We start from the raw sequence: 144179 nt of genomic DNA on the forward strand, positions 1-144179 counted from the left end.
GTCGCCTCAAAATGATTAGTTCGCCCACACTTCCGGCATTGCTGCCCCATGGCTGGACACGCTTCTCGGTGCGGGAAGTCATATCCACATCGGTAACACTTCTTTCCCCCTTCCTGTCTCTTGTCTTTCCTCCTCGATCCGTGTCTTCTGTGCTCAGTGTACCTCTGGTGCGAGGAGGGCCTAGAGTGGTACCGGCGCTCCTTCGAGTGTCTACGTCGGTGACTGTCTTGCACCCGGCATGCTTGCTCTCGTCTTTCAGGGCGCCCGGCTTCCATGCTCTTGGCTTGCTCTTCCGCCTGGTCATACACTCGAGTCATCTCCTCTATTTCCTCTAGGTTGTGACTTTTCCTCAGCAGCCTTCTTCTCAGTGTCTCCGACTGACACCCATCAATGATCTGCGACCGGATGGCATCATCTGTTGAGAAAGCATCAAAGTTGCAGTATCGGGACAATCGACGCAGTCGTGTTATGAACGAACTCATCACCTCTTCTTTCCCTTGACGAGCTTGATGAAAGGTGTACCTCTCATAATCCACATTTCGTTTCGGCAGAAATTTTCTGTTGAGTGCCTCACGCACTTTATCATAAATTCCGGTGTCCGCACAAGGTAGTTCTTTGATGATCTTGCTAATCTCTTTGCCGACCAGATTACGCAGCGCAATCACTTTGTCCTCATCTTCGGTCACCTTTGACCCTTTAATGTAATCCTCAAAATCTTCGAGCCATTCTTGCCATCTGGGGCCCATACTCTCCCCGACCGTCAATGGTAGCGGCTCTGGTGGGCGCAGATGCAACACGCTCGTCACGATCGGCGTGGTTTCAGCCCGTTGCGGCGAGTTATGATTCGACATCCTGACAGCACGTGCCTAACTCGTCCAGTCCTCCCACGTGCGCACTTATTCTTAGCTTGCCTTTGGCTGAGGCCTGGTCACTCTCCTTATTTCTCTTGGCTTGTCAGGTGCTTATTTAAGTTCTGGCCTGACTTAAAGATGGCCGCCCCTATACTTCTATGGGGATGTCCCACTAAGGACTGCCTGACTCCAAGATGGCCGCCGCTCAGGGTTGCTCACTCCCACAAGGTCTTATCTGTCCCTCTCAGCCAGCTTTGCTGCACTATTTGCAGTGCTCCCGCCGCCACAACACTCTTCTACTGCACCACATGCACTTCAGGCTTCATTACCTGGCACAGCGTGCTCGGGGTGAGCACCCGACGTTCTTCTTCCTCACGCGTGCCGTTGCTCACGCATCGGGCGTGAGATCGTCTTTTAGCGCGTAGCAGCGCTCGTTCAGCCACGTGGTTTCCCGCTCCGGTATAACCACCGGTCACCACGGGAGCCGCCAGCAGCAGTCGGGGTGGGCTCCCACTCCTGCTCTCACGTCCTCTGGTGGCACTCGATACAGCGCGGCTCAGCGCTCGACTCAGGGTGCGGTGTGAAAAGTTAGTTAAATACCACAGAAACTGGAATGAAGTTGGAAGAGAGATTTATTAATAACACCTCATCCATCAGCTACCTAGGAGTAACTGACAACCAAAGAATCCCCATCAACTAACGTTCCAAGTTCTACTGAACTTGTAGAAGCAGGAAGACCTGTGGAAACACCACACATCTCCGTTCTTATAACAAAAGGATAAACCTTACAGTTCATAAAAAACAGGAATATTACATTAAACATCTTAATCTACAAAATCCATGAAAGATGAATAATGAAACCAAATACACATCAAATAAAACTTTACATACTCTTTCATATATCCAAGTACAAAAAATTTTTTTTTTTACCTAACATATTCTTTCAAATATCTTGGTACAACTTTTTCACGAGCACTAATCCTCTGATGAGAATTGACAGAATCACTTGCATTGGCAACAACACTTTGATCAATCTCACAGTTGGAATTATCTCTCTTCATGATAACAACACGGTTTAAATTCCAAATTTTACCATTTTCTAATTTCACAGAATTTTTGAAACATTTAATGACACGCATAGGTGAAGTATATTTTGACCAAGATAAAGCTCCTACAGGAGCTTTTACCCGCACCACATCCCCTATATTGACAACAATTTCTTTGACTCTTTTCCTTTCATCATAACTTAATTTGTTTTTAAGTTGTAATTTTTCTTCTCTAAGTCTCCATGTACCAATGCTGTTATCTTTTACACCTTTACCCCAAATCATCCAACCAGGACATAAACTTGTATTGGGAATTCTACCTTTGAACAATTCAAAAGGTGTCTTAAGTGTAGACATATGAGGAGAAAATCTATGAGCCAAAATGCATTTCTGCAATTCTTCCTTCCAATCCAAAGAATTTACCCTTGACAGCTGAATATTTTCTTTAATCACTCTATTAAACCTTTCCACAGCCCCATTAGTTTCCGGATGATACACAGAAGATCTTTTATGTATAATACCACAGGATAACAAGAATTCTGACATTAAAACAGAACAAAACTGTGGACCATTATCTGATAAAATTGTTTTAGGGTACCCTTCTCTCCTAAATATGTCTTTCAGAAAAGAAATCACACAAACAGAAGTGACCTCAGAAACAGAACATATTTCCACCCATCTTGAATATAAATCAATCAAGACAATGAGATAAGGAGTACGATGTTCACCCTTAAGAGGACCCACAATGTCAATAGCAATATCCTCCCATGGACCACTAGGTAACTTACGACAAACCATAGGAGGAGTACGAGGAGTGAGAATTTTATCACTAGATCTGCATTGTATACATTCCCTCACCTCACGTTCAATTTCAATATCCATTCCAGGCCACCAAAATGAAGTTCTAAGTCTTTCTTTAGTTTTTACAATTCCTAAATGTCCCTGATGAGCCTCTTCAACCAGTCTTTTCCTGAGAGAATTAGGAGGAATCAATTTGCTACCCCTTAACAAAATCTCATTATCCACAGATAACTCGTCTGCAATCAAATGCCACACTTTAGACAAAGAGTTATCAAAATTAGACTTACTTGAAATCATAGTAATGACCTTCTTAATTTCACTGTCATTTTTAAGACCATCCTTCCACTCATCCTCCTGTATGGCACCCGAGGTAATTTCACATACTCTAACTTCTTCTTCATAAAACTCTTCCTCATCCTCTTCTTCACTTACATCACACACCAGACGCGAAAGACAATCCGCAGTCACATTATCAACACCAGGAATATGTTCAACTGTAAAATTAAAATCCTGCAAACCAATAACCCATTTTCTTATCCGTGAGGAAATAGAATCCAAACCTTTCTTCATAAAAATTTCTTTTAACGGCTTATGATCTGAACAAACCTTGAAATTCAAACCCCAAACAAAATGTCTAAATTTTTTAAGTGCCCAAAAAATCGCCAAAGCCTCCTTTTCAATCACTGAATAATTGATTTCCGCACCCCTTAGACTTCTAGATGCACATGCAATCAATTTCTCCTGTCCACCTCTTTTCTGTTTCAAAATAGCACCTAACCCTTTTGAACTGGCATCAGTTACTATACATGTTTCATCAGATGGAATAAACGCTTGTAAATTAGGCGCATTTACAAGATCTTTCTTTATTTCTACAAATTCATTTTGACAGACATCTGTCCAAATAAATTCCTTACTTTTCCCAAGTAGATTTCTCATATTACTAGATTTACCTGCCAAATTTCTCACAAATTTCCCATAATATTCAACCATTCCTAAAAATGAAACAACTTCCTCTTTATTCTTTGGAGAAGCCAAATTTAAAATAGTATTCACCAAATCCTTCTTTGGAACAATTCCTGAGGCAGAAATACAATGCCCCAAATAATTTACCTCTTTCACCGAAAATTTACATTTCTCAAATTTCAAAGTGAGACCAGCACACTCTAACCTCCTCAAAACTGATCTCAGGGTTTTGTCATGTTCCTCTTGATTTGCACCAAAAACAAGTAAATCATCTTGATAACATTTCACCGACTTTATTCCTTTTAAAACTGAAGCCATCACCCTTTGAAAAACCGAGGCCGCAGATACGAGACCAAAAGGCATTCTTTTATATTTAAATGCCCCCATGGGAGTGATGAAAGCCGTCAGATCTTGAGACTCACGTGTAAGTTCAATTTGATGATATGCCTGCGTAAGGTCCAATGTTGTAAAAACCTTAGCATCACCCAAAGAAGACAATAATTCATCAATATTTGGAAGAGGAAACTTATCCACTATTACCTCTTTGTTTAGAGACCTTAAGTCACAACAAAGCCTAATGTCACCATTAGGTTTGTTGGCAACGACAATTGGCGCCAACCATTCTGATGCCTCTACAGAAGTAATAATGCCCTGTTCCTCAAGTTTCTTTAGTTCCTGTTCAACTTTTCCTTGTACAGCAATAGGAATTCTTCTTACCTTGGCTACTACTGGCACAGCATTATTTTTTAATTTGATACAATGCTTATAACCTTTAAGACACCCTAAATCTTTCTTAAACAACTGAGGGAATTCACTCACAAAATCATTAGCCTCAGCTCTAATTTCCTGAATTTGTACCTGAGGATCCATATTTGGATTTAACATGACACCCAATAAACGTTGATGTGGCCAACCAATTAAATCATCCCCAACTTTTGATACATAAATTTTCCCAACAAACATTTTCGTTTCCATTTCAATACAAGCATTAAAATATCCAAACATACTTATGGAATGCCCTCCATACCCACCTGGATTTATATCCATCCTATTCAATTTGTTCTTCTTCGGAAACCATTTCTCAAAAGACTGTTTTGAGATAATGGAAATATGCGAGCAAGAGTCAAATTTCATTTCCAATTCTATACCATCAATCTTTACTTTTCCAACTGGGTGATCATGACATTTCTTATCTTTTATCTGACAAATAACCTCTTTTATATCTTTATTTGCCAATTTTTTCTCTTTTGACTTACAAAACTTTATGAAATGCCCTTTCTTCCCACAACCATGACACACAAAACTCAAAGCAGGACACGTTTTTGAGTTCGCTTTATGTCCTGATTTACCACATCTAAAACACACTACAGCTGCGTTTGATGCGTCATCTTTACCTGACTCCTTCACAGGAATTTTCACATCTTTTACCTGACATACAATATTTTGTACTTCCTCCACTACAGGTTGACTTTTTACTTTATCACCCTTTAGTTCATTTACACATTTTAACATATGTTCTACTTTTTTAGCAATTCCTACCACTTCTTCTAATGGTGGCTCATCTTTTAACCACAGTTCCTCTCTTATTTTATCTTCCCTACATTTGAGAACAAATTGATCCCTAATTCTTTCTTCATTAGCAGCTCCAAATTTACAACTAGAAGCTAACTTTCTTAAAACAGTTAAATATTCCTCAACAGATTCCTCTTTACCTTGCTCTCTTAATCCAAAATGATATCTCTCCATTATTGTGCTTACACGAGGTAAATAATGCTTATCTAATTGCAATAAACATATTTCATATTCATCTAAACCTCGTTGTTCTTGTGCAGATAAAGCTGGCAAATTTTCCAAAACTTCTTGCCCTTCTCCACCTAAACAATGCAACAAAAGTGAGCATTTTCTTTCCGCACTTAGATTTGTTCCACAGACCTTTGCATAATGCGCAAATATTTTCTTCCATTTGCTCCATTTGACATTCGGCTCACCTGGATCACTCAAAAAAAATGGTGGTGTGGTTACATTCTGCATTTTCCCACTTTCTTTCTTATGTAACTTGTTATAATCCTTAACCACTACTACGCAAAAAAAATATTAAACAGTAAATGTTCCTTGAAACAAAATAATACTACAAATTAAATTGTATTACATATACATCAATTCCTCAGATGACTGGCTTAGTTTTCAAACCCTTTACTGTTTTATTTCTTCTAAACACATTTAAATAACAATGTGCTACTACTCCGTTCGCTCTTGCCTCTTTTCAAATTTCTTCAGACTTTCACAAAAACGGCTTCCGCAGCAAACGTCGTATTCCTGTTCTCAAATCCCCTCCGATGTGATTAAAACATGTACCTACGCCAATTCCAAGATGGCGTTACGCTCAAAAAACGTGTCCCGGGTGGCTATCGGCTTGTTCTTGCTTCAAAACCCCTCACCTCAGCATGCATTCCAGTGACGATGAACGTTACGCTGGCCAGTCACCGAATCCCCATGCAGAATTCGAATACGTCATCAGTCACCAGGAACAGTTGAAGAGTGAAGACCTCCAAGCGTGTATCAAGACTCCAACGAACTCCAACAAGCGTTATGCGCCGACCGCTGCCTCTCAACCGAGAAAGTCACCAATTCATGCCTCTCTTCGATTCAACAGCCAAAACGCAGTCACCAGCTCCTCCAGCCGATCTCCTCCCCGTGTCTCTTTGTTAAAAACAACGGCACCAAACTCCCGCTGGATACCAACTTCACCTCAGGAACAGACAGTCACTGAAGAAGATAGGACACGTAAGTAATTTCTTACTTGTTTCTAAAACCGTCACTACTTCTTTTAAAACTTCTCGCAGATTTAAAACTTCTCGCAGCTTAAATACGCTTCATCTCTTCTCCGCTGCACCATCCATTTCTTCTTCCTTAGCACGATGTTGAGGTGTTAAAATCCTCTTCTATGTATCCCTCGCTCGTCGCCAGTGAAAAGTTAGTTAAATACCACAGAAACTGGAATGAAGTTGGAAGAGAGATTTATTAATAACACCTCATCCATCAGCTACCTAGGAGTAACTGACAACCAAAGAATCCCCATCAACTAACGTTCCAAGTTCTACTGAACTTGTAGAAGCAGGAAGACCTGTGGAAACACCACACGGTGTTCTTCTATTTCACGCTACCGGCCACACCAAGGGACAGGGGCACGTTTTCTTCAGACCGTTGGGGTACTGGGCTGTACCATCCCACCTTCGTCGCCAGCTGTGATGTCCTGCAGCAATAACGTCGGACACCAGGGCTCAGTATACTTCTATCTTTATTGGGCTGCATCCATCACCTTCCCTGTCCCTATTCTATCTGCCCGCGTCCTGTCCTCGCTCCTCCTCTTCCTCTCGCCCACCTAGCTCCACCCAGCCCAACAACTATACCGCTGACCCTCTACAGTGACCATCGTCTGGTGCCATGCTACCATTCTTTTTGTAATGAAGGCCTTTGGTGTCTGATTCTTCTGAGTGAGATATCTTGATTGCAAATAGAGGAGGTTTTCTTCTTTCCTGAAAAAATATAAACCGAGAAGCTGTGGCTTTCGAATCAATGGTGTAAGGAGAAAGCGCCACTTTCTCAGAAGTTTAAACACTTTTCATGACATTCCATACCTTTCACTGAACATCCCATAACATGATGAAACATATATTCACAGACTATGCATCTCATTGCCAATATTTAAAAGCTACAGCTCTTACCTTCTGTCCTAGGAAAATGTGTAACATTAAATAACAAATGCACATTTATCGCATAATTTGTGGTAGGTAATGACACTCGAGTTAACATACTGTAATTAATTAAGTTAGCTTAATACTGATGCCGTTTAAACGTCAACTTTACACATTTAACGCTGTTAGGCTGATTCGGACCTTTATGCAGTTGCTTTGCACAAGATGCTTTTGTCTTTCTTCCCACTGCAGATGCTGTATTTTTCCAGAAGTCTTCTGTTAGCTGGTGAATAGGCATTTCTTAGGTATCAGACAACTGAGATTGAGGTTTTCAATGGGAGGACAGGAAGATGCCAGGAAGTGTGACCGAAGATTCTGTTCAGAGTAACAAATCAAGGACATAGCCATGTATGAGCCATTATAAAAGATGTGTGAAACTGGAGAGTTAACCTATTCCCAAAGTTTGGTGAAGACTAATTGGTTTGCAGGAGTGAGAATGAAGAGAAGTGTTACAACTAGTATTTGAATTATAATAGGGTGTGTCCCTTATATTAGAGAAGGGATCCTAATGAGCAAATATTAGAGATGTTTGCTAGCCTTGAGCTGAGAAGATCCTTCCAGCTGCTGCTAATCTTCACTGCTAAGGCTTCATGCCTGTGCATCCATATTCTCTCATCAGAAACCTTCATTTGGTGTTCTGAAGCTGTCAAAAAGTGCCTCCCACTTTGGCATGAGTAGCCCCCCACTTTGTGCCTGTTTTTGATGTGGTTTCAATGGTAGTGCACAGGGTCCTTGCCAACCAGATCCCCTGTGCTTCTGCCCTAAAAATAAAAACCCCAGTTGGTATTTCTACCCCCTGTAAGCCCCTTGTAAATGGTACCCTGAGTACCTAGGGTCTGGGAGCTGAAGACTGGGGACATACCAATGCCCTTGCAGCTTGCATACCCGCCTGTCTTCAGCTTCTGCAAACCTGTGACCAGTCTTGCAGCCAGCGACCTCTGCAAGCACTGGGAGGACTGTTGCCTTAAAAAAAGACTCCAATCTCCCGTAGACAGTGGAGCTGTCCAAGCAGAAACAAGCTCCAAGGAACCCAGATCCAGGTGGCTTTCCGTCTCCTGCCCACTCTGCACCCGATGCCCAAGACCCAAGTCTGAGTGGCACATTAGTGTATTGAAGTCTCCCCAGCAATCTTGACCTCATTTCCAGCATTGGCTGACCTCTGCTTCTATCCATTGCAGTGCCTTCAGTGTGAATCCAGAGGCTCCCTGACCACGAGCAGCTCCGGTAAGGACACTCCGACGTCTATGGATACCCCTGCACCTGAAGCACCTGTGAATTGGTGAGCTGAACCGATGGTGCCCTATGACCCTCTACATCTCTACTTACCTATGCTGTCATTAGCTCTCTCTTGCAACCTCCAGTGCTACTCCTGCAGCCTGTCTGCCGAAGAAGAATCCCCATTGAACAGCATTGGACACCCAACATCAATATTGCACCCTGCACCCTGACGCCCATGTGCCGCTGGTGGTGTATGCTTGCTGCTGCTTTGTGACCGCCCTTCTGCTTAACGTAAACACCAAAGCTTCGCCCCTGAACCGATCTATTACCTGCAAGGAGTACTGCTCCAGGCATTCCCAGTCCCCATTGAAAAGCATTTGGCCGAACTCCAATTTTGTCCTCTGTACCCAGCTGCCCCTGTGCCACTGGTGGTGCAATTTTGGTACTCACCTGACCCCTGGCCCTTGCTGACTTTTGACTCCAAAGACTGCTATTGTAAGTGCAATAGATACATGTTTAACCGTGATATTGTTTTCCTCATAGGATACCATTGAACTGTACTGAAAAGTTGTGTCGATTTTTCAAAGTGAAAAGTATTTTTAATTATAAACATATTTATTTACCTGATTGCAAACATATTGGTCTTAAAATAAAGCACAAAGTATATTTTTCTAAAATTGGTCTGGATCCACTTCTTAAGTCGTGTCTCTGTTGTTCATCACTGTGGTGCAATAAATGTCTTACACACCTCTGTGTTAGGCATAAGGCTGATTGCGCACACTACCACTAATTGAGCACTTTGGGTTTTACATTAAGCCCTGCACAGTTTTGCATGGTCACAAGTGTAAACCGTGTCTCTGGGTTATACATTCATGTCTAACCTCCCTGTGCTCTACCTGACTATAAAATGGCGGCCGCCCACGAAGCACAGGTTAATGTTACTTTAGCCAGAGCTTGATTTGATACACATAATTACTTATTCCTATCAACCTCTCTGAAGTTTGCAGATTCCTAATGGACACCACCAATTAATGATGCTTTAGCCAGAGATTGATTTGATACATATAACTACATTCTCCTATCACCCCCTCTGAAGTTTGCTGATTCCTAATGGTCACCACTAATTATCCACGATACGTGCCGACTCTTCGGGAACACAGGAAGCATTGCCACTGGCAGCCTGCACAAATGCCCAAAAACTCACTTTGTCGCTGGGAATAGGGAAGATCAGCAGTCTTTGTCCTGTCCCTTCCACCTCTCCTCTCTCCACCCCTGACCTGGGGGCAAGCTGGAGGACGAGGCAACCAATGCTGCTTTCAATTGAACTATTACATAAGAAAAAAATTACCTATACCTCTAGTGACTTCAACACTTATTCATATGAAGTAAGATAAACGGAAATTAATACGTTTACCTAAGCAGTAATTTCTGCCTTTTATTTATTTTTTAATTTTTAAATAAATATCTTTGATCACAAAAAGAACACATAATGAACTACACGAAATACCACATTAGTACTTACACAATGAAAATGAACAACGTGAAAAATGTGTTTTGACATACAATTACAAATAAACTCATATTAATCCAACATTGAAACAACCAAATGAAATGTCACAAAGAACAATCATTATATACACAATCTGAAATACAAAGTTGTCATACAAATTGATGAATTAGACAACTAACACCCTTATATTTGGAATAAATCAAATCCTCTGAAAATCAGGGACACAAGGGGGTATATTTGCAATATTTAACCAAGGAGTTGAGTTCCTTTGTCTGCCGACGCGTTTCTGATGGTTACATTTAATCGGCATAATGCAGTCTGTTCGTGAGAAAGACTAATCCAGCCCTGATGAGAGTGCGGCAATTGATTCAACCGGCACTCGAAACACGTCGGCAGACAAAGGAACTCAACTCCTTGGTTAAATATTGCAAATATACCCCCTTGTGTCCCTGATATTTCAGAGGATTTGATTTATTCCAAATATAAGGGTGTTAGTTGTCTAATTCATCAATTTGTATGACAACTTTGTATTTCGGATTGTGTCTATAATGATTGTTCTTTGTGACATTTCATTTGGTTGTTTCAATGTTTGATTATTATGAGTTTATTTGTAATTGTATGTCAAAACACATTTTTCACGTTGTTCATTTTCATTGTGTAAGTACTAATGTGGTATTTCGTGTAGTTCATTTGTGTTCTTTTTGTGATCAAAGATATTTATTTAAAAATTAAAAAGTAAATAAAAGCAGAAATTACTGCTTAGGTAAACGTATTAATTTTCGTTTATCTTACTTCATATGAATAAGTGTTGAAGTCACTAGAGGTATAGGTAATTTTTTTCTTATGTAGTATAACTGGCCCTACCTACCCTCTAATCCTTTGGGCCAAACCCCTCCTTTTTTGATAATTTCAATTGAACTATGGCATTGCCCCCTGGGCAGAATCCTTACCTGTTTGGACTTATCGTGGAGCCAGAGTAACCTTTGGCTGATGCCCGGTGGAGCAATCATATGTAGCTGATAGAGCGGGTAGTACAACATTTTGTATGCCCCCTCTATTCTGCATGAATGTACTAATTAAATAATCTATTAAACATAAAATTATTAAATAAGTTTGCATGTTTCTAATCAACATTATTAATTTACAAAATTGACGTGGGATTTGCATTTTGCATGGCTAAATAACTTTATGACTAAAATCCGTACGCATACTAACAGAAGTATATGTAGTAAATTGAATTCTGCATGATATATGATGCTTTTGTGATGTCACTGTAATGTTGCTCGAGATGACAACAAATGGGTGAATATGAACGCTTTAAATGCCGCCATACGCTAGATAAATACATATACATAGAGGGATTAGTAAGGGGTTAACATTAGATTCATTATTTCTATGTATTAATTACTCTTTTGTGTTTGTTTTGCTTAAGTTACCCTTTGGGCCTAAAAACCAAAATGGCGCCAATGATACACGAGGTGATGGCCACCATTCCACGAGGTTTCGGTTGAAGTGCGCATGCACAACAGTTTGTTCCTGTGGCCTCGTCATGTCCTATGCCTTGGTGTTCCCGAGCAAGGCCACGGTGGGAAACCAGCCAAGTGACAGTACAATGGACGTTTACAAAGAAACCGGAATAAACTGAACTATGACATAACCCCTCAAACTGTGCTAAACCACACCGGACGATCTCAACCGACCAATCAGAATTGCCCAAAATTTGTAAATTGTTTCATTTTACCTTCATTTTTATTATAAATTACATGGTAGTATAGACAGAATACCTTCCTCTCATCATCGACAAATCTTTGACGAAGACGACGATGACGCTACGTGACTACCTAAGGTGACTGATGCGTTCCTGAACCCTTGACGGACTAAATGCTGCCCATCATCTGATGAACTGCGAACTTATCCAAACCTATGGGCATAGGTAAAGCTTGCACGTCTCAGGACCTTGTCCATCCTTTGAGTCTGTAGCGTGCTGAGCGAAATCTCTGATTTGCTATTTGACTGACGACTTGTCTACGCTAGGCGAATGACTTAGAGGACGCCCCATAGCCAGATTAGGTAAATATGGTGTTCTGTGATTTACATGAAAATTAATATAAATTTGCTTAATGCTGATTTAAACTTTTCAATAACTTTAGATAAACAAATATTGATTAACAAGAAATGCGTTAGTGTGATTTATTGAGGGAGATAAGATCGGAATCTTGAAATGTGTTTTAGCTGGTTCTAAAATCATCATCAACCAATCCAACTAATTTGATCCATTGATCATATGGGAGGAGTGCCTTGATGTTTTAAGATTGAGGTCTGCAGGAGAAAAGGTATTATTGTATAGATATGTAATTTATTTTTCTTTTCATAGATCATAAGGTATTCCTTTCATGTCGAGTGCTTGAACCGCTCATCTCTCCTGTATGTGCAGACCAGTGTGAAGTGACGGGTGAATGTTGGTGTTATGGGCCCCACCAATGAATGCATGTGTGAAAGTATTAGTATGAGGTCTGGTCTGTGATGAAGGGAGGATATCGGTACGGGTCTCGTCCATTTTCCCCATTACCTAGGTTTCAGCGCTCTAACAGTTTTTCTGGTAGCAGTATGATGGTTTTTATTGTTTTGGTTTGGTGATTATTGCTTGTAAATTGCTTATTGATTATTGATTAGTATTAGTTTATGTATTAACACTCTATGTTGAGTCGCATCAAGTTCTATGTTGTTTGCACGGCTTCTGGGATGTAGAAAGTCGGAAGTTTGTAACAGTTCCGTAGTAGAGCAGAGGTAAGCGCTGCTCTCAGGAAAGACGGAATTGTTGTTGCCCTGTAGGTACACAGGGGAAACGTGTAACGATTGAAGTTGCACGACACATTATCTGGGTTCGATTTGGTAGCATCGTCGTGTGTTGCCATTAGAAACATCTCCTGTATGAAAGAAGTGTATGGTAGCGAAGGTCACCTGTGAAATTTTGGTCTTAGGTACCAGGAGCCCAGTAGGAGCTCTGATAACGCTTATCACTGGAAAGGTAATGGGTGTTCCCTTAGCTTGCTGGAAGGATAAAGTAGAGGGAAGTGCTACTTTATTAACAAGTGTAATAATTCTGTAGTAGGACAGACTGTTCGCTGTTCTCCGGAAAGACAGAATTCTGTGTGAATGAACTACATTTTCCGTATGAAAGTGCATGAATGAAATAGCATTCACGTTAATTGTGAAACTCTGGTTTTATATCTCAGAAGCATTGGGTCTCCAACTAGGTGTCTTAATTCTGGAGAAACGGTTAGCTGATGCTTGTCAGGAGAGTAAGGTAGAGGGATGTGCTACTTTATCAACGGAAGTAACGATTCCGTAGTAGGGCAGAGGTAAGCGCTGCTCTCGGGAAAGACGGAATTCTCGTGAGAGAGGTCATTAACTATTCTTTGGTTAGTGAAGCGGGAAATGGTGGCGTTTTTATGTCGTTACTAACAGATTTGTAAGTAAAAAGAACGTCAGAAAAGTTCCGATAAAAATTTTGTAAAGGAGGGGTCAGCAGGAGCAGGAGCTGCGACAGTGAGAAGAGCTGACGTCAGAAAAGCAGCGCTGGGATTGGCTAGTCAGTAAGAAATGTAGACGCCCCTGATTGATGTGCTAGTGTATGTCGTGCTAGGAGTGGAGAATTACAGGGTGACGTAGACGCTGCTGATTGGTGTGTAAGTGTGAGACGCACTGGGATTGGAGAATTACAGAGGTGACATATGAGTATGATCATGCCAAATGTTCCTAGAAACCTGATATTAAGTCCAAATATGACAGAAAGACATACAGTCACTATGGAATCAGAATTAGAGACTTAGAGCAAAGTAATGGAGAAAAACCAGTGGGTCCTACTGCTGAAGAATTAAGCGAATGGTTGAGGAGTTTTCAGAGAAAAGACAGAGAATCCCAATCAATAGATGTGGCCAAGCTACGAATGGCTCTGGAAGAATTAATAGTAGGAACTATCCCCACAGAAAATTAAAAACTTATCAGGACGAGGAGTTACTATTTCTGTGCAAGAGTATAACTTGGAGAGCAAAAAATCTGTATGACAGATTAGAAGAAGTAGCAAATGAAATGGGTATAGATATTGAAAAGGTAAAGGCTCTACAAAAACCATATTGAATAGATTTCACTGAAAAAGATATCGAAAATTTGAATACCACAGGACGAATAAGTCAGATTAAGGAAATAATCAGTTTGTTAAGAAAATGGGGAGATGTGGATAAGTGGAGGAGCAGGTGGTACCGAAAACGAGATGATGCCTCAGACAAAACTTTTACAGCTTTTCCTGTAAGAGAGAAAGAAAAGGCAGAGACAGAATGCCCCATGAGAGATATTCCAGGAGGAGGATATGTACATGTTCCTTGGACTAGGCAAGATATTTTGTCATTTACGAATGATTTCCCTCGACTACGCGAAAAGCCAGTCGAGTGGTATAGGCAAGTGGACAGATTTGTAAAATTATCAAAAGTTTTGTGGATTGATGTAAACAGCCTTTTTGACATAATAGTACCGGCAGATTTATGGACAGAGTGTAAGATAGTAATAGACTGGCCTACAAAAGAATACCCTAGAGATCCAAAGACCGGTGCCCCTGATCCAGAGGTGATGAAGAAATATGAACAAGTAATAACCTTTTTGAAAAACAAAGTACCTCCCAAAGAGACTGATTGGGTAAAAATTGACCGAACTCATCAGGAAAGTAAGGAGTCAGTACACGCGTATTATGAGAGAGTAATACTTGCGTTTAAGCTGTTCAGTGGTGACGAAAACTTGAGTTAAAAGGATTTGAGTCATTTTGTATACAGATTGGTATATGGTCTACGTCCAGAAATAAGTGAAATGATCAAGCAACATACGGTAGATTGGCAAAATAAGAAAATAGATGAGGAATTAAGACATGCAAAATATTTTAGTGATGAAATTGAAGCCAAACAGTGTAAATTAAAAGAGAAAGCTATGTGGGCACAAGTAAAGGTAGGAGAAAGACAAGAAGCTCAGTTAGTGGAACAAGCAAATAATACAGGACCTAGTCCAAAATTCACTCCTGGGAAAGGTAAAGGACATTTTAATATAGAAGAAGCTAAAAAGAAATTCCCATGTCATAATTGCGGAAGAATAGGGCATTGGAAATCTGAGTGTAAATTTCCCCCAAAAGAAAGATAAATCTAAAATTGTTGTATCATGTTGTCCCATTGTACCAAATCCATCTGTGATTTTGTATCAGATTCCCCATGATGCAGAATGGTATACAGTGATTGACTTATGCCATGCCTTCTTTTCCATTCCATGACAGCCAGCACATTTTTGCGTTTCGTTTTGGCGAACGTATTTTGGCTTGGTGCCGAATCCCACAAGGGTATACAGAAAGCCCCTCAATATTTAATCAGATATTAAAAAAGTCCTTAGAAAGCCTAGAAATGCCAGAGAATTCAGTGTTAGTACAGTATATCGACGACCTGCTTGTGGCGTCCAAAACACGTGAAGCTTGCATAATGGACACCATAGCCTTGCTGAATCATTTGGCTGATGAAGGACTTAAAGTGTCACCATCAAAGCTACAATTTTGTCAAAAGGAAGTACATTATTTAGGCCACAACATTGAAAAAGGACTGAGAAAAATAACAATAGACAGAATCAAAATCATAAAAGGAATGAGAGCCCCCATGACGCAAAGAGATGTGAGAACGTTATGTGAACATAAGGCAATTGGGCTGACCATTGTTAAGCACCTCAATTTCAATTTCAGTTTGTGACATGCATAGATTCAGGGATATATATACCTTTGGACTATTTGAGAGGCTGCATAATTTTCTGGTAATTGGAACCAGTACCATCTTGGACTTGATTATTTACTGACCTTTGGCGCTTGTTTATATGTGATTATTTTGGCCCTGACGAAGTTCCTACGGAACGAAACGCGTTGGCTGTGTCTGAATTTTAAACATTTAAATAAAGAATAAAGGACGAAAAGAGGTGAGAATGTTTCTTGGAATGGTTGGGTATTGTCGTCAGTGGATAAGTGTTTTTTCTCTGATTGCAAAGCTTTTGGTACGCTTGACAAGAAGTGATGTGAGAGATCCCATTGAGCTGAATAAAGAAGAGTTGGCAGCCTTTAAGCGATTGAGAAATGTGTGAAGCGGCAGCATTAGGTATGCCTGATTATGAAAAGGAGTTTGAATTGTACTGCAGCGAGAGGAATGGATGTGCACTCTAGGTATTAATACAGAAACATGGAGAACTGAGAAGACCAATTGCATACTTTTCGTCTATGCTGGACCCAGTAGCTGTAGCCTTACCTGGGTGTCTGAAAGCAGTGGCTGCTACTTGTAGGAGTTTGGAACAGAGTGAAGGAATTGTGATGGGATATCCTGTGAAAGTGTTTATACCTCATTATGTGGCAATCCTTTTAACAAGGAGTCACACTCAGTTCATGACCCATAGTCGGCTGACTAAATATGAGAAAGTCATATTAGGTGCAACAAATGTGAGCCTTGTGACATGCTTGAATGTGAATCCTTCAACGTTGTTGCCTGATGCTGAGAATGTTGAAGTCAGAGATGAAGTGGATCATGATTGTCTGGATGTACTCGATATTCTGTACCAAACCACGTCCTGATATAAAAGATGTACCATTGCCAGAAAGTGATTACGTGATGTTTGTGGACGGATCTTGCTTGAAAACAGATGACGGAATGCTGAGTGCAGCATTTGCGGTAAGTACAGTTGCAGCAGTAATGGAAGCATCCTACCTGAAGGGAGTAAAATCAGCCCAGGTAGTTGAGCTTGTTGCTTTGACTGGAGCATGCAAGATAGGAAAGAATATGAGAGTGACTGTGATAACTAATAGTCAGTATGGGTTTGGTGTTGTGCATGATTTTGGCAAAATATGGTTGCAGGGAGGATTTTTGACGTCGAGTGGAACTCCCATAAAGAATGCAGAAGTGGTTGGGAAGTTGCTTGAGGCGATACAGCTGCCTAAGCAATTGGCTGTTGTAAAGTGTGCTGCCCATAGCCAATCAAAGGACTACACTGCAGCCGGCAACACATATGCCAACGATATGGCTCAATACTGTGCACGAAATCAGAATTCTATTAATCGGGCGAAGGAGAGAGATATGAATTCTTGCACCCTAATGTTTACTAACATTGTGGGTACCTGGGAGGAAGTAAGACAGTTGCAGGAAGAAGCAGGAGACGAGAAAATGAAGCAGTGGGTAAAGCAGGATGTGCACCAAGGGAGAAGGATCATGTGTGGGTCTATCGGGATGGAAGACCAGTTATGCCTGATAGCATGGTGTCTGCCATGGCACGGATGTATCATGGACAGGGACACATAGGGAGAGACGCTATGATAAGGTCATTTAAGCAAACCTGGTACAATGCAAAGTTTAGACATGTAGCACAGAGTCTTTGTTAAAGATGCCTTATATGTCAGCAGTACAATCCTGGAAGAAAAACAGTAGTAAGTCTGGGAACAATAGGTCGAGAAGGAGGGTCTTTCACCAGAATGCAGGTTGATTTCATTGAAATGCCTCCCTGCAACAGGTTGAGGTATGTTCTAGTAATGGTCTGTTTGTATTCTAGGTGGGTAGAAGCATACCCAACAAGAAGAAGTGATGGAATCACAGTAGAAAATTGCTTTTGAGGGAAATCATTCCCAGATTCGGGTTCCCAGTAACAATTGAGTCAGATAGAGGAAAACATTTCCATAATGAGATCATAAAATTAATTTGTGAAGCATTGAATGTACAGCAAAAATTACATTGTGCCTATCGCTCAGAGGCTTCTGGTGTGGTGGAACAAGTAAATGGTACCATCAAAAACAGAATTGGGAAAATGTGTTTAGCCATAGGTATGAAATGACCTGATGTCTTGCCTCTAGTACTCATGACTATTAGATCAATTCCAGACAGAACTACAGGGTTCAGACCCCATGAAATCATCATGGGAAGAGCAATGCATCATGTTTTCATACCAGTCAACAAGCTGTTGCCTATAACTGATGACTTGGTTTTGGATTACTGTAAGGGCCTGGCTGACGCAGGTCATTCTGTGTTTCATCTGGTTGGAGCGGATGCCACTACCCTTGAAAAGAAGCAAGCTCATGATCTAAGCCCAGGGGACTGGGTAAGAATCAAAGTACACAGAAGGAGGAACTGTTTGGTTCCACGGTGGGGGAAACCACGACAGGTGATTCTGACCACAACAACAGCTGTGAAGTGTGCCGGAATAAAGAATTGGATTCATGCTAGTCACATATTGAGGATTTCCAAATCCAGTGGATAACCAAGAGAGAGAATATTTTGATGAATCAGAAACAAGTTCTGAATCAGATGATGAAGAAACGAGAACAAGAGAAAATCCTGAAAGGGGGGAAACAGAGCCAAATCTGACTTTTGCCCCAAGAAGTATTTCTTTGAGGAGAAGGTTACAGATTTCTGATACCAGCTCAGACTCAGAGACTGAACAAGTAACTTTACGTTCGAAAAAAGAAAAAGACAGTGAAAAGACAATAAAGGAGATTGTTGATAAAGAAGTTCCAGATGAGAGACTGAGAGAGATTCCATCTGAAATAACAAAACTAGATGAACAGGTGCCAGATACAGAGAGAGAGGGAAAGGTTCTTGCGGAAGACCCCCGAGTAGATGTAGGGAACTCCAGCAAACAGTTAGAGGAAGGGACAAGTAGTCAGCAGGAAGATTGTGCGCAAGAAACCCGAGGAGGTACAGAAGTAGGTAAAACAAAAGAAGTGGTGGAAAGAAAAGCTGTTGAAAGTAAAAAGCAAGTTGAAACAGAAACGGAGGAAAGTGAAGACGAAGTACCAGAAGGTCAAGTCTTGAGAAAGAGAGCATGGAGAACTGAAAATAATGATAAAGGAAGTAAATTGAAAAGGACAGCAAGAGATGAAATTTGGCCGAACAAGATAAAAAGGCTGAGATATCGACTGACACGAGTAAACTCACCAAGAGCTGAACAAGTGAATGAAGTATCAAGTCAAGAAAAATCAAAAGACAAAGAAATAATTGTAATAGATCAAAGCAAAAGAACCAGAAAGCCTAACCAGAAATATAAGTCGCCGAAATGGACGTATGTGGCCCTGCCTGAAATAAAAGAAGAGGCGGATAGCCAAGGAAATCCAGAGGTGACTGTAACCGAAGTGGTTGAGGAAGACGAACAATCGGAAATCCTGAGAGTTATCTTGTCCGATATTGGAGAAGAAACGGATGTTCAGGAAGTTCTGTATCAAGATTGCGAAGGAAAGGTGAAGGACGATCAAATGCCAAACTGAAAAAGACAAGAATGCTGCTAATGAAAAGACAATAAATTACGGAAAAAGACAAAACTGGTAGAACCCAGTAGGTGCTTAGAGCCTTGGGTTAGATAAACTAGTTGTGAAGTAGAAGAGACTAGGTCAAAAGACACTGAACACTCTTACAAAAATGGCAAATACAGATAGTAGAAAAGATAGATGTATATTCTTGAAGCGATGGTGTAGAATGTGTTTTTGCTGTTGTACAGGATTACTAATGCTTCTGTGGAGTGTACTGATGATCTCATTTAAGGTTACCATAGACACAATAGAAGGACATAGTGAAAACAAATCTAATATAGAAAAGAATCAAAGGGTATTTCTGACTAAAATAGATAAGAATTATTTACATAAAGACAGGTCTATAACAGATTTTTCTAAGAATGTATTTTCGAAATTACTGTATGTAAAGACGATGGACGTAAGGGACTGCTACGTTTGTATGCAGTTACCTGCATCTGTATTGGAGGCAGAGACTTACCACCACCTTCCAGTAACTTATGGAATAACATGTAGTGTAATAGCTAGTCTGTTTTACAAAACAGAAAAATTTGAATATTATTTTTCAGACGTCGATAACATATTTTCACAAGTACCTTCAATTAACAAGCTAAATAAAGTAAAACCTGCAAAGGTATTTGGTGAATTTTTCTTAGAAACTAAAGAACTAACATTGGAATATATATTTAGAAATAATCTGACTTGCAGTTTAAAGAAAGAGGAAAAGACGTTCTTAGATATGGTTGAAGAAAGCAGATTGAAAATGCAAAAGAAAGTATCTGAGGGAAAAGTGGAAAAGACAGTCTGGGATGTTGAAATGGAAAAACACCTGAAGGGAGAAGCTAGTCCAATGATGGCTTTAGATTGGCCTCAGAAAGGTAAATTATGTATTAGAAGGAATCAAACTGTATATGATAATTACTTTGTAGGTAACAGTGAGTGCCATGATACATACCGAATCATGGGTGGATGGGGATTGAAAGGAGGAAATAATCCAGTTTTTCCTGGGTTATATTTTATCTGCGGGAACAAGGCATACTATCGTTTGCCAGACCATTGGTATGGCACATGTTATGTAGGTCTGGTCTTTCCAAAGATATTCCACATGGGAAGAGGAGAAGATGGTATACATAAGTTAGGTAGTTATCTAGCACGTATAAAGAGAGAATCTTGGTCAGAAATTGTAGGTGACATTTGTGGAGCATTGATACCAGCAGTGGGAATATCTCTGAATGCAAACAAAATTAGGAGGTTATCAACAGTAGTGGATCGTTTGTCAACAAGCACCACTGGAGGATTTTTATTGGTAAATACTGAAATGGTTGCCATGCTTGCCATGGTAATGCAAAATCGCCTTGCCCTTGATATATTATTGGCAAAAGAGGGTGGAGTCTGTGGAATGCTGAAAGTTCAACATTGTTGTACTTACATTCCAGACGAATGTAAAGATTTAAAAATATACATTAAAAATATAACTGATCTGCATGAGGAAATTTCACCACTGGAGGTTGAAAGTGTTTGGGAAAAGATTGTTAAGAAAATATCTTCTATTAAAGATTTCTTAGTAAACTTAGGTAGTACCTTTTTAGGTAAAATTTTATTTCCATTAACATGTGTGATTTTTATAGTATTAATATTAAGATTAGGATGCCTATGTCATAAAAGAAGGAAAATCCAGAAAAAGTTAAAAAGAGAAAATCTGAAAAGAAGACAGAATAAGAGACAAGAGAGAGAGTTTGAAGAAGTAGAATTAGAGGAAATGAAAGAGAATATGTATAAGACAGCCAGAAGAGAAGAAATTGGGGAAACAGAGATGTAAATTAAAGCAAGAATTAATTTCAACTCCATGAAAAATTAATACAAAAATTTAGTGGTGTGGTGATAAAATCTTAGGATACAAAAAGGCTATTGAAAATTTTTCATTGCCTAGAGGGTGGAGAGGATTCAGAGTCAGAGTAATTCCTCCCTATATAATCAAATTCACAAATGGTTTTACTCCAACTAGCCAGCTAGTGGTCGGTATTTTAGCACGTAGATGGAATGATGTGAAGTGTCTGGTGAGGGAAATTTTAACTTCACCAATAGGTGAGCAAGGAAGCAATTCCTTTTGGTTTAGGTACCCTCACACACCCTAGTGGTGTCATGCTTCATCATCGGGTCACCCCGACGCCTAAAAGTCGGGGTGGGCTCAACCACAATGTTGGGAGCTCTTTGAAGATAATGTAGACCAGGGGGGACTAAATACTAAAAAACCTCAGGCAGATCCCCAGTTTCCCTTTATTTTTGGGTCTGGCTGGGTTAGTAAAATTGTTAAAATGGGGTCTTTTTAGGAGGGTTATGGTCCTAAGACTCTAGTGCCAACATGTTTCAGTCCGTTTTTGTGGCCATAAAGGTCCAGGACTTTCTTCAGGGCTAGAGTGGCCTCCCTGGGAAGCAGAAAGGAAATTCCCTATTCTGTTTATTAAGGCAAGTGCAGAGTAGCTGCTCCTTGCGTAGATGACTGATAGATTAATCCGTCACTCGTAGTATTCCATCTGTAAGAGAAAAACATGGACAAACAAACATACATCTAATATTTGTAGGTTTTTTGGGGATTTTCCAAAGTGATGTTTCCCACAACGTGCTTTTGACAACACAACGACACCAAAAAGTGCCAGGTCCTTCTATGACAAAATGGTGCTCACGTGTGTCCACACATGTGCCACTCGCAACTGTATCTGTACACAATTAATCAAAGTGACAGATATATTGTGCGGTGGCGATTTTACTCGCATCCTAACTGCTTCTTCATGCCAGTTAGTGAGTACTATCAATGTAAAAAAACTCTCACATATCCCGCTCTTAAACAACACTCATCCCGTTTTTGTGCAATAACATAGTAGCATGTACCATGCGTAATTATTAAAAACATCCTTGATACATTGGTGCATCGTTATTTGTTCTAAATGCACCCGTCTCTTACCCGAACTTCAGATGTAATCCATTCCTCAGGAGATCAGTGGGCTAAACGGGGTAGCTCCCAAGTCAAACCCTGTCAGCGGGGTTCCCCAAGTATAGAGGAATGGAAAAGAGAAGAAAAGGAGAGGAGGAGTATTTGGAGTGCAGCGTGGCAAGAAAACTAAAAAATAGGAGTATCGGATTTCGTCTCGGTAGAAAGGTCAAATGTGCCCATATCTGAGATAGTTCACAGTGCTCTCCCCACTTACTTTGTCAAGAATCCTGCCCCGCCACTCAACCTACTCGGTCCCGATCTCCGGCTTTTTGCGCCGTTGTGTCATGGATCGGTTACCTTATACTTCCGTATCTGCGTGTATCTCGCGGGATTGGTTCTGCCTGAACCCGTTGTAAATGACGTCAGATTGTAGTCCCCCTGGATGGAAACCAAGGGAATTGTAGTTTTCACATCCGGGTTATCGTGTTTGTGAACAAGAAAACTTGTGATTAGATCAAACCAATTTAGAGGCTGTTTTAATATGATTATTACACAAGAATATTTTTCAAAGCGAGTTACTGACACGAAACACGGTGGGGGGAAAAAGTATGTCTGTTGATGTAGCTTATCAAGAGATTGATTATACACGACCCGAGGAGGGTAAACTCCACAAGTAGTCCCAATAGTTCAGAGAAACCTGGGAGATGTGGTCTGTTATTACAGGAGAACCGCGATAGAAGAGAATACACCAAATGTGTGTTCTTATCATCTAAAATCAAAAAGGTCTTGATCTTACTGCTGACTACTTAATTTTGTCCCGAATGGGACGGCACAATGTCCTGGAATGACAAATAGATATTAATGTCAAATCGCGGGTTGCTGGGGCGCATTGTGCGTGCGTCCAGTTATGAACTGTTTCTAGTGTATGTTTGTAAAGATGCCCCCACAGTGGGTATTATTGCATCTAATGTACCTGTCATATAGGATTAGATGGATTTGTTGAGTCACAAGTGCCATGGAGCCCCACTAGCAGAAGCTTGTATAAATTTTGTAAAAGGGGGGAGGTCATGCCCACAGATGGTAATCAAATGATTATTTAGGATTTTCATTTCAGATATACTGAGAATATAATCACAATGCGGGTATTAGAGGCAGAGTTATGACGGGTGAATAGTTTTTACTTATTCAGTTGGTTCCATGGTATAGAATCATTAAGGCCCTTTTCATGGGTTTTTAAACGATACACCCATCGTTGTTCTCGCTCTAGCAGTTTTCTCTGTTGATTCCCTGTACTTTTGATTTTTTCCAATACAGTCCATCTGATCTCTGTGTCCTTGTGGTTCTTTTCGTGGTAATGTGCTGTGAGTCTAGTGGCTGTCACTGCTCTCCTTATAGTACTCCTGTGTTCGCTAATGCGAATCTTCACTTTCCGGCTAGTCATCCCGATGTACATCATGTTACACGGGCACTTGATCATATAAATGACTGACTCGGAGTTGCAATTGGTATGTGATCTTTGTTCCCATGGTGACTGCAAACCTAGTTCTAATGTTTTTGTATGTTCAGTGAACTGGCAAGCCACGCATGAACCACAAGGATAGTGTCCCACAACAGGTGGCGTTTCCCATAGGGTCATCTGATTGGTAGATCTAGGTGTAAAGGTATTAGTATGTACCAGAGCATCTCTTAGACTTGAATTTTTCTTAAATGAAAACATTGGTTTCTCAAATGATAGTTTGTTAAACATAAGTATAAGCCACTTCTTATTTATTATCTTCTTTAGGTCATTAGACGAAGAGTTGTATGTAGTGACACATATTAGTTGGTCCGGCTGTTCTTTCATATGTGTCTCTAAGAGGGCCTCACGTGGAGTGTTACGTGCTCTTTTATTTGCTCTCTCAATGATTTTAATGGGGTACTTTTTTTGTTTCAGTTTGTTTGTCAGAATGACTGCCTCTTTTTTGTATGTCTGAAGATTGGAACAGTTTCTGCGTATCCTAAGGAACTGACCTACTGGGAGATTCTCTCTTAAGGAACATGGATGAGCACTATCAAACCTAAGTAGGCTGTTCCTATCTGTAGGTTTTGTATACAATGAGCTTTCCAGTGTACCTTCTTTAGCTGTAAGTGTGACATCCAGAAAAGTAATACTCTCTTTATGTACATTCATTGTGAAGTGAAGGTGGGGGTTTAGAGAGTTGATCCAGATCTTAAAGTTGTTAAGACTCGTCATATCTCCCTTCCAAATCATCAGGACATCATCAATATATCTGTACCATTTACTGATGTTCTCACTAAACGGATTCGGTGTCCATATATGTTGGTCTTCAAAGTGACCCACATACATACATGCTAGACTGGGGGCGAATGTACTGCCCATTGAAGTTCCGTGTATTTGTAGATACAGTTGGTCTTCATAGGTAAAGAAGTTTTCTGTGAGGGCCATATGTATGAGAGTAATCACCCACGTAGTCGGTGCTGCCCATAGCCATTCCTGGTCATTCAGAATCTCTTCCACCACTCTGATACTTTCGGTCTGGGGTATATTCGTATATAATGCCTCCACGTCTAGACATACCAGGAGATTGTCCTCTGGATTGTATTCCACCTGTGCCAGAAGATTAAAAAGATGTTTCATATCTTGGACATATGACCTGATGTTTTTCACCAGGGCACGTAGAAACCAATCTGTGTATTTAGATAGAGGTTCTAGAACCGGTCCAATGCCTGAAACAATTGGTCTGCCCGGTGGAGGGATCTTTCCTTTGTGAATCTTCGGGATCGTGTAAAATAGCGGAGTTCTAGGATCCTCTTGGTTTAGGAAGGCATGCTCTTTTTCGGTGATCCACTCTTTAGTGAGTGCGTCTGTTGTGAGTGCCATAATGGTAGTTTTTATCCGTTGTGTCTGGTCCCTGTTGATCTTCTTATAATATCTTGTATCTGCCAAGAGATTAAGACAGGCAGTTCTGTATGCATTGGTATTTTGAATGACCGTGGCTCCACCCTTATCCGCAGGTTTTATAACTACATCTGTTCTCGTTTGTAGGGCTACCAGGGCTGTGCGTTCTCTTCTGCTCAGATTGTTGAACACATTTCTCTTAGGTTGAAGAGATTCTACCTCTTTAGAGACTGCCTCTTCAAATGAAAGTACCTCCGGGGGCATCATGTTGTTAGGAGGGAAGAAGGTTGACCTTAATCTTAGATCTGTGTAGGTATCGTCTGCTGTTGGACTTTCTTTATCCAGAAAGAAGGTCTTCAATCGAATTTTTCTAAAAAACTCGCCCAATTCACATCGAAGATGAAATTTGTCCAAATAGGGAGTTGGAACAAAGCCCAGACCTTTATCCAATACAGATTGTTCATCTGTGGTGAGAATGATGTCTGTTAGGTTCACCACTAATCCCTCGTGTTGCTCGTGCTCGGCTGTTGATCCCTGGTGTTGCTCCTTGTGTTCATCGAGCTCCGATCTTCTTCCCATTGGATTCTTTTGTTTCCCCTCCTTCCTCGTCTGCCTCTCCTTCCGCCCTGACCTAAAAAATGTTGATTAAAGTCAGGTTGATAGTATGGGCCTGTTGGAAATTGAGGGGGGCCATGGTACTGAACAGGGCCGAAAGGGCCGGGCCAGGGATACATTTGTTGATGTCCGTATCTTTGGTTGTAGTTGCCCCTTCGTGGTCTTCTTGCTCTTCCTCGCCAGCTCTTATTTGATCCATCGCTCGACCAATCTTCGTATTCAGAGTCGGATGATACTGTCTGTTCACTGCGTGATGATCCTGAGTCAGAAGGTACGTGGCTTTTATAATCATCTTTGATATACGGGTAAATCTTCTCATGGCTGAATTTCTTCAGATCTTTCTGCAGTTTGTTGATTTTATTCTGCATCAAATAATCCTTGTGTTCATTTACTTCTTTATTGACTTCTTCAAGTTTCTTTTTATGTAGCGTTAGTTTGATCTCTGTTAGTAGTGAATCCTCGCTGATTTTTATCTTCACTAGTAGTGCCTCTGACAAACGCTTGGCTGTATTAATTATCAGAATAAGCCAATCGCGTGAGCACCTCACAGCGATTAGAGACCACTCTTTTTTGAATTGTGGGTCATCAAGAAAAATCCTCGGTGCCTTTGTCACTATCAACCCCGTGGGTGCTACATTACCACGGAGGTATTCTGTCATAATTGCCCTGTGTAGTAATATTTTAATTTGGCATCGTTTAAGTTCCTTAAGTTCATCCCAATTTTGGGTTTGAGTAAGTGTCTGGTTGATGTTTGTATCAGACAAGAGAGATGGGCCTGCTAGTATGGCGGATGCCTCCTCATCGTAATAGCCGATACCAAATAGTTCTGCCATTCTCTTATGGGTGTGAAGAGTGAAGTGATAATTTATAAATAGGATGAGAGAGTGTTGTGCACTGGGGAGGGACACAGAGAGTCACAATACACTGAAGTGTTGAGTTTTTTACAGAAAATTTCTGTGAGTAAACCCTACAGCTGTGCGCTGCGCTAAACCTTAGGATACAAAAAGGCTATTGAAAACTTTTAATTGCCTAGAGGGTGGAGAGGATTCAGAGTCAGAGTAATTCCTCCCTATATAATCAAATTCACAAATGGTTTTACTCCAACTAGCCAGCTAGTGGTCGGTATTTTAGCACGTAGATGGAATGATGTGAAGTGTCTGGTGAGGGAAATTTTAACTTCACCAATAGGTGAGCAAGGAAGCAATTCCTTTTGGTTTAGGTACCCTCACACACCCTAGTGGTGTCATGCTTCATCATCGGGTCACCCCGACGCCTAAAAGTCGGGGTGGGCTCAACCACAATGTTGGGAGCTCTTTCAAGATAATGTAGACCAGGGGGGACTAAATACTAAAAAACCTCAGGCAGATCCCCAGTTTCCCTTTATTTTTGGGTCTGGCTGGGTTAGTAAAATTGTTAAAATGGGGTCTTTTTAGGAGGGTTATGGTCCTAAGACCCTAGTGCCAACATGTTTCAGTCCGTTTTTGTGGCCGTAAAGGTCCAGGACTTTCTTCAGGGCTAGAGTGGCCTCCCTGGGAAGCAGAAAGGAAATTCCCTATTCTGTTTATTAAGGCAAGTGCAGAGTAGCTGCTCCTTGTGTAGATGACTGATAGATTAATCCGTCACTCGTAGTATTCCATCTGTAAGAGAAAAACATGGACAAACAAACATACATCTAATATTTGTAGTTTTTTGGGGGATTTTCCAAAGTGATGTGTCCCACAACGTGCTTTTGACAACACAACGACACCAAAAAGTGCCAGGTCCTTCTATGACAAAATGGTGCTCGCGTGTGTCCACACATGTGCCACTCGCAACTGTATCTGTACACAATTAATCAAAGTGACAGATATATTGTGCGGTGGCGATTTTACTCGCATCCTAACTGCTTCTTCATGCCAGTTAGTGAGTACTATCAATGTAAAAAAACTCTCACATATTCCGCTCTTAAACAACACTCATCCCGTTTTTGTGCAATAACATAGTAGCATGTACCATGCGTGATTATTAAAAACATCCTTGATACATTGGTGCATCGTTATTTGTTCTAAATGCACCCGTCTCTTACCCGAACTTCAGATGTAATCCATTCCTCAGGAGATCAGTGGGCTAAACGGGTTAGCTCTATAGTCAAACCCTATCAGCGGGGTTCCCCAAGTATAGAGGAATGGAAAAGAGAAGAAAAGGAGAGGAGGAGTATTGGGAGTGCAGCGTGGCCAGAAAACTAAAAAATAGGAGTATCGGATTTCGTCTCGGTAGAAAAGTCAAATGTGCCCATATCTGCCCATAATTTGTAAATTGTTGCATTTTACCTTCATTTTATTATAAATTATAATGGTAGTATAGACAGAATACCTTCCTCTCATCATCGACAAATCTTTGACGAAGACGACGGTGACACTACGTGACTACCTAAGGTGACTGATGCGTTCCTGAACCTTTGACGGACTAAATGCTGCCCATCATCTGATGAACTGCGAACTTATCCAAACCTATGGGCATAGGTAAAGCTTGCACGTCTTGGGACCTTGTCCATCCTTTGGGTCTGTAGCGTGCCGAGCGAAAACTCTGATTTGCTATTTGACTGACGACTTGAATACGCTAGGCGAATGACTTAGAGGACGCCCCATAGCCAGATTAGGTAAATATGGTGTTCTGTGATTTACATGAAAATTAATATAAATTTGCTTAATGCTGATTTAAACTTTTCAATAACTTTAGATAAACAAATATTGATTATCAAGAAATGCGTTAGTGTGATTTATTGAGGGAGATAACATCGGAATCTTGAAATGTGTTTTAGCTGGTTCTAAAATCATCATCAACCAATCCAACTAATTTGATCCATTGATCATATGGGAGGAGTGCCTTGATGTTTTAAGATTGAGGTCTGCAGGAGAAAGGGTATTAATGTATAGATATGTAATTTATTTTTCTTTTCATAGATCATAAGGTATTCCTTTCATGTCGAGTGCTTGAACCGCTCATCTCTCCTGTATGTGCAGACCAGTGTGAAGTGACGGGTGAATGTTGATGATATGGGCCCACCAATGAATGCATGTGTGAAAGTATTAGTATGAGGTCTGGTCTGTGACGAAGGGAGGATATCGGTACGGGTCTCGTCCATTTTCCCCATTACCTAGGTTTCAGCGCTCTAACATAGCTATAGAGGAGTTTGGCTCTGGGGTTCACACCCTTCGGCCGGCAGCTACCCAGCCAGATTTCGGACATTGTTTTCCTCTTGCTGTCTCCTTCCTTTGGACTCCCAACTCTCCCTGATCTGTTTGGATCCTGCTTCTCGTTTTCGCTAATAACTCCTGTACTGAAGTATTCTCCCTCTTACCCCTTTACTCCACCCCCTTTCTCCTTTATGCTCCATTTATCCCTCCTCTTTGCTCCTTTCCCGTTGATACTTGGCTGTTTGGCTGATGCCCGGTGGAGCTACGCGATAGCTAAAGAGGAGATGGGCTGTAGACTTCCTCCTCGGCCGTCACCTACCCAGCCGGACTTTTAGCAGACTCTCCTTCGTCTCTCCATCCTATCTACCTCCCACCCCTTTACCCTTCTAAGCTCCATGTATTTTGTCTTCTACTCTCTTGAAATGTTTTTCTAGTAACTGATGTAACGTGTAACTGATGTAATTTTGTAATTTCTGTGGAACCTTATGTAAAGCGCTCTGATACCTCCTGGTCTAGCCAGCGCTATATAAAACTCTCAAAATAAAAAAAATAAAAAAAAATAAGTGCACCCGATGCCTTGCCATCTTCGGTACTACTCGACGCTGAAGCTTTTCCAAATGTGGAGCTCGATTATGATGATGCCTCGCCTACCAATCCTTCGACGCCTCCCTGCTCCTCGAATCTTGTTCTCGATGTAGGTACTCCAAAAGTACTGTTTTCAGCAGGCCAAGACTGGTACCCACATTTGACTTGGTCAGCCTGAACTTTGGATTTACACCGGTCTAGCGTGACCAGATGTTCCTGGTTGGCGCTTTATAACTCTAAGCATTATATTTTTATTTAATCTTTAAAAATGCATAACTCCAGTTCTACTTACTGGATTTTTGTAATTCTGGTCTTGTTTTGCTTATAGAAATGCAATCTATTTTCTAACCCTTTCTGGTGTTTTCATTGTGTTACTGTGTGTGAGAGTGTGTGTTGAACATATACTATTAACATTGCCTCTATAAAATAGCCTTACTGCTCTTTGCCGAGCTACCAGAGGGAGAGCACAGGTTATCTTTTAACTTACCCTAACTAGTGTGGTGGTTCCTGCTTGGACAAGGTGAATACCTCTGCCAACCAGAAACCTCATTTTTATCATGGACACTGCATGTGTTGTGACTGTACACTGAGTGCAGAAGTGCCTGCACTGCTACATAACATGGAGGACCTTGGGTTCCTTTGTGGGTAAGATCATATCGGCTTCGGGAAAACATGAAGAGTAGTGGAATCCTACCAGACTGAGTTCACAAAAAAGGGGGACTGGACACATCTCAGGGAAAGAGAGATTGAGCTGAGAGGCGAATCAAAAACAGTGGGCTAGGGGGTCCAGTATCACCCTTTTAAACCACATCTGACTGTGGCTGCCATACAGATGTATATCCTGGTTATTCATATGAATCTTGCTGTGGGATTAAACAACTTTGGATCACTGCCTGCTGTGACAGACATCCTTCAGGAAGAAGATGAAAGGGGAGTGATATCAAGTTAAAAAACTCAGACACAAAATTACTTTTTGTGTGTAGAAAAGAACTATAAGCAGAGGAGTTTGAGATCCCAAACTTTGTCATATGCTGAGCAGCCAGTCTTGATGCGTGAGGAGTAAAAGCTCTGCAAGACTTCTGCCTGTGGCCTGGATTAGGTGCCCAAACTATTGGTTTCTCTGCTGGATGAGGGGACATCACCCAGGGAAACCAATACAACCTACGCTGGAACCTGGAGCACCAGTGCCTGTCTCCTCACCAAGAACCAATGTGCCCATGTGGAAGAGGAGAGCATCGGATGAAGCAAGCTCCAGAGGGGAGTTTGGACGTCAGTGACTCCAGAGCACGATGTCACAAACTGTGGCCCACTGATTGGGCCATTACCTGTGTGAGGCTGGATGGTATCTGCAACACCATATCCCAGGAGGGGCTTCCTGAAACACTGAAGGCGCAAGTCTGTGTTGTCAGCCATGACCTAGGAACAGCTGGTGCAAGCAAAATGAGATCAGCCTGCACACTGTGGATTTTACAGAAGGAGACTCACCACAGCAAGAACAAGCCCCCATTCCCCAGGAAGGTAACACAGACTTAACGCCTGTTCGCTGGAGCTGCAGCAATTCTGATCGTCAGGACCACTGGTAAGCGTGTTAACAGACAGAGAGAAAGAGCCTGCACCTACCATGTGCTGCTGTGTGTGACTATGTGATTGCGCTCAGGGTGAATTTGCCCATCCAGATCAGGACTGTGCACCACTGACAGGTTTTGTACAGCCAGAGCCAGTAACCTGGGAACTGTGCATTTGGAGCCCCACATGACATACTGCCTGTGCTTTCACAACTCTATTGAGTCTAAATTACTACACCTTACAAACTGATTCCAAAAGTGAAGAACGCTTTGAATACATTCTAATAGTTTACGTTTCCTGGATGCTATCACAACTGAATGTTGAATAACAGCAAATTAGTTACAATAGGATTGAGAAGACAGGGGGTGAGTGGCCTGACAACTACAAGTGCCCAACCTCAAGGGGTATGTGTGTCATTGATTTTGAATGTCAATGAGCTTTGTAAGAATACATCTTTTAAGAAAATACTTCTAAAGATGGCAAAATAAATTTTTTGACTGGACAAATCTGTTTTGGATGTCCTGCTTGAACGTTGCGTCATGAGTCCTGGTCACTGAATTGTATCAACCCTTCCCTCCAAGAGATGCTTGACTGTTGGTGCTACGCTACACAGCTGAGAGTCAGGTGTTGAAGGGAGTGCTTTATCCAGCCTCACTTCCACCTAATATAGACTGTGTACTGTTCCCACACAAAAGGCTTCATACCTCACTGTAGTGAGTCTGGAGCCAGAGCAGGAACTCTGTGCACTTCAAAGACCTGTCTTTTAAGTCTCCCCCACTTCAAAGGCAGACCTGAGTATAAGTACTGGACCTCAGACACCACCATACCACCACTTCAAGTACCCTTTTGGACCTGTGAAGGATCTGTCAGGAAAAGGGACTGCTGTGCTGCTGAAGGGCTGTCACTCTGCTGGACAACTGCTTTGCTGGACTTCTGCATTGCTGTGCTTCCTTACTACCTGCTGTTCCCCGGCCTGGGTGAGAATGAGTTGACCTGCATCACTTGAACTCAGAGCAACTCCAAGGGGTAGTTGGCTGGCCTCTTGATCTGAAGTCTCAGGTACATAAAAGCCTTCCAACCACCCTGCTTCTAGACCTTGACTCTGCCATCTGTGAATTTGCCCTGCCAAGCTGTGCCACCCCTGTCCTAGACCCTTGGAAGTGGGCCTAAGGTGTTTGCTTCAGGAGAACCCTCGCATCTCCTGTCGAACTGACGCGTAATCTCTGCTGCACAGATCAAAACCGGTGTATTGCCTCTGTTGCGTGGATCTCAACCAGTGCATTGCCTCTGGTTCATGGATCAGCACTAACTCATTGTCACTATTGCATGGCCCTTTACGTTACTGCATAAGTGGAACTGAATGGCTATTTGCTTTGTGCTATATAGGCCACTGTGTAGGAAACATGCATAGCATGGCTATCTGCGGTGCACTATATAGGCCACTGTGTAGATACATTGATATCGCGTCGGACCTTGCATTGTTTGGGAGAGAGTAGTGCATCACACATTGTACATTTGTGTAGCAATGCGTCAGAAAAATCGATGGAAATGACGAGAACCTGCCTGTCATACCTAGGAATGATGCAATGGGTGTAGCTGCATACCAGGAAGTGTAAATGTAATGTTCACGTTCTGTTACCGTTTGTTGATTGGTGCTGGTCGTTTGATAAGTGTTGTGCAAGTTTGGTGTTTTTTGGCTGTTTTTGGTGAAGTCTGTGTCTATTCTGTCTCTGTAAAATATATTTTGTGTAGCCTTTGTACTTAAATGTTGTATTTTGTATTTGTAATTGTCTTTGTATTGTTGGGTGTTTGTCTAATTTGGAGTTGTAGTTAATTAGGTAGAGTTAGGGGATTAAGAGGTGTTTTTGTTCTTAGTGTAAATAGGACTTGTGCCATTGTGACCTTGTCTGGCAAGGGGGGAGGTAAGCATTGTACAGAGGGAGAGAAAGGTGTCTTGATTTGGCTGGTCATGCACTACTTGCCGCAGATCCTGGCTACAGGAGGAAGGGTCAGCAAGGTATACCGCCCCAAGGATTGGAACGATCGACGGGAGATGGTGCTGTGGCATAGGGTCAAAGTGGCCCATGAAGCACGGACAGTTTTGCACCTGAAACATCATTGAGCAAATGAATATCCTGTGAGGCAGATGTGCTGGACCTGCTGGGTTTGAAGATCGGAGGCCCTCTAGGTATATATTGATGTAGCATCAGACTATAGTAATGTAGATAACTTAGTTAAGGTAGATATCAATATCAAAATGTATTTGCAATCTGTAGATGCCGTGTGACGCACAAGGCAAGAGAGAGTGACTTCAGATGGCAGATGTATCGAACTGTCACACAAACCAACACATCTGGTATAAATGCTGTGTTGTGTTACAGGGACCTAGCACTCACTGCCGCTAAGTAATTCAAAGTAGCCCTTTGCCCAAATGAGGGTTACTTTTTAGAAAAATCCAGCACTGAAGAAGGTTTGGGCTTGTAAATGTAATAGGATTCTTAATTTATTGTTGTTTTCCCACACTCATGTGATGCAAACACCTCACAATATGTGGTAAAAATCAACCTGTATGCCTAGATTCATGCTACATATCATTATACACACTTCACAAGGTATAAGGTATGTCTGTGTGGCAAGGCTAGCATGTATGTACCATGGGGCACATTGATAAAAATTTCATGCAGCACAGCACAGCAAGTCATCTTGCTGCGCTGCTCAAAAGTGAAAGGCAGGAGTGTATCGTTACTGTACATTCCTGTCCGTTCCTAGCACTGCCACACTTTTGGCTGCCTAGTGCCAATGTTTGCACCCTTGTGTCATGTTGCAAGGAAGCCTGTGATAAAGCTGGGCAGAAGTTCTTCCAAGATCACATGCATAGGGCATGATTGTGGCATCTGATGTAAGACATCTCTGACCTTTCACTTCCTGGCACATCAGTCTTGTGAGGTGACTAGCTTTTGTTCCATGGTCTGATATACATGTGTGTAAAGTTGTGTAAATGTCCAATTACACTGACATGTCATAGTGCTTAGTTTAGATTTGAAATGTGTGTAGTTGCTCTATTTTTCATGCAATTTCTCCATTTTTGTTGTGCAGTTGGACACTGCCCATGCACACAGGACTTAGTTGACAGCTTCGGGGATACTAACTCGGTAAGTAAATATCATTACTACATGGCTGTAGCTCTGTAACAAGTGCGTGTGATCCATGATAGTTGTTACAGTGTGATGTATATGGGGAGGTATTCATCACCTGCCAACAGACTGTAAAATACACAAAGAGGCATGTTAATGTAAATGTAGGGTCAATATAGATGTGGGTAAGTTTTTCCATAGTACCCACTTGAAAAATGTAACACATATCTGCATAAACATTCATGGCAGTGTCACCAGGTCAGACATCACATTGTAATCGTTGCACAACAGATAGATGCTGGAAATGTCCCAGTTATGGCCCAAATGTAGGTGGCTCTTGAAAACAAACCATGAAAAGGTACAATTGACATCCCAACATGTGTTTCCACAGGGTGTGAGTAATTTGAATTCCCTCAGTATTACCACTTACCTGAGGTATAGCTGTTGTACTCCTGTCTCAGGGGTGACTTAGCCTCCTTCAGAGGTGTCCATGTCAGACCTATGTAGAATGGAGTAACAGTGGCCCCATTACACTGATGCCCTGGAGCCTGTGTGGATGTAAGGCAGCCAATGTATCAATCCAAGGTGTTCTTCCAAACAATAGTGTTGGACCCGGCCTCGTGGCGTGGTCCCGAACCCTCCGACCCGACGGGGGCAGCCCCCACCCTTCGGGGTCCCTCCGGATTGTACTTTGCTACCCGCACCAGCCTACGCGACACGGCTCGCCCCGGCCTCGGCCCCAGCGAAGCCCCGACATCGAGGCACCAAGATCCGGCCAGGGAGCACCAAGTGGCCACTCCACCGATCCCGGAGGAGGGGAGTTTCGATGGGACCCCCAACGCCTGGTTTCGATCGCCTTCTGGCCTTCCTGGGCGCTGGCGCCTCTCCCGCTGGGTGTCTGGCCTCTCCCCTCCCGGCCCCTCCGCCCCCCAGGTGCAAGGGTCCGGACATCAAAGGGTCCCAGACCTATATCTGGGGCAGCCTCAAACCAGGACGGCAGTTGTATCCTGGAGTCGAGAGCCCTGCTGATCGGATCGCAGCTGACCCTACGGAGAAAGACTCATTACTTGGAACTTGGAACTCTGAGCCCTGCTGACTGCGTCGCGGCTCCCCCCCTTGCTGAGAAGAAGACCCTCACGGAACATCGGAGCCCTGCTGACCTCGTCGCGGCTCGACCTCACCGAAGTAAACCATCGGAGCCCTGCTGACCTCGTCGCGGCTCGACCTCGCAGAAGTAAACCATCGGAGCCCTGCTGACCTCGTCGCGGCTCGACCTCACCGCAGCAATCCCCCGAGCCCTGCGGACGACGTCCCGGCTCCCGGAACACCCCCGGCTCGAGGATTGAGAGCTAGGCGCAGGGTGTTCCAGTACCAGGCTAATACTGAGACTGTCCCGCTACCCCATCCCTACAAGACTTTGAGACTCTCTTGGATCCCTCGATCCACCTGTAAATATTACCACAGAAATCTGCCTTGGTTACCGATAAAGACTTATGAGAATTTATACCCTGGTTGTGTCCCTTTGTGGTGGTGGGGTTGCTTGGCTGATACGATCATAGGAGAAGGACCTCGCCCAGGAGGCTTCTCAGCGGCGCTCGGCTACTCGCCTACGGAACGGTGGCCCTCGGGGTGGTCAGTCCGACACCATCAGGCTCCCGGAGGGCGCCCTTCTAACAAATAGCTATGCACATTGTGAGGGAAGATGTCCACATGGCAGGGTACTTGTGCTGTGGCCTGGCAGTTGTACTGTGGATGACAGCCTGCATATCTCAGTCATATATGTATCTGTAGAGCACAGAGTGGCAATATTATTGTTGTAAACCTAAGCTGCTCCAGTAGGCCCAACTGCATGAATACAAGGTCATTGACCTAAGTTTGACCAGAAGGACATACTCCCTGGTTTACACATATATTGGCATATCAAAGCCAGTCTCATGGACAGTATCTTACTTATGTGGCATTTATGTAAAGTTTCAGTGCAGCATGCCATTGCACCTTGCCACACTGCATGAACGGGAAGGAATGCACAGTGATTCCATGATACAGCACATTCCTGTCCTTTACTACGGGTGGCGTACATTTGCTTTCCTAGGGTCAAAACAGGCACCTTTGATTCATGGTGCCAGGGGGCCTGCATTGTAAAACATGGCCAGGATATGACTCATGCCTGCACAAACAGACTCCTGAGAGGCTTTTTGCTCTTTGTCTGTGCTGTGTGCCGCAGAATGCAGCTCAGGAAGAATGAGGAAAGAGAAGTGTAAAATTGGGGTCTATCTCCTACTTCTTGTTTAGGTTCACCTGTGGACTTGATGCATTATGTTAGGTTGAAAAGTCTCGCACTGATGCTAAATCTGTGAAACTGCCAAAATTAAAGTGTTGATGCAGTGAGACACCCACCCTCCATCTATGGAATGGCTCCCTGCCACGGAGTAAGACAAGTCAGCAATTTGTGTAACTCCAGATTACTTAAGACATTCAGAGCCACACAAGCTGCCCTTGCTTACCTTTACAAATCTCATTAGGTCTTGCATTGACCTTGCCCTCCCTTGCATGATGCAAGACCAACACCCAAAGTGTACATATCCAGGCCATGGGTATTATTTACCACTGACACATCAGAATGAGTAGGGATCACTGGTGACAGTGAAATACATGGTTCTGTATCGTGACTTAATAGAATTTTGTACACCTACACTGACCTTACTTGGGTTAGGTTGACAGATTGTAATTGGAGAAGTCATTGTAATAAGGTACAATGTACTTTTCAAAATTCGAAGATTAGGTGTGGACTGGCACTTATGATTGCGTGACAATGTCATTTACATTTTGTGATACGTGATGTACGAATGAAACTTGCCCTAATATGAGGTACAATTGTTTCCCTTGCTCACATGACACCAGACATGGCTAAAATCTTTCAGTTGCGATGGTAACTGTATGGGTGCATCCGCAAGATAGCCCATGCATTCAGGAAAATGAGCTGCACCTATCAAAAGGCAAAGTCAGCTGGTATTTGGGGTACAACTGCATGGTCACAGGCACAGAACATCCCCGTAGCTACAGCTTCACAGGTTGCCACTCAGCAACAACGCCGGTCACAGCCCACTACTGGATTCTCAGGTGTACAGCAGCTGCAAGCTACAGGATGAAAGAGGAACAGAAGGGCAGAACCTTCAAATGTCCATATACTGCTTGTCCAACGGTTGCATCATATGGATCGGAGGATGGGCAGGCTTCAGAAGGAGCAAGCAAGCATGAGAGAAATTTTGTTGCTGTGCCAGGAGGCACTCAAGCAAATTGCTACCCAGATTTAGACTCTCCCTCTGGACATCCTCTTCCCTGTTTTTTATACATATTGTATTAGTATTTTTAGTGGTCATAGTTATAGTTAGTGTTTAGTGTAGGAGTAGGAATTCTTTGGGTTAGTTTTAGTTAAGTAATACGTTTTTGTGTAGTATATTTTTATTATTTTTTATCATGGCAGGCTTTTTTAAGTGGTTGTTTTGTGCTTGCAATAAATAAATAAATAAATGACCCCCAGAAAATATTTTTGTTTAGGCTTCTATTTGTAGGTAGTATTTGTTTAGAATGTAGTTGATGTTTGTTATTGGCCTATTTTTATTAAAGGGGTGGAGGTTGTTATTTTACTTGTCATGTGTCAATGGTGATTAAGATAGGTTAAGTGGTACACAAGGTAGTATAGGCTAGTGTTAATGATAGTGTAGGTTAGCTGGGGTTAGGTAGTTTTTTTAGATATTAGAGATTCCATTTCAATAAATTAATCCTTTTTCTCTGGTTGTATTTTATTTTTTTGCTATGAGTTTGTACTATTGTGTTAGGTGAGTAGAGGGTGTTAAATTTGTCCTAAGTATATTATGGGAAAATGTTGTGAGAGTCAGAGTCCCCTGAAAAACGGCAGGTCTTTCTCACATTAGAGCTATGTATGGATCCATTTGCCTACTTTAGACCCTGCAGGTGGGGCTCAGTATTTGATTTTACACATAGTTAAACACAGATAGTCTCCTCACTGTAGCACACTGTGTGAAAGGGAGAGGGCAGGTAACTGTTGGATTTGACATGGTACTACAGATTCCTGCTCCCTTCCTGCACTGGGAAACAAACAATCTGAGCCGTGAGAGCCACGAGAGTGGAGCGGAGCGTGGAGTAGAGCGGTAGCGACAGCGGAGCAGGGGAGAGCTGCCGCGAGCTGGGACTGAGCCGCGGTACTGGGACTGAGCCGTGAGAGCGTGTGTCTTCGCCGACAAACACCGGCAAGTACACCCGGCGCCAGAGCTGAGCTGAAATCTGCAGTAACTGCGTGTGCCCCCTATTGCTGGTACCGCAAGTGGTGGCTGGGTGCAGCGGTTGCCGCGGACTGTCGTTTAGCGGTGGGGAGTGGCGGCCGGGTGGTCCTATCCCACAGCTTGTACCCCCCCCGCAGGAAAAGAGCTTTTGGCAGCGTGAAGACAGCACGTTGTTGTTTCAAATCAGTAAAAACTTTACCACAGAGTCTCACAGAGTCCCTCGTTGCTGCATTCTGGACCTGTTGACCTGGTCCTGTGGACCTGTTGACCTGTGGACCTGTTAATGATAATTACCAGCTATTTACCAAGCTATAGTGAGCTGAACCACTGTCTAACGCTTTACGCTGTAGTGGGAAAATAACCACCAATTTGCTGATAACCCCTAAGGCGAGACCGAGCACTCGGGTCTCAACAGAGTGAAACGCAGAATGGCGGCGGCCGCAGCGGCGAATACGGCCTGACCAGCTAAAGGCCTGCCGTCGACCAGCGGAGCAGAGGAGATCATGGAACAGTCTGAGGCGGACTAGAGTGTGAGCAGAGGACCAGAGACGCCAACAGAGCCCCAGCACCGGAGTGGCCAGAGGCGTCGGTGAGGAGCCCCGGGAACTGGTGGACTCAGAGGAAGGAGGCGGTTAGCTCGAGTGGAGGCCTCCGGCAGTGAGACGGTGAGAGGGGTGCCTGGGTTTCGGGGAAGGGGGTGGTGGTGATTTGAGCGGTCAGCGCTGCCATTCCCCGCCCCAGTGCCCACCCAAAACGCCCTGCGCCCTCGAAAGAGAGTCCATCCAACAATTTGTCTTGCGCCAAGAGGGATTTTGATGCCTCCTCACAGCCCGCACTTCGCCTCGTAACACGTGGGGAAGCCCAAAATAACCACCCCCCCAGGAAGGCGGAAAAATCTACCGTCCCAGGATAAGGATATGGCTTTTAAGAAACTGAGGTTGCGAACCATTTTTATGAAACGAATGGGAACTGAAGAGGCAATCAGGAAGTCCTCCAATAAAGCGGTGAAAAGTGGACGGATAACAAGGACTCCCGCAATAACTAATTATTTTTCCACACTTACCACCAAAGACCAAACAGAAAATCAACTGCAAAATAAAGGAACTAAACCCGAATTTAAGGAGGGTGGTAAAGACATATCGGGAGTATTACACGGCCAATCAAGTGAACAAAACCTAACAAACCCTGAATTTGACCCAGAACAAAATTCTAGTCCTTCTGTTATAGAGGAATCCCCTCTGGAATCAGACTTATCTGGTCTAATTACTACGAGTCTATTAAACATCCAACGCAGTACTGATTGTAACAACTTATGCCCAGAAATAATTGTCAAGGAGGACGATAAGAAGCTCGAACCGCAAATAAGGCCAGAGGAGATATTTACTAGTACACTACAAAAATCCCCGGACCGAGTAGTTGAACTCGAATACTCACCAGACCTTTACATGTTTAAATCCTCCAGCATAACTAATCACAACACTCCTGTGTCCAAATCACTCTTTATCTTGCAAGAAATTTTAGAATCAGTCCTCTCACTCTAAGGCCATATCCTGGAGAATTCAGACCAAACCCTTGACGCTCAAATAGGAATACTAAAATTCCTAGTAGAAGAAAAAAGAAAAAAAGATCACTCCGAGTCAACAAAAACACAAGAAAAGCCAGTAAACTCTCAAGAGGCAACAGGTAATAATAATAATATCACCAACATACTGTAAGTCCAGGGAAAAAGCGACACCGGTACTCAAAGGAAAGGTACTCAAACGAAAGGAAGACCAAATAAGGGAACCCAGAATAACCACCAGGAACCAACTATATATTCCCTAAAGAAACTCTTCAGAGAAGATACAATTGACGCTCACAACCTATATCCTATTTTCACAAACACCAAAAATAAATCATCAACGTCCGGTTCGGTGAACGACCAAGGAAAGAAGGCAAACATCATCCTCGACGGTGAACAAGCGGGAGGCACACAAGAAATCAAGAAGAACCAAGAAGGAGCTAGGAAAAAAAGAGGAAAACCGCAACGTAGAATTAAAAAGAAGAAAGCGCGTAGACTCAAATTCCAGAAAGTAATAACTCCCCCCGCATCCCAGTACGAGCACGAAGAAAGCACAAAAACACTGACTCCCACAAAGGGAATACACCGCAACACGGCGGAAAACACAGACAATAAAATTCCTCGAAAATATATCACTTTAAATCCAAGAGCCGAAGAATTTCACCTCAATCTAACAACTACAGGGTCAAGGGAGCGCTTCAAAGGGCCAGTTGATCACGACAAAAAAGCCCCTTTAGGGGAAGAAACATCATCAAAACTTTTACAAATAACAGAGCTTTTTCCTACAGACAGCATTCCCCTAAATCGAGGCAGAACAGTCAACCTTCTTCAACGCATAACTCCGTTACAAACTTTAACAAGAAATGCGATCGACTTAGTAATATTCCCAGACAAAGAAAATACCAAAATAGCGGTGGTAGCATTTCGGTCACCGGTGTTACCAGGGATCATCCTAAGAGAACAAGAGACCTTACAAAAATGTGGTTATGATCTGGTCCCTACACAGGAAACCACAGTCAACCACCCGAAAAAATCGTCCAAAGGACTCTTATGGGAAAATCCCCAAATTCAATACAAAACTACCTACAGCATTGAAGACTCAGAAACAAACCCAAATTCAGACCAAAATCTAAGGATCTCAGTAAAGAACGGAGAAAGAGAAGTTTGGAGCCATGATGCAGAAGCAAAGGAAGCAGCAAAATCGTTCCAGTCAAGGTCATGGATTTCAGAGTCACTTAACGGTAGGAAAAATGCGAAGTACCCGATTCAACCCGTTTAGCAACAGCCTTTCGATAACATCCTGGAATATGGCAGGGAAAACCACAGAAAAAATGACGGAAGTCACAAAAAATCGACCGGACATACTGGCATTACAGGAAACTTGGTCCATAAAAACTTTTTACCAGGACGGATATTCCGTTTATGACACCCCTGCGCAGGAAGCTAAACGGGGACACGTTAAGGGAGGGATAGCTATCCTACTAAGGGAAGAGTATCTCTGGGCTCAAGAGATCGTTGACACCAATTCTAAGCAATTCCAGTGTATAAAAATCAGGTTGGAGATTCACTCCTCAGACCCCCAAAAAGGTTTATTACTCTTCAATGTATATGTCCCTCCCGGACCAAAGAACGATGTCCAATTTGAGGAAACCTTTAAAACCATTCAACAAATAATTGAAGCTCAATCTTACCCGCCATTCCTGATAATGGGTGATCTCAACGGAAAAATATCAAACAACGAAATCTCCAACTGGGCGAACTGGTACAAAGATGAAGCTCTAGAAATACCGGTGCCGACATTCCCGACTAGAAGCAGGGCTGATAAAAGGGGGAAAATGCTATTAGCGTCACTTCCAATACTAAATGGAATTATTTTGAATGGGAACGTGGAAGGTGACATTCCAGCATCGCATACCAGACGGGGAAATAGTACCCTCTCAATCCTAGATTATATGATCAGCAGTATGGAGTCATTTGAGTCCGCCTCACATCTCCGCATCTACTTTACTGAAGAGAGTGACCATGCAATCCTGCTATTACATACGCAATGGAAGATAAGCACCTGCTCTCCTAGTCAAATCATGTATAAACATAGCACTGTGGAGGCAAAAACAAACCAAAGGAGGCTCTACTGGAATTCATCTATGTTAGATAAAATAACTACTCTAATCGATACAAATCATCTTCTAACTATAGAATTCTCCGCTGATGTAATAACAAACTTTGAATCCATTATCGAGAACTTAAAGCAATTTTTTCGAAACAAACTACAACAAGTCTTACCAGTAACGAATAAAAACAAACATAAAACCTCAAATTCTGTAACTGCAAAAAGACTAAACAAACTCATCAGAGCGCAATATGTGGACCGCTCAATCACAAGACAGGCAGAAATTAACAAACTGAAAAATCAACTTAAGCGAGAAAAAAGAATAACACAGGACAAAAACTGGGTCGATCTACAAATTGCGGCAAAACAGCGCAACCAACGATCATACTGGTCATTAATCGCAAAGGAAACCGGAACAAAAAAGGCCCTGCACCCCATTCCAGTTTCACCTCAAGAATGGGAAATCTACCTGACAGCTTTGTACAGAGCAAACACGAGTAATGAAGAGGCTATAAATACTGGGAATAACAGCGAAGGTAACAACGTTCTGATTGGAACCGCCTCCCCGTTCTCAATAGAAATGCACATCCGAAAGGCGAGATCCACAGGAGCCTCCGGCCCAGACCAAATCCCAATCAAGGTCCTGCAGGCAGATCCTAAGGGTTGGAGTAAGATGCTCTCTCCCCTCTTTAACTTCATCTTTAAAACAGGATCAGTGCCAAAATCCTGGAAGGGGAGTATCATAATACCGATCTTCAAAAAAGGGTCAAGACATCAGGCTGGCAACTATCGCCAAATAGCATTACTAGATGCCACGGGGAAAATCTTCGCCGCCGAAGTGTTGGACCAACTTAAAAATTGGGCATTTTCTCAGGATCTAATCCCCTTATATCAGGCCGGCTTCAGGCCTAACCATTCGGTTATCGATAACATCGCGATACTACAAACAATCCACGACAAATACGTTGTAGGAAAATCCCAACCGATATACGCAGCATTCATCGATTTTTCTACCGCATTTGATCGAGTAGACAGACCATCACTCTGGAAAAAACTGAGGAAGTTAAAAATCCCTGAACAATTATTACAAATTATAATTACACTGCATTCGCACACGTGGTGTCAAGTGCAAATGGGGAGTGAAAAGGGCCTGACCAATATACTTCCAACAGCAGGGGTGTCTCCTAGCCCCCTTGTTATTCTCACTATATCTTAGTGATTTGCCTCAGCACTTGCAACAAACGCCAAGTCTGCCTCCAAAGATCGCAGCCCATAATATTCACGCCCTCTTATATGCAGACTATATCGTAATGTTAGATCTTACGCCCTTTGGCCTGCAAAGACTTCTAGACACTCTGAACAAATACAGCCAGGAAAACTTCTTAATCCCGAATCTCACCAAGACAAAAATAGTCTCCTTCTCAGGAAGAAAAAGAAGCACCAAATTCTGTTGGAGACTCGGCGCTGGAACAATAGAAGAGACAGAGGAATACACATACCTGGGTAGGATTTTCACTAAGACATTAAAAAACAATTTACAGGTTAATAACCTGACTAGGAAATCCGAGGTGCATGCCGGAGCCCTTCAAAGACTATACGTGGCTTCAGGTAACAGACATTTTTCATCCCTTCTCAAAGTATATAGTACAAAGATACCTCCAGTTTTATCATTTGCTTTGGAATATATTCCAATAAAACAGTGGTCATTCCTGGACCAAAAAGAAGGGAAGATACTGAGGAAAATGCTGAAGGTATCACATTCCACCCCAGTGCAAGCTCTTCGCCTCGAATTCTCTATCACGAGCTCCTACTCAAGAGCTATCGCAAACGTCATCAGGTGGGCATATAATCTGCTGCACGCAAAGGCTGGAACTCTTCGTTCACTACTTAAAATCGAGACCTTTGACCGTGACGCTCCGAAACAAGTATTCTTCAGCAACATGTCCACAGTATTTAAACTAGCTGAGATTAATGTTAACCTGTTGCTCACGTGGACTCCGTCACAATTTAAACTCTTTTTAAAATGTTTCACCCCCAGACTCAGTTATGATCTCGATTTTTCACACTGTGCGAAATTGACTCGTATAAAAGTTTCACGGAAACAATCGCACCTAAGCAAGTGCAACAATACATATACTTCAATCTCTCGCACGGAGCAAGGAGATCAATTATCCTGTTAAGGCTCTGCATTTTACCAGTGCTAACCACAACATCAAGATGGCACCCAAACGGATCTTCATTATGTAACTTCTGCCACGGAGGGGAGCAGGATGTAGAACATCTTTTATTCATATGCCCTAACCCAAAAGTAGTGGCAGCTAGGACAAAACATCTGTATCCTATATACATTAACTGCCGTATCACCACCGTAAAGGATTTGATCACAGTATGCAAATTTCCTCCTAATGAACTAGTTTGTTATAACTTTTATAAATTTTTAAAACCTTTTTTAGCTTGTTATTAATATGAAATTCTAAAAGTATATGTAACTGAATTTTATCGTATAAAATTTGTGGTCCTCAGTAGAGTACCAAAACAAATAAAATAAACTGAAACTGAAACTGGAAACAAACGTCTGTCTATCACTAATGGAGACTCCCTTGCATCATAGTGCAAGGGGGTCTGCGCTGTTGACTGGTTTATATTTGGGCAGGACATCACATCTACCAGCACATAATCCATCCTCATTGGCATTTACTTCTTGTTAAGTGTGCCACATCATGCAGCTCACTTAGGAAGAGCTAACAACAAGAATCTTTGTCCATATAGCTCATATTTTTCCCTGCCCTATGGAGGTGTAGCATTGTTTCAGGCTCCATGGTCTGTGACTTTTACAAGTGTGCATGTGCAAATGATTTATTGTGTGGATGCACTCACACTCAAAACATGTGAGACCTCTCTGGGGCTGAGTAACATAAGTCAGCTATTTTGGCATGTATTACATTACTCAACATTACACACTACAAAGGGAGAGGCAAGGTACCCTTGTATTTCTTGGTTACTGTTTTACGAAATATTGAGTTGCCCTTGTGCATCCTTGTGTGGCTCAATTAAAATGCAAATCCATGAAGAATATGGGCATGAGTTTCTGATAGTATTGGTACAACCATCCAGAGTTATGTATTGTTGATAATCTTTTGTGTGACCAGTGAAGTAGTCACACTGGGTAATGATGTTGTCATATTTACTTTGGAACATTTATGTGGATCAGTGGAACAGTGTTTTGGGCTCACATGCCTCACATATCCTATTTATCGGTGGTAAGTATTTGTGTACTGTGCAAAAATCTCACTCTGTGCCTACCAAGAAAGTGTAGCTTGTTGATTTACTCTGGCGTTACATAGGGAAATTACACATTGCTCAATATACCATTTCAATGGATGTCATTGGTTTAGGTGCACATACAGAGCCAGTGTGTGAAGTTAACTTTAGCTCGCTCTTTTTCAAATTCAAATAAATGCCTTTATAGTTGGGAATTACATTTTGTATATATACTTTTTAGACTCAACCATACACATCTCGTAATGGTATTTTTGCTTTTAATTATTACAGAGGTTCAGATGCTCACATTACAACATGTGAGTAGTAAACTTTTTACAATCAACACATGGTGACACATTAAAATGTTTAGCACTTCCAAATACATTTGCGCAAGGATCCGCGCTATCCCCCCTTCTCTTTAATATATACCTGCAGCCCCTGGTGTCCGCGCTAGCCAAAATGGACTGCAGAGTGTTCAACTATGCGGATGACACTCAGCTTATCCTAAGGATTGAGAATTCGACCCTTGCTCAACAGTCTGCCCAGAGCATACTCAGGTTCACGGTTGGCTGGATGGCGGCTAACTCCTTAAAAATTAATCCCGATAAAACGGAGGTCCTTGCCATTTCAACTAAAGGCAACCCCTGGAATGATCTTTTTTGGCCTCAAGAGTTAGGATCCCCCCCCTTGCCAACACCTGTGGTAAAAAGCCTGGGTATAAAGATCGACTCTGAGCTCTCTATGACTAATCAGGTCAACGCAGTGGTCGGTACTTGTGTCGGTCTGCTGCGACAGCTGAGGAAACTTGTTCCCCTCCTCTCGGTCTCGACCATGAAGACAATAGTAGCTGCTACGATAGTCTCCAGACTTGACTATGGAAATGCACTATATGCTGGGCTACCTCAGAAGTTGACAAATAAACTGCAGATAGTATTGAACGATGCAGCCAGGCTCATTTTTAGATTACCTAGAAGAACTCATGCTACCCCTCTGCTGAGTGAACTACATTGGCTACCCATTAGGCAAAGAGCCAAGTTCAAGGGTCTGTGTATTACACACAAAGCCCTTTATGGTCACGCCCCGGAATACATAAAAGAACGGGTACTCAAATACATGCCAGGACGAGTGCTGCGCTCAGCGGAAGCCAGTAGACTTATATGCCCTCGTTTCAACCTTGCATCGAAAGGAGGCAAAGCCTTTTCGATCCTCCTGCCCCAACTGTGGAATCAGTTGCCCGGAGAGCTTCGGAAGGAATCTAGACTTCTCCCCTTTCGTGCAAAACTTAAAACCCTCCTCTTCAGAGAAGCGTTTGATCTGGTGTGAATCCTTTCAGCATCCTAGGACCTGGCCTGTTTCCATGTTCTTGTTTTTTCCTCTGTTTGAGCGCTATGAGACCTGTCGGTATATACGCGCTATACAAGATTGAATTAACAATAACAACATAGTTACATGTGTTATTTGCAGAAAGTGTTGAGGAACAAATTGTCATTAGCAAATGTAGCAGATTTTTGTTGAGCACAGGTGGACAAGATAAACCACTGCACAAACATAGAGTACTATACTGGGTTCCAAAGAAGATGGCATGATGTCCTACACAGGACAGTTGGAAAAACTGGCCAAGGAAAATTCACAAATGTTGGTCAGGAAGTTCATCTTCAGAAACTGGGGAACTGTAAACCTTCCTCCTCTGATGTGTGTTCAGTCTCCCCTGGAAGCAGTGGTGTTGGCATGAGAGGTAGTTGCGTTATGTTACAAGGCCCAGATGAACAAACCTCAAAGGCAGAATATGTTCCTCCCATGTTCCTAATAACATTTGTGAATGCCAGTAAGGCAGCATGCTAGTTCCTGGCAAAAGATTGCTGGTTGGCCAGCAAAGTAACAACGTTGCAATCCAGAGCACTCATCGATGCTATGAAGGAGTCCAGATTGGCCTCCAGTGACTGGGTGAATGCATTGATGGCTCCCAGCTACCTGACAACTTCACTGGTTTCAGATGTGGAAGGCTGGTGTTGTTTTTCCTTCTGCATCATGACACCAGCAACATCAGCTACGGAGTCATCAATCTCATGGAGCCAAGAATAAGTGTCTGTGATTGCCTTAGTCAACCCCTTATTAGAGCTTAGACACCTACAGACTCCTTTAAGAGTGCTCGCTACATTCTCCACCCCCAGCCTGACGGATTCATCCATTTGCTGCTGGACTCCTACCACTCACTGTTGAAATGTAATTTGGAGGTCCTCTGAGTCTGCAGCTGTTATATGATCTGGTAATGTTCCATGTCCAGTATGGGTTGGTTCATCTGGAGATGTAACAACTAAGTCTTCCATTGCCAAAACTGGAGGAGAGGCATGAAAAGTGTCCAGGAGATGTTGGAAAGTGTCTTCATCCATTGTGGCGGGAGGACGGTGTCATCCACAGGTTGTAGCTCACAGACAGGCTAATCTCCAGACGTTATTTGTGTCTCTAAATAGGAATATGTTACAAAAACTCCATGAGTGGATATTGCATCAGTTCTTTCTGTTACATTTAGACAGTGTTTTTCTTTACCTTCAGATACACTGGGATATGTGGTACATATGTTTGTAGAAGGGAAGATGCCCATGTTGTACTATTGCTAATTCACAAATGGCAATACATGTACATTGTTTACACAAACCGAATATTTGCAACTATTCGGGACAGCTAAAAGATATTTTAAAAACCTGTTCTCGACTAGCTGGAGGGACTCAACATTTGCATGACCCCAAAAACCAGCTCCGTACAGAGCAGTTGAAGTGCATTTAGCTTTGTAAATTGTCAACAAATCTTTAATGGGATGCTTTCCTAGCTTCCAGGCAAACTTTATCAAGGCACCTATAGCTTTGGCAAACAACAATTTTCTGGAATTGATGGCTTTGACCCATGAGCCCCTTCTTTCAAAAACAATTCCCAAATATGAAAAGTAGTTAGTAAATTCAAGTTTTCTGTTTTTTATAAAAATGTCACGGCACTTGACACTAGGCTTGCTACATTTCATGGTGAATGTTTTGGTAATATTTACATTAAGGTCTAAGCTTGACATATAAGATGCAAAGCTTGACACAATTTTCTGCAGGCCGATCGGAGTGCGGGCTAACAAGACCGCATCGTCAGCATATAACAAGGCTCCAATCGGTCGTTTGCCAATACTAGGTAAATCTTGGCATTCCTTCGATAAGGTGGCGCCAAAGCTATTTATGTAGAGGGTGAAAAGAAGGGGAGCTAGCACGCACCCCTGTCTTACCCCCTTCCTGACTGGGAAGTTGCGACTAAGTTCACCTGCTCGCTCGTAACGAACCTTAGCCCAGGCATCTAGGTAGGACTGTTTTAAGAAATTAATAAGTTGCCTTTCCACCCACATGGCATCTAGTGTGCCCCACAGCTTTCGGTGATTAACACAGTCAAAGCCCAAGCTCAGATCAATGAAACACAAGTATAGGCTCCCCTTTTTGGCCTGTGTGTATTTTCCCAGTATAAGATTTAAGTTCAAACTCTGTTCCACTGTACCTAAACCTTGACCGAATCCGTACTGTAGCTCCGAGATAACACCTGTATCCTCTGCCCACAGCTGTAGTCTGTTTAAAATAATGCGCCCGGACACTTTCACAAAAAAGTCCAGTAGTGATATAGGTCTATAGCAGTACGGATCGTTGCGATCGCCTTTTAAAAAAATGGGTAAAAGTGTGGACTCCATCCAAGTCGGAGTGAATCCTTGTGGGCCCCAGAGCAAGGGGCAGGATTTAAAAAGGTCCACAGGTATACTGTCTGGTCCCGGGGCTTTACCGCCTATGCTTGCGTTAATGGCAAAGATCACCTCATCCACATTGAAATCAATACTGATTGGAAGGTAACTTGAGGGACCGAATCTGGGATCCTCACCAATATGAGTGTCTACATTATTACAATATAATCTGGAAAAATGGGTCACCCATTGGTCCTTCCCAATCATGATTTCAATACTGGGTGAGTTATTAGGCGCCAGGAACAGGGCATTCACAGCCTTCCAAAAACCTTTTGTGTCCTTTATATTTGATGCTTGCTTAAGGGCCTGTCATAATTCAGATCTTATGGTCTCTTTTCGTTCTTTGAGAGACGTTTTATACGCTGTCCTAGCCCTTTTTATAGCTTCCTGATCTCTCGTAGGCTTATGTAGAGCGGTTATCAAAGCTGCATGCGATTTGCTGCACTTGAAGTCAAACAAGCCTGACTTACTATTAGGGGTATTTTTAGATTCTGTTATTAAGTTATTTTGAATAGCCTGTGAGATTTTACAAAAAGAGTTAAAAATATTAGAATCCGTGGCAGTTTCGTCTAGACAGAATCAGAACTCTGTTTTGCAACTGGTTAAGAGTGACTTGGATGAAAAGCAGTCTTTTCAGTTGTTTCAAAGTGGGCAGTGGTCTGTGGGACCCCTAAATGCTTTGAAAAAATGTCGGGGAGCTCTTTCTGTTTTCCAATGGATTACCACCAATTTGAAAGTGGAGGTAAACTGCGAATGTTTTGCAACCACATTCATGGTAGCATTCCGACATACCAGTGTGACTTGCTATGGGAAGGGACGCCTTTGGCACACCCCTTCCTAATTGCGACTCCCAAACCCTATTTTGCTAGTTGGTAATAGGTTAACGACTCGCAAAATAGGGTTGGTACATTTGAAAATGCATTTTACCAGTTGCAAACTGCCCGATGGGCCATTTGCGACGGTAAAATCCATTGGCCGAAAATCTTCTACAAAGGAAACGCTATACCAGAGATACATGTTAATCCAGGATAGCAGATGAACATTTTTATATTCCATATCATTAATGTTGGCATCAAGCACATATGACTAACCTCTGCATCCCATACCAAGGTCCATATTTATGACCCCAGTTGCGCTGCGCTTGCACCATGCATAGTGGTACATGTATAACGCAACTGAAAAATGAGATTTATGAAGCCACGCAAGGCCACTTTGTGTTGCCCTGAGTTGCTTCATAAAGCTTGAGTAAAGCAATGCAGCACAAATCGCTGTGTTGCTTAACTCTGAGCAAGGGAGGCGTTTCATGGGTGTTGCATGGATGTTCCCATGGTTTTTGACACATCCAAGATTTACCACAACTGGTAAACGTGGGAATGGACCAAAAAGATACACCTTCCCAGGAGAGGCATAATGGGGAGAAATATCTTTATTTCACCTTGCTACTTCCTCTTTCTATGTGTGCTGCATTCTGCAGTACACATAGATAGAGAAATATGCCTCTCAGGGTTGTTTTTGTGAAGGAATGTTCCCTTTACTGAACAAAGACAATCCTGCATGCAAAACCATGGTGCAAGGGTGTCTGCATTGGGGCTAGGCAGCCAAAATGGTGCTGGCACAGGAAAAAAGGCGGGGATGCACCATATTTTTTTTAAATACGACAAATTCCTGCCCTTTCCCTGTCATACGGTGCAGCGCAGCAAGGTGACTTGCTATGCTGCGCTGCACTCTGTGACAGTTCTCATAAATATGCCCCCAAGTATATTGACTGGTTGAAAACTAACTCCTCATCATATAGCTGTAAATGGTACATGAACAGGTCCACATGAACAGGTCCTCCATTCTCGGATATAGGTATAATGAAACAATCCTCCTACAATTACATACACTTGACTTTGATTAGGACTGTCATGAACACAGCCGCTCCCTCAAACAAAACCAAATGTTAAAATGAAATATTTATATCTTTTCAAGGTTTGGTTCACCATAGCAATTGGAACTTCAAGAGCAATAATAACTAGGGGTGGGCATAAATCACGTAATTAAGTGAAGCGTAATAAAGTGGAATTGCCTAAGAATTCCTCATGATTATGCATATTTATGCGAGAAGAGTAATTCTGAATTTAGCTCTATCTCATAATGCAAAATTACACCCTTGCATCTAAAATGGGCATGGGAATGCATTTTTCCTCTAAGAAATAGTGCTAAATGCAACAGAACTCAAATAGTGAGGAGCTGCTCGCACTCATTAAATGTTCTCCTGTGCTAGGATTTTTTTACCCAAATTAATCTTAATTGCGCAAGCAGGAGTAATCATGTTATGATCTGTAAGTCCGCATTAAACGAGTAAGGAGAAATTACCCAAATCACTCCAATTACTTCCGCGTAATCGAAATTCCGCCTAGGCCTAATAATAACCAGATGATCAGTAGGTATGAAAGCAGTACACAATTTAATAACACTAACATAAAAATGCATCCTTGTTTCAAGTTTTGATGTGAGGACACATTTTTCACAAAATAAAACGGCAAAAAACACAGAAGCACCACAAACAACATTTGCTCTCATTCCTTTGTTCCTGTGCCTTTGCAGTACTTTTTTACAGCTAAAGGTGCATTTACTTTGAATGGTGTGCAATCACATGAAGTACTGTAATAGCATAATTTCTGGAATTTTACACAGGAAGTGCTGGAGCGGGTAAAATATTTTGATTTAATATACCCAATCCATTTATATAAGTCTTTATTAAAATAATTAAATAATTAACTTTAATGATTAACTGTGTGCGGTGATGAACTAATCAACCATATTAATCAAGAGAATATACGTGGGAATGCATTAGTATGGCTAAAATAATAAGTGAACTAAGTTTGTACGCATATTAAAACGATAAATGTTGCTTAGGCAAGTGTTAATGTGATTTGCGCTTAAATAAACCTGCATTTACGGCTTTAAATGTTGCTTATGGCTAGATAAATACATACACATAAGGGTATTAGTAAGGGAATAACACTGTTTAATTCATTTCTATGTATTAATTACGTTTCTTGTGTTTCTTTATTAAAGTTGACCATTTTGGCCTACTAAAAGATGGCTGCCGACTGAATCCTTACTAAAGTACATGACTTCATTAGTTGAAAAATGGAGAAAAGGCCTGAACTGATTTCTTCGTGCCCTCTCCCTGAACCTATGAACCAGGACCATGAAGAATACTCTGGGCGAGATGCCAACGTCCCTGAACACGGATGAAATGTTTCAATCTGAGAACCCAAAAGCCACCTATTGACAATAGACTGTTACTTTCCTGACCTGGGAACAGCCTTTCCCATGCGCTTAGTTTATACATCATCCGTCCTGGAAATAAAGAAAATGATACTATGATATGTAAATTTTAGTATAAATATTAGTAGTCCAGAGAGGGAAATTAGGTTACCACCCAAAGAGCTTGAGACGCACCCTGATCGACGCTACTCTATGCGGCACTCCATGCTGACAGCAGAGGACGGGACGGTAGAACTCTGATGAATTTCTGAGGACCAGTTTTCTGACTTAGAGAACGACAATTAGCCAGAATAGGTAATTATGACAAAAGATAATTTTGCATTGATGGAATTTAACCTGCAAATTAATTAGATAAAGAAAAAATCATTGTTTGAAGAACTGTGTCGGGTGGTTATTTTCTTGTAATGTCTTATTGATTAATACGAGATTTAAAGTGTTTTACATTAAATTCTAACAACTAAATGATCCGATTGACCTCCGGATGGAGGAACTGTTAGGGTAATTAAAGATGTAGTTTCCTCTATCCAAGTAAAGACACTGCAGTTCGGGGATAATTTGAGAAAAATCCCTCTGGTAGGCACGGATAGCTTGATGTGAATGAATGTTGGTGTTATGGGCCCCACCAGCGTGTGATGTGTGTATGTGCGTGTGACTGTGGAATCATTCTGTCCGTGGAAGTAGAGGGAGATTTTGTGTTCTGAACTGCACCAGTATTTCTGGTAGCAAGAGATGGTTTTTATTGATTAGGATTGATGATTTGTGTATATATAGCCACTAGTATTTCTGATAATTAGAAGAAGGTTTTTGTTTGGTTCGATGATTTTGGCATGTATATAGCTTATCGATTATTGATTGGTATTGATATATGTACTAACACTATATGTTGAAGTCGTATTGAGTTTATGTTGTCTGTACGGCTTCCGGGAGGTAGGAAGTCGGGAATTGATGACAGTTCCGTAGTAGAGTAGAGGTAAGCGCTGCTCTCGGGAAAAACGGAATTGTGGTTGCCCGTAGGTACACGGGAGGAACGTGTGACAATTGAAGTTGCACGGCACATTGTCTGGGTTCGATTCGGCAGCATCGCCGTGTGTTGCCATTAGTGCTGTTTTCTGTGTGAGAAAAGCGTGAATGATAGTGAAGGGTTACCTGTGAAATTTTGGTCTTAGGTACCAGGAAACCAATTGGCATACCGATAACGCCTATCACTGAAAAGGTAGCAGGTACTCTCTGAGCTTGTTAGAAGGACAGAGTAGAGGTAAGCGCTGCTTTGTTAACGTGTGTTAAAATTCTGTAGTAGGACAGACTGCTCGCTGTTCTCGGGAAAGACAGGATTCTGTATGAATGAACTATATATTTTTCTTGCGTGAAAGTGTGTGAATGAAATAGCATTCGGGTTAAATGCGGAACTCTGGTTTTATTTCTCAGGAGCATTACGTTTCCAACTATGTGTCTTAATTCCGGAGAGAACAGGTAATTGGTGCTTGATAGAAGGGTGAAGTAGAGGGATGTGCTACTTTGCTAACGGACATATTAATTCTGTAGTAGGGCAGAGGTAAGCGCTGTTCTCAGAAAACAGGATTCTCGTGAGAAAGGTCTTTTTGCTATTCTGTGGTTAGCGGAGCAGACAATGGAGATGTTTGTACGTTGTAACTAACAAGTACTGTAAATCTGAAACAAAGTCTATCGCGTAGTTTTGTAAAGGAGGGGTAGACTGAGGACAGGAGTCAGGAGCAGAAGCTGCTGCAGCGACTGTTGACATCAGGAGGACCGCGCTGTGGTTGGACAGCTAGTCAGTGACGTAGACGCTCCAGGATTGGTGCGTTAGCGTGAGTCGCACAGGGATTGGAAGTAGTGACAGCGACGTAAACGCTCCAGGATTGGTACGTTAGTGTGAGTCGCGCAAGGATTGGAGATTGTGACAGTGACGTAGATGCGCCAGGATTGGTGCGTGGGTAAGAGTCGCGCTACTATTGGATTAGAGATCGTACAGTGGTAGAAAAGACAAAAAGAGCTCACGAAAGGCAGGAAAATGTATTATCATTCCACCGAGAAAAAGTCTGTGTTCAGTAAGATGAGAAATTGGTTTATAAAGGACAAGGAGATTGTGACTAGGGAAGGACAGTTACTCCCGCCGGCAAAGACCCCCGCATCCTTCATGGTTGCAAAATACGGGTATCATACCTGTATCTGGTTAGACAATTGGGCAAAGTATACAAAGGAAGACGGAGTTCTAGCATTTCCAGAGGATGGGTCATTTAACTTGGCAATATTGAGGAACTTGCGGGAGAAGATGATGAATTTAGATCCACGACCTAGGCCTACGCAGTTTGAGGCATTGCCAGAGTGGGAAGATAAAATGCATGAGCGAGAAAAGCAGAGGAATGGCAATAGGTACCGGTATATGTTCGGACGGCCAAACGATCGTGAAACTCATAGTGATCGAATGAGAAGGCGGCGAGACGCTAGTATGACTGAAAGATTATTTCCCGTTAGAACAGAAGGAGAAAGTGGAGGAAGAAAATGTCTAGAAAAGAGAAATCATGTAGAAACCCGAAGGTATGGGGCGAATGAAACGGATGATGATGTTCTAGATGATATGTTTTACAAAAGCCCACCTCCGTACAGACAGGAACCAGAAACGCCAACCTCAGGCACGCCAATGAGGGAGACTCCCAGAATCATTAAAACAGAAGTTATGACTCCAGAGGTGAAAAGAAGAAATTCACTTAAAGAAAAGGGAAATAGGGTCGAGAATGAAAATTCCAGACAACTAGCAGAAACCACATTAGAATTGACAGAGAAAATAAAGGAATTGACGAAAAATCTAGAAGCAGTTACAGTTCCAGTGACCATAGGTCCCGTTATGCCTGTTTTTGAGAAGCAGAAAGACAGTGAGCATGGACTGACAGTCCCATATGTGAACAAAGAACAGGCAGAATAACCCATGATGGGAGCAAGGGAGAGTTCCTGGGGACATACTATGGGTAGAAGTGAAATACATATGTCAGAGAACCCGTTCTATTGTTCTGATACTACTGAGAGAAGCAGAAGGGTAGAAGGATCCATATTAGAACCACAGAGATTGACAGAACCAGGGAATGCCGAGAAGTCAGTGAGTATAACTACTGAAGAATTGAATGTCTGGCTAAAAAGCCTGCAGGATAAAGAAAAGTAATCTAATACTATTGATGTGGCCAAGCTGAGAATGGTATTAAAAGAATTAATTGTAGGGACAATCCCCACAGAGAAGCTGAAAAATTACCAGGATGAGGAGTTATTATTCTTATGTAAGAGTGTCACCTGGAGAGCAAAAAATTTACACGACAGACTAGCAGAGATGGCAAGTGAAATGGGAATTGACATGGACAAAGTAAAAGCTTTACAGAAGCCATACCGAGTGGATTTCACAGAAAAAGACATTGAGAATCTGAATGCTGCAGGAAGAATAGGGCAAATTAGGAACATAATCACAGTATTAAGGAAATGGGGAGATATGGACAAATGGAGGAGCAGGTGGTATAGGAAGCGGGATGACACCTCAGACAGAACATTTCCAGCATTTCCTGTGAGAGAGAAGGAGAAGGTGGTGATGGAGTTCCCTATGAGAGAGATTCCAGGAGGGGGATATGTACATGTCCCATGGACCAGACAGGACATTTTTTCATTTACCAATGATTTCCCTCGATTGCGGGAAAAGCCCGTCGAGTGGTATAGACAGGTAGACAGATTTGTGAAATTGTCCAAAGTGCTGTGGATTGATCTGAATAGTCTGTTTGATATAATAGTGCCAGCAGATTTGTGGGCTGAATGTAAGATAGTCATAGATTGGCCCACCAAAGAGTACCCAAGAGATCCCAAAACGGGAGCCCCAGACCCAGAGGTCATGAAGAAATATGAGCAGGTGATGGCATTCTTGAAAAATAAAGTGCCCCCCAAGGAAACAGACGGGGTAAAATAGATCGAACACATCAAGAAGCAAAGGAGTCAGTCCACGCCTATTATGAAAGGTTAATCTTAGCCTTCAAACAGTTCAGTGGGGATGACAGTCTGGGAGAGAAAGACCTGAGTCATTTTGTGTACCTATTTGTGTATGGTCTGCACCCTGAGATCGGGGACATGATCAAGCAGCACACCGTGGACTGGCAGAGTAAGAAAATAGATGAGATCCTGAGGCATGCAAAATACTTTAGTGATGAGATCGAAGCCAAGCAGCGAAAACTAAAGGAAAAGGCAATGTGGGCTCAGGTGAAAGTAGCAGAGAGACAGGAAGCTCAGTTGGTTGAACAGGCTAATAATCCAGGCATGACCAAGATTTGGTCCGGAAAAGGGGAAAGGTAATATAGAAGAGGCAAAAAAAAAATTTCCCTGTCACAATTGCGGAAGATTTGGACACTGGAAATCTGAGTGTAAATATCCACCAGGTACTAATGATGAAAATCCGTCGTTAAATCCACAGGTGCAGTGTGAGGGGAGTGGTCCACCGCAGCAACAGCAGAAGGTTGTTAATCAGCAGAATCAGGTGCCAAAACCGCCCTTACCACAGAGCCGGAGTATACAGAAGTATAGCAAAGAGACGGGATTCTACAATGAAGAACAGGTAAACAAACCGCAACGCGCCAGCGCTGTATCACAGTATTTGCTGCAAAATGACGAAAGTGAGCCAGAAGAGTTTTATTGACGGTGCCGAAAAGAGGAAGCAGAGTGCGTACTTGGCGCATCTCTAGAAATAGATCAGACAGGACCATTTGTGGATGGGAAAGTTAATGATGAGAACATCACTTTTCTAGTAGACACAGGAGCTACACGATCCACTGTCAGATCAGCAGATGTTAGAAATCTTCCTCTTTCGGATGAAACAATTCAAGTAGTGGGTGTGTCCAACACTCAGATTAAAACTTACCTTACTGATCCTGTAAAGGTCAGAATAGGGAAATTTTCAGACATGCACCGATTTGTGGTGTGTGACACCAGTCCTGTGAACTTACTAGGAAGGGATTTATTGTGCAAGATGAATTGCACTATATTCTGTACAACAGACGGAATAGCCTTTGAAACACCAGATGAGGATGTTCTGTATAAAATGACCATTGCTCCCCGAGTTCGTGAGGTTGCTGTAACCTATGCAGTATTCAATCAAGATGAATTGTCCCCATAATTGGAACAGACAGTGAAAGCAGCAGTTTGGGATTTCACTGGAGAAGATGTAGGTCTGATGAGAAATGTAGATCCAGTGAGAATTGCAGTAAAAGAAGGAGCTGTTTACCCAAATATTCCACAATACAGATTGACCCCTGAAATAATAGCAGGAGTAACCCCATTGATTGAGAAAATGATCCAGCAGGGAGTACTAAGGGAGATAATGAGCAGTCCATGTAATTCGCCTATCATGGGACTGAAAAAGCCAAGTGGGAAATTCAGAATTGTACAAGATTTGAGAAAGGTAAACAAGATTGTCGTCTCATGTTGTCCAATCGTTCCGAATCCCTCAGTAATCTTGTATCAGATCCCACATGATGCAGAATGGTACACAGTAATTGATTTGTGTCATGCTTTCTTTTCAATTCCATTGCATCATGACAGCCAGCCACTTTTTGCCTTTAGGTTCGGAAACCGTATTTTGGCATGGTGCCGAATCCCACAGGGGTACACAGAGAGCCCCTCGATTTTTAATCAGTTGTTAAAGAAATCCCTGGAGAGTCTTACTATGCCTGAAAATTCAGTTTTAGTGCAGTATATTGACGACCTATTGGTAGCGTCAAAAACACGTGAGGCCTGTGAAACAGACACCATTGCCTTGTTAAATCATCTGGCAGAGGGAGGACTGAAGGTATCTCCAAACAAATTGCAGTACTGTAAAAAGGAGGTGACATACTTGGGTCATAATATCGAAAAGGGCCTGAGGAAAGTAACCATAGACAGAATCAGAATCATTAGAGGAATGAGAGCTCCAATGACCCAAAGAGAGGTGAGAATATTTCTGGGAATGGTTGGCTACTGTCGTCAGTGGATCAGTAATTTTTCCCTGATTGCCAAACCATTGGTGAAGTTGACAAAAAGTGAGGTTAAAGACCCCCTCGAACTGAACAAAGAAGAACTGGCAGCATTCAAACAGCTGAAGAACAGTCTATGTGAAGCCCCTGCTCTGAGTATGCCAGATTATGAAAAAGAATTTGAGTTAAACTGTAGTGAGCGAAACGGATGCGCACTTTCAGTGTTAATACAGAAACATGGAAGACAAAGGAGACCAGTGGCATATTTCTCGTCAATGCTAGACCCAGTGGCAATAGGGTTGCCAGGATGTCTGAAAGCAGTAGCAGCTACATGCCGAAGCCTAGAACAGAGTGAGGGAATCGTGATGGGGTATCCAGTAAGAGTGTTTGTACCCCATAGTGTGGCGATCCTTTTAACAAGGAGTCGAACACAGTTTATGTCACATAGTCGGCTGACTAAGTATGAAAAAGTCATTCTAGGTGCAAACAATGTGAGTCTGGAAAGATGTGTGAATGTGAATCCAGCTACACTTTTGCCTGATGCAGAGAGAGTGGAAATAAGGGAAGAGGCTGATCATGATTGTTTGGATGTACTTGACTATTGCACAAAACCTCGTCCTGACATAAAGGATCTACCGCTGCCAGAGAGTGATCATGTGTTTTTTGTGGATGGATCCTGCTTGAGAACGGATGAAGGAGTGCTGAACGCAGCCTATGCAGTGTGCACAGTTTCAGCAGTTATAGAAGCATCACCCTTGAAAGGAGTAAGATCCGCTCAAGTAGCAGAAATTGTGGCATTAACCAAGGCATGCAAGATTGGGAGGAATGCAAGAGTGACTGTGATGACTGACAGCCAGTATGGCTTTGGAGTCGTCCACAATTTCGGCCAACTATGGCTGCAAAGAGGTTTCCTGACCTCAAGTGGAACTCCTATAAGGAATGCAGAAGTGGTTGGGAAATTGCTTGAGGCAATACAGATGCCCAAAGAACTGGCTGTGGTAAAATGTGCTGCTCATGGACAAGGTAGTGATTACATCACTACCGGTAACAGATTTGCAAACAACATGGCTCAGTATTGTGCCCGAAATAAATATTCCATAAATCGGTCCAAAGAAAAGGAAATTTCTTCTTGCTCCATAATGTTTACTAACGTTGTGGGGACATGGGATGAAGTGAGGCAATTACAGGATGAAGCAGTGGATGAGGAAATGAGACAGTGGGTAAAAGCAGGATGTGCACCCAGGGAAAAGGATCATGTGTGGGTCTATCGGGATGGAAGACCAGTTATGCCTGATAGCATGATGTCAACCATGGCACGGATGTATCATGGTCAAGGACATTTGGGAAGGGATGCCATGATAAGGGCCTTTAAGCAGACCTGGTATAATCCAAAATTCAGGCTGATAGCAGAAAGTCTTTGTCAGAGATGCCTGACATGTCAGCAGTACAATCCTGGAAGGAAAACGGTGGTGAGTCTGGGTACCATAGGTCGGGAGGGAGGACCTTTTACCAGGATGCAAGTAGATTTCATTGAGATGCCCCCTTACAACAAACTGAGGTATGTTTTGGTGGTAGTTTGTCTGTTCTCTAGGTGGGTGGAGGCATACCCAACCAGAAGAAATGATGGAATCACAGTGGCTAAGCTATTGTTGAGGGAATTCATCCCAAGGTACGGGTTTCCAATAACCATAGAATCAGACAGATGTGGACTTTTCTACAATGAGATCATGAAATTGATTTGCGAAGCATTGGGTGTACAACAAAAACTGCATTGTGCCTACCGACCAGAGGCTTCTGGTGTGGTTGAACAAATCAATGGTACCATCAAAAATAGAGTTGGCAAAATGTGTTTAGCCACAGGTTTGAAATGGCCAGATGTCTTGCCTCTGGTTTTGATGACCATTAGGTCTACTCCAGACAGAACCACCGGTTTGAGTCCGCACGAGATCATCATGGGATGTGCCATGAGACATGTATTTGTACCGGTCAACAAGCTGATGACTATAACTGATGACATGATTTTGGATTACTGTAAAGGCCTGGCTGACGCAGTTCATTCTGTGTTTCACCAGGTTGGAGCGGATGCCACCACACTTGAAAAGAAACCAGCCCATGATTTGAGCCCAGGGGACTGGGTGAGGATAAAAGTCCACAGAAGAAGAAATTGCCTGGTTCCAAGGTGGGGAAGGCCAAGACAGGTCATTTTGACCACAACGACTGCTGTAAAGTGTGCAGGACTGAAGAACTGGATACATGCAAGTCACACTTTGAGAGTTCCAAATCCAGCAGACGGCATTGGAAAAGAATACTTTGACGAATCAGAATGAAGTGATGAGTCAAGCAATGAGAATATAAATTCAAAAGAAAATCCTGAAAGGGGGGAGACGGAGCCAAGACTGGTTCAGACCCCCAGAGAAGAAATACTGAGGAAAAGATTGCAGATTTCAGACAATTCAGATTCTGGAGGTGAACCGAACGCCAATGGTGAGCACGAAAAGAAGAAAAGAAAAGAAAAGAATGTTCAGTCAGAAGTAACATTCACACCAAATGAGACAGTAGGAGAAATTCCACCTGAAACAATATTGGAAGAAGGGGAAGGGACAGTCACAGAAAGAGAGGGACAGATTGCGGAACAACCCCGAGGAGGTGTAGGGAACTGCAACACACAGTTAGGTGAAGGGACAAGTAATCAGCAGGGAAATTGCGTACAGGAGACCAGAGGAGGGACAGAAGAAGGGCCATCACCAGAGGTGGAAAAGGAGACTGTTGAAAAAGAAAACCCAAATGAGACAGAATCTGAAGACAGTGAAACCGAAGTACCAGAAGGTCGAGTTCTGAGAAAGAGAACTTGGATCGAAGAAAGAACTGGCAAAGATGGCAAAGTAAGAAGGAATGCCAAAGGACACATTTGGCCAAACAAGATCAAGAAGCTAAGATATAGATTGACACGAGCTAAACCCTTAGAGGCTGAACAAGTGAATGAAGTAACCAGCCAACATCCAGAGAAAGAGGGAGAAACAGAAGTGTCAGAAGCAAGCAAACGTGCAAGAAAACCAAATCAGAAATATAAGTCACCTGAATGGACGTACGTGGCACTGCCTGAACAAGGAGAAGAGGCAGATAGTCAAGGAAATCCAGAGGAGACTTGGCTGAAATTGATAAAAGAAGAAGAAACAGGGGAGATCCTGAGAGTTATCTTATCCGACATTGGAGAAGAAGCGGAAGATCAGGAAATCCTGCATGTGGATGACGAGAAGGAGGTGAAAAACGACGAAAAGCCAAGCTGAGTAATTTGTATAGATCCTTGTAGAAATACACAGGATTAAATAGGAAAATCAGAATATTTGGATCAACCTGATAAGTTTTAGCTCTTAAAGCTAAAAGAGGCAGAGTAGAAGAGGCTAAGTCAAAAGACACGGTTAGATCTAACAAGATGGCTAACATAGATGATAATCAGAGTAGATGTACCTTCATGAGAAGATGGTGCAAGGTATGTTGTTGTTGTACAGGACTATTAATGCTTCTTTGGAGCGTACTCGCTCTTTTGATCTCATTCAATGTAACCTTAGATACACTAGCAGGACATACTGAGAACATGACTAACATAGTGAAAAGTTCGCAAAAAGTAATACCAGTAAAAACCAGCACTGAGCATGTGCATCAAGATAGGTCTATAACTGATTTTTCTAGCAATGTATTTTCAAAATTATTGTAGGAATATGTAAAAACAATGGATGTAAGGGATTGCTATGTCTGCATGCAATTACCTGCCTCTGTTTCAGAAGGGGTGACCTATCATCACCTCCCAGCAACTTATGGGATAACATGTAGCGTTTTAACTAGTATATTTTATCAAGTAGGAAAATTAGAATATAATATGTCTAATTTAGATAATATTCTTGGACGATTGCCCATGAATAAGAAATTAAATCCAGCTAAAGATGCTAATGTGTTAGGAGAAATTTTTATAGAAACTAAAGGACTAACTCTAGAATACATTTTTAAGAACAATTTAACTTGCAGTTTGAAAGCAGAAGAGAAAACATTCTTGAACATGGTTGAGGAAAGAAGGTTGAAAATACACAAGAATGCAGAAGGACACTGAAACATTGCTCATCGTCATTCCTGGAGACTCCTGCGTTCACCGGCTCAACCCGGACTCTCTTGGACCTTGGGGAGCCTTTGCTGCATCATCCTTCTGCCGGTGGGACTGCGAGGACCAGCCTGCACAGCGCTACCATCACCGCTGCAGCTGGGGCCTCTTCCCGCCCGCTCCTCCCACCAGCGCGATAAGAGATTCGCGACCCCCGCTTGGCGGGCACCGCTCACTGAAACATTGCTCATCGTCATTCCTGGAGACTCCTGTGTTCACCGGCTCAACCCGGACTCTCTTGGACCTTGGGGAGCATTTGCTGCATCATCCTTCTGCCGGTGGGACTGCGAGGACTAGCCTGCACAGCGCTACCATCACCGCTGCAGCTGGGGCCTCTTCCCGCCCGCTCCTCCCACCAGTGCGATAAGAGATTCGCGACCCCCGCTTCGCGGGCGCCGCTCACTGAAACATTGCTCATCGTCATTCCTGGAGACTCCTGCGTTCACCGGCTAAACCCGGACTCTCTTGGACCTTGGGGAGCCTTTGCTGCATCATCCTTCTGCCGGTGGGACTGCGAGGACCAGCCTGCACAGCGCTACCATCACCGCTGCAGCTGGGGCCTCTTCCCGCCCGCTCCTCCCACCAGTGCGATAAGAGATTCGCGACCCCCGCTTCGCGGGCGCCGCTCACTGAAACATTGCTCATCGTCATTCCTGGAGACTCCTGCGTTCACCGGCTCAACCCGGACTCTCTTGGACCTTGGGGAGCCTTTGCTGCATCATCCTTCTGCCGGTGGGACTGCGAGGACCAGCCTGCACAGCGCTACCATCACCGCTGCAGCTGGGGTCTCTTCCCGCCCACTCCTCCTCGGGTCCTTTCCATCATTTAAAACATCCCGTGCACACGCGCTAGCGGAACGCGCGCGGAGCGACGCACGGGGCGAAGACCGGGCAAAGAGCGGGCCGTTTGAGGCCGTTCGAGAACGGGAGAGTTAGGGCCTGGGCCATCCCCCTTTGCCCAAGACTCCATATTATAATCTTGGAACCTAGCTCGGGATCATGACATCAAGAGAAACGAGGAGCAAAACCACACTGGCCGCAGGGATGGCAAAAGGTACTCTGGACACGTATTTTGCTAAAGCGGGGTCTCTTCTTATTGATGAAATTACTATTCTCGAAAGGCGTATTTCGCAAGAAATTGACTGGGTTAGGAGATCCTCTTTGGGACCCCTTGCACATGCTATTACCCCAGAACAAACGCCTGACTGTTTATTATCAGATCCAGGGGGGATAAATGGCACGCTTGTTTTATCTGACCTAAGTAGCTCTATCATACCCACTACCAATTGTGATATCTCTGCCCTCGTAGAGCTTAGTACATTACCTCTTCCATCACCTAAGCCCCCTCCACCGCCAATTATTGCCAAAGTGAGTGTCTTTAATAAGGATGTAACTACTGACAGGGCTCATCAGCTTGTGCAGACATCACAGGGGGAGAGGGAGGGAGCTATTCCTAAAAGGAAAAAAAGGGCACAAATTACAGGGGGGAGAAAGCCCAAGATCCCAAAGCGTAACCCTAGGTGTGAGGGCAATCAACATGTTATAGTTAATAAAGGGCCAAACCCGCCACAAAAAAATAGGGCTCCGCCCTCCCAGACCCTGGCCCAAACCCCTCCCAGTCCAAATGTCATTTCAGGGGAGGGGGATTTCACTTTCACTCTTTCGGATATCCGTACTCTCCTGAGGAAAATGCTCAATCCCCTAGAAGACCGCCTAGCAAAGATGGAAATGTGTTTATTGAACATCCAAAAGGGAATCTTCCAACTAGCAGACGTCCCAAAAAAAGCTAGCCAACTCACAAGCGGAGGGTCGGGTCACAGAGATAAGAAGTCTATTTCAGCGCCTCCAGTTAAGGAAGGGCCCCCTCCTTCTAAGTTGATACAAACACACCCTCCTACACCATCAACTTTAGAAGGCCTAAACTCACAAGCCCCAATTTGCGAAGCAACTGCAAGTACTAAAGCGAAGTTGGCTGTGCCCGTAACAGGGGTACATCCTAGCGGTATAAAACACAGGCCAGTTAATTTGCCACCGGAGGCCATTCCGTATACAGTTATCTTAACAGGTATTCCTGAACTAAATCCACGTACTAGGGAACCTGTGGACGCCCTTAAAAATAAGGTAATCCACTGGCTTTCTACTAACAGGCCCCTTCCCGAAGGAATGCATAGTGAGGTACTCATGGTGAGGAGAGTTCCGTGGCTGGGCAACACCAGGAAATCTATCCATGGAGATTGTGTTCTGATCAATTTTAGGGACCCTTCCACTGTCTCACACATATGTAGCTGGCCATACCATGCCCAGGGGACTTCTATCCAATCCCTTCCTCTATCCTTTTTTTACCCATACTCAACCCATCAGCAGGAAGAGGAGGGCTGGGAACTAGTACATAGGAGAGGAGGCAGATGGGGTCTAAGTGAAAGAGGGGGTCACCCTCCTCCCAGATTTCCGCAATATGACCATTTTTCCACCTATAATAGGTTTAGTAACCTTGACATGGTGGATTGACCGAGTAAGACGGGGGGTGGGGAGGATTTGGTCCCCAATTTGACCCCTACACCTAAAATACGACCAGTTACCCCCATGGAGAAGGCTTACCCTGACCAGAAATCTGCAAATGGAGAGGCAGGTGCAGAGACCCATAGCTCTCCATACGACACAATTGAGGCGATGGCTGTCCAAATGGGCAGCTTGGATACCAACCCACCACTGGGGATGCACTCCGGTACGGTCGTACTTCCAAATTTACTAACAGAGAGAACCAATTGCTCCTCTCTCAAGTTACTATCATGGAATGTGGCAGGCCTGGGTAACAAACTGAATTGTCCGGCCTGGAGCTCCTTTATTGAGGACAAAGATATATGCCTGTTCCAAGAAACCTGGGCGAGGGAAGAAGTCACCCACATAGGCTTTGCTGCATTCTCCACACATGCAGTATGGGGGGGCAGAGGGCGACCATCGGGAGGCCTCGCAATCTGGGTGGCTAACGACCTGGGATGTAGGGCCGCTGTTTTTCCATTGAACAAGAAGGATATTCTAGCTGTATTGCTGGAATGGCCAAATTCACAGAGCCTTCTGTTGATAAATGTTGACTCCAGGCCAGTCAACATTACACAGGAATCGCGCACTATTGAGGAGCTTACGCTTGCCCTAAATGAAATTCCCGAGGGCATTCCTTATTTAGTAGGGGGTGATCTGAATTGCCATTTTGAGCCGCTTCCGGGCTTATTGGATGGTTTGGCTCAAGAGGAGGATTTGCTCTGGTCTGTACCTCCTTCGCAAGCACCGGCTCCAAGAGCTTGGACCCCTTTGGCCCTACAAATCACATCCCTAACCCTGAAATATGGTCTCCGGGCCTGTAATGGAAGGATAAAATCCGACATCCCTCCAAGATGCACCTACAATAGATTGGGCAGGGAGTCAAGACTAGACTACATCCTGGTCCCACTGGCCTCGTGGTCACTTATTAGAGACGTCCGGGTGACATCTAGGGAAGATAGCGACCACAACGCATTGGAACTGGAATATGATCATCCTGGTCTTGAGGTCACGGGGAAGCAGAGGGTGGCTTCTGGGGTGGGGTTAGGTCTTACGAACAATAGACGTAGAGTGAAGTGGGAGAAATTAGCTACTCAACCAGGGAAGATATCCAAGCTGTACACCCGGGTAATTCCTATACTAGAAAAAGTCCAGGCTTTAAAGGTGCAAGGTATTACCCAGGGTGCTTACAAACAACTGGGGCAGCTGCATGATGATCTTGCCAAATCGGTGTCTGAAATCCTTATTATCGTACCAAAGAGGACTAATGGACGTGTTCCTGGTCCCCTTTGGTACAATACTGCATGCCGTAAGGCAAAAACTGATCTCCTGACCTCGATTAAGGCGGGGAAGGGAAGTGCGGAAATTAGGGCCAGGAGAACGGCCTACAAGTCTTTGATCACCAATGCTAAAAGCGAATGGGAGTTCCAAAAATGGAAAACACTTACCACTTCCCTTGCATGTGGGAACTCGCGTAAATTTTGGCGTTGTGCGAATACAGGTTCTGAGAGGCTGGTCTCTGCAATCGAGCCCAACATCTCGGCCAAGGTATGGCAAGACCATTTCCAGTCTCTATATAAGTTACCCGAAGGGGATAGGACTAATCCCACCCAGACGGTTAGTATCACTCCGAATGGGGTGCCACTCACAATAAGGGAGGTGCGAACGGCTATTGTTGGGTTGGCATCAGGCAAGGCACCTGGCTTGGACAGCCTGCCGGGTGACCTATTTAAGCAAGAACCGGATGTCTGGGCACCCTATCTAATGATTCTATTCAATTCCATTTTGGGGGGTATGGAGGTGCCAGATACTTGGCTGGGCGCAGAGATTGTCCCAATATATAAAAAGGGTTCACCTCTGTTCCCAGTCAACTATAGACCCATCAGTCTTATCGATGTTTCACAAAAGATATTCGGTAGACTGATGCTCAATCGCCTCCAGGATTGGATTGAGGAATGCGAAATTTTGAGTCCATATCAAGCAGGGTTTAGAAGAGGTATCTCTACTATTGACCAGATATTCCGTTTGAGTCTCCTATATTGGAAGTAAGTGCTAATTGAGGGCGGCAGCTTGTACACGGTGTTCGTGGACTTGCGTGCGGCCTTCGATTTAGTGCCCAGGGATAAACTTTGGGCCGTCTTAACGGACTTAGGGGTCCCCGCCGACATTTTACTAATTTTGAAAAGATTACATCAGGGAAACTTTGCCAGGGTAAGGTGTGGAAGAGGGGGAACCCTTTCGGATGGCTTCCCCGCTGACAGGGGGGTTAGACAGGGTTGCGTGCTTGCACCGACCCTCTTCTGCCTCTTTGTCAACGGGGTCATTAACCATCTTAATGGGCTGAGTAATATCGATGCCCCCAGGCTGGATGGCAGCAGGGTGCCTGCCATTATGTTTGCAGATGACACCCTGCTGCTTTCCAAATCCCCCATGGGCATACAAAGGGTGTTGGACGGATTTGCGAATTTCTGCGTCGAGCGCGGATTGGAGATTAATGCTTCTAAAACTAAGTATATGATCTTCAACCCGCCCTCCTCAACACGCGCGAATCCCATGATAGGGTCCTCCAGACTCGAGAGGGTTTATACGTTCGATTACCTGGGGGTAACAATCAACCAGTCCATGTCATAGGATTCACACCGAACCAAGGCAAATTTGAAATTGACCCAGTTGACGGCTGGCATTTTTAGGATGACAAGAGGATCGACCTATAAGCCATTTGGTCCCCGCCTTCAAATGTGAATTATGGGGGCATACTGCCGCCCAGAAATTGCTGGTAACGGAGAATAATTTTATAAGGCAATTGGCAGCTTTACCGTCTAGTACCCCACTCCTCCCACTCCGTTTAGACCTGGGCCTAAGACCTATTACAGAGGAGTTGGGACTTAAACCCATAACTTTCTGGCGCAAAATATGGAGCACGCCGGAATTATCTAATTATAGAGCTGAGCTTCTAGAGATTTTGCGTCTTCCTCAAGCTGCACAAATCCCATGGCTAAAATATATTAAACAAACATGTGAGTCACTAGGAAGACCGGATCTGTGGTTTGATCCAGGAAATGCATGCTGCAGGATCTCACGCAAATCTATCTCTAAGGTTTATTACGAGCATAATTTACGTGTCTCAATTGAGAGTGTACGGGAGGGGTCCCTATCTGAACATTTTCTGAGGTTTAAAGACTCATATCATTTTGAGCTCGCCTTTGACGATATTGGCCCTCCTATTACAAGGAAGCTATATATGCAATGGCGATATAGTACTCTTCCCCTTAGGGCATACACAGATCGCTGGACATATTGCCAGCCCACAGCGCAATGTCCAGCTTGCGCTCACCCGCGAGAGACTGATTTGCACATTATATTATTCTGTCCAGCATACCAAAGAGCAAGGAATTACTGGCTCGTCCCACTCCTCAAAGACCTCGGTTTTAGGCAGCATTTCCCAGCATTCAGAATTTTGAAAACAGATTTGTCGGCCCCAATTGTATTTGCAGTCGCAAAATTTTTAACAGCAATGTGGTTTAGCCGTAACCGATGCATTAAGTTAAATATAGCTGAATGAATATTTTTGACGATTTTAGCCTGATTGTCCTATGACTGTTTTTTAAATTCAACCATGTGTGTAAATCTTCTTTTTTTTAAAGTGTTTATTTTCTAATTGTACATCTGTTGCATTCTTTTATGGTCCTATTGACCGAAATAAAGGTGATAAGAAATAAAGAAGGGGAAAACATTTGGACAATAGATGGGAACAAAGACATGAAAGGTGATGTTAAACCAACAATTGCTATAGACACACCACAGAAAGGCAAATTATGTATCACAAGGGAAAGATCCCAATATGATTATATTTACATAGGGACAAGTGAGTGTCATGATACATATTTCATTGCATCTGGATGGGGATTTAGAGGTGGAGAAGACCCAGTTTTTCCTGGATTGTATTATATTTGTGGGAACAAGGCTTATTACAGGTTGCCTGACCATTGGTATGGCACATGTTATGTAGGCCTGGTCTTTCCAAAGATCTTTCACATGGATAGAGTAGAAAACAGTCAACCAAATAACCTACTAATGCGTAGCAGAAGAGAAACTTGGTTAGAAATTGTAGGTGATATTTTTGGAGCCTTGATACCAGCAGTGGGAATATCTTTGAATGCAAATAATATCCGGAAGCTGTCCACTATAGTGGATCGTTTGCCAACAAGCACAGCTGGATGATTTCTATTGGTAAACTGTGGTAAATAATTTAATTACCGGTACTTAATTTGATGCGGAAAATTAATAAGAATAGCTCAATAAAATAAGAGGCAGAATCCGTGGTATTAGAGGTTCGGAACGGGCTTTATTCCAAAACACAATTCGAATTTGTGGGCTTCATATTCCATCACCACGAAGGTTCAGGAAGTGAAGGACAATACTTTATTGACAGATAATCATATTTATAGAAGAGGCATTATAGTGAAACAGATGCAGGAGGCGTAACAGTTGATAACAGAGATAAAAACATACATGCGTAACTAAAATGGGTGTAACTAGGCGTAACTAAAGAACGTCATTAGGTATGATGTCACAAATGGGTGGTTCCATGAAAGAATTTCGCAATGTCAGCAAAAATACTTGGCAGAGATGCGCGCGCAGCAGCATGACGTGTGATTGACGTGCAACTAGGGGGTGAAGGGGACTTGGCATTTAGCTCTACATGTGGAGACAGAAGTCTGGGGTTATGTCAACCTAATCCCAAATCATATCTAACATCCTATGTTTAAAGAACTATGTTATCCAAAAGGAAAGGTCTCTCGAACAAAATCTATTCTATACTGACTGTGAGTGCGTGTACAAGCGTCTAAGTGTCTACATGAGATGCAAGGGCAGAAATCTTCCATAGTAACAGGGCTATGAATTACTTGCATAAAGACAGAGAAGCCGGGCCCTTTGCTCGGTAGCTGGAAGAATGTTTACTTAAACTACTAGACAGGAATGCATTGGATGGGGAGCGGAGCAGAGCAGATAATCTTGAAGGTGAAATACAGTTTTTGGCAGGCAGACAGGCCGGCAGGCACCGTTAGCCGCGCAGGGAGTAGGACAAAGTTCATGGATACAGATGCGAGCTCAGACTGGAGCTTTCAGAGGCAGAAGGCAGGAAAAGGCTTAATGGCAGAATCAGGGCCTACTCGCCTGGACTGTAAAATGGGATAAATGAACCATATAAAGCCGGTGGCCTTTCATACTTAGGAATAGAATATCCGGCCCATTCATGGCGGATCTGAAAGAGGACATGTTGACGGTGGACGCACATGTGTTTGCGTCTTCATAACTGGAACTGGAGGAAACAGACATGTACTTGTGATTTATACATGAAACCGTTGGGGTCCAAGATAGGGGACATAACTGATCATAAAAATCCATATTTCCACATTCCCTCCTTGTCCCCTACTTGCCCTTAAGAGATATCAATCTTCATCAATCCGTTGATCTGTTCATATAAAATCATTTGTTCTTCTTTCTTCTTCCGGGATGAATGAAATCTTGGTGGTGGAATACACGATGTGGCACACAGACCACAAATCGCTGGTCCACATTGTAGGCATAAGCAGCAACTGAATAATATGAGAAAGCCAATACCTAGGAAGGATAGGACCCTCCATCCCCAGGCTGACAATACACTCCAAAACCAACCGGACCAAGTCCAGGTGCCTGGATTCTGGTGTATCTGGCTTACAATCTTATGAAGGCGAGTTATGGCTTTATATACAGACGGCGAATTTTCTGGTATGAAAATGCAACAACTTGATCCGATGACCCTACAAGCTCCGCCCCTATCGACCAGGATGACGTCAAGGACAAGACGATTTTGAAGCACAACAATCCGCATTGCAGACTGCTCTTCTGTTAAATTGCCTAAGGCGGAAATAGTTTCGTTCACTACTGCTTCAAGGGTTCTGGTTAATCTACGTATCAGCTTACTATTGGTAACTGTACCTATATAGGGAAAGAGACCTTTATTGAAATCTGTGTATTTTTCCCATGCTGTCTCAGTGTAGTCGACTATTGGGAGATCTCTCCGTTCTCTATTGTGTACTAAATGAGTATTTCTGTGATAATCAGGAGGAGCTAGGAAAACAGGTGGCAAAAGGAATCCGATGTAGCAGGTACCATCCCAATCTAGAGGCAAACGTGTATATGCAGTCTGACCACATACGAAGTAGGAATGGCGAGAAGCTCTAAATGTAGACTTGCCTTGATCACTGAATTCTATTACAGTGGTGCATCTACTATGGCCCATATGTATGGAACCATTCTTTCTTACACACAATTCACCTTTAACTGGAAATACTGACATAGCGGGCAAAATTGGTGCAGCTTCGGATTCAACATTCAGGATCATGAGATTAAGCGTGAAATTCCCTAATCCATATACTTCATTTTCTAGATCGGTTCCTGTTCTTTTGGGAAGTCCCTCCTTGTTAGGGTAACAGACTTTGAGTAAAACTAGGTTCAGGTTTCCCCATACCCAATTGTCTTGATAAGTTACTGAGTTTGAATCTAAGGAATTAATTAAACTAAACCATGCTCCACAGGAGCCATTGTGTGTGAACGGATATGGAAAGAGAGGCAGAATTCCCTTATAGTTCTGATAGGGAGGGAGTCGGCCACATATCCAACAATTTGTAGCATTGCTAGCCTGATGGGAATGATGTAACATACTAATAAAAGTGTTATTGCGCAGCGCAAATCTATAGGACAACTCATGCGGAGGTAATTCACTAAAAGAATGTTCAGCAGTAACATTGTAAACATGTTTAGAAATAGGATAATATATGTGCAACAATATACTTGCAGCGATTATTAAAAGACTTAAGAAAAACAAAATTAATAACGTCACTGTGCAATGACTACGCAGTGATTTACAGTACGCATGTTGTTTCAACTGCATCCTTCGGTTTCTTTCTCTATTCAGGTCTAGGGGATACATGTCCGAGACAAATTCGACCGATTCACCTTGGAGAGGACTTAAACAATCAAATTGTCTGACTTGTTAGACCGTAGTTTTAGTTTATATAGTTCCTTATCACTCAGTTCAACCAAAGGAAGCTTTGAGTCAATCGGTGAAGACACGCGAGGTGTATCGTTTACATCAGACGGTAGTCCATGAAATTTCTTGATGTGACTTGAATGTATCCAACCTTTGCGACCTTCGATCTTCACGGCTGTCCTCGTGGTGAGCAGTACAAGTTGAGGCGATTTCCACCTAGGATCCAGCTGAGTCTTCCGGTCAAAATTCCTCACTAACACCAGGTCCCCGGGAACTACGTCATGGGGTTTCACCTCGGTGTTGTCGGGAAAGGCTGCAGCTACCTGTGAACGACAAGATTGTAGTGCAGACATCAAGGAAGCCAAGTAATCTGTCAGCATATTACAGTCAACATCAGTTATTTTGCGTGGTATAGGCGTCCCCCACATATTTGGTGGTCTGCCAAAGATCACCTCATAAGGGGATAGCCCTGTTCGAGAGTGTGCTACCATTCTCATGTAAAAGAGTGCAACTGGTAAGGCTACTACCCAATCGACACCTTTCTCCCTACATATTTTGGACAATCTAATTTTCAGAGTTTGATTATGTCGTTCCACGAGACCTGCTGCCTCGGGGTGTCGGACACAGTGAAATCTCCATTGATAGCCTAACAAAAGTGAAACGTGTTTCATTAGTTCGGATGAGAACGGCTGGCCGTTATCTGAGTAGACAACACGTGGTAAACCGTACCGTGGGAAGAATTCTCGAACCAACTGTTTGGCAGTAGTCGGGGCAGTGTAATCTGAAACCGGGTATGCTTCTGTCCAACGGGAAAGAGCACAGACAACTACAAGGACATATTTGAATCCTCGACATCGTTCCATCTGGATATAATCCATCTGGAGGACTTCAAAAGGGTGCTCAGGAGGCTGAAATCCACCCTGTTCTACGGGAATGCTTTTACCTGGGTTGAACTGACAACAGATCATACAGGTACGAACTTTTTGTTTAGCTGCTGCTCGTAAATGTTTGTTGAACCAAATGTGTTGAATGCTGTCTAGCATAGCTTTTTCTCCTAAGTGTGCCGGACTATGTATTGTATTAATGATAACTTGAACCATAGAATCAGGAAGGAACCATACAGATTTTTCCTTCGTCATCCATCCTTGATCCGTTTGGATCCCTCCTAATTCAGTCCATTTCTTTATTTCATCTGGTGTAGCATGTGTCTGTATGTCAATTACGTCAAGAGCGGGATCCTTAACCATCATGCAATGTGTTGGTGTCGGAACTATTGTCTTTGTCATGTCAGATGTGTGAGTTCGAGCAGTCTGTTTAGCTGTTCTGTCAGCTAGATCATTGCCTTGGGAAATGATATCAGTGACTTTCGTATGAGCTTTACATTTCATAATTGATATTGCAGTGGGTAGATGTATTGCATCTAATAAGGCCTGAATGAGGGGTCCGTGCTGAATGTGGGCACCGTGAGAAGTTAAATAACCTCTCTCTCGCCACAGCACGCCGAAGTCATGTACAACTCCGAATGCATAACGTGAATCAGTGTATATGTTGACTTTCTTATTTGTGGCTTGAATACAGGCTTGTGTCAGAGCGATGAGCTCTGCTGCTTGAGCGGACAAGGTATTTATGCAATTTGTTTCAATGACTTCAGTGTCTGTTGTGACTGCATACGCGGCCACTAGCTCTCCTGTACTTGTTCTCATACATGAACCATCTACATACAACGTTAGGTCTGGGTCTGACAATGGGACGTCTGTCAAGTCTTGTCTAGGTTTCGTCGTGATAGTAATAACTTCAATACAATCATGTGCTAGTGGGTCTGTTCCGTTTACTGGCAAAAGTGTGGCAGGATTCAATGTACTACAACGTCTGATTTCTATGTGTGGCTGAAACAATGTTAATTCGTAACCGGTGAGTCTTGCTATAGTCAAGTGTTGTGTTTGTGTTCGGTTCACAAGAACCTCTACTGCGTGTGGTACTTGTACTGTCAATGGATGTCCTAACACTATGGCATCGCTTTGTCTGATTGCTAAAGCTGTCGCTGCCACTGATTTCAGGCACGCAGGCAGAGCCTGAGCTATGGGATCTAATGTACTAGAAAAATAAGCACATGGTTTGTGTGATCCTGCTTGTTCCTGAGTGAGTACTGACAAGGCAGTACCTTCGCGTTCTGTAACAAAGAGCGTAAAATGTTTATTGTAACATGGTGTTGCTAAAACAGGTGCTTGACATAAAGCTTTCTTTAGGCTTTCAAAAGCTTGTGTATGTTCCTGAGTCCAAGGGAGGACAGTCGATGTGGCTGCCTCCTGTGTTGTCAACTGAATGAGTGGTTTTGCTAGAAATGCATACTGAGGGATCCACTGCCTACAATATGAAGTGAGGCCTATAAAAGCCCGTACCTCCTTTTGTGTCTTGGGTATTGGCATGTTAGCAATTAACTGGATGCGATCTGGTGTAAGCTGCCTTCCCTCCTTGGACAGCGAGTGCCCAAGGTAAACAACTCGCTGGACACAGAATTGCAGCTTAGAAGGGGACACCTTGTGCCCTTTTTCGGCCAAGAATTGTAAAACCGTCAGTGAGGCTTTTTCACATTCAGGTTCGCTTCTAGCGGTGATCAGCAGATCATCGACATATTGAAGCAGGGCAGTGTTGACTGGCATGTGGATACTGTCAAGTTCTCGTTTCAGTGCTTGGCTATAGATGCTGGGGCTTTCTGTGAATCCTTGAGGTGCGCGTGTGAATTTAAAGCTTCGTCCATTTAAACTAAATCCGAACAAGTATTGGCTTTCCGGATCTATTGGGACGCTGAAAAAGGCATTCTTGAGATCAATTACAGTAAAGAATGTTGCTTCGGAATCAATGGCTGTCAGTAATGAAGAAATGTCTGGGACTACGGGGTATTGTGGTACAATACATTTATTTAATTCGCGCAGATCAATAACCAATCGATATACTGGCGGGGCTTTTGGATCAGTTCGTTTAAGAATCGGAATTATCGGGGAATTACATACATTGGAGTCCGTTTCCACAACCACTCCTTGGGTAATAAGCTCGTCAATGATTTGCAGTAAAGCCACTACAGCATCTGGGGGTAACTTGTATTGTCGCATTCGTGGTAGTACCACTCCTGTCTTTAGTGTGACTCGATATGGTGTAATGTTCATGCAACCAACATCTGTAGGGCCTTGTGCCCATAAATGTGTGGGTAAAGTCTGCAGTCGGTTATCCATGTCTCGGGACACATAGTGCCCTTTGAAATCACGTAAAAACAATCTTACTCCTTCCGGAGAACAACATATTATAGCTCCTAGAGCTTTCAATGTTTTTATACCTAACAGGTTTTCTGGACATGATTTAGTAAGCAATAAATCTGTAGTTCGTGTCAAGGGACCAATCGTAAGGGGAAGAGGCTGTGATACTTCGTTAATGATAGGTTTTCCCGAAAAACCAAGGGAAATATTCTGTGAGCCTGAGAGGGGTGCCCCTGGAACTTCACTACGTTTTATGGTTGTTCGGCTTGCCCCTGTATCAAGTAAAAAATTTCTATCTTGGCCTAATAGTTCACTGTGTACATAAGGTCCTTCTTGATCTACAGGGACCTCGATAAGGGGTAAGCCAACTTCCCTCTCTAGGCTGTTTCATGAGTATTGTTGATAATCAGGATAGTCATACTGTGCGGTCTGGTACATCAGTTGTGTCGTTGTTTGTGTGGCAGCAATAGGCTGCGGTGGTGGAGCTGGCATAGATTGTTGCGGAGCCGGCATGGACTGTGCATGCTGCGGGGCTCCTTGTTGGTTCTGATCCTGTCTAAGTGGCCGTGGTCTTTCTTTTGTATTACCTATGGCGATATTATGTTTTAAAACTGGACAATCGTGTACATAATGACCTGGCTGTTTACAATAGTTGCATGTCCCTTTTACAGGACCTGCTGAAACACTGGACTGTGTCATACCCTTTTTGTGACCGTCGGCTGGAACTGTCTGGGAAACTAGCATTTTCATTTTCGTGTCTTTCATGCGTCTTTGTTCATGTTCTTGTTCCTCTCTAATTCTATTGTGATGGTACTGTAGCATTTGTAACATTTGTGACGGAGTGTTACCTTGCCAGGTACTCTCGAATTTCAATACTCTATTCTTAACTTGGGGCAAGGCATTTTCAACTAATTTTGTCACAAACAGATGTGGATACAATTCGCTACTTGCTTTTATTCCACTATTTATACCAAAACATTTTTCGAATCGGGCATAGAAATCACTAGTGTCTTCATCTTGCTTTTGTTTACAGGCTGAGATTGCACCCCAGTCTTCCTTTTTTGTAGTTAATAAACGTGGCAGTACCTGTACTAATAAACCTGGTAGTATTCTGGTCTTTTCCCCGAGCCCTAAACCTGGACCTCGAGCTGTTTCTTCGTTTTCTAATGCTGTCCAATCTATCTTTTGGTCTCCCACCTCCCAATCCTTTTCTTTGAGCTTTTCGTAAATGCCCGCAGGCATTAATACCTTTAATATTTTCATAATGTCGGGATAGGTATACTCTCCCATGAGCAACATGTCTTTAATTTCACGGTGGAAACCCGCTGGATCTTTGTCATGACTGGGTACCACTTTCTTCATTTCTAATAGTTCCATTTTAGATATGGGTGTGTATACAAACACACGTTTAAACTGATTGTCATCACCTTTTATCGGGTGCACTTCGCGTAAGGGATTCTGTCTATCCATATAATACGTCGTTCTTTCCTTGATGGGCAGTGAGACATGTTCGGGGCATACAAAAAGAATGTACTGCTTTCTGGATTCCAGTATCTCTCTAATTAACTCAGTACCTGAACCTCTCCATTTATTCGTGAGTAATTCAGTCAATATATCAGGTAGGGGACCAGGATCGGAGTGTTGGCTTTTATATAATATAAGGAGTTGTTGAATCATGTAGATACCAGCTAAACGCTGTTCATCTGGGGTGAGGTTCAAAAACGTGTGCGCTAGTGTATCATCACTATATTTTCCGGGACTGTCAACCCAGTGAACGGCTGACCTGGCTAATTCTTGTTCGTCCATAGAATCGAGTATATGATAACCCCTTCGTTCTCGGAGTAATTTGTCAGCGGCTTGGAACGAATGTTCGGGGGACCTTATATTTATTATAGGTGTTTGGAAATTTCTGTTATTATCTGGACGTATCGGACGTATCGGATCAGTAAAACATCTAGTATTATTACAAGATCTCCCTCTACCTACATAGGCCATGGTTTCTAACTGTCCTGTGGGCAGTTCTAATTCTTCCTCCTCCTCCTCGTTTTGTTCAGGCTGGTCTACCGCTAATCTTTCTTCGTGTATTCGTTCTACTTCTTTGCGGATCTTTCGACACATAGCTACTATACTTAATAGTTTATTATGTCTCCCCTCTGATATATTCCGACTCCATGTGGTAAGAATTCGCATTTCTTCCGGATTTACCCCTGGTCGGTCTTGATTTCTGATCACACAATTTATGAGGAAACGTAACAGTTCCCCCTGTATTTCCACTTTCTGGTACTCCATGGCTCTATTAATACTTTCAGAATCTCGTCCTGACTGGACAAAGTGATATATGTTTTCTAAATGTGTAGTCATTCCTGGTAGCCTCCCTAAATATATTGCAGCTCGTCGGATACGTAATGATGCCAGCAGCATTTCGTCCTCTTTGCCGGGCACAGGGTCATATCTACAATCTACTAGAAGTTCCTTAAGCATATCGGGAGTTACTAGTTTGGGCGTACGTTGGTGGGCTAATTCTTGAAAGGAAAGTTTATTTACTCTGGGTGGCGTGGAAAAAATGTTTGCTGTACCTCCTGTAGCACCGCCTGGGGTGCTGGATGTGAAAGGATTCGTTGACCGTGATATAGCAACCATAGGTGTGGGTACAGCTGTAGAAACAGATGTGTTTGCCGGAACTTGTGTCGGAATTTGTTGTTGCGGAGGTACAGACGGAGGAGGGTCTTGGCGTTGAACCCCCTCGACAGGCGGTCTATGTGGCGCAGTATTAGCATACTCGGGAGCTGCGTCGTCTAAATAAGAGGAAAGGAAAACATCTTCTGCGGTTCTGGGATGCCCTTTGGGATGTGCTTTTATCGGAAACAATGGGGGTGGCAAGTCTTTTGGTATCTCCGGAGTAGCCTTAGGTAACCCTTCGGCCAGAAGAGGATACATACCATTCATAAGGGCATTTCTTTGTCTGTCTACTTGTTCTGATTTTACTCGAGTACCTTCGTCAATTAATAGATTTTCTCGGACTTTATTTGAGTTCTCCTTACTTTTCTCTTCCTGTCTGAGTGCTTTTTCTGTACGTCTATATGATTCTTTACGCCATAATTCAATGGCATCTTTCTGTGACTGTCTAGCTTTCTTTCTCCATAATTCTTCCTCTACTTTCATGATGCAATCTGCATCCCAGGTCCCAGCTGCGGGCCACCTCTGACTTTCTGGTAATTCCTTGGTGTAGTCTACCCATAAATCAAGAAATAATATGGCGTCTAGGCCATGTTTATGATACATGAAGTACCCTGGAGTGTCCCTAGGAGGAATGGGAACAGCTTCTTCGAGTACCCCTTTTCTAGTTTTTATCTGTCTTAATTTCGAAAAGAGCGGCATATTGAGAACTAATCTGATACCTAATTTTGAACACGTTAATACAACAAAACACAATAATGAACAGTCATTCACACCACAATATGCAGAACGTATTTAAAACATTTTAACATTTAACATTTAATAAACAACAATGATGGCCATTTAGGGAACTAGTCACTAAGCATAATACTCGGCACTAACTAGGTAATTCTGAATTATATACTAGACATACTTGATATACTGCTAAACAGTACAGATACACTGCTGAAACAGTGCAGACCGGATTTGTGTACCCAAACCCGTCTTGACCGGCACAACCTATGTGCACGTCAGAACGCCTCCCCGGCAATGGTACTCACCGGGTAGCTCGGAACGGAAGGCCTCGGAACTGAACTGAACTGGACTTGAACCGGACTGGACTCGACTCGAAACTTCGGAACCTCGGAAACTGGTGGGCCTCTGTATACCTCGGATCTTGCTCTCTCAGCTAGGCTCTGGTCGGGATACTTCGCACTTCTCACCGCCTCGTCTGGGTGTTGATCGCAGCCTCAGTTACCCCCGCTCGGCAGGAGGGAGATACAGGAAATCCTGTGGGTACGCGTTGTTGTCCGTCCAGCTGTGGCAGGAGACCGGGCCTGCAACGCACCTCCGGTGCGTGAGATGAGAAAGTGTCCCTATTCGGGCGCCATATATGTGGTACATAATTTAATTACCGGTACTTAATTTGATGCGGAAAATTAATAAGAATAGCTCAATAAAATAAGAGGCAGAATCCGTGGTATTAGAGGTTCGGAACGGGCTTTATTCCAAAACACAATTCGAATTTGTGGGCTTCATATTCCATCACCACGAAGGTTCAGGAAGTGAAGGACAATACTTTATTGACAGATAATCATATTTATAGAAGAGGCATTATAGTGAAACAGATGCAGGAGGCGTAACAGTTGATAACAGAGATAAAAACATACATGCGTAACTAAAATGGGTGTAACTAGGCGTAACTAAAGAACGTCATTAGGTATGATGTCACAAATGGGTGGTTCCATGAAAGAATTTCGCAATGTCAGCAAAAATACTTGGCAGAGATGCGCGCGCAGCAGCATGACGTGTGATTGACGTGCAACTAGGGGGTGAAGGGGACTTGACATTTAGCTCTACATGTGGAGACAGAAGTCTGGGGTTATGTCAACCTAATCCCAAATCATATCTAACATCCTATGTTTAAAGAACTATGTTATCCAAAAGGAAAGGTCTCTCGAACAAAATCTATTCTATACTGACTGTGAGTGCGTGTACAAGCGTCTAAGTGTCTACATGAGATGCAAGGGCAGAAATCTTCCATAGTAACAGGGCTATGAATTACTTGCATAAAGACAGAGAAGCCGGGCCCTTTGCTCGGTAGCTGGAAGAATGTTTACTTAAACTACTAGACAGGAATGCATTGGATGGGGAGCGGAGCAGAGCAGATAATCTTGAAGGTGAAATACAGTTTTTGGCAGGCAGACAGGCCGGCAGGCACCGTTAGCCGCGCAGGGAGTAGGACAAAGTTCATGGATACAGATGCGAGCTCAGACTGGAGCTTTCAGAGGCAGAAGGCAGGAAAAGGCTTAATGGCAGAATCAGGGCCTACTCGCCTGGACTGTAAAATGGGATAAATGAACCATATAAAGCCGGTGGCCTTTCATACTTAGGAATAGAATATCCGGCCCATTCATGGCGGATCTGAAAGAGGACATGTTGACGGTGGACGCACATGTGTTTGCGTCTTCATAACTGGAACTGGAGGAAACAGACATGTACTTGTGATTTATACATGAAACCGTTGGGGTCCAAGATAGGGGACATAACTGATCATAAAAATCCATATTTCCACAAAACACTGAAATGGTTGCCATGCGTGCTATGATTATGCAAAATCGACTTGCCCTTGATATCTTATTGGCAAAAGCGGGTGGAGTCTGTGGAATGCTGAAAGTTCAACATTGTTGCACTTACATTCCTGACGAAAGCAGAGATCTAAAAGTATATATAAAGAATATTACAGATTTGCATGATGAAATAAAACCACTGGAGGTTGAAAGTATCTGGACTAGAATTAGTAACAAGATGGCTGCTATAAAAGCTTTCTTGGGAAAATTAGGTAGTACCATAATAGGGAAAATATTATTCCCGTTAACCTGTGTGATTTTCGTATTACTATTACTTAGACTAGGATGTATGTGTTGTAGATATAGGAGAAATAAAAAGAAAGTCAAACGAGAAATTTACAAAAAGAGGGAAAGGAAACCAGAAAAAGATCTCAGTGAAATAGAAATGGAAGAATGGAAAGAAAGAATGTATGACAATACCAAGAAAGAAGATGAAAGGGAAACAGAATTTTAATTGAGCAAAAAGACATTTAAAATTTCTGAAAAAGGGGAAAAATTGAAATTTTTTGTGGGTTGGTGGTGATAAAATCATCAAAGGGGGGATTGCTGGAGCGGGTAAAATATTTTGATTTAATATACCCAATCCATTTATATAAGTCTTTATTAAAATAATTAAATAATTAACTTTAATGATTAACAGTGTGCGGTGATGAACTAATCAACCATATTAATCAAGAGAATATACGTGGGAATGAATTAGCATGGCTAAAATATTAAGTGAACTAAGTTTGTACGCATATTAAAACGATAAATGTTGCTTAGGCAAGTGTTAAACCTGCATTTACGGCTTTAAATGTTGCTTATGGCTAGATAAATACCTACACATAAGGGTATTAGTAAGGGAATAACACTGTTTAATTCATTTCTATGTATTAATTAAGTTTCTTGTGTTTCTTTATTAAAGTTGACCATTTTGGCCTACTAAAAGATGGCTGCCGACTGAATCCTTACTAAAGTACATGACTTCATTAGTTGAAAAATGGAGAAAAGGCCTGAACTGATTTCTTCGTGCCCTCTCCCTGAACCTATGAACCAGGACCATGAAGAATACTCTGGGCGAGATGCCAACGTCCCTGAACACGGATGAAATGTTTCAATCTGAGAACCCAAAAGCCACCTATTGACAATAGACTGTTACTTTCCTGACCTGGGAACAGACTTTCCCATGCGCTTAGATTATACATCATCCGAATTTCTTCAAATGTTTCTTAAAATTTGAGATGGGACTGAATTCAGCCAACCAGAGTCCTGGAAATAAAGAAAATGATACTATGATATGTAAATTTTAGTATAAATATTAGTAGTCCAGAGAGGGAAATTAGGTTACCACCCAAAGAGCTTGAGACGCACCAGAATAGGTAATTATGACAAAAGATAATTTTGCATTGATGGAATTTAACCTGCAAATTAATTAGATAAAGAAAAAATCATTGTTTGAAGAACTGTGTCGGGTGGTTATTTTCTTGTAATGTCTTATTGATTAATACGAGATTTAAAGTTTTTTACATTAAATTCTAACAACTAAATGATCCGATTGACCTCCGGATGGAGGAACTGTTAGGGTAATTAAAGATGTAGTTTCCTCTATCCAAGTAAAGACACTGCAGTTCGGGGATAATTTGAGAAAAATCCCTCTGGTAGGCACGGATAGCTTGATGTGAATGAATGTTGGTGTTATGGGCCCCACCAGCGTGTGATGTGTGTATGTGCGTGTGACTGTGGAATCATTCTGTCCGTGGAAGTAGAGGGAGATTTTGTGTTCTGAACTGCACCAGAAGCATAACGCAAAATTCTCAAATTACTCAAATTACTGTGGTATAAATTAAATTTCCCCATGCCTAGTGTGGAGGCTGTGAGAATGTAATGATTCATGGAATGTTGGTGCCTATGCCCTGTGTAAAGCCTAGGGGTGGATTACAGTTGGAGGGCGGTTGAAGCATTAACAGATTTATTGGGCCGATTCTGTCACATAAGGGGGTAACATGACATAAAAAATGTGTCTGCTACCTGGGTTGCTCCAGAATCTTGTTTGAAATCCCAATCCTCCAACTACATCATTTTGGCGATGAGTTCCTAAAAAGAACCTGCATGAAGATACAGTAGGAATCTAGTGACAGTTGGGAGTTCATATGAAAGAGGAGGAGACCTGTCTAGAGATGGAGAAAAGCCCAGTGATAAGAGAGAGATAGTCTGGTGCCACCCACCTACAAGTCTTCCAACATTTGGTGTCTGCATGGCTGCTGGGAAGGAGCAGTCTAGTGAAGTGGGTTGGCAAGGACCAGACAGCGAAGAAAAGACATCAGCTGAATTGAGTGAAAACTGTGCTGATGTCTCTCATAGAAAAGTCCAAAGCACAGAATTTGGACTTTGAGGGAGAAGTAGCAGGAAATATGTCATGCAGTGAGTAGTCAACAGACGTTCTGTGCTTCATAATGAGGTAATGCATTGAAGCTAAACATTAGGTAAGCTTTAAAGGGGTCAGGTGGATGGCAAAAGAAAAGATTAAAATGCAGAGCTTGTATCACTCTATTTGGGAAAATCACAATCACAGTGGCTTCATGTTTTAGTATGGATGCCTGTTGGAGAAACAGTTACACTGTTTGAATATCAGCTTCACGCACCTATGAGCACCATCACAGTCCTGTGGCGTGAGGTGCAGCTCTCACTATATTATGATCTTTATTATTGTGGAGGGCCTCTGCACGTCAGTGTGTTGTTCACTGAATGCTCAGGTAAGGCACTCAGTGAGTCAAGTGAGCATTCAGTGCCTGACTTATGAGTATCTTCATCTGATGGCTCATTGTGTACTAACTGGAAATTTTGATTGGTGCGTTGTTCTAGAAATAGAGTACATTATTATGAGGCATAGAATGTCTTTGTTTTATATTTTATTTGTTTCATCTATAAATGACCTTTGGCCCATTCATCACAGAAACAAATGGGAGGATTTGGTAGGTATGTGGTACTCAAGTAAGAGTACATTGGTGATTGTCTTATTTGTGCGCTTGATTGCATGTACTGGAGATAGCTGTCTCTCCATATTGATGGGAGGATCTGACTTGGCTTTAGACAATCATCAATAGCGTACACGACCCCAAGCAATTGATGATTGTCTAAAGTTGAAGTCTATCCTCCTTCATGCTCCATTCAGGACTGGAGGGGCGTTGAATACTTTATGTTTGGATTTCTATGGGCTGTTATAAGGTTTTAATTTTTATATTGAGGAAGACCCCAATTGATGAGTCTACACACACATTGTTACCAGGGTCGAAACGTCGACGTAGAACATGCTCATGTCTGGGGTCATGGTCACCATAAATGAACAGACACTGCGGGTTTGTCAAGGTTTCACGTACTAAACATGAAAATGAACTCCTTAGGATCAGCTTGATGAACAAAATGGTCCACCTCTTGATATTCCCAATTCCGCCTACCATGATGGCGCAGAGTTTTAAGGTGATCATGTCGGAGGAAGGAATTAGGGTAGGAACAGCAGGGAAAAGGAAGAAAACCTGAAAAAAAGAATACAAAGATTATTGAAACATATAGAAACTACTCTCATGTATTCTCGCTAATACAAAGTATATGGATTACCTCTTACATTTTCAAACTTCTCTCCTTTCTAATGAAAACAGCCAATCTCTGACTTCTGGAAACTATCAAGGTTACAAAACTTTTCCCTCCTGTGAACAGAAAAGCCCATTAACACACAATCTCCTTAAGCAAATCTCCATAAGCCTAATCCTTAAAAAAGAAGCACTCATCTCATAACATGTGTACAAACCCTTTTGGTTCAAGAGCGGCAAAAAAAAATGAAAGAATCTTTTTCTCCTTTGTTGATTGGTCTCAGCTACTGAATGCCACTCCAGAGAATCTTATCCTTATTTGTTTTGTATCTTTCTTTTGTCTTCTTTTCCTTCAGAAAACATCCTTTCTTTTGAAACAGTATTTGTTACTTTCCTCACAATCTGTTCTCATTTCCCAGAAAACTAATTATGAACAAGCAGTGTTTCAATATAAAAGCCTTCTTCAAACACCTCTGAACTCTGAACACAATTCATAAGAAAAGGGCCCGTAATTAGCTGTTTCACAATCCTCACAGCTAATGTTCATTATATGAAAAGTTTCCTTGAATACATGAAAAATGCTGCTTTTACTTGAAAGTCTTTTCCTTACAAAGAATTAGTTTCCTTGTAGACGGAACCCACAGGAAATATACTTCCAGAAATAGCCACCATAAACAAAGTCAAAGTCCAGTGTCTCAAACACTTTCCAAACCTGACTGCTTTCTTCACAACATTCGGCCGAAAAATCCATTTACTCCAGGAACAGAAACAGATGTAGTTTTCACCAACTGGCCTCTCTCAACACTAAGGGAAAACAGGGCAGCTCGGATTTCCAGAGCCTTCACTCGCCTCTAACTTTACACAAATGAATTACACACTTCCACCTACATGCAAGGATGATTAAATGCACAGGCTTCCGCATGCTTTTGGCTACAACCTCCCATTGCCTCATGGGAATTGCAGTCCCCACATCAGTTAAAATAACAAGCACCAATAACTGCACACATAATCCACTCAAGGCTTCCAGTAAATTCAAGTAGGCGCTTACTGAGTGCTATTCCTGGCAGTATGCCCTCCTCTCATATGCCTCTTAGGTCCAGGTTTACCAGGAAGGGCCAAATGAAAAGCACGCACTGCTCTTGGAGAATGCACATTGGTACAGGGTTCCCATGAATCACCCTCAGCTGAATACCCTTTCCAAGACACTAAACACTTCAATTTTCCTTTATGGTTTTTAGAATCCAAAATACGACGGACTTCATATTCCAGTTGACCGTCCCGCAAAACAGGGGGAATTGCCTTGCGTTATACTTTGCCTGCAGGTTTCAAAAGACTTCAATTGAACACGGGATGGATCCCCAGGGTATTTGGAAGCTTTAGTTTGTATACAACAGGATTGACTTGTTTGAGTATCATGTAAAGAGCAATATATGTAGGTTGAAAAATGCCACGTGTTCTAAAATGTATGTTCCTGTGGACAGCCAAACCTTATAACCTGGTTGATATCTCGGCCCCTCCTTCCGATGACAATCAGTCAATTTTTTGTATTGTTCCTTTGCTTATTTTAATCGGACCTGAATGGTGTTGTGTACTTTCTGAATTTCCTTAACGTGACTGGTTACGGATGATTGTTGTATTTGTTCTATAGGAAGAGAGATGGGTATTACCTTAGAGTGGTAACCATAGTTAGTATAGAAAGGTGGTGCCCCTATCAAACTATGCACCGCATTATTGTAGGATAAATCAGCAAGTCAAAGTAAAGATACCCAACACTCTTGAGCCTCCTCAGCATAACACCTCAGATACTTCTTAAGGATCTGGTTCAGTCTTTTGGTTTGTCCGTCGGTTTGTGGGTGAAAACTAGCAAGCATAGCTGATGTGATTTGCAGGATGTTACCACATGTCTGCCAGAAACGAGATTTGAATTGAGAACCCCTATCTGAAATGATGATATCTGGCAACCCATGTAATCGAACCGCATTAGTTAATAAAAGCTGTGCCATTTGTCTAGCTGTAGGCAATGTTATGCAAGAAATGAAATGTCCCATCTTTGTGAAGCTGTCCATTACTACCATAATTGCAGTGTAACCCTGATCTTTAGGCAGTCCTGTGATGAAATTCACACTAATACTATGCCACGGTTGAGTAGGGGTGGGCAGTGGGATTAACAATTCTGAGATCCTGGAATGCTCTGTCTTGGCCTTGGTCCAGGTTTCACATTCTCTTATCCAGATCCTGATATCAGATCCCATATTTTCCCACCAGAAATGGCGTTGTATCAAATGCAATGTCTTTTGATAACCTGGATGACCTGCCAATAGTGACTCATGACACCACCTAAAAGCTTTCGCTCGTAGTTCTTTGGAAGTCAAGTATAACTGATCATTATGAATTGGTAAGCCTTGTTTAATGTGTCTTCTCTCATCTTTACCCACCCATCTGTCCCAAGTGGAAAGAGAACTCAAATGCTTAACGTTTGCCCAAAAATTATTGATTTCTTTCTATACTTTTCCATAACCAAGAAATTTGGACCCATTGAAACTTAATAACCACTTACATTTATCAGGTCCTCTGATAGATCTTTGGTAGGGCGAATAGGGACTCGGTAATAGGAGAAGAATGTTGTTTCCCTCATGAGGACCGATTAATGAAGGGAAAGCCTGTCCAACAACAGTGTTCACAATATACATATATCTAAATATTCATCAATAAATGACAAACTCTGAATACTCATCAAGTTATCTTTATCTAAATCCTTCAAAATATGAATGGTCAATATACAAGTACATAAGAAATCATAATTTCTGTGTAAATTCAGCATTACAGGTAAGTTCACAACAAAAAAATACAGTTCAATGACAAATACATCTTATAGTCAATAACAGCATGAGAGAAGAGAGAGAGAGAGAGAAACAAGGAACAAGTAATTTGCAAATCAGTATGGAATTCAAAATTTCATACAAACCTAGATCAGAGACTACTAATGCACAGCATGCAATAGTCAGAAATAGCTAACCCTTCGGCCGAAAAGCTATAGCTTAAGCAACATCACCAGCTGATGAAGTGCAAGATAATCAGGATAGACTTTCTCAGAAATTGCAAGAATAATCGTCAGTAGCGTAGAGAGTACAGCAGCATAGGTTCTCTTCTCATAGAAACAGCTACCGCAAAGTTATTTTATCAAGGTAATAATTTTTCCCCAAAAGCTAAAAAGTTAAATCCCCTTAAGTTGCAATTTCACAAAATTTCATTGGTCAGTCTTATGAGTCGATCATCTTCCCAATCAGTTCATCTGGATTTTCTCTGTTAAAGTTCTTTGTTAAAAAATGAATGTCATCATCGCTCTTCGGAAGCACGAAAGAATACTTAGATAACATCATATCCACACAGTCACTTCCACATCAGCTTGCAAGATTAGTTGACAAATTATTCATAGAAAGAAGTATTCTAACCAGTAGGAAGCAGTAATGATGCACTAAGCACACTTAAACAAATACATCAGCTTGTTTAAAAGAAATAATGAAGGACAAAGTACATTCTTTCGTGGCCTACATTAAAGAAAGGAAAGTTAGAGATAGCACAGTTTGAGGCCTTCATAAATTTCTTGTTTTCTCTGAGAAATAAAACACACATTAATATTTTAGGAAAAGAATAAACTCATAAAAAAACAGGAATTAAAGATTCATTATCCTAATTAAATCCATAAGCATAATCTAAATTTCCCAATAATCAAACTATTGATAAGGTTTATTTTTCTCTTGTTATGAAGATAGGATAACCATTTCACAAAACATTTTTCTGTAAAAGTTCTCTATCATTACTATTTATTATTTCTACATGCATGATTCTGAATGCATTACTCTACTCTTTCTCTTTCCCATAACATGTAAAAACCATTCATAAACTTTTCGTTATTTTACTAAACATGTTGTGCCATTCTTGCACATTTTCACATCATACCTTCAAATATCCCAATGTGCCTAATGTTAAAAACCCACACTATTTCATTGTTTTGTAAATAACACTGGTATGAGAATATTTGTTCAAGCAAGATTATTTGAGCAAAAATCATGCTTTATCACGTCTCTAACACAAAGAACAGTTACAGGTGTTGATCAAATCACAACTGGATTACGGCAGCATTCTGTATCTGGATGTTACTAGGGGTGCTCTCTAGCGACCTCAGGTAGTCCAAAACAGTGCCACTAGGTTGCTTTTAAAGCTGCCTAAATTTACTCCAGCAGTGAAGCTTTTGCCCCGCCTCCACTGGCTGCCTGTGGAAAAAAATATCTTTCAATACATTATGTTACATGTACATACTACTATCAAAAACAGGCCTTCAGTAACTCAGACACCTGGTATCACCCTATAAACACATTGCTCCTTATGCTCTAGCAATTCCAACTTTTCCTCATTTCTTAGAGTAAGATGAACACGCCGAGGAGTCTGTGCATTCGCCTACCTAGGGCCCAAGCTATGGAACGCAACACCACGGTCACTGAGATCCTGTAAGTCTATTTCTATTTTTCGAAAACACTTAAATACCTTGCTGTTCTGAATATTTATCCCATCATTCTCTGAAAAAGTACTGTGTGGAGGTGATGGAGCGCGGGTCACCAACTCTGGTCACACATACACCAAATACTCACCTGAGCCCAAACCACATTCATACAGTAAGCTAGTAAAACCCCGCTGGCATCAATGTTAACCCCTTCGCCGCGGCAGGAATTCTGCTGCGGTGCTGGGGGGGGGTTTGGGGGCAGTGCGGTGGCGCTGTGCTCATGACGGAACCGCTCCGTCACGAGCCACGGTTGAGCTGTGCTCATGACGGAGTGGTAACGTCACGTCTCCGCCCACTGCGCTAATCGCCCGCAGAGGCGGGGAATTAGCGCCGCGTGGGCGGAGCGGCGGCCAACGGCCGCAGCATGACGGAACCACTCCGTCATGAGCACAGCGCAACCGTGGCTCATGACGGAGTGGTTCCGTCATGAGCAGGGAAGGGGTTAAATAATACCTGTAATTTTGTTATTCACTTTTACCAAGTCTTACCAATTTAAAAAATTTGTTTAATTTCCTTGATAAATCAGGTTGCTAAGTTAGTTTAAGGTAGAATGACATTTACCTCTTTGCTCGGAATAACCACAGACTCAGGAAGTTTTGAAAACCTTTATCGAAATAAGTATGTGATTCAAGTTTCAAGCTCAGTAACCACCTTCATTCAAGAGGCAAAGTAAAAAGTCAATCATAGCAGAGTTACTAAATGATCAATGAAGACGGTACCTGGAGAAGGAGGAAAAAGGAAAAGCAGTCATAAAAGACATATTTGTTGATTATATTTACCTATTGGTCAAAGATGAACTCAACTCTGTAATGGGGGGCCAGAATAGAATCTCCAAAGCAGGTCACAGGTAGAGGAAACAGGCAGATTCAGATCTGGAAGGATATCTTCTTCTAAAGTACAACCCCAGCAATGCACCCCTCTCTGACACTACTCTCCTCGGGGGTCCCTTTTACACAATCCCTCTAGATGAATAGATTTTTCGATCAGTATCTCAAACTCTCGGACAGAGTTTCTGGAAGCAGCAGGGTCTGAGACAGTGTCTCGGACAAGAACAGGAGCAGCAAACGCGTTGGGTCAGTGACGAGTCGGAATGACAGATCTGACAAGTCGGACGAAGTTTCTAACTATCTTACCTCAATAATACTCTTCTTGATTTGTGTACCACCCCCCCAAGTATCAATTCTTATGTCTTCCCTTATTCTGATTGGTTGGGATGAGGAGGTAAGATAATCACACCACTTAAAAATTTAACATTTCTCTATGAACCATTGTCTATGTGCCCACCCCTTAATTTTCTTTTCCCTTAGCTTTATTCCCACACGTATTTCACATTACTCAGTAAATTTACCATTTCTTTAACATTGTTTCTTTCGCTTGGGTCATTTAGTCAACTTCCCAGGCTTCTTCATTCAAGGTGTCCTTGGCTGAGTGACATGGGTGCTGTCATTGTTTTCGGCCAATCTTTATGAGCATGTGCGTAGTAGGGATTCCAGTCACCCTCCGAGGCCCAAATAAGAACTAATAATAAAGTCAGAAAAAGACACATTAGATCACAGAAACAAATGATTTCACTGTATACCACTTATCTCTACTCTATCCCCATTTACTTATTTACATCTTTTGCATTAGTGTTTAATACAACTTACGTGTTTCAGTTTATCAGCAGCAGGTGTATTAGCATGTGAGTTTGAAGCGGCCATTTTTAGTGCCATTGCGCAGCTGCAAAAAGTTTCCCACCAAAAGCGACAGAGTCATACTACGTAGATGCAGTAGACGCATGCGCAATAGAACTACTGCGTTTTGTCGGCCATTTTAGGACATTCATGTTACGGGTTAGTAATGCACATAGACAAGCTTCCCCTAGATAAAAGTGTTTGTGATATTTCGCAGTTTTAGTATTCACATACAGATTGATTACATTGTTACATATTATTTGAGAGGATTGAATCCAAGCAGGTTTCTTTTACGAATCCTTGCTCCATCCATCCCCTCTCTCATGGCATTTATTGCCATCAAAAATCTTCCATTAAAACAGATGCCAACTTTAGTACATCTCAATTTCTTCAACATTTTCATTTGCTTTCTTTTCTTTCTTGCATTGTAACCCTCTCATTCTTTTATAAAAGTCTCCTTTTAATTCTTCTATCTATATTTCTTCAAACTTTCTTTTCTTACCCCTTTAATTCAAGTCATATTTCTTTCTTCCTTTACAACACTTGTGCCAACACATTATTGCTAAGACTAATAGGGTTATTCCCATTATGGGTAGTATTATGTGACCTAGGATACCTGTTCCTAAATTAGAAAACCAACTACCTATGTTGGAAAAACTATTTGCAAGTTTACTCCATACACTTTCAACTTCCAGTGGTTTCAATTATTTCTCCAATTTTGTAATATTTTTAATATATTTTCCAATTTCAACACTTTTATCTGGAATATACGTGCAACAATGTTGCGTTTTCAATAATTCACAGACTCCACACACTTTTGCCAATAATTTGTCAAGGGCAAGTCGATTTTACATACCCATAGACCTGACCGCAACTAATTCAGTGTTGATACGCAGAAATCCTCCAGCAGTGTCAGTAGATAATTGATCAATTACTGTAGACAATTGACAAATTTTCCGTGAATTCAGAAGAACTCCCACTGAAGGTATCAATGATCCAAAATTGTCACCTACTATTTCTGAAAAACTAGTTCTTTTTATACGTGTTAGTCCATTTGCGTCTTCATTGTTTTCAGTGATTCTTTTTACATGATAAACCTTTGGGAATATTATTCCAAAATAGCAACTCCCATACCAATGGTCTGGCAGCCTAAAGTAGGCTTTATTGCCACACACATTATAAATTCCAGGAAATACTGGATCAGTTTTAGTCCCCATCCCCGATTATTTTAAAATTATGCTCACATTCACTGGAACCAATAAATACATTGTTATATTCTGTTTTTAACATATGGAGACAGATTTTCCCTTTCTTTTAAAAATCTAGAGAAATGGCAGCATGAGTTTTGCCACTTGCAAAATGGTTTTCTTCCTCAGCCCATTTCGGGTATCTGAGGTTTAGGTTCAGAGGCTCTTTGCTGGAAATCCTGTCTTCTTTGTTCTACTAAATTCAAAAATATTTTCCATTCTTCATGTAATTAACAAGTTAAATTGTTATTATGTGCTTAAAGCAATATCTATTGCTTTCAAGGTGAAGAAATATTCACCCATAAATTCTGAGTCTTTTGTACTAAGAACAGGGTTCATGCTTTTTCGCATAGGAACCTCAGAAAAAATCACATCTATGTTAGAATATTAATATTGCAGTTTTCCAGGTTTATAAAATAAACTTCCTAAAACACTACAGGATATACCATAGGCTAAGGGTAAGTGATGATAAGTCACTCCCTCTGCTACAGATGCAGATGCAGGTTTTTTCTTGCACACATAACAATCACTAACTTCCATAGTTTCTACATTTTGTACTAATAAGTTTGTGAAAACGTTTAAATCAGTGCCATTTTTATTCACAGTGTGATGTAAATCTGACTCATCTGGTGCTTCTAAATCTACTCTATCTCCTTTGATAGTAGCTACCTTTTCGTGTGTGTTAGTGGTATTCTGTACACTTTTGACCATTAAATAAGGTATGGCCATGGCTAATATCAACCATGTTATGAGTATTAGAAATATACTACATATACACATTCTGCAACATTTCTTAAAACAATTTGGGTTTCCAGCAGCTCTATTGTCAGTCATCCTCAATCAGGCGGAGAAGATTTCTTTTCTTTATTTGAGTGGTTCAAACTTCGTAACAGAGTTATAAAAAGGAAATTCGCTCAAGGTGGTCTCACTTCTTCGTCAATTTCCTCTGCATTAAAATTTTCAATTTCCTCTTCAATTATATCTAAATTCTCGAAATCTTCGAGTATTACATATGTCCATTTAGGACCTTTGAATTTGTTATTTACAAATTTCGCTCTGGGGCTTCTTCGTTTAGAACCTACAGCTGCTTGCCCAGACCAACTGGATACTTAGTCTACCTGCTCTGGTTCTTCGGGTACTGTCTTGAAGTGATATTTCAATCTTTTGATAACACCTGGTCTATTATCATCCTTTCTGATTCATTTGGCTTGCACTGCACTTGTACCTTCTTCAGATGTTCATTTGTTTTCGTTGATTTGTGACACAACGTGATTATTTCTGTCCTCAGATTCTTTTTCTGTCTGATCTTGTGTAGGGCTTACTGATTCACTACTTCCTTCCTGATTGTGTTCTCTTTCACTAGTCTGACCTAGTTCAGGTTAAATTTTTAAAATCGCTTTTTCTGTATTTGCCTGAATTTCTTGCTCATTTTCCTTTTAATCTTTGTCGTCATTTATCTGTTTACTTGCTTTAGATTCTCTCTGTTCTTCCCCAGTCTCAAGTTCTATAAATTTGGTTTCTTCTGTTTGGGTAATTGGTACCTTCCCTACCTTGTCCTGCTCAGGTTCATAACCTAATTGAATTTCTGTTGCTTTAGCACTTTCCTTTCTGTCTATCTGGTCCACACTCTTTTCCTGACTAATTTGTCTAGTTTGAGTCCTGGTTCTTACAATTATCTCTGGTATGTCTACTACACGTATACAATCATCCTGACTGGTGCTCGGTTGTTCTTCATCAGCTACTTCAGGACCTATTATTTGAGATCCTTCAGCTGTGCAACCTTCAGCCCCCTCAACCGCCTGAGTCTGTTGAAGTTCCTCCTCGTCAGGTGCTGGTACTCTTTCAGTGTGGCTTGCATGAATCCAATTAGGCAAGCCTGCACATTTTACAGCTGTTGTTGTGACTAATATAACCTGATGTGGTTTCTCCCACCTTAGTGCTAGGCAAGTCCCTTGTGTGTGATTCTTCACTACAACGCAGTCACCAGGATTCAGATCATGCGCTTGAATCGGCTGCCTGATGTCTTCGTCCTCTCCAACCTGGTGAGAGATAGAACGCACTTGGTCAGCCAATTCTTTGCAATACTCCAGTACCAAATCATTAGTTATATTCAACAACTTGTGTCCTGGTATGCATGCCTGCCTCATTGTTCTACCCATGATGATTCCATAGGGACTCAATCCACTATTTTTGTCTGGACGTCTGAGTCCCATCAGAACAAGAGGTAGGGCATCAGGCCAGTCTAGTGGAGTTGATGCACACACTTTCTCCAACCTCAACTTAATTGTACCTTTCAATTGTTCTACCACTCCAGATGCCTCTGGGCGGTATGCGCAGTGCAACTTCTGTTCAATTTTAAATGCTTCACAAATTAATCAAATTATTTCATTATTAAAATGAGACCCTCTATCTGATTCAATAGTTACTGGAAAACCAAACCGAGGAATGAGCTCTCTCAATAGGAGTCTGGCTATGATTAAACTGTCATTTCTCTTGGTAGGGTATGCCTCCGCCCATCTTGAAAATAAACATACGATGTCAAGTACATATTTTAATCCTCGACAAGCAGGTAACTGAATGAAGTCAATTTGAAGTCTTATGAATGGTCCTTCAGCTCTTCCAATTTTTTCCATATAGACTATTGTTCTCTTGCCTGGATTCACTTGCTGACATGTCAAACATCTTTGGCAAAGCCTCTCAGCCGTATTTCTAAACCTTGGGTTAAACCAATCCTGCCTGAAAAGTCTAATCATTGCATCTCAGACTATGTGAGTGTCTCCGTGATACATTCTAGCCATAGGTACAAGCATGCTGCCTCGAAACACAGGTCTATCGTCTAAGTAAACCCACACACATCTTCGTTCCTTTGTGCACAACCAATTTTCACCCACTCCTCTTTCTCTTTTGTTTCTGCTTCTTTCTGTAGATCTTTCACTTCTTTCCATGTTTCTAATCCTGACAAGAGCATAAGTTGGCAGCTGTTTTGACAGTTTTCAATTTTTCTGTTTACTGCCATTCGGTATCGGGCACAATGTTGGGCGACCTGGTCAGCATACCGATTGCCTGCAGTCACACGATCGTTTCCTGACTGGTGTGCGGCACACTTGACCACTGCCACTTCTTTTGGTGAATGTATTGTTTCAAGCAATTCTTTGACAAATTTTCCATTTTTAATGGGAGACCCTGAAGAAGTCAGAAAGTCTTGCTGCATCCAAAGCTGGCCAAAGTCATGCACAACCCCGTAACCATACTGACTGTCAGTGTAAATGGTTACTCTCCAATTTCTTACCTTTTTGCAGGCTTTAATTAAAGCAATCAATTTTGCTATTTGTCCAGACCTGACTCCTGGTAAATAGGATGCTTCAACTATTTCAGCCAATGTACACACAGCATAAGCGGCACTTAATCCTCCAATCTTCATGGCTCATGCATGAACCATCTATGAAGAATTCATGCTCAGCATCTTTTAATGGCTCATCTTGTATATCTGGACATGGTTTTGTACTAAGTTCTGGTACATCAAGACAGTCATGTTCTGGGTCATCTTTTACTTCCTCATTGTATGGATCTGGTGACAGAGTAGCTGGATTAAGTACAGTACATCGTTCAATGGTCACATTTTCTGCACCTACAATGATCCTTTCATATTTGGTTAATCTACTTGGTGTAAGGTACTGTGTACGAGTTTGTGTTAAGAGAATAAGAACTGCATGGGGGACATGTACCTTTACAGGGTGTCCCATCACAATTGTCTCACTTTGCTCCAGACTCACACATGTTGCTTCCACAGCTTTTAGGCATCCTGGCAAAGTGGATGCTACAGGATCTAAGGTAGCAGAAAAGTATGCCACTGGGCGTCGCATCAGGACATGAAGTTAGACCTGAGAGGGCACAATTATCTCTCTCACAACAAAATAACGCAAAATCTTTTGAATAGTCTGCATACCTAAAGCAGGGGCTTCACATAAACAATCTCGTAATTTCCGAAAGGATTTCGTGCTCTCATCATCCCATTCTATCTGTTCTTTTGCTCGTTTCTTTGTCATTTGTATCAAAGGTTTCACCAGCATGGAGAACCCCATAATACACTGTCAACAATACCTAACTACCCCTAGAAACATTCTTATTTCCTTCTGGGTTTGCGGCAACTTCATTTGTTTTATTATTTTTATTCTTTCAGAGGTCACTCTCCTTTCTGCTCGTTCTATCTGGTGTCCCAGATATTTCAATTCTTTTCTGCAAAACTGTAGCTTCTCAGGGGATACTTTATGTTCACCTTTGGCTAAATGGTTCAGCAAGGCTATGGAATCTGTCACACAGTCACTTTTCATTTTTGAAGCGACTAAAAGATCATCAATATACAGTACGAGAACAGATTCTTTAGGCATTACCAAAGTCTCAAGACATTTTTTCAAAATCTTATTGAAAATTGATAGACTTTCTGAGTACCCTTGAGGGATACGATTCCAACCATAAACACAATCATCAAATTTAAAATAAAATAAAAACTGGCTATCTGGATGCAAAGGAATGGAGAAAAAAGCATGACATAAATCGATCACGGTAAACCACCTTGCATTCCATGGTATTTGGTACAGAATCACTGCAGGGTTGGGCATCACTGGACAACAGGGCACTACAATCTTATTAATCTTCCGTAAATCTTGAACTACCCTATATTTGCCATTTGGTTTCTTAATGCCAATTATAGCTGAGTTACAGGGACTACTTAAAATTTATTTTAATATGCCTTGTTCGACCATTCTGTTTATTTCTGCTGCAACACCCGCTTTGACTTCAGGACTCATTTTGTATTGCCGGGTGTTTGGGAAAACTGCACCTTCCTTTACGGTCACTTTTACAGGGTCTACATCTGTCATTAACCCTACTTTAACTCCAGTAAAATCCCACACATCTGGATTTACTGTCAATTTTACTTCTTCTGGCAAGTCATCCTGGGTTAGTTTTGAATATAACTCATTTACTTCTGCTCCTTGCTTAGCTAGCATGATTTTGTATATTCCGTCTTCATCTGGGGTTTGAATGGCAACACCATCCGGTGTGCAGAATATGGTGCAATTAATTTTGCACAAGAAATCTCTTCCTAATAAATTCATGGGACTGGAGTTGCACACTACAAACTTTTGCATCTCTTTGAAGTTTCCAATGCATACTTCCATTGGCTTTGTAATTGGGGTCCTAATTTGTTTATTAGAAACGCCCACTACTTGGATTGCTTCTCCCGAGATGGGTGGGTTTGGAATGTCTGCTGTTCTCACAGTAGAACGGGTAGCGCCAGTGTTCAACAAAAAGGTAATGTCATTTCCCTTTACCTTCCTCTCGATATACGGACCTGACTGATCTACCGGTAAGGATGTGCCAAGTACGCAATCCTCATCACCCCCTCTCAGGCACCGTAATTGATCTTGATTTTCGAAATAAGAATCCTGCAAAAGAAATTGTGATGTTAGGTAATTTTTCTTACCACTTCCTTCTTGAAATCCGGTGTCCGTACTGTACTTGGCTTGACTCACAAATTTTGGCATAGGGGCGGGTGGCAATTGATTCTGCAGGTTTACAACCTGTTGTGGTTGACTCATTATCACCTCATTCTGCGTCTGTGGATTTAAATTTTGATTTGGGCTATTATTATTTTGTATATTCTTACACTCTTTCTTCCAATTCCCCAAGTTTCCGCTCCCATGACAAGGGAATTTCTTCTTTGCCTCTTCTCTACTTAGTCGCCCTTTTGGTTTTCCCCTATTACTTTCGCCGTTTCCTTGCCCTTTTCCTGATTTCGTTACAATGTTATTTAACTGAATTTCTTGCTGTTCTGCCAATTTAACTTGAGCCCACATAACCTTTTTCTTCTAAAATCTTTCGTCTATCGTCAATTTCATCTCCACAATACTTTGCATATTTTAAAATTTCGTCTATTGGCTTTGCTTCCCGACACACATTATGTTGCTTAATCATTACAGAAATTTCTTTCTTTAATCCATTTACAAATCGATACACAAAATGAGTCATATCTTTATTCTCAATATTTTCCACCCCACTATACTGTTTGAACACTTGTAGAAGGCGCTCATAGTATGCATGGACTGATTCATGTTTTTCTTGAGTTGTTCTATCTATCTTTACCCAATCTGTCTCTTTTGGGGGAATATTCCCTTTCAAGAAAGTTATGACCTGGTTATATTTTCTCATTACTTCTTCAGACGGGGCTCCCGTTTTCTTGTCTCTCGGGTACTCTTCAGTTGGCCAATCAACCGTAATTTTACACTCAGCCCACAAATCAGCTGGTACCACTATGTCAAACAAACCATCCAAACCTTTCAACAGAACTTTCGAAACCTTCACAAACCTATCGACTTGTCTATACCAATCCACAGGCTTCTCCCTCAGCTTTGGGAAATCATTTGTAAATGACAAAATATCCTGTCTAGTCCATGGGACATGTACATAACCTCCCCCTGGAACTTCTCTCATTGGGCACAACCCTTCTGCTTTTTCTGTTTCTTTCATTAAATACTCTGATGTTACTCGAGTGGCCTGTGCTTCTTCCTTTTTCTTTGTCCACCTTGCTTTCCATCTTTCTAGGTCTCCCCATTTTAGCAATATCGTCATCAATTCTTTAACTTGCAATTTTCTCCCAGACACGTTCATATTTTCCAAGTCTTTATCCGAAAATTCTGCTCTATAGGGTTTTTGTAGAACCTTGGATCTTCCCACATCGATTCCCATTTCTAAAGCCAAATTCATTAATTTTTCATGAAATATTTTTGTATTTCGAGCTATACTTCTGCAAATGAACAGCAATTCTTCCTCATTAAAGGTATTCAACCTTTCCAACCCTACATTTCCTGCTATCATCTCTTCCAATTCTACTCATAGTTTGAAAACATCTAGTATTTTTGGTGGGGGATTGGGTTTTTCTATATCTTGTGTTCATCTTTCTAACTCTTCTGGTGTTATTAGAGTGGTACTCTTTGTTCCGGTGGATGTCTCAATTCGCACCTCTTTTGAACTACCTGGTGTGACTCTTCTGGGTGTGTCATTTATTTGCCCTCTTATCAGCAAGTCCATTAAGGAAATTACTGACTCACAATCGCTAGCTTGGTCGTCTAGTATTATTTTTCTCTTTCCAGGTTCTATGATTGGTGTAGTCATGACAGGAGTTTTAGGACAGTTTGATTTATCTCCATACAACGGGACAACAGGACCTATAGTCACAGGTATAGTTAGAGCTTCAGGATTGGCATTTAACTGTGTTATCTTCTGTATTAATTCTTCTCTATTCTTACTTATTGCCTCTCTTTCCTTCCATTGTTCCATCATGTACTACTTGTGGCACCAAGGGTGTCTCTAGGAGTGGAGCGCTCGGGCTAATTCTACTTGACCCTTCCTGATATGGCGGAGGGCTTCTCATTAATATTTCATCTAAATAATCTTCAACAGTGTCACCTCCACTTGTCATTAAGTGTTTTTTCTTCTCTGTACATTTACCTCCTGTCTGTTCATCAGCCATCAATACAGGATATAATCCCTCGGTTAACCTGGCTTGTCTCCATTGTTTCATTTGTTTGTCTCGAGTTTCAAGCGGAAATTTTGCGTAAAAATTACTCAAATTCCTTTTAACACCTTGGTCTATCTCGTTCAAATGCCTCAGTATCCCATTTTTCTAATGCCTCATACTGGGTCAACCTAGGTCTGGGTTCTAATTCATTCATTCTTGTACGCAAATTATGTCAAATTCTCCCATTAAATGTTCCGTATTCTGGGAAAGCCAAAATTCCATCATCCTTTGTGTATTCAATCCAATTTTCTAACCATACACAAGTATGATAACCTCTCTCTACCATCATGTAGGATGCAGGAGTTTTCGGAGGAGGAATGAGAATTCCTTTTCTAGTTTTAACAGGCTTATCTTTCTTGAAATAATTCTTTATTTTCTGCATAAATTACATTTTGCTTTTCTCACCATACATTTTCCGTGAGCTTCCTGTTAAATATTGCTGTTAAACAAACCCTAAATAGTTTCCATCTGGCCAACTTCCAGTTAATGTGGGATAGTACATACACAATCCTTTGTCTAATATTATTCTTGGGACTTCTATGTTTATAGTTACTCAATTTTCCCACCAATACTAGCGCGTCTCTTATTTTCGTATCCAATTAGAACTCAACTTACTCTGTGCGTTTAGCCAATACTAGCACTGCTTTAAGTGACGTCAGTATCACTCCTTTCTACTGACCCCTCCTTTACAAACCTTGCGTAAATCACACACCCACTGTTTTACCAATTGCAGGGTGGTTTTTTGTGACGTCAGTGCAGCACTCGTAACTGCCTCCTCCTTTACAATCAATCAATCAATCACTGCATTTGTAAAGCGCGCTACATACCCGAGAAGGTCTCAAGGCGCTTGGGAGGGGGGCCGCTACTGATCGAAGAGCCAGGTCTTGAGGAGTTTTCTGAAGGCCAGCAGGTCCTGGGTCTGTCGTAGGATGGTGGGGAGAGTGTTCCAGGTCTGGGCGGCGAGGTACGAGAAGGATCTGACTCCGGTGGTGGTTTTCCGGATGCAGGGGACAGTGGCGAGGGCGAGGTTGGCTGAGCGGAGGCTTCGGGTGGGGTGTGGAAGCTGAGTCGGTCGTTGAGGTAAGTGGGTCCGGTGTTGTGTAGTGCTTTGTGTGCATGGATGAGGAGTTTGAAGGTGATCCTTTTGTTGACGGGGAGCCAGTGCAGGCCTCTCAGGTGGGGTGTGATGTGGCTGCGGCGGGGGACGTCGAGGATGAGTCGGGCCGAGGCGTTCTGAATACGTTGGAGTCGTCTCAGGAGCTTGTTTGTTGTTCCTGAGTAGAGGGCGTTCCCGTGGTTGAGTCTGTTGGTGATGAGGGCCTGGGTGACGGTTTTTCTCGTGTCGAGGGGGATCCATTTGAAGATCCTGTGGAGCATACGGAGGGTGTTGAAGCAGGACGCGGAGACGGCGTTGACTTGCCTGGTCATGGAGAGAGTGGAGTCGAGGATGACCCCCAGGTTGCGTGCGTGGTCCGTGGGTTCCGGGGCTGTGCCTAGCGATGTGGGCCACCAAGAGTCAACCCAGGCTGATGGGGTGGGCCGAGGATGAGGACCTCCGTCTTGTCTGAGTTCAGCTTCAGTCTGCTGTCCTTCATCCAGTCGGCTACGGCCTTCATTCCTCTGTGGAGGTTGGCTTTGGCGGTGTGGGGGTCTTCGGTGAGGTAATGCGTAACTTGAATTTCTCAGTATTTTGTACATTTCTTGCATAAATCAACAACAAAAAACATTCGCTACTGTGTCAGATTCTCTAAATTCCAAAGAATAGTCTGTTTTCTTTTACTGTGAGTAAAACTTTACTGCCTACTCTTCACACACTACAAGTAAAACCTTTCCGCTTACTCTTCACTCAAGCATCAGAGAACCTGCTACTCCTTCAGTATTACCCTTTCTAGGTGATATAAGACCAAAGTTTCACCAATGACCTCTTTAGCTACCAATTGCTCTCACATACATACAGAAAATAATCCCTAAAACAGTGCTTCTAGTTTTACCTAACTTTCTGCACTTTTCTTGAATCCTGACATGTAACCTCACTGCAGTATGGTTTCCATTCACCATCCGCTATTCTTTATCTCCGGGAACTTCAGACAACATGAATAACGATGACAACAACAACAAATGTTAATGCGTATATCAATAATTTCAATTATAATATTTTCAATCACAATATTCCCTCCCTAACTAAAAAGAACCTAACCATGCCTCTGCTACCAAGCAATACTGATGGAGCACGGGTCACCAGCTCTGGTCACACATACACCTAATACTCACCTGGGCCCAAACCACATTCATACAGTAAGCTAGTAAAACCCCGCTGACATCACTTTTGAGTAATACCTGTAATTTGGTTTTTCACTTTTACCGAGTCTTACCAATTTAATAAATTTGTTTCATTTCCTTGATGAATCAGGTTGCTGAGTTAGTTTAAGGTAGAATGACATTTACCTCTTTGCTCGGAATAACCACTGACTCAGGAAATTTTGAAAACCTTTGTCTAAATAAAGTTTGTGAGTCAAGTATCAATTACAGTAACGACCTTCATTCAAGAGGCAAAGTAAAAAGCCAATCATAGCAGAGTTACTAAATGATTAATGAAGACGGTACCTGGAGAAGGAGGAAAAAGGAAAAGCAGGCATAAAAGACAGATTTGCTGATTATATTTACCTATTGGTCAAAGATGAACCCAACTTCGTAATGGGGGGCCAGAATAGAATCTCCAAAGCAGGTCACAGGTAAAAGAAACAGGCAGATTCAGATCTGGAAGGATATCTTCTTCTAAAGTAAAACCCCAGCAATGCACCCCTCTCTGACACTACTCTCCTCGGGTGTCCCTTTTCCGCAATCCCTCTCGATGAATAGATTTTTTGATCAGTATCTCAAACTCTCGGACAGAGTTTCTGGCAGCAGCAGGGTCTGACACAACGTCTCGGACAAGATCTGGAGCAGCAAATGCGTTGGGTCAGTGACGAGTTGGAATGACAGATCTGACAAGTCGGACGAAGTTTCTAACGATCTTACCTCAATTATACTGTTCTTGCTTTGTGTACCACCCCCCCCCCCAAGTATCAATTCTTATGTCTTCCCTTATTCTGATTGGTTGGGATGAGGAGGTAAGTTCATCGCACCACTTAAAAATTTAACATTTCTCTATGAACCATTGTCTATGTGCCCGCCCCTTAATTTTGTTTTCCCATAGCTTTATTCCCACACGCATCTCACATTGCTCAGTAAATTTAACATTTCTTTAACATTGTTTCTTTCTCTGGGGTCATTTAGTCAACTTTCCAAGGCTTCTTCATTCAAGGTGTCCTTGGCTGAGTGACATGGGTGCCGTCATTGTTTTCGGACAATCTTTATGAGCATGTCAAATTTCAAATTCAAATTCAAATAGACTTTATTCGGATTTCAGAAGAACCATCCATAAAAGCACAGAAACAAAACTTTTAAAATACACATTAAATACTACAATTTTGGGCCGCAACTTATTACATGTAAGAATATAATTTATAAAAACAACAATGAAAACACAAATATCCTTCTGACTGGGCTGTGCATAAGACCATCATACAACAATATATAAAATTATGCGTAGAAAATAGCTAATAATTTTATGAAGGCAAAACAGGTGCAATGTATTAAATTGAACAAGACATGCTTTAAAGTGCAAAGTGAATGTCTAAACAAAATTAATCAATTTTCAACGACCTGCGTGAACGTACAATGGCTTTGAGAAAGCTACTAACTCTAAAAATTAATTCATCTGATCCCAGCATTAAAAAATGTCTATAGGCAAGGTTGTGGTCAATCAAGTCATGTTTCCTACAGTATGGAATTAGATAATGCCTTGTAAATTTTATATAGAAACCACAGCCAAAAATAAAATGGAGCATACTCTGGGTTCCACCATGGTCACAAGGACAATGTAATTTTTCCGAGTTTTTAATGTAACCCAGTGGAAAGCAGATAAGGTTTATAATGCTCCTGTCCCTGAATCTAAATAATAGAAACCTGGTCCATCTGCCCAGTTTTTTACATAGATAGGGCTGGGGAGACGTCAGGGATTCAGTATGTGATTCCCGGATTAGTAAATAATCGATTGTAGATTGTTTCACGGAGTCTGCTCTTTCCCTTTCATTGTGAAAATGCTGATAGAGTGCCCTTCTCACCAAGTTTTTATGGGAGCCCTCAATCCTGTCGGGGTATGTGAAAAGATGACCGTAATTGACACTCACAAGGCTCCTTTCTACCGCATTGATCCATGGGATTAGACCGACATTCTCACTTTTCAAACAATCTAAAATAATCTCACGGGTCAGGGAAGCTGCCGGGTTTTGCCAGATCCTTAACCAAAATAATGCAGGTCTCACTCTTATAAAATCCTCAACATATTGCAGTTTTAATTCATTGTGACATACAAGGGTCGGTGCACTAATAATTCCCCCCAGGATCTTTCGACAAAATCTATTCTCTTCTCTCTGCAGTTCTGTACAGTTCGAAAACCCCCAAACTTCAGCACCATATGTTCCAGTTGGGAGACATTGAGTTCGGTAAATTTGTAGTAAGCTAAGAACCACATCGGCCTGGCGTGGTTGGCGTAGGGAGGTAATAGAATTAATCGATTTTGAAAGTTTGTTTCTCCCCATCGCAACGTGTGGTCGCCACGAGCCGCTATTAGAGAATAACAGACCCAGGTAAGGAAAAGTGCAAGTGCTTTTTAGAATGTTTGGACCTATCACAATCTTTGAGATTTTATAATTTTTAGGGCCGCAAGTCATTATAAAAGATTTGTTGAAATTGGTGCACAACCCTAAATCGGACATATAATTAACAAATCCCGATATTAGAATACGCAGAGCATTCGGGGTGCGGCCCATAAGGACCGCATCATCCGCGTAGAGTAACGCCGGGATAGGTTTCTTGTTGATAATTGGAACGTCCTTAGTCAAATTGCATAGGGAATGAGTTAATTCATTGATGTATAAAATAAAAAGCAAGGGGGCCAAGACACAGCCCTGTCTCACCCCCTTGCCAATTAAAATCTCATTTGAAACCTCACCGTCGTTGTTTAATCGAACTCGGGCTTTCAAGTTGCGATGGAGGTTGGCCAAAAAATGGACTAAGGGTTCATCTAAACCATAATTTAAAAGAATGGACCATAAGCGAGAGCGATTAACGAAATCAAATGCTGAGCTTAGGTCCATAAAACTAAAATACAAAGGAGATTGTTTAGCTCTCGTGTATTTGGCCATTATGAGGTTAAGGTTTAAACATTGTTCCACCGTGCCAAGCTTGCTCCTAAAGCCAAGCTGACAGCGGTGGATAATAGAATTTTCGTCTGCCCAGGTACTTATTTTATCAAATAGAACCCTGCCAAGGACCTTCAGGGTGTTGTCGATCAAGGATATTGGTCGGTAACACCCCGGGTCCAACCTATTTCCCTTTTTAAAGATGTTACAATAGTACTACAAGAACATGTCGGAGGGATGGATTTCTTACTCAGGTTATTAAAAAGGTTACAGAGTAAGGGGGCCCAAAAGCATGTGTTTGATTTTATCTGGTCGATGGACAAACCATCCGGACCAGGGGCCTTATTGCCGGCACTATTTGCGATGGCTTCCTCCACCTCCTCTAATGTTATGACTATGGTATTATCTGGGAAATTATCCTCAGTTGAATCTCCAGCTGCAGCATAAAGCTTTGAGAAATGGCTGACCCATGAGTCTCCTGTGATGTTACGATTTATCGGGGTGATATTGCTTCCCAGGGCTCTCAAGCTTTTTACTTCTCTCCAGAAACCAGTCGAATCTTTTAGGGCAATTGTTTTAGTGAGATTATCCCAATGGCTTATTAGGAGCTCTTCAGTTCTGACTTTTAAAACCTGTTTGTATTTGGAACGTAATGAACTGACGAGGGATACATCTCGGGGTTTAGCTTCCAAAGCTTTCCTAAATTCTCTATTGGCCCTCGAACAATTAGTATCAAACCATCTTTGATTATTTATATTATGTTCTATTACTGGTCTGGAGATTGCCCTTTTTATAACTATACATAGATCACAGAAGGATTTAATAATATTGGGGCCACCGAGTGTTAGGCAGTTGGAGATCAGCAGAGGATTATTCTTAATCACATTAGTTAGGATCTCTCGGTTGTCAATCCCTCTCCAGACAATCCTAAGCCTATCTGTAGATACAGTAATATTTTGAACTCCAACCTCATGTGGGCCTACAGGTTTTTTAATAGATTTAAGATGGATTACTAATGGCAGATGATCGCTATATGGGCTGCTGACAACCTCAGACTTAAGTAGCACTTCGCTAAGGAGGGAAGAGGTAAACATATAATCAATCGTGGTTAAGCAACCACGGCCAATATACGTGGGGACCGGTACCTTTCCCTCAGCGGTTCCACTATAACCCATAACATCGTCTAGGTCTCTGCTATGTAATAAATCCAATAGTTCAGAGCCTCGTCTACAGGGCGGAGATGTAGAATGAATATGAGCATTAAAGTCCCCGCCAACACAAATACCATCAAATTGACCATATTTTTCTCCATTAGCAACTTCGTCGATGAACTTAAACAATTCTAAAAAGGTGGGGTTAGGATGGTTAACAAAATCATTATTATAAAAATTTATAAAACAGATCTTTAACCTTGCAACATATTTCACGGCTATCAAATATTTACTAACCACGTGTAAAGGTTCAATTTTCACGTCCTTAGAAATTTTTGCCCAGATAGATAGACCACCACTTGGTCGCCCCAAGGCAGGAGATGGTACAATAAGATTATGGCAAAAGAAACCCTCCAATAATTGAGTGCATGTGCACCATGTTTCTTGTAACATTACCACATCAAAATTACTTATCCAGGTAACCCATTCTTTAATTTTCATCTTACCTGGAAGCCCAGCAATATTCCAACTGATGACACTTAGAGTATCAGTTGATGGAATAGTGGTGGAAAAAATAGGGGCAATAGGAGGGTCTGAACAAACTACATGTGGGGGAACTAATCTATCTGGGCAGGGTTTGTGAATACATATGGGATTTGCCGTATCCAGGGGCACTGTGCTGATGACCTTATCCAATATAGTAGGAGGTGTTAATGGTTGTCAGTCTAGACTTCCTAAGTCCGATAGGGCGGAAAATCTGTTGGATATAGGGATGGTATTAGAAACCGTTTGAAATAGTCTGTGAGGGGGCCTATAAAAATAACCCAGTAGGTGAAGGCTTATTGCAGTAAATGGGCTAGCATGGGTGTTATGTGTATCCATGAAAAATCTTACAAAGTTCGGATGTCTAAAGTTAATCACTATACAGTCCCCACTGATATTTTTCTGTTGTGGGCCCACCCAACTTACCCTACGAGTTAATATAATCTCATTTGAGATGTCCCATCTTGCCCCTTTATGTTTAGTCAGCCAGTTGATACATTTATTGTGTAATTGTACCCATGACTCGCTTTGGCCTTCTTTAAGAGCAGGTACGCCTGCTAGCACTAAAACATATGGGCAGGCTTCTGGGGGTAAGTGGAGTGGCGGCACTAGATTATTGGTGGGTCTGTTTCTTACTGATGTACCTCCACTGTTATGTTATGTTACGACTATTTATTGTGCGCACAGATACTCCAGCCAAGGAGCGTCCTGGCGCAGAGACAAGGTAGCACGTAACACAACCACAGGCTAAAAACTAATGCTTACGCCATCCAAAGTAATGCCTGTCCTGTCTATTGAGGAGGCTAGTGGGGTGGTGGTAGCCTTGGCATCCGAAATTGAAGTTCCAGTCCTTACTGTTCCTTCTGCACCAGAGGGATCATGATCTGGGCCCATAGGCAATACGGATTGGATATTGGCTGAGGTGCTGCTAGATAGAACAGTTTTGGCAACAGTTGGGCCTTGCATATTACCACGGCCAGAATCAGCAACGGCGGCCGAGCCCCCCTCCCTCAGACCATTACATAAGGATTCCAATTTACTCATAATTTTCTCGCCTCGAACAACATCTAGGCTAATAGTGCCTTTCCTTTTGATTTCCTCTTTTTTGACAAGGTTTTCGATTTTATCCAATCTCTTAAAAACAGTATTAAATTGTTTAACTATTTGAATTTCAACTTGTTTAAAAATAGTATCAACAATAGTTTCTATCAAATTGCCATTAAATTTAGATAAGGTATTTTGATCGATGGACTCAGTCTGAGTACTGACTGTATTATCACTACTCTCCTTAAATGGCATAGAAACCCCACAAATGCTTTTGTCCATGGCTGGAGACTCTAATCTTCGTGTGAGGGCGGTAGGTCTTCCAGATCCTTCATCCGATGGTAATGGGGAAAATGGTAAGTCCTCAGTGGCACTTGATATAACTATTTCACAATCTTTGTCTTTATCTTTGTTCCACATGCTCTGTGGCGTAGGTTGATTTCTACAACGACCTGATTGTTTCCTTTTATTTATTAGACATTTCACTGGGCCTCTCTTGCGTTTCTCCCTTATAAATTTGTTGGAGCATGGCATTTTGTCTGGTTCAGGCTCCGCTAAACAGTCGGTTACAGCAATAGTCGGCAAACTAGTTATGTCAATAGTAGAAGTTAGAGTGTCAACATGAGTAGTTGGTTTAATAACCGTTACTGTAGGGGAGAGGGGGAGGCCCAGATTAGATAAAGCCTTAGGAGATTGAGAACATAGCAAAGTGGTGGTGGTAGGGAATCCAAAAGACAGTCTACGTTTGGTATCAGCAATCTCGTTGGTGACCATAGTAAGGGCATTGGCCAACAGTGAATCTATCGATGTAGACGACTCAATAGGGGCGGCAGTGTCTACGAATGTAGACTTCGTCGTACGTTTCTCCATGTTTTCAGTGATTACCTGTTCAGCCTGTAGATGCAAAGGGGGTGGCCCAGCCCTGCCTCCTCCTGCCCCGGACGGCCACAGACGGCCCGCCCTCTGCCCGGGATCAGCCCGGTGCCGCCCGCGCGCGTCCCGCGACGCGGAGGGAGCCTCAGCTTAAGTAGCGCCTCCGGGCGCGCTGATGACCGGCAGGATGTCCTGTCAGAAGCAGGGAATGGCGGGAGCTGTAGTTCCCCCCAGCTGCGGCCACCGGGTGAAAGTGGCGGCGAGGGGAACAAACAGCGTTGGTGTCCCGCGGAAGTTTGCTGGCTGGCTGCTGGTAGGTTCGCTGTCCTTAATGCCGAATGGATTTCCCCCCGCTCCACCGAGGGAGCCTCAGCTTAAGTAGCGCCTCCGGGCGCGCTGATGACCGGCAGGATGTCCTGTCAGAAGCAGGGAATGGCGGGAGCTGTAGTTCCCCCCAGCTGCGGCCACCGGGTGAAAGTGGCGGCGAGGGGAACAAACAGCGTTGGTGTCCCGCGGAAGTTTGCTGGCTGGCTGCTGGTAGGTTCGCTGTCCTTAATGCCGAATGGATTTATGAGCATGTGTGTAGTAGGGATTCCAGTCACCCTCCGAGGCCCAAATAAGAACTAATAATAAAGTGAGAAAAAGACACATTAGAACACAGAAACAAATGATTTCACTTATCTCTACTCTATCCCCATTTACTTATTTAAATCTTTTGCATTAGTGTTTAATACAACTTACGAGTTTTAGTTTATCAACAGCAGGTGTATTAGCATGTGAGTTTGAAGTGGCCATTTTTAGCGCCATTGCGCAGCTGCAAAAAGTTTCCCACCAAAAGCGACAGAGTCATATTACGTAGATGCAGTAGACGCATGCGGAATAGAAATCCCGTGTTTTGTCAGCCATGTTAGGACATTAATGTTGCGGGTTAGTAATGCACATAGACAAGCATCCCCTAGATAAAAGTGTTTGTGATATTTCGCAGTTTTAGTATTCACATACAGATTGATTACATTTTTACATGTTATTTGAGAGGATTGAATCCAAGCAAGTTTCTTGTACGAATCCTTGCTCTATTAGAGGCATAGCGCCAGAAAACCCATTGCGGGTAGCTGCACACTTTACAAAATGCTAATAATAATAATAATAACAAGGAAAGTTTAGTCCAGGCAAAAGGTTTATTTTCCCAGGTCGAAGTGGTAGTTTAAAACTGCACTATAACCTGCAGTGGCAGGCCTGAGACATGTTTTAAGGAGCTCCTTTAGTGTGTGACACAATGAGTGCTGCAGCCCCATAGTGGCATTTAATTTACATGCTCTGGGTGCAGGTAGCAGGATATACTAGGAACCTATAAGTAAATTAAATGTGCAAATTAGGTGTATAACAATTTTACCATGTTTGGAAGGGAGAGCACAAGTATTTACTCCTGGTTAGCATGAGTAAAGAGCGCAGAGTCCTAAAAGCCACAAAAATGGGTTCAGCAAAGGAAGGCAAAAATCTGGGGTCCCTCAAGGATGAGTTGTGACATGGCATGTCTGGTTTGTCATGTTTGAAGGGAAAGGGTTGATATGGAGCTGTGATGTGTCTGAGTGGATGTACTGAAGAATTATGAGGGTTGATGCTGTGAGAATGTAATAATGCATGGGATTCCGGTAACCTGAAAAAGCCTGTGGGTAGATTACAGTTGGAGGGGACATGAAGCCCTAACAGAGCTATCATGCTGTGACTGTAACCTAAGGGCCTAACATGAAATAAAAAAACGTACCTACTTGAGTGGCTCCAGACTCTTTTAAGAAGACCCTTCCCTCCAACTCGAACAAAATACTTTATAGGGACAAATGAGTACAAGGAATACACGAGGAGTGTAGCAAGTACCTAGATATCAATTATTCCTAGGTATAATTGACTCTTTCTAGGAAAGCCTGAAAGATAATTTTTGGTGACCTGTTCAATAGAGAAAACAGAACTAGCGCCGTTTATCTCTGTAAATACATGCTGTCTGGCTAATTTATTTCAAACTAGCCATATTTTCATACCCAAGGGATCTAGAGATTTACCCTATGAATGATCCATGCAAATAAATTCCAAAATACGAGGTTGAAATGACCCACATCATATCTGTTACTTCTTGAGAGGATAAGGAAGAAATAGATTTAAATGTAGGTGATACAAGTCAATTCTCACCACTCTTCTTACAGGGTGCCTTGTAGGACAGACACCATAGAAACATTTGTCATTGAGCATTTATAGGGTCATTAATATATATAATTTAATCCCGTTCACAGCCAGGGTAAAAATAAGTGCCATATTAGTCGTTTTTACCTCCCCATTTGTTAATGTTGACAGATTCCCAGGAATTGTGATACAGCACATATTGCATGATTATTTCACCGCTGTCAGAATGTGATGAGGAAATGTTAGCAACACATAAAGCACACAGCAACCTCTTTTAATTGACAGTCGCACGAGTTAATACTACATTATAGCATGTGATAAATTATCATAGCTGGCTTAGGTGAATGTAGCAAGGTTATGATGAGTCTTTTTAGGGTTGCACACCCTGCATTTCTCAGAGTCACAAGTTGTTTGACTGTAAATAGGCTTTTTGCTATGCACAAAACCCATTTTGCGAGTTAGAAAAGCATTTCTGACTTGCACAATGGGTTCACCAGCCCATTCCAGGTCAGAATTAGTAAGGGATGTGTATCAATACGACTACAGTTGTGATCTCAAACATTAAAAAGGTATTAACATCTCAAAGGACATGATAACAAATTCTCAAAGGGGAAACTGTCCCCGATGGATAGCTTTGCTTTTGGTAATTGTGTCGGGTCAGCGCGGGGGAACAGGCAGTTGTCCAGAGTAACAATGCCTGCTCCCTACAATACTATCCTAAACAGGAGTTTTTAAAAAGTAGCGCCAGTTCCCTTGAAGAACAAGGGGTGCATTAAAATGAATCAGGTTTGGGTAATATTGTCCTGCCTCATTAATATTCATTATGCAGGCCCCTCTGTGACCTCCTGTGACTGGAGATTTGCAATGCAACCAATTACTACAGAGATCACTTTACAAAAGTGAAGACGGTGCACAATTTGTGACGGCTTTTTGTGACAACGATTCTCATGCATAAGGCCATAGGCCACATAGAGATTTTTTCTCAAACCACGCAAATCAGCAGAGTACATACATTGCCAATGGACCACGACTGACCTATGCTAACCATGTGAGTACTGGCCTATTACACGGCTGCAGGGAGTCATTTATTGTGTATAATACATTTGCTTGTTCACCATTCCTTATGGCACCACTGCTTTTGTGTGCATTGTGCTCATATACTAAGCAAGTAACTTTTCCATCGTGCATCCTATACTCACTATAAGTAAGCAGCAGGTGCCTACCAATCACCATCGTTTTTCTCTTTTGTGAGCACCATCTTGGGAAGATTTTGGTAGTGCTCTGGCTTTTTTGTAGTATGTGGCAGGGACTAAGTTATCATGTGAAGAGCATTGTGCATCTGCATAGAAGACACATGCAGTGAGCACACCACTGGCCGGCAAGCCCTTCCTTGCCTGCGTGCATCTGGCCGAGGCCAGGGTCCAGCCACTATGCAGGATCTATAGCAAATATACAGCAGGCCAGTTCCCTTCCGTGCAAGATTCAATTAGACCAAATTTGGAGAACATTCTGATGGTTTTGAAACAATAAAGCAAACAGTGTAATCAACTACTCATAAGCCGACCCGCTCGGTTTAAGATTAGTGCTTAATTGCAACTGGCCTAACTCTAAAAGGGGAGGAGGTGTGGCAGCACTTTTAAAGAAAATCTTATCCGCATTTGCGCCCTCTTTTGAGCCCATTGAAGATACAGATGTACTTTGCTAACATTTTGTGTTATCAGCATTTCTAGGACTATTCTCTTAACCTATCGATCTCCTACATAAGTGGCAAACTTCCAGCTCAGATTTTAGGATTCTAGTAAGGTCTCTCATGATAAATCATTCCTACCTGATCACGATCAGTGATTTTTTCTATTGGGTGGAGAATTCCCAGGTGGGAAATAAGAACAAGGAATTTATTGATCTATTGTTGTTTCTGAACTAAACCAGCGAACAATGAAGGGCATATTCTTGACCAACTTTGTGCTTAAAATAACACATATATTAATCTATCTGTCATTCCTTGTGCGTGGCAGATCATTCTTTCATGAACTCCTTGTTGCCTTTAAATGGTTTAAAGAGCTCTAGTGACAAACTACCAATGTTGGTCCAACAATAGCGAAAAAATAAATCTGGATGCTTTTAAATATACACAAATGGATTCAGCAGACGAACTTCCTAGTTTAGGTGAATCTCAAAATTCAGTTTTTACAAACTGGATAAAAGAGGCTGCTGATGCTGACGTATAGGCTCCATTATTGATGCTCTTGGTGACAAGAAGAGATAAGCCTGCTCCTTGGTTTACCTTATAGGGAAAACTAAATTAGGTAGACTGGAGCGAATATGGCAACAGCATAATGAAGTTTTTCCAAAGTCCAAATTTAAATTAGGGATAGCTGCATACAAATAGTGAATTTGTAGTGTTAACCAGGCTCATTATACATATACGCTAACGAGTATTCACAATTACAAAGGAACTGACTGATACTAAAAGAGTATCCCCTGAAATGGCTCCATCTCAAGAATTGTGCGATCTATTGATCAATTGTTTTCTTGGGCAAGATTGTAAAAATATTAAAGGGACTAGAGAATGAAGACTATTTCCCTGTTAATTATAAATTACACACCAAATGAGACAACCCAGTCATTTCCCAGTCCTTTAAAAATCGTTAATCTTTTTTAATTAGTGTCTTCAACTACTGCTGCTCATTAGACCCTTGGTCTCATTTTTCTGTTAAAGTAGATACTGACCACAATTGCAAGGTCACTTTTGACATCAGTTAATACTTACCACAATAACTTAAAGAGGGTATTTTCCTCCCACTTCTGAAGAAACAGGATGATGATCCTTCAGCCTTTAATAAATATTTGCCAATATCCCTGCTGCCTTTATGGAGTAAAATATTAGAGGCTATATTACCCAATTTCTGAGAAAACATCTCCACAAGACGAACTTCCTTCATAACCTTCAGGCTGGATTTTGTCCAGGTCACTTTACTGAATCGGTTTTGTTATCAGTTGCGAATGATTTGAGGTTAGACCTAGACAAGGGCTGTATCAGTGCCCTTGTGCTTTTAGATCTCTCTGCAGTTTTGATATTCTTGAAAATGACAGCTTGCTAAACCATATAGAAGCAGACAGATTTTTTACAGTGGTGTAGCGTGGGGGCGGACCGCCCCAGGCGGCAGAGTTTTGGGGGCTGCAGCTGGACCCCCTACCCCGCTCCCTCCTGCGCCCGTCACGGCTGCATGAATCACCCCCCTGCTCTTCGATCAGGCCACCGGGCTGCAAACGCAGAGGCCACCACGGGCGGACTAAGGCCTAGCTACACCACTGAGACAGAATGAACTGGACAACTATAAAATGGATGGACTCACACCTGCGTGATAGAGTTCAAGCAGTACAAGTTTCCTCTTTTTCTGCCAAGAAAGTGCCTGTCTCATGTAGTGTTCCTCAGGGATCCCTCATCCTTGTCACCATACACCTCTAATATTTGCATGAAGCCTCTAGCGAAGCAACTGGCATAAAAAGAATATAAGCTGTATGTGCATACCAAATATTCAAAAGTCCAGATATGTCTTTACAACAGCCTGACCTTCAAAGTAGCATTCCAGAATTTGATGTGCTTTATATGGAATTGGAGGGGCAGTAATCAATTAAAATTGAATGCTGACAAAACAAATATAGTTGTCTTTAATAACAGAGTTGACCCCTGGATTGATGCCTACTGACCAACAAAAATGGGCTCTCTACTCATACTGTCATTTTCATTAAAAGTTTGAAAGTATTTTAAATCAACAATAAGCTGTCTATATGCCCAAAATACTTTTTGGGTGTTGTTGAATTGGATTTTTTAAAATCAATATTTTAAAGAAGAAATGTCTACATTTTACCTTGGAAGGCCTGAAACCAGTGGTTGAAGAGTTATTTGGCTCTAGGCTGGACTATGGCAATTCATACCTAGGACTTCCCAGCTCATTAGTAAACAGACTACAGGTTGGAGTATTTCTCTTAATCACCAATGCTCCTAAAAGATCACATAAAGAGCTTTTGCTAAAACATCTTAATTGGCTACCTATGGAGTTGATAGAGTGCCATGTTGTTTTGAAAACTGTAGGGGTGCATCATAATCAGGTATAGTCCGCACCTACACATGTATCTTATGTTGTATTAACAGATGATCATTAAAGGAGTAAATGTAATAATAAAATGTGAATGTAACATTAGAAATGTAATTCGTGTTAGCTGAGAGGGTAAAATGATTTTAAATGTAATTGCCTATTGCAAGTGCCTAATGAATTAATTTGTGTGCAATGTAATGCATTTGATTTAAACGTGCACAATATTAAAGGTTGCACGTGTAGAAATGATTACACATATATTGAACGTAATGAAAATAATGCTTGTAGATGCAATTTTATTAATGTGTGATTTATAATGTGTGAAGGCCTGATTGAAGGTTCATATATTGTAATGGAAGCCGATACTTTTGGTGCTGAGGGAGCCTGGGACTCAAGGACGTTTCAAGCGTTATTGGACGCCATACAGGTTTCAATGAAAAGTTAGCTCCAGGAGGTGTCCAGCCAGAAAAGGTGTAACAAAGTCGTGTCTTCCATGTTGTGCATTTTTTATTAGGGACAGTGCCCCGAAAGAAGAGTGAGGAGATGAGACAGGGAGGCATTAGAGGGCAGGAGTAAGGGATCGATACAGAGAGAGAGAAGACTTAGAATCATGTGCTCAGCCACCTGGATTCCGCCCAACCTTTCGGTTACTAAAAAAAAAACGCATACCTTAGAATATGCCATTTAAGGGTGTTCGATTTTATATCTCAAGTTTGCAGTCCTTAAGTTGCTATTGTAAACTAAATCAAGTTAACAAACAAAATAGTAGTTCTTGGACCATTTAGGCTTAATATCTTCTTTTTGCAGTTGTATGCACTTAATAGCTAAACACATTGTTGAATGAATGATGTAAGCTACTATTCCATTTTGTCTTTGCTTCAAACTTGGGAAGCCCATAACTTTATTTTGGAATAAAATAGTATAAAATGAAATGGTAGATGATGATGATCTTGCAGGTTTGGGACCCTGCGCTCCACCAGCAGCTCTCAGCTCTCCAGCATATGGAAAGTGGACATTAATGCTCAGATGGTGATAAGATAGTGATTATTACAATTCCTTGTTCCACAGACCTACAGGAATCTACGAGAGTCTCCTCTTTGCACTTTCTGAATGAAGCATCCCATGGGCTTCTACTGGCATTGGGGTGGAAATGGTTTATTATCTCCCTCATAAATCAGCTTTCTGGGAGATGAACCTCCTCAAGCCTCTATGTGCAGCCTCTGTTCGGGCACAGTCTCTTGTGCACACATGTGATGTAAACTGTTGACACTGCACGGTTTTAACACTGTCAAGAGGCGAACACAAGTCGGGAGGGGTTGAGACCCTTGGACCAGCATCATTCTGCTATTTATTTAAGGTTGGGAGACGCCAGCCCCATTCAGGTTGTGGCGAAGGGTGAGGAAAAGCCGGGCCATGTCTTCATCTTGTGACACCCCACAGCAAGCCAATTTACAGAGGCAACCACTGCATGCTGTGACATACACTTGCAACTGACCCTCATGTTTAATTTTAACCACGCCCCTAGCAGCATTCTCTTTGCCACTGAAAGGGCTCAGGAGGGGTCCTCTTTGTCTTTAGAATCCCAACGCAGGGGTAAGTACTCACAATTTACACTTCCATTGCTTAACAAGAAATACGCATTTTCAGCACTCCACTGCAAACAAAAAAACATAAATAAAAAGCATTGCCATTTACAATGCCAATAGCTCCAACTCTAACAAATGCAACACCTAGGGCCAGATGTACGACTATTTTATTTTGCGCCTCGCAATTTGCGACTAATTGTGAGTCGCAAATTGCGAGGCGCAAAATAAAATGTACAACAGTGTGTTTAACACTGTTTGCGATTCCCAATGGGGTCGCAAATTGCGAGGCTCGTTAATATTAATGAGCCTCTCGCAATTTGCGAGCCCAATGGGAATGACAGGCCCTCCCAGGGATGGTGGCCTGCTGGGCTCAGCAGACCACCATGTCTGGGACTGCTTTTAAATAAAGCACATTTTTTTTTCAAATCCTTAAAGGAAAACAGCATGCATTTTAAAACAAAAAATGAAACGTTTTCGTATAATTTTTTAAGGGCAGGCAGTTGTCCCACCTGCCCTTAAAAAATATTTTCACATGCATTAGCAAAGGAAAAGGGGTCCCCTGGGCACCCCTTCCCATTTGCAAAGACATTACCACCTGCTTGAAGTAGGTGGTAATTGCGAGTGTTTTGCGACTGCCATTGGGGTCGCAAAACATTAGAATTTGGTTTTGAGACTCGCTATTTGGAAGGGAACGCCCCTTCCAAATAGCGAGTCGCAAAACCTATTTAGCGAGTCGCAAATAAATTACGACTCGATAAATAGGCTTTGTACATGGCCCACGATGTTTTTGCATGCGCAAACTGGTTTGCAAAACCGTTTGCGCATGCAAAAATGGGTTGTACATCTGGCCCCAAGTACATTGCAAATGTTGTTTTCTTCTGAAGCAGCCCGTTTTCCTTTAAGGAAACCGGGATGTGTGAAAAAAGAAAACATGGAAGTTTCATTTTTAAAGAGTAGGCAGTGGTCCCTGGGACCATTGCCTGATCTTAAAAATATTTGACTACCCATTCCCTAAAGGGAAATTCAATTCAATTGGTAGTAAATTGCAAAAGTTTTGCTACCACATTTCCCTTGCAAAACATTCGCCCATACCATGTCAATTCGGTATTCAGAAGGGACGCCCTTAATTTACCCCTTCCAAATACTGAATTGCAAAACCCAAATTGTGATTCACACAAGTTACCAAATCGAAATTTGGGCTTTGTACATCCCAAAAATGGTTTGTACTTCTAGCACAAAGTTCGAATCAAACACTTAACTCAACATTTTGTGATTCTGGTCCAACCATTTAATCTTCACCTAAAAAGAATCTGTGGCGTGATTTGGTTTTCTTGTAAATCGCTCTAATCCCTTTGTGTCCAGTTTGCACTGTGTAAAGATGCAAAAAATAATCTCAGATTAGTCAAGTTTGGGATGTTCTGTCACCATTTACTGCTTTATGCTGTCTCATTTCCTTGCTGTAAGAATAAGGGTTTGTTTCTATTTTCTCTTTCAGGATCCTAGGGGACAACAGGCTCTGAATGAGTCACACCTCATCACACTTCACATTTCACTTTCATGAAGTCTTCAGTCATGTTTCCTCAAAGGTAGATAATTCAAGATGCAGCTGCCTCGCCGGATTCTCTGTCTCTTTGAGACCTGTCACACTGTGTCTTTTTGCTCAAAATGCCTGAACACGTCATTATACGGATCAGAGGGCAAGCTCCCTGGAAAGTATGATAGTCTATAGGGCAAAATAAGTCACAGATCAATGAAATAGGAAGACTGCTACTAGGAACAGAAACTATAACTCACAACAAGTCGTGGCCTGGAGGAGAGCGATAAATCTGCCGTGTTTTTCTTTCATAAGATAGACATCCCTGGCACCATGACAGATTGGTGTTCAAATGACGTCTATAAGCCATTCTACCATCTTTTGGAAACGTATACATACAATCAGTGATTTACAAAACTGCGTGCAGTTTACACTTTAATTCATTTTTAGATATATATCAGTACGTGTTAATTGCTTGTAAATATAACACTGCATAGAATATTTTTTAAACTGTAAAAAAGTATACTGTCATCCTACCCCAACGTTAATTGATGTTTTCAGGGGTGGCTTATAGACTCCAAGGGCCAGATGTACGACCATTCCATTTTGCGGGTTGCAAATTGCATCGTTTTGCGACTCGCAAAATGAAATGTACAACAGTGGTGTTTGCGATTCCTAATGGGGTCGCAAATTACCTGCCTCATCAATATTCATGAGGCAGGTCGCAATTTGCGACCCATTGGGAATGACCTGCAAACACAGGGATGATGGCCTGCTGGGGACAGCAGACCCCCATGTCTGTTTTTGATTTTTCAATAAAGCAAAAAAAAAATTCAAATGCAGCCTGTTTTTCTTTAAGGAAATCATGATGCATTTTTTAACAAAAATTGACATTTTTCAGTTGAGCCCTGAGCCAGCGCGCAAGTGCTGCTCTGGGGTTAATCTGGGGTAGTTGAGTACGGGAGAGAAGCCACGCACACTCCCCACTGCCACTCCCACTGGCTTGTGTCTTTGTCCTTTACTAAATGCTCCCTCCCATTGGTTTATAGGCCTGTTAGATCCCTCCCTATGGCGACCATGTCGTCATTTGTATGCTTACATGACTGCTGGCCCCTTTACTACGAGTACTATTTTCTGTCGTGCCTTTTCACCGCTCCCAGCACTCCCGTTGTTCGTGCCCCCATGACCCCCTCCCAGCCGCCCGCACACAATGCAATAGGTCTCGCGTAAATGCGAGTCCTATTGCATTGCAAATGCTTGTCTATTTTCAATACACTTTCTACATATAGCTTCTATGCCAGCAGGAACGAGAAGCTGGTGCACATTTCATGTAAGTGTTTATATTCTTCTAATATGGACGCCATTCTACGTGATAGCATATCTTTAGCAGGATGGAAATGTAGGATCGCTATGTATATCGCTCACAGACAGAGAAGTAAGACAACGGATATGCATCCTTTACCGGTCGCCATCTTGGGAATGGCGCAAGACTTGTGAGGAAATAAAGGACGGACTAAATCCCCCTTTGAGATCCTAGTAAGCTGCTGTTGTTGTGGCCCCGAAAACTGATGAGCGAAGTATGGGGGTTCCCGGGGACTGCGGGACTTCACCTCCCATTGATAAATGGGAAAGGGGACTTCCAGCGGAACAGAGTTGTCATGATGGAGCACTTAGCAGGGGCGGAACAAAAGCAAGAGCGCCTGCTCCGGCTTTCAGACTCCCCTTTCTGTGGCTCCTGTCCAGCCACCATTTAATGTGGCTCATCATCAGACCCATCTTTGTGGCATCCACCTCGGCCTGGCTCCAGGTCCCTTCTCCTCCTCGTAGCCCCCATCCCCACTGTGCAGCCCCCTGCCCCCCACACCCGGGAGCCTTTAGTGCCCCTGATGCCCAACCGCTGCCTGTCCCCATCCTCTTATGTTGCACCTAGGCTCCCCTTTTGCGTTTACCAACAGTGTTCCCGTTCTGCCTCCCGTGAGGCTCCCTTTTGCTGACCCTACTTCCATCCTCTTCTGCCCCCATGTACTTGTCCACCCTTTCTTTGAAGTTCTGCTCCTTCCTCACCTCTCCTGATTCTTAGCATATCTTTTCTCGCCATCTTTATCTAAATTCTCCTGCTACCATTCAATGTCTGCGCCTTTCCTACCCGCCCCACTACATTCCTCCAGGTACCTCACCCATTTTAAGGTCTGCTATTTGATTGCACAGATAACAAACAGACACGTTTCTAACAATGTACATTAAATGGTCTTAGCTGTGCTGCCTCCCCTTTCCCTGTCGTCCTGAGTTCCTGTCACTATCATCTTTTTACCACACACTCCAACATTCCACTGTATACATCATATGCATGTAGATGATGAGCCCCAAGCTGGGATTCAGTAAGACGAGGCATATCATTACTGGTTTAGTGTGGTCGGATCTTGGTAATGAGGGCCCAGCTCAGCTGTATGGATTCTCATGGTTCCAGAACCGCCCTGTTTGGGTCAGCACAATGAAACTGGGACTAACTAAGAGTATCAGTTTAGGTTCTGATAAAAAAGAAATCGTGCCATGTTCAAACTGGCAGGGAAAGCCTGCTAAGAATGACCAAGCCATCACATTTAGCGATTTCTTGATAACATGCCAGGGAACCACTCTGGTTTCAAAGAGATGGATTTGCCCAATGGCCATGGTGGTCAGCAGTGTTTCGCCTTACAATTAAGCACAGAGTCCTTCTGTTGGTGGGACCTCTGGGATTTGTGAGGCAGGGACCACTCTGCACAGAGTAGCAGATTCCCATTCAAGTGACGACTACTAATCTGGAAGGGAATACTAGAAATTCCAATGCTACAGTACTTATGCCCACCGAACCCACATATAGTTCACCAAACAGTTGCTATTATCACACCTATAAATTATAACATATTCTCGCACTCCTTTTCTTGGAACACAGCGCTGTAGCCACAATTGAAACGGCGCCAGTTATTCTCAAACTGTCCTTCAATTTTATTTTGAAAACTCCTTCCTTCTTACCTAGGTTTTCTCTTAAATAGGCCTCCAACAATGAAATGTGCATCACTTCCTCAAACAGAAGCCCACAAATGTAGACAACAACCCAGTTCTACATGGCTCCTAAAGCAAAATACCTTGCTCTTTACCCCTTTTTTTTGCCATTTGATCAATCTCACCATCAGGGAATCTCACATACCAGCTGAAAAAAAGGTCAAGTTACCCCTTTGTTAAAGAAAACCGGTCTTTCTTCTTCTAAGCTGTCCAACTTAAAACCTACTACTAAACTTCCAGTACTAGCCAAGATATTGGAACATTGTATTGTCCACCAGCTACAGCTTATCCTAGACCTTCACCATCTTCTCTTTCCTACTTTCTCTGGCTGCTGACCAGGCCATGGCCCATTCTGGGAATTTGGGATGATCCAAGCAGTTTAATGATGAGTCACTCTCCATGTATGCGCTTCTGGATCTCGCTGGGATCTTTTACATGACTGACCACTGCATTTCTGTAGAGAATTTCTTCGCCACTCTCAGGCCTTAGAAGGCACATCAAGGAGGTTTTGTTCCTTTCTTGATAAGTTTGGAAAAGTTTAATTAGGCCCTTGATACCATAAAAGTTTGATTATGGTGTTTCACTGGAGTCTTCACTGCCTGCGTCCCAATTAAATGTTTACTTTCAGCCAAATTTTGACCTGTTTGTGTAATGTTGGGTATCAGTTCATTCATATGCTGACCAAACCCAGGTTAAATCAAACACCCAAAAGGTAATGGTAAGAATGCTTGCAATAAAGTCCAACTACTTACTGTCGCTCGCAGTAGCATTCCAACCCATCGTTATTTTGCCCACCATGCCACCTCAGTTTGGACCCAGCCATATGCAAAAGAGTCTTGACCCTGCCCAGTAGAAATAGTCCTACCCCAACTCAGGTGGCTTGGAGGGCAAAAGAAGATGGTCTGGAATGCCACCTTGAGTAGGTACAAGTGGTTAGACTTATTGCAAGCGTTCCTCTTATCACCTTTTGTGTATTTTCTGTGTGTTTGATGACCAAACCCAGGTAAACTAATTATTTGCTTGCCTAAAACCCGTCAAGTACTTCAAGTACTCCATTCGAGCTCCAGAATTGGATTTCAGATCATTTTCTACAGTTACGTGGCTGCAACATGGAGTGGATTATTTCTGGGTGTAAGGGGACATTACTGTTAACCTCCATTCCACCCAAAGATTTTTCATGTGTCTCTCTAACTTTGAAAAGGATAATGTCAAAAACATTGTCTTCCTTGCAGATATGTGTAGACTTTACTTCCTCATCAGAAAGAATAAACATACACTTCTATTGAGCCCCGATAGTTTTAGCAGCTATTAATTACCCTCTAAACTGTTGTAATGCTCTCTACCCCTATCCCTGCTGTGTAGACTCCAACAAGCACAAAATGCTTTTAATGTTGGTCTGTTGGTCTGAAGATGAGAAATCTAATTTCTACAGTTTGCAGGAATTTACAAAAGGACTGGATCTGCTTGAAAAACATGTCTCTTTGATAAATTCCCCCCATTAACAAGGGGTCCTGTTTGCGAGTGGCTTACCACCTACTTGAAGTAAGTGGTAAACTCTCAGTGTTTTGCGACCGCAGATGCGGTCGTAAAACAGTGGTCCATGACCAAAAAAATAAAAGCCAACAAAGGATTAAAGAAAGGATGCATACTGGCCCCAATGCTCTTTAATCTGTACTTGGCAGATTTACCAGACCTAATGGCTGATACCCGTACATTTCCCCCCAAACTCGCCCTAACTAAAATCCAGTCGCTACAATATGCAGCTGATACCATTAGGCTCGACCAAACTCCGATCGGGCTGCAGCGGCTCTGCATTGTCATTATATTGTAAAGCTAACAACCTGAAAATAAACATGGCAAAACAAAGGCAATGACAGTATTCAGATAAATAGAGTGGAGAGGCTCATGGCATGTTGATGGTAAACTCATTGAGATAGTCACAAAATATAACTACCTGAGAATATGGATTGATCACAAAGGAAGGCAGACCCCTCACATCACCGCAATCTAAGGTTTGGCACAATCGCCGGAGGGGGCCTTCTGTAGAGCAAGGAAAGCCATGAGCACCAGATCTTACTCCCCTAATTCAAGCAATGGGCACAACATTTCTACCATCAGTGGCCCATGGCACTATAGCCTTCAAAGACAAGATGTCACCATGGCTGGACAGAGCTCAGTCCGCCTGCTTTCGTAAAGTATTTTTCTTACCTTCCTCTACCTCCCACGCACAAATCCGCATGAAATTCCATTTGTCATCTCAAAAGTGGATACTAAAAGCCAGGTTTATAGCATATAGCCTAAAAGCCAAGCAAGCATGGGAAAACTTGCTAAAGAAGCACTTCTGGTTAATGATAAACAACCCTGGGTCAACCTGGCATGACTTTTGAACACACTCTGTTGAAGTATTGGAAGCTCATGAAATATGGTCTGCCCCTATACACATACCTGCTGCGGCAAAGCTCTTAACAAAACAAGCAAAAATAATGTTGGCTGACAGTGATGCAATAACCTTGAAAAATCTAAGACATGGAAGCTGGGCATCAAAAGCATATAACGGGGGGGTCTGTCACATTATCTGTCCTCTCCCTTAAAGCCAATAATGAAGTGTCAACTAATGAGGCTACGGTTCAGCTTGATTCCACTATTGGCATACAAGTATGGCCAAGGGTACAAAGAAATTGTAGCCACACAGTGCCAAGCATGTGGGGAAGAAGAAGAAGAATTAATTTACATGTTGTGCATCTGTGAGAAACTGTGCCCTTTGAGAATCTATTGAGTTCACCCCATCTGACGTATTTTAAACATTTGGACATGTCAGGAAGCCCTGGTAGAGTGCATGAAAGGTGACTCGTTTCGGCACGTTTCATGAAATTCTTGATAGCTGTAAAAGCCATGTTGGACTCTGACAATCACATAGAACTATAACGTTCAATGCTGTGTTAATTGTTTAAATCTTCATGTTCTTATTGCCGACAATGTGATGTCTAAATTCTTTAAATTGTTTTAGACTAGCAGGATGCTATACTGTTAACCTTTAACTTTTAACACTGGAATGTATGCACTTTATACTGACTCTAACCAAGTTTGATTGCAATGATTTCAATTAATTATGCAATACATTTTTTCATCTAAAGACAGCGGTACATACAATTTGGTTCGCTATTAGGAATGGACTACCTTGGCACGCCCCATCCTAATAGCATCTCGCAATCACTATTTTGTGAGTCACTGACGCACAAATAGCATTTGTAAATTCCAACACCCTTTTTTGCAGGCACAAACAGTCCGATTTCACATTGCAAAAATGGTCATATATCTGGCCCCAAGTTTAGTCACAAATATGCAGAAACTTTAAAATAGAAATTATTCTTTGGATCACGTGGGTGGTTTTGGGTAGGGGTGGGTGGAATTCGCTTAGTTTTAGTCCAAAAACTCTGTGAGATTCCTTGGAGTTCCTTGAGCGGCGTAATTATACACGTAGCTCGCTGACTTTTAGCACCCGGACCTAGCTCTACGCTGTAAAATCATTGCAAATGTCACCCTATGCTGCACTAGAGGGCGCTGCTTCTTTCTACCACTCGAGTTAATTTTCTGCATTGCAGCAGCTTCCTCAACACGAACAGTAGCAAACTACCGCGACTGCCATTATTGAGAAATGTTGCCAGGACTCATCCTAGCGCTCAATTTTTCTCACTCACCAAAAGTATGTTGGCAAGGCACATACACGAAAAACTCCACCACACAGCGGTACGTGGAGTTTTCTTGAACTCTGCGCTCCAGACAGAGTGTGAAGTGGTCAAAGCTCTGCAAACTCCACAGGAGGAGCGGAGTTTACCACCCATACCTAGTTTTTGGCCAGCCCTGGGACTTTCCATTACCTTTTGTCCTAATTTTGGCTGACATTTCAATATATTTGCAGAGAAGACAACACACTCATGGAAAGAATGAGCGTGAATTTCACTCCCGTGTTGGTGTATCTGGGTCAGAAAGGCTCATGCTATCCCTCTGCACAAAACATGTCCTGGAAAATTGTGAGTGGGGCACTGTCAATCGCCCCTCAGAAGAAAAGGAAAGCCTGTGTAATTTTACTGTGCCACTGGCAGGTAGAAAAAATATACATTTGGGACACTGCCAGTATCAATGCATTTTTTCTCTTCTGGACCAGCCGTCATAGGTTGAATTAGAAGGCTGGAGCTGAGGGGTAGTGTAACAAATTGTCTCTTTTTGGTTGGTCACCCCTATATTTTTGGACTGATTCAGCTGGTGTGTCAACTCCAAACTGCACTGGATCTTGCTGGCCAGGTGCAGTGCATGACTCCTCAAATCTGTCTGTGAACTTGGCCTATACCTAATTGGCATATTTAACTTACGTGAACGTCCCTAGTATATGGTACAAAGTGTACCCAGGGCTAGTAAGTTAAATGTCACTAGTGGACTGCAACACTTATTGTGCTACCACTACAGTAATATCATGGAAACATAGTTTAGATTGTCTACTGGAGCCTAGTTGGCAGCTTTGAAACTGTCAAATCAATGTGAAAAATAAACCTTACTGCCAAGTCAATACCTCCCTTTTTCATATTTATAAGGCACTTTAAGGGATGGCTTTAGTAACCCAAAAGGAAGGGTGCTAAATATTAAAAAGAAGGTCATGTTCCTTTTGCATCTGACATGTACTGTCATTGAACACTCAAAATTGTAATTTTAACTGGAGCAAGGCTGGTAGAGCCATTTGCTAACATGGAATTTTACTAGCCCACAAGCTAAGTGTTAACTTACCTTTAGGACCTCCAAACATAGTACTCCAAGGTATCAAAATAATTGTTATATTAATTCTGACTTAAAGAAACTTTTATTGCTGGGGTGACTTTAGAAACTCACCACTTTCTTGCCCCAAAGTTCCTGTAGCTGTTTCTTATTAGCTGCAACAGTTGCCACCTGCGACAACCTGTTGCCTTCCTACCAGGAGGTGTGTAGAGCCCCCAGGAAGGGAAACAAAGAGTTTACTGGCTGGAGGAGGTGTGACTGCCTCCTGACAGGATAGCCCAAAGGTGGTGGCCACAGATGGGCCAGATGCGAATGGGCTACCGGCTCTGAGAAGCAAATGTAAGTCACACCTTAGCTTGTCTGCTTCTTTGTGTAGGTAGACAGACTGGCATCCCCTACAAAGGAAGATAATCCATTGCAATACCAATTTTCCAGAAGGGGTGGCAATTTATTCTGGACTCACCTCAGGGGTGTGCCCATAGCTCTGACGCAAGGAAGAAGGCCCGACATATTGCATTTGGGTGCACTGTGGAATTGTTTAGTACCAAAATCACAGGAAATTCTGTCAGAAGGTTTAGGGTTGTCCCAGTGGGAATTGTACCTCCATTGGCTAGGGAGTCCTCCCCCCTTAAACTCGAAATTAGCATAAAAGTGGCACCCCTGGCTTTCATCTTCAGAACACTGCTAAACCCAGAAAAGACAGAAAAGGACTGCACCTGCTGAACCTGTGGACTTCAGAAATAAATGTTGCACAAAGGAAGGCTGCACCTACTGCACCGGCTGAACCAAGACAGGACTTGATAGAGAGAGGAGTTACTCCTACTGTTTACTTTGTGGCTAGATATCCCAAGGGTTGGGCCTGCTCCCATTCATGCCAAGGACCAGTGAGAGGACTGTCAGGGCAACTTGGTGAGCTTCCTGTTAAGCTTCAGGGACACAAATGCTAAAGAAGCCTGCACCTGCAAAGTGCCCATCTGACCAGTAGCCACTGGATTTGTCTGGACTCCGCTGATAAATCTGTGAGATCAAGTCCTAGCCCTCAATAAGTGCCTTCCAGATCCTGGACCCTTGACAGGTGCTAGAGTGTATCGTTTATCACCAAAGAACTGCAATTTGCAAGCCAAAGGCAAAAGATCAAGTTTTTTGAGCACAGAGGGCCCGATTCACAGAACAAACTTAAGACAAAATCCTAAACTTAGTACTATTTTGGTATTCACAGAATGCACCTACTACTTCTGGTATTCACAGAATGAATTTACTACTTTTGCGATTCACAGAATAAACTTACTACTTTTGCTATTCACAGAATGGATTTACGACTCCTAACTTTACGTCCGCACTCGGGCCGGAAATTCTGGGCCGGAGGCGGAGCTTCCGGCCCGGAGGCGGGGCTTCTGGGCCGGAGGCGGGGATTCCGGCCAGTGGTGGAGATCCGCCACTGGCCGGAATCCCCACCTCCGGGCCGGAAGCTCCGCCTCCGGCCCGGAAGCTCCGCCTCCGGCCCGGAAGCTCCGCCTCCGGGCCGGAAGCCCCACCTCCGGGCCGGAAGCTCCGCCTCTGGGCCGGAAGCTCCGCCTCCGGGCCGGAATTTCCGGCCCGAGTGCAGACGTAAAGTTAGGAGTCGTAAATCCATTCTGTGAATATCAAAAGTAGTAAGTTTATTCTGTGAATCGCAAAAATAGTAAGTTCATTCTGTGAATACCAGAAGTAGTAAGTGCATTCTGTGAATACCAAAATGGTACTAAGTTTAGGATTTTGTCTTAAGTTTGTTCTGTGAATCGGGCCCAGAGTCTGGAGCACATAGACTGCTGCCATTTGCCACAGGGTTGCCTCAAACACAGTCAAGTACTAAGACTTTACAAAACCACTAGACTACATCTGTCTTTCAATGTTGAGCCCAACACACCAGCCTCAAGCTGCAGAGGACTCTACTGACCTAATCGTCAACAAGAAAATGATCCAGAAAAGTTTGGAAGTGCGAAGGTAAAACCTTGACCGGGACCAGCTCGATGCCCGCTTCCAACCCCGGCTTCCATCGTTGTTGGCATGAAGCTTTGACTTTGCCCCAGATCCTGATATTCAAGGCTCGTAGCCCACCAGTAACAGTAAAAAGCAGTGATTTACCAAACCTTTTTGAAATTTGTGAAACCTTTTGAAAAGAAGTGATTTATAAAAATAAATTGCAAAAACTTTGCCTGTTTCTTTTCATCTAAATTCTGTTATATTGGGGTGGGATTTGTACTGTGCTCTGTTTCTTACTTATTGACTGTTTAGGTACTGATAAATGCTTTACACTTGGTTCCCTTGAGCTAACTTGAATGCTATGTGCCATAGCTACCCAGGACTGAAATAAGGTTTGTTTGAAAGAACTCTAACTGGATCTCATACTGAATAGTGACATTATTACTTGGTGAGGTCTCCCAAACACTCCACCCAATAAGGCAGGTTGCACAAAGGTGCATGAGAATTCTGAAAAGCTTTAAGTTGCAGGGACAGCAGCTGGTGACCTGGCACTAAAAATCAACAGTAATCTGTGATCTCAACCTTCCATGCACACATGTGCCACGTGGCAAACACTTAGCGCTAGAGGAGAGAGAACCACCCTCCTGTCACAAAGGAGTTTTGGTGCTGGAGTGGTTTCATAGAGTGAACTGAGTCTTCTTCAGTCAATGATCACAGCCAACCTGAGAGGCAGCCAGCAAGGATAGTTGACAGGTGCTTTGCAGCACTTTCCAGGAGGGAGGTGGCATCATTCTGCAGCAAGAAAAGGAAACATTCCGGCTGTCTTTGACTGAGGATTAGGGTCACTGGTGATCACATATCTGAGACCACTGGGAGCATTACGTTTAAACTCAGTCTCTGTCACAGTTTTGAGCTGACTGGTGTCTTTAGTAGTTGAAGAAATGGAACAGCACTATTTTAACACCATCCCCAGTGGCAAATGGCTGCCTGTGAAAAGAACTTTCAAACCATGTGCTACCTTTGTCTGGAAATATACCAGCATTTGCTGACACATCAAGCAAACAAGACAACATAAAACAATAACATGCAGAGAGAAATATAACAGCAATGAAACATAACAGGGGGCATTAGCACAAAACACTCAAAACAGAATGCACATAACTACAGTACAACACAACAAAAAACTATTGAAGTAATGTGGCACAAAAACGTAGCAAGACAGAATACAATTGAACACATCAGCACCTCAACAAAACGTTACACAACAAATAGCCATGAATGTTCTTGTCACACATTACTACATCCAGTTTCTATAATACAGTGGTAAAATGAGTTTGCCCCAAGCAACGCTTACTTACCACCAGTCAAAAATGTTTGGTGATCTGGCCCCAAAAATTGTGACAGGCCACAAACATAGAAGTGCATCTACAGTTTAGGGGAGCTATAAGCACAGATTAGCTGCTTTGACAACACATACTGATACTGTGGAAATCAAGGACCACAGTGGTGTAGTGTTATCTAGACATTGCTCCTATATAGTATTCACTTTAAAACATGCCAGCATGGTAACAATGCCACAAATAATAAATCTTACTCAAGCATTTGTGTGATACTTGCACAAAGTAACTTTAGCAGTTCATTGTATATGCGCACATTGTGACACAGACACAGGCCAATGGCTAGTTGAGTGCAGATGGTGTTGTGATCCAAGGATCTTTAAAGAAGGTGGGGAAATATGGTTTGACCTGTTGCAAGCAACATTTAGCACGTTATATTTCAAGACTGGCTCAGCAGACCGCCTGCAACCATTTTGGAGGGCAGTGGCATCCTTCTGCTTGACATGTGACATGGTGTGCACATAATGTGTTCCTCACAGCTGTTACTACACAGCTTGGCATATTATTATTGAGCTGTAGCACCCTAGTCCTTGTAAAATCACCTCACACAATTTACACATCACACACACAAAATGCATTTTTCTTATGGTTGTATGATGGGCAGACAATAAAGGGATCTGTGATGCTGCTTGACATGTCGAATGCCGGTCTCTAATTTTTTCCCTTCTCACAGAATTAGATTGACAAATGCAGACTCTAAGCTATTAAACATCCATTTCAACCAATCAACTTCCACAAAATGTTTAGGGTGGCAGACTAAAGTGAATGCTCTGAATCATATATGTAATATGTGTAAGCACTTCTTGATCTCTCTCAATTCGTGTCAAATATTTGATGTGTAGAATAGTGATAAAACTCCGCGACACACTTACAAATATCTGGGAAATCTGGGATTTCGGTCTGCCTAGAGTGGTGAAGAGATACCATGTTTTCTGTTGGCCCATACATTGCTCTTAGGTGCAGCCCTGATTATCTGTGTTTGGGACATTTTAAGAGACTCTTCATTCTGTGTTGAGTGAGGACCTAATGCCTGTGTAGTACTATTCTGGACTGAGACATTTTTTATGTGTCTAACAAGGACAAAAAGCCCTTTCTCCTTGTAGTTGGTGTTGGTGCCTATTTTGTATTTAAAGGCATTCTGACAGTGGGCATCAGGTCTTGATGCTCTGAGGATCTGGGTCAAAATAAGCACATTTTAATATGTTAATAGCAAAAAACTGCACCTTGAATTGTGAGCAAAGGCTTGTACAAACAATTAGAGTGGTATCAGTTCCTAAAGGGAGAGGAAGAGTGCTTCTGCAGTCCAGATAAGTACTGCAACTTGGGGTAGGTGTCTCCAAGACAAGGTATGAGTGTGCGGGGTGGGGGAGTGATACTTCTGTGAGTGTTGTTGTTGTGCCCTCACACACCCTTGCGGGTGCAAAGCATCATCATTGGGCACTGCTCCTCGTGGGAGTGGCGCTGCAGTCCCTCACGGGCCCTACTAGAGGGCACTCTGTCGGAGATCTTTTTAGGGGTTGCCGCATTTGTGCATGTGGGTGTGTGGGCCAAGTGCAGGTAGTGATTAAAAATAAAATAACCCGTTGGTACCCTTGTACGTTTATTCGGGGGTCCTCTGGGTCAGGTTAAAATGAAACGAGGATGGAGGTGCAGGTTATGCAAAAATGAGAGGGGAAAGAAATGGGTGTTTTCCCGCTGCTCTCAACCCGTATGTAGGTGTAGAATAAAGTGTTATAAGTGCTGGGTGGTTGACATGTTTCGCGCTATCCGTTGGTCCCTAGAGGATCCCTTAGCACTTCATCAGGACCGTGATATAGAGAAAATAAAGGGGGAATCAGGGAAGAAGGCACCCTATATTCCCTCTGAACCGTTGCACAGGTAAGTATAACAGGTACTGTTAATGGGCATGTCTTATTCGTGTCCTTTACTCCAGACCCTCCCCAGTGTGGAGAAGGGCTGCTTTGGCAGAAGCCGTCGGGTAAAAAGGGGAAGTCTCGCCCTTCTTCCGAATCATGGAAACCTAGTAATCCTCCAGGACCGCCGGCTTGTACCCTGTGGTAAAATTACACCTTGCCTATTCTCCCACTCCAATCTATAACAACAACTGATTTTTTGGTGAAAAAAGATGTAAAGAGGGACAAAGTACGCCTAATAAAATACAGACATATAGGTGGGATGTTGTATACAGTTGTCATGCACTGTGAATACACCTCTCTTCCCACTCCCAAAAATTAACATCCCAGTCGAACATGTGGATCACTGGGGTCTCTACTGTTCCCTCCTTCCCATCATAGCAAAGACATTTGAGATGTCTGTGATTCTCACAGTAGCTACTGACAAAAAAAAGATGTGAAGCGTTTTCTTGGGGAAGAAACAGACTTAAATCAGCTGAGTCATTCAATCTAGTAATAGCTAAAGGTAGGGTTCATACTGGGAGGTTTCAGAGAGTTTGGATGGCTAAATGTATCCCATTATGCAGTGAGGAAAATTAATACTGGAGAGGCCTACTAATACACTTTTGTCTTAGTCTAGCTTGCAGAAGACCAACATAGAGATAAGTGCTATGGAAGTACTATATCCTTATAGTAGGGAGCTGACCGTATCAGGTAACAGATGGGCTTTAAAGTGTAACTCAGTACACAGCATGTGGAGACCTATCACATATTTACAGGGAAGTTGTGACTAGTTTAGAAAACCTATTACAAGTACATATAACCAGTCCACCTTGGGCAAAATTGCTGTTGTACATGCCAATCTGTTTGCTTCCTTTAAAGATTACTTTTATACAGAAATTAAATCAATTAATCACTCACAATTAACCCTTCATTTAATCAAAGTTTTAGGGAAGCCAATGGTGATCTTATACTTGCAATTAAAATTAAGACTAGCAATAATGTCAGGATGGCAAGAGCAAGGTATAGAAAAACTCAAGAAAAATAGACCCCTAATCTATAGTGTGAGCTAAACCTCCAACAGGGAGAAAAAAATGCAGAGCTTTTTTATATAACCCTCACCCACCAGGGTTACCCCTTGGTGGAATGCTTCATCTTAGGGTTCTTCCCGTTCCGCTGCAGAAGTAAACCTGATTATAGGTTTCATCTTTATTGTTTTAATTTTAGCACCATAAATGAGAGCATGCACCAGCAGGCTAGTTGTCCTGCACCCAGTATTTTGGAGCGAGGACTTGCAACACACGTGCTTGCTCTCTACCCGCTCATTTAAAACAGGACGAATGGGATGAGTCAGGTAACATTCAGACCCCAGTGATGTGTTAATCAGCCGAGGAGAGACGATGACGTAGTTAGTATGGCATAGCTGATATATGACCACATTGTGGGATGACTTTTTCCATTGCTCATGTTGAATACTTCTATTTGTACACACAGAATGTGACTACAGGCTCGCCTTGCCAATGGAGGACCTATGGAGCAAATCTATTGCTTTTTATATGTATGTAATGCCATTCTTTAATGTTTTGTACTGTCAAGTATGGTGTGGTTAATGTGTGTTCAATCACAGGGATCATCAATATACTGAGTAGATATGCTCACTTCACGGAGTATCTCTTTCGGTTTGCATGGTCTTTAATCACTTTGAGGAGTTTTTAAAGCTAGTATGCGTAGCACTCATTACCTACCTTTCTGGTGTGAAGCGTTCTGTTATCCTTATATATACCATTTATCACGGCAGCCTAATTCTCTCCTTATATAGTACAGGTATGGCAGACTATAGCACCAAGTAGGTGAAATGTGTATTTGAGCATGCAGAGTGTATGAAGTTGCTACACTTTTTAAAAATTACAAAATTTGATCAGAAGTGGCATCAGGTAGGGAGTTCCTTGGTCCTGAAGATAGTCACTGGGAAGGGTGTCTTGATCCATGTAGACCATGTAGAAAGAATGATCATCAAAACCACACATACTTTCAACATTTCTTCCTATTTTAGGTTGAGCTTAGGCAGCACGTGCACTGTCTGCAAGACCTAGTTTAAGCAGTACACGGGATGTAATCCTGCCTGCTGCTTGCCATTGGTTCACTCCTCCGTTGCTGTGCTTTCCTGCCTTCTTATTGGTTGGTATTCACGATACATCACTTCCATTGTATCGCAAGGAGTACCGGCCAACTCGTTTAGTTACGCTTCAAGTGTTTACATGTTTTGTTTAGGAACTACTTCTTTTGTTTTGTGCTAGGGATAGTCTGGCACTGCCCCCTGTTTCATGTTTTTTTTCTTTTTTATCAGCATGGTGCCCGCTTCACGGGCTGCCATGCGCATACCTTAAATATGCATGTGCGCCGCACTTTGTTTTAGCATGGCGCTCGCTTTTATATTTACAACACAGGGATGTGCTTTATGTTTGAGCATGGCGCTCACATTCCAAATGCTTGTATTCTTAAGGTGTTTGTGTGAAACCTGGGCATGCGGCTATTGGAGAATGAACATTACTGCACTCAGTAGAAACAACACTTGCATCTTCTCTGTAAGTGACAGTTTTTCCTCCTCTTGTCTTGACTGGGCACGTGTCACAGCAGGCCACTCTGCACTCTCCCACATGGAGACGAATAACTGCAACCAGAACACAAAGCCTGCCTTTCTTCTCTGCTCAATCTGCCTCAGGGTAAACAAGGGGGATCTTAGTTCTGTAGCTACCTCAAATGGGACTTCAGCACCTGCACTGACTGGTGGTTGTTCAAACGTATGTGAGTTATACAGCTGTACCCATTACAGAGGTTGAGTCTCAAATCCTGTGTGGATGAAGTCAGAATTTAAATGTGAGGGAGAAGGCACTTTTATATATGTGCATATTCTGAGTTCTCACTAGTTCATCATGATAGAACAGAGGTAGTACGCTAGAATACATTTAATGGAAGAGTACCAGCACTTCCCAGCAAGAAACATGCACTATGGGGTAGTGAGTTCTTTCACTTCTGTTTTTACATTTCAAGCACGGCTTTGCACATAGCACTGCACTTTAATCAAAGACTTTAAAATTAGGACTAGTCTCACCGGCTGCTAACAACCATTGTCAGAAATCAAAGCCATTCTGCGAACAGTGTCAGCTGGAAACCCGATTTAGCCTCTGATTTACCCAGGTTAATCCCAACTCCTGTGACTTCTTGGTCTTTTGAAATTCTGTTTCTTTGCTAGCCACCACTTGTGTATATGCCATTGCTGCAAAAGTATGCATTTTGGCTTCTGTTCAGTGTTTATACGAGACCATTTTCTAGCAACGACTGAGACACATCTTTCCTTCATAGATGTTTAAAAGTATCAAATGCATTCCGGTTTATATCCCAGAACAGTACGCTGAGCTACCGATATTATGTGAATCTGCAGCCTCTGTGTTTTCCACAATCTGCTGCATAATTTTCAGATTTCAACAAAAATAATTCTTGCCTAAATGGATCTAAAGGGACTAAATAAACAGTGAAAGTTGGTGCTGAGCGGTGGCAGACCACTTGCAAAGGTTAACTGGTCAGCTTTCAGTTGCTAATTTGTGTTGTCCGGTGTCAAATTGGCAGCAGTAGTGTGAATCCATTACCCATTCAGTAATAATGTGTGTTAACATTACAAAATAGCTCAATAATGCTGCCAGTGAATGTGCTGCATATTGCTGCATAATATGACTTTTTGTGGCACACAATTAAGTCTAACCTGCAGCATAATTTAGTCCTCGATTGCCACATGAATCCAGTGCCTTAGCTACACCCAAAAATTGCAAGGATTAGGCCAGAAGCTCGAAACAGATGTTCCATTTTATCGATTTACAGCTATATATTACACCTGCTACATAGCCTAATATTAAACATGTATGCACACATTCTAACTGCTTCCTGGTAAAATTTAAAATACATTTAATGGTGTTTTCCAGGAAGTAGAAACTCCTAATTTCAATAAAGACAACAACCTTGTAAAAATATACAGTTCTTCAATGTATACTTTCCATAAAACAGATTATGGACAGACCTTCCTTCACTAATTCAAGTTTTAATTCAAGTTTATTATTACAGTTAATTAAAACCATAATATACAAACGTATTAATAAAATTCAAGGATTAAAATATAAGAGTTAATAAAAGCAGAAGAAAAAGAAAAATTATGTATACATTTATAAATCAGCTGTATTTAAATTAAGTGTCACAGTGCTTATCATAAAGAGTTTGACTTTTATCGACGTTCATATGTGCAAGTAAGGATAGAGTTTGACAGTTTCTTAATGCTGAGCATTATGTAATGCAATTAGGATAATATTAACAAACTTTGCAGCTCTTGCTAAGACTTGGGCTGAGTTATTACTGAAGCATAAATCCGATGCTTCCCTGCAATGTCTCAGTAACTTTTCCCGGTAAACTGGGACCAGTAGGCATCGGCGGTCATTGGCAAGGTGAGGGCAACAACATAACAGATGAAACCAGGACTCATATGGATAGTTGTAGAGCCTACATGTTAGCTGGCCATTCGTCTGAGCCCACAGCGGGTTGAAGTCATGAATTGGGAGTGCTAGCAGCCTCATATAAATAATTTTATTACGAGTCAGTGATTGAAGAGAGCAGCTAAAATATGGTTGAGGTTTCCCCTTGATATACGAGTCATTCAAAGCTGCAAGAAGCGATTGTTTTGGAAGACGAGCAACATCTCTCTCAAATGACACTAAGGTGACTTGGTTTTTTATAGTTTTTTTCCACACTGGCAGGGAAATGATTAGATTAGTAAAGTTGGTGATTTCAATCTTTAATGTGGAGACGGCCACGTGCAGCTGTCTGTACCAAGGAGAAAGTTCGTCCGTGAATACTGACTGCAATTGTTCTTTCATAGATTGAGCAGTTGCACGTAGAGTGTGGATGTTGAATTTAATTAAATTTCCCAGGCAGTGAAGATTTGCGCTTTCCAGGCCCAGCTCGAGTCTCAGTCTCGTCCTCCTGGCATGCTGGGGAACCGAAAATATTTTCTTGTAAGCCTTTATTTGATATTTTGCTAGAAATATATCCATTTTGCCAGGGAAAGCAGGTGGCCATAGGACACTGCCGGGAGCAGTTTGGCGCGTAGAACCCTTAAAATTGGCTCGGCTGAAGGGCTGTGCAAGTGCCGATTCAAGCGCCTCAGACTGTATATAACGCCTGCTCCCTTGGGCCGAAGATGTTTAAGATGGGATACTTGATTAGCTCTTCATTGAACCAGACTCCTAGGTAATTGTAACTGGTACAGGTTGCAATATGTAGACCGCCTGCTCGCCAAGTCAGATTTTTCTTTTTTTGTATTTCCCAAAGATCATTTCTTTGGTTTTTGATTCGTTCATCAGAGGGTTGTTTTTTATATTATATGTGTTAAGGGCAGTGAGCGCTCTTTGTAGATCCATTTTTGTATGGTCCATGATAATAATATCATCAGCGTATTGCATAATCTGTAGTCGTGTGCCACGCAATTTTGGGGCGACAAAGGTTGCGCTTGCCAGTTCTTTTGGCAGATCAGCAGTGTAGAGATTAAATAGTAGTGGGGCTAATACGCAGCCTTGCTTTAAACCATTTTTAGTTGCGATTTTTGCAGATACTGTTGTTTTCGGATGCAGAGATATCAGGGCAGAGAGAAGTGCAGATGGTATCCCCCAGGAATTAAATTTGTTCCATAGAGTCCCTCGGTTGACTCTGTCGAAAGCTGCGCTGAAGTCCACAAAGCAGCAAAATAATGTTAGATGATTGGCCAGAGTGGCTCTCCACGAAAGATAGGACAGCACTATTATATTATCCGTCGTGGAGCAGCCTGATCTGAAGCCGGACTGAGCATGAGGAAGAATGCTATTTTCTGTGACCCAGTTCTCAAGTTCTGCCAGCAGGACCCGAGCATAGGCCTTAGCTTCGATATCCAATAGAGCTATTAGCCTATAATTTGCCAGATTTGAGCGGTTACCCTTTTTATGAAGTGGATGTAATATTGAGCCCTGCCAGGCGGATGGAATTGTAGCTGTGAGAAAAGCTTGTTTAAAAAGAGGTGTAAGGATGTCTGCCCAGAATGGACGATTTGATTTAAAAACTGTGGCGGGTATTCCATTTGGCCCTGGCGCACCATCATTCCTCATACGACTAATGATCTTTGTTACTTCGGCTGCCGAGATGCCTAAGCCCTGGGTGTTTTCATTATTTGGTCCTTCACTATGTATCTATTGTACACCCACAAAAACACAAATCTTACACTTTCTTAGATATTCTAAATTTCTGAAATGCCACTGAAAATGCACCATTTGTACAATGTTCCCCCTTAAGCCGTGTATTACATTACCTAAAGCATAATTCGATGGGATTTTTAGATAATTGATGACCAGAAGCTCACTTAACTGCCACTAGAGGAAACCCATTTGACCAGTTACAAATGACTCTTCCTGCATCCACATGATGCCATGTGGGATGTTGAGCCCACAAAAAACTACTTCGGAGAAAATTCCAGTTGTTTAGAACGAGCCTAGAAGCACACGTGCTGTTCTGTGAAGCATGACGTATTCAGTACATGGGCTTCAAGCCAGCCAATCCCTTGTCATTGTTTGTTCCGGGTGCCTTTCTAAATTCCTTACTTTACAATAGTAAATTGTGCCCATTTGTCCCTCCTTTTGGTCTGTTGTTCCCTCCCATAACGACTGGCCCTGTTACAGTGCTCATTTTACTCCTGTCCATTTCAATTCATTTTGCGCACAATGTTTTTTGATTGCCTGCTACGTGGTCTAGAAATGTTGCAAACACGAGCAGCTGACCAGTATTAGTGCTTTCGCTTCCTACCCACTGTGCAGTTTCCACTTCACAACTTAGCTTTCCTTTATAATCTACAAAGTCTGGATCACTGAAGAACAAGTAGAACAGCCATAAAGTTAGAATGTTACAAATTTTACATTACTTGCTAGTTCCCTTTCACCCAATCTTTCATTTTTAACATTAAATCTGTTTCACTCGCTCAGAGAGCCATTACTCTGTTTCTGTAAACAGGGCTGTAAATCTTGTTCTTTATCTAGTCACAAATGTGGAAGCGCTGGCGCTGTTCCCAGTGGTAATTCCCCTTTCTTAGTCCTCTAGGCAGTACAGCAGCTGCGTCTCTGTTCCGAGTGGTAATTCCTCATTCTTAGTCCTGTAGTCAGTGCTGATAGCTGCTTCCCTGGTCCCAGTTGTAATTCCTCAATCTTAGACCTCTAGGCAGTGCTGCAGCGGCTTCTATTTTCCCAGTGGTAATTCCAATTCAATTCAATTCATAAGTCTTTATTATCGATAATTTCATCAAAAAAAGACATTTTACAAAATAAAAATGCAACCAAACAAGTATTAAAACTGTTACTACAATTCACAATAAAATCACAGGAAACCATAGTTCATTAATTTTGGTGCCTCCTAATTCTGATGAGCCAGGCCCAAGCTAAGAATTTAGCGACTGCAATTACGATAAGTTCACTAGTATCAAAACGCAAAATATCCAGTGCTTCTAGGCTGTGTCTCGTTCCCAGCGTTCGACATAGGGGTTTAAGCCATTTAGCCCGTGGGGCAGCGTAAGCGGGGCAGACAAAGAAAACATGACCCACTGAATCAACACAGTCCAAACACCAGTGACAGGAATCGCATGATGCACCCTTCCATTTTTTTGTAAAAAGATTAGTTGGTAATGTACCAACTCTAAACTGGTGATAAAGTGTCCTGTCTTTGGGTCTGGTGATGGTATCCCAATAAGGTTCAAGGAGTGGGGTTTTCTTTTGAACAAGAAATCTGCCTGTCAAAGAGTCGGCTGCAACTGAGGATAGTTGTTTTTGTAGGACCATTGACCAGTACAGGCTTTTAAAATCTTTTTTAGAGGGGAAGGAGTTGTTACCTGGGTCTGACCACAAAATTCCCAAACCCATGGAGTCTAGTAGTTGCCTAACCTGTCGGAACCAGGGAATATTACCTGCTCCCATGATGGAACGGACGTCAAGAAAGGCTTTAGCATAGGGGCCTAGTTCAGGTACTGTCCATAGTCGCCTCCAATAGGCCAAAGGTTTGTACCTAGCAATGTCATCGAAAGAGTGGCAACCAAGATCCAGTAACAACGGTTTCAATGGGGTAGAACTGGGCAGGCCCGTAAGCATTCGGAAAAATTTATGTTGTGCCTTGACCAGAGCGGAAAGATTGGCAAAGCCCCAGAGTTCAGCTCCATAAAGGATCGCTGAGTTTATCCTTACATTGAATATTTTAATGGGGGGGCCAATTATTTTCGATTGGGATAATTTCTGATCTTTAACAAGGCATCCCGAAAGCTGAGAAAATTTAAGGTTAAGCACATCAATTTGCGGCCTCCAATCCAGCTTATTTTCAAATACTACCCCCAAATAGGTCATAACATTAGTTCTTTCAAGCAAATCATTATTCATGTATATATGACCCTTAACACCTTTCCCTTTGTTAAACACCATGTACTTGGTCTTAGATACATTCACTGACAAATCAAAATCATTGCAAAAATTAGAAAAGACATTCTAAGCTGACTGTAGCCCTGAGAGGGTCTGGGAAAGAAGAAGGGTATCGTCAGCAAACATAAGGAGTGGTATTTTGGTACCACCCAACGTAGGGGCATCCGTAGGGGTGGAAGAGAAGTACTGTACCACTCTGTTAATAAACAGTAAAAATAGTGTGGGCGCAAGTACGCACCCCTGTCTGACGCCCCTGGTTACCCTAAATCTTTTTGTAACCTGACCCTGTTTCCCCCAACGAACTTGGGCAAAGTTGTTGTCGTATAACTTAATGATAATGTTCAAGAGATCTCCCGGAATGCCAAGCTCCACCAAGGCGTCCCATAGCTTGGACCTATTGACCAAGTCAAATGCTGGTCGAAGATCTACGAAGGCAGCATATATGGAACCACCACACAGATAAACTGTTTTCCAGACAATTAGTTGGAATTTGAATGCCTGGTCGATGGTACTGGTGCAGGGTCTAAAACCGGCCTGTAAGGGAGAGATGATATCCTCCTGATCAATCCAAATCTGGATTCTTGCCAGTGTCATTCTAGCAATGATCTTCTGAACAGAATCAATAAGACTAATAGGGCGATAGTTCCCCGGACAGGAACGATCACCCTTCTTAAAAATCGGGAGAATCTCTGCGCCCCTCCAGGAGTCAGGGATAGCTGCCCCTCTAATTAAAGCATTGGCAAGATGTGAAATATAAGGTACCCATATATCAAAATCAGATTTAAAAAGATCAGCAGGGACACAATCCATTCCGGGTGCTTTGCCGCTGGGCACCTTTCTCAGCGCCGCAGCGACCTCATCACAGTCAAAATTGAGAATAGGGGAGATGGACAGGTCCCTGCTTTCTATGGGAACAAACCCCTCAACCCGGTTTCCGTCCGAGAACTGGGATTCGAAATGCGAAACCCAGGAATCTGGGGGAACATGGTTTGTTGGGACCTGGGTACTGAGTGAATTACCCCACTTAACAATATGCCAAAACAGGGTTAAATTCCTTTTTTTGCTAGCAGCCAGGAGATCATTCCAATGGTTGTTATCCCATTCTCGTTTGGCCGTTATTTTAGCCTTACTATAGTCTTTTCTAGATTGTCTAATAACAGCCGGGTTTTTAGTAGCAATAGCAAGTTTCAATTTGCTATAAGAAGCTCGGCACGCTTTGTTATACCAAGATTTCGAGATTAACATAGTAGATTTCTTGGCCTTACTTGGCTTGGAGAAGATGGACTTAAGATCAGAAAATAAATGATCATGTATTTGGGTGGCCCCTGTAATTATATCTTCTGTGCTCTGTAGGAGCTGTAAATCCACCAGCGCACAGGAAGCCTTCTGATTAATCTCTGATAATAATGCGCTATCGATAGCTACCTTATCCCAACGAACTCGCCGTTGGTTGTTAGTTAATAATGTTTCGGCGGTCGCTATTTCTGTGGGTTTATTTCTATGTGCTGGACAGAGTAATAAGTTCAAAACCAGTGGATTATGATCCCTCTCAGGGCGGTCGAGGACCACCATATCACATAGTATGGACCAATACTCCACTTTGATTAAAGCGTAGTCGATTCGACTTTTACAGCGTCGACCATCGGAGAAAGTTGCCCTTCCCTCTTTATCCGAGGGAGTTTGTCCATTGGCAGCTCTGTAGCCCCGCTCCATACATAGACTCATCCACTGGGTAGCGGATTCAGTCCACCTCTTGATGGGAGGAAGTTCAAGAGGTGGAATGTTGAAAATTACGTCCACATCCCCTGTGAGTGACTCAGGGGCAATGGGTAGAGGCTCAAAACAACAGTTTAGGTCTCCCACTATTAAAACATTGGAACGCAGATTCACTGTGTCCAAGAACCCTTCCAATTGTAAAAAAGTATTTGTGCCACGACCACCAGGTAGACCCCTGTTGTAAACATTTACAATCAGAATTTCAGGATCATCATTGAGCTGAAGTGAGATGATTAGTAAATCTGGGCTATCTATGACCAATTCCCTTATGCTATACCCAAGGGTTTGCTTAACCCAGATGCAGAGGCCGCCAGATGGGCGTCCCTTTGCTCCACGTATAGCACCCTTGAAAAAGTTTAAATACCCGGAGAAGTAAATGGGTTCCACTGCCCATGTTTCCTGGAAGACCAGAATGTCCTGGGTATTCACCCATACGGACCAGTCTTCCAGGATTATTTTACTGCTCAAACCAGCAATGTTCCATGAAACCATAGATATTAAAGGAGGGTCGATAGGAATGGGCAGCAAAGGTACAGGAACCACTCCTCGTATTGCGGATTGAATAAAGGTGTGGCCCATACCGTTGTTCACGCTCTTAGGAGTATCAGAATAGCGGTGGATATTAAGTGAGCCACTAGGTGAAACCCGAGCAGGAGTAACTGGCAATAAGCTCAAACCCAAAGGTGCCCTCCTTGACCCAACCCTCCCTACTAGTCCCACATTATCCACGCCAGGACTGGCCCTATTAATTGTAATTGGTGGGAGTCAGTCGACCCCGTCTAGGGCATTCAATGGAGCATAAGAATTAGACAGTGGAAGATGGAAGTCCCATCCAATCTGTCGATGCGATCTCTTGGTAACCCTTCTCCAAGGAATGGACATGTCAAAAGGTAAAACAGGGGAGTGATATGAATAAAAATAGGACATGTCCAATGCAGATATTCCAGTACCACTCAAATTATTGGGGTAGGAACAGATATGGCTCACCACCCTAGGGTCCCGAAAGTTGATGATCACACAGTCACCCTCCACTTTCTTAACTCTACTTCCCAACCAGCACACCCTGCGGACAGTCAGAATCTCAGCACTTAAGCTAGGAGGTAGTGGCCTGTTATTATTTAGCCAGTGTATAACTTTGTTTTTCTGCTCACTGTGAGACTCAGGCTTAGCCTGGGTAAGCCTTGGGACACCAACCAATATAACAGTATAGGGTTTTGACTCAGGGGGAAGATTAATGCATGGGAGGTTTTGAGGGAGATCAACACTCTCCATACTAGACTTGCTAATAGTAGCACTCTTGTTAATGTCTGTGGAGGTAGCATTATTATTACACCCTGGATCAGTCGGCACCTCTACACTAGCAGGAGAGAAAGGTACTTCAACAACAGGGTCATTGCGACCAGGGAAGTTGGGTGGGGCTCCACCCCTACGGGTCTTAATATTGGAATCAGACCTAGTTTTATCATCAATTTCAAGGGTGGTTAGAGACTTAGAGCAGTTGGAGGACAGTGTGAATTTCTCCAACATGGTCGTATTTGTAAGCACCATGTCCTCTATTTTCTCCAGCGAAGAGGAAAGCCGGTTTACTCTCACATATAAGGGTAAAAGAAGAGATTTAACTAATTTATCTAGATGCTGGAGAAAATCAGAGGATAGAGGGTCTTCATTAGTTTGAGTAATAGCAGTGTGTAAAAACCTAGAGCTCCCTATAGCAGGAGTAGCACTGCCAGGTACAGAGGAATTGGGAGCATCTCGATTAATAACAAAATCATGCGGTTTAAACATTTTGGACTTTTTTGCACATTTTCCCCTGGGCAGTACTCCCCTACGCTTTCTTTTACCAAAAGTAGGCTTGGGCTTATTACTCACAGTCGGAGCAACAGTGTACGATTGCTCGGAGATAGACTGTGGGTGAGGGGTGCTAACAGTTGTAAGAGGAGCATTGGGTTCGGGGATAGGCGTTTGCTCTAGTAATGTATCCACTGAGCCCAGATCCGTTTGGTCCGACTGCGCTTCAGTAAGACTGGGCGATATAACGAGAACAGTTTGCGGCAGTCTACTATCTGGGGACAAAGCCGTCATTATATTACCCAATGATGATCTTTTCTCTTGAATTTCTAGGGACAATCTTTTCTCGGTTAAGATAATCTCTTGTTCTAGAACACGGGCCGCTCTTGTAATAAAATTATCGAGAGTCCCTAGTACTTGACCCCCTTTAGTGGCCTGCATTACCTTCCTACCAGATCTAAGGGAGGTCATACTGATAGTTGCGGGTCAGACTATTGGGAGGCTACCTACGTAAAATGGAGGGGTCTCAAAACAGTTAAAGTAATGCACCAGGGAACACAATTGGGAATAATTGCTAAGATGTTAACTTTACACAGCAACAACGTAAAACACTATAAGGCAGGACCCGCCTATCAGCAGCTTTGCTACTACTCACGATGAGTATAGTCCATGTATGGTAGCACTTGTCAGGGGGGTGGCCCGTCCTGTCCACGGCCGTCCACGAACGGCCACAAACAGCCCGCTCTTTGCCCGGTCTTCGCCCCGAGCTACGTCCCGCGCGCGTACCGCTGGCGCGTCCAATCGGGGGCTTAAGAAGAACCAAAGGGCAGGAGGGGGCGGGAGCGGGAAGAGGAACCAGGTGAGTCCAATCAGCTAGGCGCTGAGCACCATGGTCCTCGCAGTCCCGCAGCAGGGCAGTTCAGCAACCTTTCCCCTCGAGCAGCAGAGCGTCCAAGCAGGTCTTTAGTGATCAGAGGCACACGCAGAATGATTGTCAGCCAGGATATTTATAGCGATGAACCAACGAGCGGCTCCCGCGAAGCGGGGGCCGCGAGGCGCTGTGTGAATGGATGCAGATGACGGGGGCGGGAGCGGGAGCGGGAAGAGGAACCAGGAGAGTCCAATCAGCTAGGCGCTGAGCACCATGGTCCTCGCAGTCCCGCAGCAGGGCAGTTCAGCAACCTTTCCCCTCGAGCAGCAGAGCGTCCAAGCAGGTCTTTAGTGATCAGAGGCACACCAATACAAGTTG

At 42.5% G+C, this 144179-nt stretch overlaps 1 pseudogene; it reads right to left on the minus strand.

Annotated features, from left to right (window-relative positions):
* Positions 1-144155: 144155 nt before the first annotated feature.
* LOC146832758 (NADH dehydrogenase [ubiquinone] 1 alpha subcomplex subunit 6 pseudogene) overlaps positions 144156-144179 on the minus strand; it is a 240-nt pseudogene continuing 216 nt past the window's right edge.

This window comes from Triturus cristatus, chromosome 5_1, assembly GCF_964204655.1.
Source record: "Triturus cristatus chromosome 5_1, aTriCri1.1, whole genome shotgun sequence".
NCBI classification, from domain to species: domain Eukaryota; kingdom Metazoa; phylum Chordata; class Amphibia; order Caudata; family Salamandridae; genus Triturus; species Triturus cristatus.